We start from the raw sequence: 144,179 nt of genomic DNA, 5'->3' as shown, positions 1-144,179 counted from the left end.
ACTGACATTTTCTCATTATAGTAAATATAAACAAAAGCAATTTTTAAATTTTGTTTTTAAAAAATTGACCTGGATATTTATAGCAGCATTATCAATAATAGCCAAAGTATGGAAAGAACCCAAATGTCCACTGACTGATGAATGGATAAAGAAGATGTGGTGCTCTTTCATATAAATAAACATTAAAAAAAAAAGTCCAAGACAGACAAATATCATATGATTTCACTCATGTGGAATTTAAGAAACAAACAGATGAACATAGGGGAAGGAGGAAAAAAAAGTCAGGCGCAAATCATAAGAGACTTAAATTTTTTTTGTTTATTTTTGAGAGCAAGAGAGACAGAGCACAAGTGGGGGAGGGGCAGAGAGAGACGGAGACACAGAATCTGAAGCAGGCTCCAGTCTGAGCTGTCAGCACAGAGCCCGATGTGGGGCTTGAACTCATGGATCACGAGATCATGACCTGAGTAAAAGTCAGATGCCTAACCAACTGAGCCACCCAGGTGCCACCTTTTTAAAAAAAATTTTTTTATGTTTATTTTTGAGAGCAAGAGAGACAGAGCATGAGTAGGGGAGGGGCAAAAGAGAGAGGGAGAAAAGACTTTTTTTTTTTTAACATTTATTTATTATTGAGAGACAGAGAGACAGTGAGCATAAGCAGGGAAAGGGCAGAGAGGGGGAGACACAGAATCTGAAGCAGGCTCCAGGATCTGAGCTGTCAGCACAAAACCGGATGCAGGGCTTGAACTCACAAAATATGAGATCATGACCTGAGCGGAAGTCGGACGCTTAACTGACTGAGCCACCCAGGTGCCCCAAGAAAAGATTTTTAAAGATAGAGAACAAACAGGATTGTTGGAGGGGAGATGGGGGGATGGGCTAAATGGGTGATACGTGTTAAGGAAGGCACTTGTGATGAGCACTAGGTGTTATGTGTAAGTGATGAATCACTAAATTATACTCCTGAAACCAATATTACACTATATGCTAACTAACTAGAATTTAAATAAAAACTTGAAACTAAAAAAAAAAAATTAAAAAAAAATTGACCTGAAATATATAATCCCATTAAAAACTGAGTGCCAGCTGTGCAAAGCCAGCTCCATGATAAGGGAGCTCCTAGCCCGTCTTCACCCAGCTTGCCGTACTTATCTGTCCTTCCTCTGTAGAGTGTTGGAAGCTGCTGCTCCTGAGTGCTGGCTCCCGGGCTAGCCAGAGAGGAAGGCTTCTCTTTTTGTTGCCTAGTTGATGCTCTCATGAGCTGCCTCTGAATTTGAAAGAATTAGAAACATCAGTAGGGTCCTAGATCTCAGAAGAAATAACCTTGGTTTAAGGGTCCCTTCCTCTAAGTCTGGCTTACAAATGCACTAAGGCAGGTTGACTCAACTGGAGGCACCATCCATAAATCCAAACAGGCCCTCTGCTGCATTTTTGGGATGCAGAACCTAATTTTGCTCTCAAAGAGCTCCCAGCTAGGGAAATGAAAGAATCATGATGGGGAGGCTCAGAATGCTATGAAATCCTTGAAGGCAGGTGCCTTGCCCAATCCTGGAGGGCCCAGGAAGACTCCCTAATGAGAGGATATCAGGGCTGAGCCTGGAAGGATGGACAGCTATGAGATGATACTCTTTAACACTTTCCCCAGGGAGCCTTATAGCACTCCCGCTTTCTCCCAGTGGCCCCTGCATTGGCCTTTAATATGGAGAAATCCTATTTATCACATCAGAAATATTCTTTGTATGATTTTTCTGCCTTTCATGTCAACCTATATTTACTCTCTACGCACTCCCTGCACAAATTCCCATCTTTGCTCTTACTCAGGGATCTGCTGGACTAATTCTCAGCATAATAACAGTTCCAGAATTCACCTTGAATTGCTCTGTGCATTTAAAAATTTCCTAAAGAGGTTAATACAAGGGCATGGGACTTCAGACTCAAAGGCAGGTGAATCGGGGAGGCATTACTGGTGTGGACATTTTCTTGATTCTTCAAATTATGTTTAAGGGGACCAACTCTGGTTAGTGGAAGGTTAGCTTTGGTCTGGGTGGGCTGGATGTTGGGCGCTTCTTGGAAGCCTGGCTGCAGTGTCTGAATGGAGATGGGGAGCACTGTCTGACACATGAAGGTCAATGTGGAAGCCTTGTTTTGCCGAGGTGTTGTTGACTGAGCCAGGAACACTAGATTCAAGGACCATCTCTGCCACTGACCATTTTGGGCAATGTCTTGTGCCCTCAGTTCCTGCCTCTATACATCACAAGGGTAGATCAACCATTCTGGGAAAGTCTGTAATGGATATATATAATCACTGTATTAGTCATGGTTCTCCAGAGAAACAGAAATATTCTGTGGTATGTATATATCACAGAAATTGACTAATAGGGTTTTGGAGGATGAGAAGTCCACATTTTGCTGTCTACAGGATGGAGAACCAGGGAAGCCCATGGTATAATTCACTCTATGTCCAAAAGCCTGAGAACCAGAAAATCTGATGGCTGAGGGCAGGAAAAGATGGACATCCTAGCTCGAGAAGAGAAGACAATTAGCTCTTTTGCCTTTTTGTTCCTCTCAGCAGACTGGATGATGCCCATCCACATTGGTGAGGACTGCCCACATTCTTTACACAGTCTACTGAATCAAATGCTAGTATTTTCCAGAAACACCCTCACAGACACACCCAGAAGTAATGTTTTACCAGGTATCTGGGCATCCCTGAAGCCATTCAAGTTGACACATAAAATTAACCATCGCACTTGTTCTTACTTCTCAGGGCAATTTATGGAAACCCACTAGTATCCTCCTAGAAAGTGCATTTTACTAAGGTTGTACCCACACTTTTTACTTAGTTTGTGAAATAATATTAGTAACTATGGTGTTAACAACAACCTGAAATTGTATGGGGTTTTTCTTACATGTTTTTTACACCCATGATTGCTCTGGGTCTCCAAGTCATCCTTCTAAGGTGGCATATATTGAGCACTTACTGTATATACTTTAGATGTATCATCTTTTTTTAACCTTCCAAACAATTCTGTGAAGCAAATATTATTATCTAAACATTTCAGATGAGGAATCTGAAGCTCAGAGAGGTAAGGGGCTTTGCCTGAGGTCACACAGCTGGTAGAAGTCTTTGGGGAAGATTTCATTCCATAGCAGCGATGTGCCCACTTGCACCTTCTTTGAGCCCCCTGTTAACACAGTGACCTCTGAGCTGGGAATGCACTGTAGCTACATAGTGACACGGGGGTGGAAGGGGTGTTGTGATTTTAGCTCTGAATACCCCATAAAACCAGGTCACTGCAAAATTCCTATGTGGTTTGCCACAGGACAGCACGATCTAGTAAAGTTGGATGAGCGCAGGCAACTTGGGATGCTCTTCAGTGAAGCAGGTAGCTAAGGGTCTAAACTGGAGAGACAGCACAAGAGAGAAAATGAAAACAGCTATGTTATCTGGTGGAGAAGAGTACAAGGAATGGAACTTTTAGAGCATCTGGAGACAGGTCTGAATAGCTGAGAGAATGGCTTCAGGGGTGACTAAAGCTCCAAGGAGCCCTAAGGAAGAGAGAAGGAGAAAACAATGGTTACCTCTTTTTTTTTTTTAAGAACTTTTATTTTATTTATTTTTTATTTTTTTATTTAAATCCAAGATAGTTCATGTGTAGTGTAATAATGATTTCAAGAGTAGAATTTAGTGATTCATCACTTATGTATAACACACAGTGCTCATCCCAACAAGTGTCCTCTTTAATGCCCCTCACCGATTTAGCCCATGCCTTCACCCAACAACCCTCCAGCCACCCTCTGTTTGTTCTCTGTAGTTAAGAGTCTCTTATGGTTTGTCTTCCTTTCTGGTTTTATCTTATTTTTGCTTCCCTTCCCTTAAGTTCATCTTTTTTGTATCTTAAATTCCACATATGAGTGAAATTATATGATATTTGTCTTTCTCTAACTTTTCGCTTAGCATAATACACTCTAGTTCCATCCACATTGTTGCAAATGGCAAGATTTCATTCTTTTTGATCGCCGAATAATATTCCATTGTATGTATACACCACTTCTTTATCCATTCATCAGTCAGTGGACATTTGGGCTCTTTCTATTGGCTATTGCTGATAGTGCTGCTAAAAACATTGGGGTGCTCATGCCCCTTCTAAGCAGCACTCTTATATCCTTTGGATAAATGCCTCGCATTGCAATTGCTGGGTTGTAGGGTAGTTCTATTTTTAATTTTTTGAGGAACCTCCATACTGTTTTCCAGAATGGCTGCACCAGTTTGCTTTTGCACCAGCAGTGCAAAAGGATCCCCATTTCTCCACGTCCTCACCAACATCTTTTGTTGCCTGACTTGTTAATTTTAGCTATTCTGATAGGTGTGAGGTGGTATCTCATTGTAGTCCTAATTTGTAGTTCCCTGATGATGAGTGATGTTGAGCATCTTTTCATGTGTCTGTTAGCTATCTGGATGTAATAATGGTTACTTGTTAACCAGCATAAAATGAAATCAAAAGGGGGTCTCAAGGTCAGTGTTCAAATATTTGGAAGGCAGTGGCAAGCTCTTGTAGAATTCCACTGAAGGCAGCATACAGAGAACTCTGGTTTAAATTAGTGCTTTTTGCAGCAGGTGGGAGTTTGGGTAGCCTCTAGGAAGGCTTTCTTGGATGCAAGGTGTTTCTAACACTGTAACAGATGTAGTCAAGCTACTGGTAGTTAAGAGGATATCTGTCAAGTCACTTGGGCACCCGATACTCTTGGACACTTTTCGTATGTTTGAAGAATTTCTTGCCTTCTGAGTCTGTGCCTTCCCAAGAGAGAAGCCAGAAATGGGCTTTCCCAGTTTCCCTTGAACAGACTGCAGGATTAAGATCCTCCCAACCAGATGCACTTGGGTCAGGCTACAGTTAGGAGGCCACTGAGGCTAGGAAGCACGTATCAGGAGGAATCCATTCTAGCCAAGGACTGGGCAGAGACATTGAGCATCCAGGGGCAGCTATGGCAGGCTTTCTGGTGGAAACACACTGGGTGCAGTGTTGTTGCTGGAACCTGTGGTTTCTGTGCCAGTGGGGGTACTGGCAAGGACCCCATGGGAGCAATCTGGAGGGTGGTATGATTTGTCTCTTGTTCCTGGCTTCAGGGCCTGTCAGAGATGCTGAGTATCCTTTAATAAATTTATTTTCTCCCTAAAACAGCGACAGAGGATTCTTTTGTTTGCAGTTAAGAGCTTTGACTGGTACAACAGGTAACTAAGAGAGCTTGTAGAGTCTCTGAGACTTTTAGAAATAGGAAAAGTGTTCAGCTGTCATTCCAGCATGATCAGAGTTTGTATCAGTCAGGGTTCTTGGTTGCAGACAACAGAAACTAAGTCTGAGTTTTTTAGTCAGAAAAGAAATCTCTCAGAGGTTCAGAGATTCAATGGGTGGCCAGAGAACCAGCTTGGAATATGAGCAGGAACCCAGAGCTTGTGTCAGAACCCTCTTATAACCGGGTGACTGGGCCAGGGTGCAGCGTTTGCTGCACCAGGATACCGCTTGTCCTTCCATGAGACACCAGGAATTAGCCACCTCCATAGCTGCTAGGAATAAACCTGGCTGGCACATACCACTCACTCTAGCTTCTGGGTTGAGAGTCCAGCTGTCTGAAATTCCAGGGAGTTGAGACAGGCAGAATCTCCCTTCTTTGGGCTTCTTAGGTAGGGAGGCTGGTCATTGTACCCAACCAGTATTATACACAAAACAGCATTACCTCGAAGAGAAGGAGCATTAGACAGAATAGCAGATGTCTACACCAGGGCACATATCCTTAGCTCCTGGTGCTGTGAGGTACTAAGCTGCAAGAGATAAATTGAGGACAAACTTTTAACAGATGAAGATATCTTCATGCTGCAAAAATCAACAAAGTGGCAAACCCCATTTTTTCCACCCTGATTTTATTGTTTATGTACATTTTCTTTTCTTTTTTAAACATTCTATTCCTTTTTCTTCATTCCAAAGCAACTGCTGGGACAATGGAATCTGGTGCTCTAAGATTGATTCAGCCAGCCAGCAAGCATTTACTAACCTCTGGGCATGCCCAGGACAGGTGCCGGTGATGCAGACATGAATGAATAAGGCAGTTTCTACTTTAAGGAGCTTAGTCAGTTGGGAAGCTGCTATGAATCAGAAGTTCCCCAAATTTAGTGACTTAAAGTTAGCTCACAGTTTTGTAGGTCAGAGGTCCAGCACAATATATCTGCTCTGTTTGAAATCCAGGTGTTGGCTGGACTAAATTCCTGTCTGGATAATCTGGAAAAATCTACTTCCAAGCTATCTTTGTTGTTGGCAGAATGCAGTTCTTTGAGCCTGTAGAGTCCCCATTCCCATGTTGGCTGTCAGCTAAGTATTCTCAGTTCCTAGAGGCTGCTTCTAGGTCCTTGCCTTAAACACTCCCTCTATCTCAGCAATGTAGAACCTCTTTGGGTTGAATCCTCTTGTGCTTTCAATCTCTGACTTCCTTCGTTTTGAGGAACCTGCTTTTAAAGGGCTCTTGTATTTAGGTCAGAACAACCTGGTTAATCCCTCTTACTTATTTTTTTACTTTTTTAAAAATTTTGGATATATAGAGAGAATGTGTGTGCAAGTAGGGGAGAGAGAGAATCCCAAGCAGGCTCTCTGCTCAGTGTGGAGTTCAATGTGGGGCTTGATCCCATGACCCTGGGATCATAACCTGAGCTGAAATCAAGAGTTGGTTGCTCAACTGAGTCACCTAGGCACCGCTTAATCCCTCTATTTTAAAGTCAACCACATAGCATATGCAATACAGCATTATGGGAGTGAGATCCATCATATTCACTGTCCCAGAGGTTATGCAGGGTGTGTATACTGGCGGGAGGGTGGGGTAGGATAGGATAGGAAACCTTAGGGGACTTCTTAGAATCCTGCCTGCTACACAAGGTGACATGTGCAAAGTGGAGGTATATACAAGGAACGCTGGGAATATAGGGAGAGATGCTGATCCTAGTTTTGGAGGTGGGGGAAGTTGGGAAGTCTTTTTGGAGGGATGTCATCTGCACTGAATTAAAATTTGAGAATGACTTAGCCCCAAGGATCATCCTAGCTAGAAGGAATGACTTCTGTGGGGCTAGGGGTATGACATAGCACAGTGTATTTGGCAATAACAAGTTTGTGCTGCTAGACAGTAAATACTTTCTGAGGAAGGCAGTAATCAGACAAGGACCCGGAAAGGCCCAGAGGGGTCAGGTCAAAGAGGGCTTTACTATTCTGACCTGGGTTTGTGGGGGCAGGGTAGAGGCAAGCCTTTGGATCCCAGCCTGGAGTTTCTGATTTGGGATAGGATCTGAGAATTTGCATTTCTAACAAGTTCCCAGGTGCTGCTGCTGCTGTTGGCCTGGGACTGGACCCTGAGAACTGCTGCTCTGGAGAATGGATGGTAGGGGAGCAAGACGGTGGGTCCAGTAGGGGGTCATGGTGCTAGTCCAGCAGGAGATGCGGAGGCTCTGGTCAGGCTCAGAGCTGGGGAGGTGAGGGTGGAGATAGTGTGGAGGTGATGGGATTTGGGAAGAGCCTTAGGAAGCCGTGTGAGGTGTGGGTGTGAGGGGCGGGGTCACATTAGGGTTGACCCCCACAACAGAGCTAGAAGGGATCTGAGCAGTTATGCGGTACAGTTGTCCCATTCTTCTGATGGCAGTGTGAGGCCTGGAGACAGCCGCTTCTAGGGGCCTCTTCAAGAGCACATGGAGGTGGTGTTGGCACCAGGACATGGGACCCAGATTCCCTGACTTCCATGACACAGCCTTTGTGAATTACTTTGGAAAGAAGGAAACAAAATACAAGGAAGGCAGCTCCCAGGCCTCCCAGAATCGCCTTGTCAGCCTCACTCCCACAGCTCCTGGCTTCCCTTGCCTGCTCCTTCGTCAAGCATGCTTCCTGTAAAGGTCACTGTAGCTCATGTACAAGAGGAACTGAGTCTCTCCCCTGGACACCGACCTGTAAGGGTTCCTGAAAGAGAGGTCAAACTTATCAAAGGTGTTTTAAGTCCCCCAACTGATTTCCTTTCAGCCCCGGGCTCTTGGTTTCGGGAGAATTTTCATGGCTGAGAGAACCTACTAGTGACAAATTTGCTGAAGCGTGGAGACAAGATTGGGAAATTACAGCACGCTCCTTGGATTTCCAAAGGGACAGATACTGAACGCGGACATTCCTTTTCACACACAAAACGTTGGTGTGCACACGCATGCGATGGAGATCAATCCTAACCCCCAGAGGCCCCTTTGTCTCACTGAAGCGCTTATTAAATGAATCTGTGTTTCCACCGGCAGCTCAGAGTCATCTAGAAAGGGAACACAATGCCATGTCAGTCAGTATTTGTTACTGTCAGAGCCTTCCTCGCAGTCGGCGCCACGTTTATTGTCTTTTTGGGGCCCGTTTTATCCATTTTCTGTGGGCAAAGTCATTAATCTTCCTCCTGGCTCGGATGCTGTGCATCCCTGACAGCTGGGGTCCCGGCATCCTGGGCTGCCGGGTAGGGGCACCTCCCAGCTTCAGCGTCGTGGTACTGGAGCTTTGATTAGAGTGAGTAGTGAGCGGAGCCGTAGAGAATACGGAAAGGAGGAGGGGTGCAGACGTTTGTGGCTCCAGAAGGCACTGGGCATCTGCGACAAAGGTCATTCTGTTTTTGAGTCATCTACAGTGCACCCTGACACCAAAATACACTTAGTCCTATGCAGAACCACTTGATAAAGAGGCTAATGAAGTGGAAAGATGTCAGCAGAGCTAAGCGGGCCAGGCTCTCAGGGATGCGCCATGATTCAACCTTCTGTTTCCATGGAAACCAGAGAGGCTTGGCTTCTTTCTTCCTCTCCTTCATTTTGGAAGGTCTCTCCTTGGTAACCTTGACCCTTTCACATTGGCAGGCAGAGATAAGGAATTCCATTTTCCCTTATCTGGTCATGGTTGGCTGGTAGACACTGATGGGTCTGCGATGGGGGAGGGGTGCTGGCCAGGGGCTCTGGAGTGCCTTAATTCAAATGCATGAAGTGAAGGGTGGGAGGCGATAGAAAAAGAACACAGTTAATTAAGGTTGATATTGCAGAGAAGGTTGTTTTCTGAATAATAAATTCTATGGGCTTCAAAAACAAGTACAATTAAAGGAGAGCAAAAAGGAGAGACTGTTGAAGGGCAGAGGAGGACAGGCTTGGTCAGAGGGTGTTTTTGGGGGGTGATGTGGGGGATATTGGCTGCAACTAAGGAGACCTTGATATACTGGGATCTTGCTACTCAGAACAAATACTCTTTGATGATAGCTTGTGACATTGCTACCCATGCAAACACCCTTTGACTGGGGTCATTTGTGGCCTCAGCTGATGGAGAAGGGCTTTGAAGTTGATCCAGATGGGAGAATTTGCGTTAGGTTGTTATCAAGGAGAGGGATTTTCCTTCAATTTAGGCTCATAAATGTTGCTTCTGGGCAGAGAGGCCTTCCCTAGCCATGTTGTACATCATTTTTCTGTTTGAGTGGCCCCTACATTCTTAATCCTCTTCTGTCTTCTGGAATACGTTATTGATTGAGAAAAATTTATTTATTCCTGGCTAGTCAAAGCTTTATGCTCTTTGGGGGTGGTTATCCATTCTTGGATCAGACAGAGGAGGGTGTGGCCAAGGACATGTGGTGCTAATGTAGCAGCCTACTGACCCCACCATTTCCGTCAATGTCGACTATGGGATAAGTTGCTAGAGAAGGAGATAGTATCAGCCTCCCCAAAACATCTTTGCTGTAAGACTCCTAACTTAACCTTCAACTTACGACCTTAGGGAATAAATGCATGTTTTTAAAAATTATTATCGTAAAGGTAAAAATATTTTCATGTCTTCTTCCTGCATAATAAGCACCTTATTTTCAACTGGGAGTCAGGAAACATATCCACAGGTGAGTGCAGGAGCTGAGTGAGGTCAACTTTGGCTTGGTTTCCCAGGAGGAAGTGCTCCACCATTGGAGGTGGGGTCTCAACATTCTTCTAATCCGCCTATTCTTACCCAATTTTAATTGGTGATCTCATTTGGGGCTCAGGCAAACTGACTAGGAGAAGAGCTGAAGGGAGTGACATTCCCTCATTCCACTAGTTGAAAAATGGCTTAGAGGAACATCGAAAGCAGAAGGGCTTTTTCCTAGCTTCACATAGATTGTGGGCAGAGACTTCCTGTGTATGATTCATCAGTAACGAACTGATCAAATAAATCATACTACATCTGTAATGGAATACAGTGCAGCTATACAAAAGCATGAGGAAATTGGAAGGATATGGAAAGCTTTCCAGGGTCTATTAAAGTGAAAAAAAGCCAGAGCAGAGCAGAGCAGTGTATATTTTAGGTTTTGACTCACTGTTAGAAAAAGGAGAAAAACAAAAATATATGTTCATATATGCTTGCATTTACATAAAGAAACTTGGGGAGTACACACAATGAATACAAAATAAAAATAAAATAAATGACCAGTGGAAGAATAGGGTGAGATATGCATGAATGGGTTAAAGGACTGGAAGGTAGACTATAGATATTAGTTTTCAATTTAATTTTTGATCCATGTTCATTAAACATTTTAACAAAATACAAAAAATATAAAGTTAAAATTACAACATGGGAAAATGAAAATTAAAAAAAAAAAAGAGCAGGACAAACCAGTGAAATCTCCTTTTAAATAATTTTGCCTAAATTCTTACTCTGGGAATTCTTTCTCTCTTTCCTTTCTTTCTTCCTCCTGTGTGTGTCCTTCCTTTTTGCCTTGTTGGAGAAGGGCTTTGAAATGACTTGGTGAAGAAAAAGTACATATAACACAAAACCGATTTTTGAAAGTTTTCCTGATTCACTTCTAGAAAACCTGTGTGAAAGAACCAATGAATTTCCCCCCCTGCCCACCAAGTAACTATATAACTGGATAAACTATCAAAAAACAACCATTTGGTTTACTGGAAATAGACCAAAGCATTTATTCATGAAACCTACTGAATTTGGGTTAAGAATAGAAGTCTGTGGTATTCTTACCTGGGGTTCCTCCCATCCCCTCTCCACGTCTACTAGTAGTTCATTAAGAGTAGGTGGGAAGGCCATAAAAACCAGTCGTTTTACTGCCACTTCCAGAAGAGCTTACTTGATTTGGACTGTTGTCAAGTCAAAGTGGTGATCTTGGCAGCAAGAAAACAGGGAAGGCTAGTAGCTTTGATAGTCTAAGACTGTGGGTCTCTTTGGGGCATGCAATGAACTAACAGACTGGTTAGAAATTTAACAGGAAGGTCTGGAAGTGAGACAACCGTAATAGGCTTGATATGTTCTCCACATACTGTGTGCATATAAACAGCAGACGCTGGAGTGAACCTAAGCCACATGCACATCCCTGGCCAATAGCACCTGTGCTTATGTACTGAGGAGTATGTGAGGCAACCCAAGAGGGCCTAGCAGGAAGCAACTGCAGGAGAGACTTGAAAGTGGCCTGAATTTTGAATGAGCTCCCTAGTTCACATACTGATTTCATCAGCAGAGAATGGAAGCCTTCCTGGCTCAAGGCGTTTGAACACAAGCTGTAATTAATCTGTGGTTGAACAGACATTAGGGTGAACTTTAGGAAGCTAGGCTTAGAAATGAAAATAAAAAAAATCAGAACAAAAGTGAGCAGAAACATCAGCAGCCAGACACTATGGAGAAGATAGTCCTTACAAACTTAGTCTAGGCAAGTTACTCAACAGACAAACAGACAAATCAACAATAGCAACAGTAATCTTTGGGGGCAGGGTGGTAGGGAGAATTAGAATTCAGAGTTGCTAAAATATATGATCTAAGATGTCCAAGATTCAATAAAAAATTATGATACATGCCAATAAACAAGAAAGTCTGACTTATAGTATGGAAAAATAAAACAGTCAATAGAAACTGTCTGAGTTTCCCCAGATGTTGGATTTAATAGATGAATGCTTCAAATTAGGTATTATGAATACTTTAAAGTAACTAAAAGAAATCACACTGAAAGAATTAAACAAAAGTAGAATAACAAGGATTCAATGAATAGTGAATCTCAAGAAAAATATGGCAATTAAAAAAATTCTTAGTTAAAAAGTGTAATGATTTAAATGAAAAATTCACTAGAGTGGTTAAATAGCAGAAGAATGAATCAGCAAATTGAAGGTAAATCAACAGAAATTACCCAAACTGATTAACAGGGAGAAAAAAAGGTTGAGGATGAATGAATACAACCTCAGTGACCTGTGAGCCAACATCAAGAGTACCAACATCCATGTAATGGTCATCTCAGAAAGAGGAAATAATGGTCAAAAACAAACAAACAAACAAACAACCCAAGCTCAATAAAACCCAAGCACAATAAATACAAAAAAACATACAAATAGACACATCATTATGATACTGTTGAAAGGTAAACAAAAGAGAAAATCTTGAAAGTAAAAACAGGAAAGCAATTCCTCCTGTACAGAGAAGCAATACGATCACTGACTTCGCATCAGAAACAATGGAGTCTGAAGGTAGTGGAATGACATTTTCAAAATGATGAAAGAAAGAAAACATTTCTAAATCTGACAAAAGTATTCTTCAAAATGAAGGTGAAATAAACACATTCCCAGGTACACAAGTATTGAGAGAATTTGTTGTTAGCAGACCTGCCTTACAAGAAATACTAAAAGAAAACCTTTGGGCTGAAAAGAAGTGACACCAGACAGTAACTGAATTCACAGAAAGAAAGGAAGACCTCTGGAAAATGGCAACCGTTTGAAAATTAAATGACATATTTCTAAATACCCTACAGGTCAAAAAAGTAATCTGAAAAGGACATTAGAAAGTATTTTGAACTGAATGAAAATAGAAAGACAATATATTCATGGTTTATGGGATGAAAATAAAGCAGTACTTACAGGGAAGTATATGGCTCTGAATGCGTATACGAAAAGAAAAGAAAGGTCTTAAGTCAATTACCTTAGTTTCCCTATTAAGAAATTAGAAAAGGTGGAGTAAAACTAAACCCAAAGCAAACAGAAGGGAGTAAATAATAAAGAGCAAAGTGGAAGTCAATGGAATAGAAAATACAAAGTAAATGAAATAAAGACTTGTTTCTTTGAAAAGATTAAAGAAGTTGAGAAAAACCTGTATTTTCTGTTGCTCATGTCTGTGGCTTAAAATCCATAATTGCATTATGTTATAGTTCTGGAGATCAGAAGTCTGACATGGATCTCAAGCTGTTGGCAGGGTGGTTTCCTTTCTGAAGATTCTAGGGAGAATCCATTTCCTTTCTTTTTTCAGCTCACGAGGCTTTCCTTGGCTCATGGCCCCCTTCCTACATCTTTATAGCCAACAACATCAGTCCAGATTCTTCTCACACTGCCATCTCTCTGGCTCTTCTTTTTCTGCCACCTTCTACTACTTTTAAGGAGTCTTGTGATTACATTGGCTTCACTAGGATAATCCAGAATAATCTTCCTATCTTAAAGTCAGCTGATTGACATCTATAATTTCATCTGCAACCTTCATTCCTCTTTGCCACATAACATATATTAATAGGTTCTAGGGATTAAGATGTGGACTTACTTGGAGGACCATTATCCTGCCTACCACAAGCGCTTAGCTTGACTGATCAAGAAAATGAGAGGAAACACAAAATCATGAATAAAAGAGGTGAAATCACTACTGATCATACAGAAATTAAAAGGACTATAAGGGGAACAGTATGAATGACTTAATGCCAGAAAATTCAACAATTTAGATGAAATTAAGAAATCCCTAGAAAGACACAAATTATGAAAACTGATTTAGAAAGAAAATCTGAGTAGGCTGGTAATAAGCAAAGAAATAGAATTAGTAATTTAAATTATTTCTACAAAGAAAACCCTAAGCCCAGATGGTTTCATTGGTGAATTCAGTCCAATATTTAAAGAATTCAACCCTTTCAAAAAATAGAGAAGGTAGGAACAATTCCCAATTTAGTGTATGAGGCATTATATTACCATCATACCAAAACCAGAGAAAGATATAGAAAGAAAAGACCTAATATCCTTCATGAACATAAATAAAAACTTTAAAAGTATTAGCAAACTGAAATCAGAAGTATATAAAAAGTGTTATACACCATGATCGAATGGCATTTATCTAAGATATGCAAAGTTTAACATCTAAAAATCCATTAATGTATACTATCATAGTAATACAAGACAAAAACTAGATGATTATCTCAGTAGATACAGAAGAATAATTTGACAAAAATCAGCACATTTTCATGATCAAAATACTGAACTAAATAAGGGAGCTTTCTCAACCTTATAATGGGCATTTATAAAAAAAAACTTACAGCTAACTCCATATTAAATGCTGAAAGACCGAATGTTTTCCTATAAAATTTGGAATAAGGTGTCCTCTCTTGCTATGTGTGTTCAATGTTGTACTTGAGGTTTTAACTAGTACGATAGGGCAAAAACTAATGAAGAATGAATGAACAAATGAGTGAATGAGTGAAAGAAGGCATTTAGATTGGAAAGGTAGAAGTAAAACTATCTTTAGTCACGGATGATATGATCAAATCCTAAGGAATCCACACAGAATCTACTAAAACTGATAAACAGGTTTAGCAAGGTTATAGAAGATTAATATATAAAAGTTAATTGTATTTTTCTATATCATAGCAACAAACAATCCAAAAAATGAAAATTTTCTTAATACCATTCACAAAAGGGCCAAAAAAGATAAAACACTTAGGAATAGATTTAGTAAAGAAGGATAATATTTGTTCAATGAAAACTAGAAAGCATTTCTTAGGGAAATTAAAGCATATCTAAATAAATGGAGAACAATTCCATGTTTAGGAACTGAAAAACTCAATATTGTTAACATCTTAATTCTCCCCAAATTGACCTATGGATTTAATGCAATCTGAATAACCCCAGAATTTTGGGGAAATTGACAAGCTAATCCTAAAGCTCATATGGAAATACAATTTAAAAAAAAAAAATTGGAGGACTTAGTTGATTTGTAAACTTAATACATAGGTACAGTGATCAATATAGTGTTGTATTGGTATAAGAACAGACATATAGATCAATGGAACAGAATTGAGGCTCTTTACATTTATAATCAATCTATTTTCAAAAAAGGTGCCAAGATAATTTAATGGGATGAGAAATAGTCTTTTTACCAAATGGTGCTGGGACAACTGAATATCTATCTGGAAAAATAAAAATTAACTTAGACGCTTATCTTTTATCAAACACAAAAATTACCTGAAATTATCAAAACCTGAATGTAAGAGATAAGCTGGAAAACTTCTGGAAGAAACATAGAACATTTTAGTGATGTTAGGTTAGGCAAAGAGTCCTTAGATAGGATATCAAAAGCTTAAGGCAAAAAAGAACAAAAATGAAAAATTGATTTCATTAAAATTAAAATCTTTTGCATTTCAAAAGATACCATTAAGAAAATTCAAGGACAAGCTATAGACTTGGAGAAAGTATTTGCATATCATATATTTGATAAAGGATTTCCATCCAGAATATGTAAAGAACTCTTAAAACTCAGTAATGAGAAGACAAGCCAATTAAAAAAGGGACAAAAGGCTTAGAAACTTCACTAAATAGTACATACACATGGCTCTGAAATACAAGAAAAAGTTATCAACATTAGCCATTAGTGAAGTGCAAATGAGCAATACGACGTGAAAACCTGTATACCATCACTAGAACAGCTAAAATCAAGAAAGCAGATGACATGAAGTGTTAGCCAGGATGTGGAGAAACTAGAACCCTCATACATTGCTCGTGGAAATTTAAAGTGGTACAGCTGCTTTGGCCTTTTTAAAAAGTTAAAAAAAAACAAAACAACTTACCCTATGGACCATCATTTCTATTTCTAGGAGTCTACCCAAGAGAAATTAAAACATGTGTCCACACAAAGACTTATATGAGAATGTTCATTATCAATATTACTCATAATAGCCTCAAACTGGAAAGAACCCAAATGTCCATCAACTGATTAGCAAGGAATAGTTAAACAAAATGGGTGTATTCATTTAACAATATACTATTCATCAATGAAAAGGAATGATGTGCAATATGGATGTTATCCTGTATGCTACAACATGTTAAGTGAAAACATTAAGTGAAAGAAGGCAATTGCCAAGGACTTCATGTTCTATGATTTCATTTATATGAAATATTCAGTTAGGCAAATTTATGTAGGCAGAAGGCTGATCAGTGGTTATCTGGAGCTGAGGGTGGTAATGGGGATTGACTACAAATAAGTTTTGAGGAATTTGTTTTGGGTAGTAAAAATGTTCTAAAGCAAGATGGTGGTAATGGTTGCACAACTGTATAAAGTTACTGAATATTATTGAATTGTATGCTTATAATGGGTCAATTATATGGTATGCAAATTATGCCTATAAAGCTATTTTTCTTAAAGAATTCCCATCAAAGAAAAAATAAGGGCAGAGGAAATCGGATAGTGATATACAAAATGTGTTTTGTGAAAGTCTATCTCAGTTGACCAAATGTATTATAGTTTCCTCCAGTCAGAGCATGATCAAAGGTCTATAATAGCAAAGCCATTGAGAAACACAATTATTCTTGTTATTGAATCATGAGATAAATTTCTTTTGCTGAATTAATTTTATTCACTTATTCATAAATATTCATTGTGCATCTGTTATGTGCCAAGCACTATGTTAGCTTCCGGTTATAGAGGAGTGAACAGAACAGTCACGGTCATGGCTCTTACCTTCCTGGGGTTTTGAGTCTAGTGGTTCTTCTTAGGTATGATTCTTACGCATTTTGAAAAACGTAAGTTGGATTTTACTGTATGCATTTTGGTTTTTTTACTTATTATATCAAAAGCATCTAATCTTTAAAAGCTCTTCATAAACATTTTTATCTGCTGCAACCTTTACTTCAATGTGCCTTGACATTGAACATTTAAATTGTTTCCAGTTTACTGATATTATATATAATGCTCCAAATAATTTCTTTGCAAATGAATCTTTGTTTTCCTTTTTTTTTTTTCTCAGTAGAGATATTGGATCAATGTTATAAATAAAGGTCTTGACACTACTGCCGAATTGTTTTCTGGAAAGCTGGTATCAGTTTGCAATTCCACTGCAGGGTGGAGGACTTATTATCTTCTAAGACATTGGGCTAGATTGGAGGATGAACTGCAGTCCACAGAAGTGAGCCATGCCCTCAACTATGAGGAGTGGGCCCTGGTCATAGGCGTTTAGTGCTCTCTGAAGAAACCTCGGAGCACAGATTCTTCATCGAAGGCTGAACTAATTGCTGGCTGAGCTCTGTCCTCATTCAGGCTGCAGAAAATAGCTACCCCAACGAGACCCAGGCCTCAAAATGAAACTCAGAGTTGGGGGGGGGGGCGGCTGGCAGACAAACTGGCCCCATACAAGGAGGGAAGAGTGTTATGGACAAAGTTGCTCACATTAAGCACAAGCAAGATGTAAAGGAAAATCAGACCAACACGGCAAACATATCACAGGAAAATCAGTCAAAAGTCAGGTGAAATCTGGAAGAAACGTAAATCAGGAGATAGAAGTAGCTTCCCTGTGAATGTTTTCCTTTAGAAAATAAATTAGTAGGAATATAAATGTGATAAAACAAGAACTGAAAGATGAGATGATAAAACTACAGAATGAGTTATAAAAAGAGATCGCAGACCTAGGAAATGAATTGAAATAAAGTAACATAAAATAGCAAGGAATAGAATAGACACAGCTAAAAACTGAATTAATGGCATGAAGGGAAAGCTGGAGATGATCACAGTGCAGAGAGAAGTGAAATAAGAGATTAATTAGAAAGAAGAAGTGAGGCAAAGATGATTCAAAATAAGGTAACAGGTATCCCTGCCATAGACAATCCTTCCAAGAAGAATTCAGAGAAAATGCAAACCTGCAGATCTGCAGGTGGCCAGGTATAGCACATGCATAGGAAGACAGATTGAGAATGGCTGCCATCAAGAAGTTTTCTAGGTTAAACTATTGAACTTAACAAAATAAAGAAGGAATTCTTCAGGCATCTAAGCAGAGAGTAGTCCCTGACACTGGGAGAGATTTGGCTGTTCTCCAATACACCATGGTAAATTTCAAAGAAAATGGAGAGATGTTTAGAAAGTTCTGAGGTTTAGAAAGTGAAGCCTGAGAAAAGTCTGTGCAGCCAGAGAGTTACAGTCTTAAACATGAAATCACAGCCAGACTTGAGCACTTACTATACCTGCTTGTGTGAAACCAGAGCTCTTTGGTGATGGGACCAAGTTTGGTCAGGTGATAGGATGGGATAGGATAGGATGGAATGGAATGGAATGCTACTTTAAAAAACTTTGGCAATGGAATGGAATAGAATGCTACTCTAAAAAATTTGGCAAAAAAAATAAATTAATAAATAAAAAACTTTGGCAAAATGAAGCCAACCCAAACGGGCAGCCCAGGCATTGCAGGGTGGGGCAAGGGAGGGAAAGCTGGAGGAAATGTGAGCATATTATTACTCCCATGCTGTTGGGAGCAGCAAGTTAGTCAATAGTACTTAAAATTCTAGTTAAAAAATATCACTGTAACCTCTTAATATTTTTTGTAATGTTTAAAATTTTTCTTTAATTTTTAAAATTTTTTAAAAATTTATTTTTTACATTTATTTATTTTTGAGAGACAGAGACAGAGCATGAGCAGGGGAGGGGCAGAGAGAAAGGGAGATACAGAATCGGAAGCAGGCTCCAGGCTCCAAGCTGTCAGTACAGAGCCTGATGTGGGGCTTGAACCCATGAACCGTGAGATCATGACCTGGGCTGAAGTCAGACGCTTAACCGACTGAGCCTCCCAGGTGCTATTAATCTTAGAGTAATTTTTAAGAAGTTAATCTCAGGGGTAAAGAAGCACTTGATGTACTATAGATCTTTTAAATTTCCTTCAGTTTCTTTCTCTTCTGTTAAGTTCAAGAAAATAATTAAATTTACAAATTAAATTACAGTTTTTAATTTACATACAGTTATCTCATTTTGGTCTCTATCTCTATCTCATGTTTCCTTTTCTCTCTTTTCTAACATCTGTATAAATATAAATAAAAATGTAAAGAAGATCACAAAATATTAACACTACTCATTTCTGATTGGTGAGATTCCCAGTGATTTGTTGACATATTTTTGTACTTTTCTATATGTCTTGCCTTTTAAAGTAATGAGTATGAATCATTATATAATATTAACTATTGTTCCAAAATGTTATACATGTTCTTTGCAGAAAATTTGAAACATACAGATAAGAAAAGGAAAAAGAAAAACCTGCCATCCAGATATATCTGGAGGTTGTGACCTGTTCTGTTGGTGGTTGCCAATGAACATTGCTTCTGGGTATTCATCCCTTTTTGTAGCCCCCTCCCACATTAACTCTGGGCTTGGTCATGTGTGATGGTTAATTTTATTTGTCAACTTGGCTAGGCTTTGTCAATTTTATTTGTCAATTTGTGGTGCCTAGTTGTTTGGTCAGTGTTGCTGTGACTTTGATTTTTTTTTTTTAGATGTGATTAATATTTAAATCAGACTAGACTTTGAGGAAGCAGATTACTCTTTATATTGTGGGTGAGCCGCATCTAATCAGTTGCAGGCCTTAAGAACAAAGACCAAGGTTTTCCAAGAAGGAATTCTCCACAAGATTGCAACATGAAACCCTACCTGAGTTTTCAGCCTGCTGCTTTGTGGAATCCAGACTCAAGACTGCAGCATCAACTCTTATTTTAATTTCCAATCTGTCAGCCTGCCCTACAATTTCAGACTTGTCAGTGTGTGTGTGTGTGTGTGTGTGTGTGTGTGTGTGTATACTCCTCTCAGCCTTGAACTTCCATGTGAAGAGATCTGGCTGCTTTGCTGGAGAGACAGAGAGATGAAGGTTCAGGCAACCCCTAACTGTTCCAGGCCTCCCAACTGGAGGAGCCAAACAGGTGACTGAAGCCCTCCTAGAGGTCAGTCTTAGTCATGCCACCAGGTGATTGCAGCTGCATAAGTGACCTCAGGACAGACCAGCAGAAAAACTATCCAGACTAGAATCATGAGCAAGTAAATCGTTATTGCTTTAAGTCATTGATTTTTGGGGTGGTCTGTTACTTACTAATGGATAACTTAATATAACTACAATTACTATTTTGGCACATGAAATTCTAGTCTTTTTATATAATTTGAACATTTTAAGAAAATTGGAATCATACTCTATAATTTTACATCATGCTTTTTTGGGGACATTAAGAGCAGTTTCTTTAACTCCAGTTTTAGCAGATGCATAGTTTTTTTTTTTTACTGTTTCCTATTATTGTACATTTTGACCATTTTTATTAATATTTAAATTTAATAAAAATACAACATTTTGCTCTTATAAACAACACTATGATAAATGTTCTTGTATATATTATCAGAATCACCCATCTAAGTGGCTCCTATGCTCCAGGCTTGTGGAAATTGTGTGAGATGATAATAAATGTTTATTATTTTAAGCCACTAAGTAATGGTATAATTTCTTATGCAGCAATTAGTACTAGCTAGTACAGGCCCGATTAGGACTTTTGGGTTTTTCACCTTTAAAATAGGAAAACCTACCACATATTTGGTTCCTTGTAACCAATCCAGCTGTTAATACTGACTAATTCTACCTGTATTTATGGAGGGAGAATTTGGACAATTTACACCACGCATTCACTTCTTGGGCCTTTTCCTTCACAATAGTGTCTTCATTGACCTCCCATACCCTGACAACTCATTAATATATATTTGAGCCCCAGCCCTAGTTTTTTCCCTGAACAGATATCAGGCTCATTTCTCCAATTGCCCACTTCCAATCATCTCCTCCTGGATGTTCCTCATGGCATTTAAAATGAAGTTCATCATCTCCTGTTACAATCTCTTCCTCCTTTCTTATCTGCCTTGAATGAGGGGTGGAGATAGGTTGGATGTGGAATGAGCACATGACAGTGTATTAGTTATCTATTGCTGTGTAACAACTTATCCCAAAACTTAGTGCCTTACAACAATAAATACTATCTTGCACAGCTTCTGAGACTCAGGAGTCTGGGAGTGGATTATCTGTGTGTTTCTAGCTCAGAGTCTCTCTTGAGGTTGCAGTCAAGATGTTGTCTGGGACTGTAGTAGTCCAAAGACTTGCTTGGGGCTGAAGGGGCTCTTTTGTCTCTTTCTTTCTCTTTCTTTCATACGATTTATTATCAAATTGGTTTCCATACAACACCCAGTGCTCATCCCAACAGGTACCCTCCTCAATGCCCACCACCCACTTTCCCCTCTCCCGCACCCCCCATCAACCCTCAGTTTGTTCACAGTATTTAAGAGTCTCTTATGGTTTGACTCACTTCCTCTCTGTAACTTTTTCCCCCTTCCCCTCCCCCATGGTCTTCTGTTAAGTTTCTCAGGATCCACATATGAGTGAAAATATATGGTATCGGTCTTTCTCTGCCTGACTTATTTCACATAGCAGGATACCCTCCAGTTCATTCACGTTGTTGCAAATGGCCAGATTTCATTCTTTCTTATTGCCAAGTAGTATTCCATTGTATACATAAACCACATCTTCTTTATCCACTCATCAGTTGATGGACATTTAGGCTCTTTCCGTAATTTGGCTATTGTTGAAAGTGCTGCTATAAACATTGGGGTACATGTCTAACGGGCCTATTTCTAAGATATCTCACTCCCATGGTTGTTGGCTAGGGACTTCAGGTTTTTGGTACTTGTAGGAAGGAGACCTCCATTCCTCACCACCTGGACTTCATCAAAGAGCTGCTTTTTTAAGAGTCTTCCCAGTATGGTAACCAGCTTCCCATGGAGCAAGTGATCCAGGAGCAAGGCAGAAACCACAAGGTAATTGATGACCTAGCCTTGAAAGTCACATGCTATCACTTCTCCCGTATTTTCTTGGCCATAACACACCAATCCTGAAACAAAGTGGTTGGGATCACATAAAGATGTAAATATGGGGGTGGAATAGGGGTCATTCAGAGCCATCGTGAAGATTGGCAATCACAGACACTATTCCTGTGCCAGTAGTTCTGGGATTGAGACAACTGGGGCTCCTGCAGGGCTTGGAGATCATTTGTGCCAGGATAAAGTGTTTAAGGCCAGACCACTTAATCGAGATAGGATAAAATGAGAAGGGGAGCCAAGATGAGACCCAGAGTGGCATATGGGGCAAAGTCAGTAACTTTGTATATTTAACCTACGTGTGTGTATGAGAGTTCCTTGTGGAAGGGCACAAATTGAAAAAGACCTTAAGAGGGGGGTGTGTGATCTTGGCCATCACTACTGCAGGGACTAGCTTCTCTCTCACCTCTTGCTTCAGTCTTACCCAGCTAAATATTTGCAGTTCATAACTATGTCCTGCCTCTGTCTGGACTCTTCCTATGGTTTTCCTGCATGGGAGCACAGTCTTAATTTGTGATGGCCTAGATGCACACCTCAAGGCAAGGATTTTTAGTGCAAGTAGATCATTTAGATGACACTGTGAGATGCTGGTAAGAGATGAGCGAAGTGCATTGGTAAGACATAGGGAAATAAAGGCAGTCAAGCAAGTTATCTCTATGGGAAACTGGCTTAATCCCTCTGGAGAACTCTGGGAAATAGTGTAGAACAGTGAGGAACTGGCCTTTGAGTTCTCCTACCTGAGCGACAAGATTCCACCAACTTCCAGCTGTCATTGGCTGAGGCTGCTCTCAGGAGGAGTTAATTCTCAGGCACTCTGGCCTGCCACTTGAGCAGGCAGAGTTTATACCACACTTGGAGGAAGCCCTTGGCCTCAGAGTTGCAGTTGCTGGCATTGGCAGTAGGAACTTGGAGGCTGGGCCTGCAGGGACATGTTAGGGAGATATGGGAGGGGAACCGATAGCACGTTCTGTGAGTACCTTTAGAATTCAAGTCAGGTATCACCTACTTTGGGAAGCACTCCATGGCCCCTCATTTGTTTCTCCCCTCGTGAGTTGAGTGTCTCTCAGCTTTGCTCCCACCCACCCACATGTCACTGTATTTAACTGTCTGCATCTCTCCTGCTAAACTCTGAGCCCACTGGAGACATGGACCCGGTCTTCCATCACCGTAGCTCTGTGGTATCTAGAAGAAGAAATGACCCAGAGAGAATCTGGCACATGGTAGGTGCTCAAGAAGTCTTGAATGAATGAATGAATAAGGAATTCTCTTCATCATGCGCAATAGCATTGGTTATGTTCTGTGTATTTCTGTGTCTAAAAGCTTTAACATAAATTATCACTATTTCTACTGTAGTGGGCTTATTTAATGAGAATAATTTCCTACGGAGGGGTCTTTCAGGTACAAGAAAAGCACAAAGATGTTTATGGTGTACCAGGTGGCGCACTAGGGCCTGGCTGATTCACTGCTCAGCACCCCCCAGATTCCTGGGGAAAAGCTGGGGAAAGGGCATGAGTGGCTGTCATGCAGCAGTTTTCTGCCTAGAAAACCCTTCCGTGGGGTGAGGTTGAGGGAGGAGGAATGGCAGGGTTTCTGCACAGACCAAGAGTGCCCCAGAGATCCCATCTACTCTCATTTTAGGTAGTCATGATTTACTCATTGTCACAGTCACTTAGCACTCTGGGAAGGATGCATTGTCTCTGAGTAGAGCACAGTGGTGATGATTTGGCTGTTATTATGGATAATAATTGTGTTTGCTGTCTGTGCTGCCTAGGCTTATTCGGGAGCATAGTTACCACTGCTATCATTTTAAATATTTTAATTAATGATACTATGCTGTGCTCCTTGCCTTGAGGCTCCTTAAGCAAAATGAGCAATTAAAAAAACCACAAAAAGCCAATGAATGAAAATAAAAGAAAGGGCATTTAAAAAATCATTCTGTTCCTATGATGTTTCGGGCTTGAAAAATGTATTCCGCTGTCTGCTGCAGGCAAGAGAAAATTCTCACTACTCCCGCCTGTTATCTTTTGCTCCCATAGTCATCCATCTCCTGTAGCTGCTGAGTGACATGGAATATACATAAAGCATCATCAAAAAGAACAGGAGAAGAGGAAAAGGGAAAAACAGCACCCAGCAAACTTGGAGCCTCATGCTTTTAAAAGTACGTCATTATCCTCGATCATCACCGTCAATCATTGTTATCAATTATTTTTATACTTTGCCGGCCTTGTGGATATCACCGGGGAGATGGCGAAGAGCTAGTATCTCTATCTCTGAGCTCTTTCAGTCCAATTTTAGTGTCTGTCCCGCTGGAGTGAGCACTATGGGTGTCTGGAAATGGTCACTATGTAGTGACTGGAAATGGTTCTGGCTGAGCAACTGAAAGCCTTGGGATGTTCTGTGAGTCTGATGGGTGAATGCAGGAGAGAGGCTAGCAGGGTAGGGCAATCTGAAATGTTAATGCGCTGTTTTCATGATGTAGGAGATATGAAGGAGTCTAAGAGGTGAAATTTCCCTCTGCATCTCATCACCACCTGAGCTCTCTGGCCAGGTCAGGATTCCAAACTCAGGACTCTTGCTTGGCCTGCTGAAGTTTGACTTCCAGAGTGTTGTTAAAAGGTTTGAATTAGTAGCCAATACTTAGAAATGGAGGCATAAAACTTGAAAATTTATTTAGCCTCCAGTCTCATCTGCCAACCCCAACCATGTGGCATTACTGGGTGGGTGCCCTTTCTTTGGTGTGCCGGAACTGGCTTCTGCCAGCCTGTGAGAGAGAGCATGTGCACATCTTCAACTCTGTGTTCACTGACTTCACATTGGTTGCTCGATATCATTAAGATCAGCCATAGTGGGAATACTTATACCATGAATACCAGCAAATGTTACAAATTAGGTTTTTTTTTTTCTTTCAGAGAGCCCATTGTTAAACATTTACCAGCATACCTATAGCTCCCCATCGTCAGCTTACAATGAGGCTGTATTGCCTGCCTTGTCCCCTGGGTTTAGATCCCAAATTTAAGATCTTACTTCTTTGTGTACCATGGTCCTGTGAAGAAACTTCCTACCCCAGGCCTTTGTTTGGAAGGATAGGCTCATCAAAACAAGGGTCTGAAGGGGAGAAGATGATGGTCAGCTTCAAGCTGGAGGAGGCAGTGACCTGATCTGTGAGGGTGAAAGACTTCTGTGAGCCTGGAAAGGGAAGAGTTCATTCTGGGAAGGGGTGGACAAATTCCTTGTGTGGCAGACACCCAGCCCCTATTTACACAGTATCCCATTTATATGCAGCCTGGGAGTGGCAGGAAAGTTAGTCAAGGATGCGGGGAAGTCACAGGCTATGAAACAGACCACTTGTGCTCTGGGACTGGGGGCATGGGAGAGGTATCCACTGGCAGGACTGACTTCATGGGCATGTGGCCTGTGCAGTTACACTTGGTTTAATGCTCTGCTGTCACTGTCTTGAAATTCATAATAATTGTTGAACCACGGGATCTGCATTTTTATTTTGCACTGACTGGGCTCTACAAATTAGGTATCTGGTTCTGTGTACTGTGAATGGACAGGTAACCCAATTGCTCTGGGATGCCTAACCTTTCACAGGGCTTCCTGTGCAACTCCAAGAAGCTAGAGAGAGGTCCTTCAGAATTTCCCATCAACCCCTGTGCATGGGGCTTAACAGATTTATGTGGTCAGAAACACTAAGAGACATGTTTTTTTGGGTGGGTGCCGAGCTGTCTTACTGTACTAGGTTTAAATTTGTTTTGCCTTGGATGAACTGGAAGTACAGTGCCAAACTTAGGTAAATGGGACAAGGTCTCTTCCCAAAGGAAGAGCCTAGTGGGAGACATGCAGAGTGACCCACAACTCTGACCCCACGTAGCACATTAGGATTGAAATCTGTAAAATGGGCCATGGGGGTGCAGAAACAGGAGCAGTTGGTTCTGCATAAATAGGATCAGGGGAATTTGTGGCAAAGCCCTGAAGGTGAGTAGGAGCTCTCTGGGAGGAGAGGGTGGGAAGATGTAAGCCAGATGCTTCACTAGAACCCTCTTGCTTAGGGGTATTTTTTTAAATGTTTATTTAGAGAGAGAGAGAGAGAGAGCGAGCATGAGCATGCACACCCGCATGAGTGGGGAAGGGACAGAGAGAGAGGGAGAGAGAGAATCCCAAGCAGGCTCCATGATGTCAGTGCAGAACCTTGAGATCATGACCTGAGCCAAAATCAAGAGTCAGATGCTTTACCAACTGAGCCACCCAGGTGCCACGGGTCTGCTGTGTTTTGATGGTGCTGCAACTGTTAGCAATAGTGAGGTCCACCACCTCTCCTGTCTTGTGCTGTGGCTGTGATGAGGTCACAAAACCAGTCTGGAGGCTGGTTCAAATTACTACTTTGTAAGGAGATCTTTCTTCATTATGTGGTAGGAGAACGTTTAGAAATCATAGCAGATGTGCTCTCCCTAGTCCATTCCTTACCTGGTGACCCTTCCTCTATCTGGGTAGCATCCTTGCGTCAGAGAAGGGAGGTAACAGCAGAAGCCTTGGCCAGATTTTGGCTGTAAAAAACAGACTCTAAGGGGCATTGGGAAATAGTGAAGTCAGAGGGAGTCACAGGTTTTCTGAACCCTCAGAGTGAATAGGGTTTCTTATAGGGGGAAAGGGGAGTCAGAAGGGAGGGAGGAGTGAAGGGATGGTAAGGGTCCCAAGAACATGGTACTCTGTGGCCACCCTTCTTCAACTTATCCTGGGAAGAGGAAGGAAAGGCAGTTAGTTAAAGGCAGGGATCCTCAGTCCTATTAAAACTTAATGACTCCTTTATGTAGCAAATATTTTGTTAAGTCCTATTTACTATCTTGAAGTAAATGAAATTCATGGGTAATTTAACTCCCATCATTATGACAACCAATTAATACATCCACAGATTTCCGAAATGTCCCACGGGGAATGGGATAGTCCTGGCTGAGAACCACTGGTTTAGGGATTCTGTTTCCTGTATAGGAACCAGGGAAAAGCAAGACCCTCAGGCCAGCTGTGGGGTGTGTTGGGAAGGGCCAAGGGCAGCCACAGAAAGTATCCTTTCACTAGGGTCCTCAGAGCTGCAAGAGGCAAAGGTGGGATGGGACGGAGCCACACAGTGTCCTGGGCATCACTGTGGGTTTGGCAGAGCGGTGCTAGGAGATAGAAGAGAGAGGCCAGCTCCAGAGGAGACTTGCGTCAGGAGTGAAGAATGGTCCAGCAATGACCTGCATGGCCTGATCATCTGTACCTGAAGGAGTGCAGATGTCTCCAGAGATCCCAGCATAGGTATACAGCTGCACTCCAGCCCCATCCTGCTTAAAGCTCATTGATGGAAATAGAGTCATAATTTTCCACACATGGAGTTTGTGGATGGACATTCTTATTTGCTACAGTTCTGTTCTGAAGAATCCCTCACTTGACTGGGTTCAGCTTCCTCCCACCTTCCCTACTGTGGAGGGGTAACCATAGCTTATGATCCGTTGCCTTAGCACAAATCTCTGCTGCTTAAAATCCAACTATGCCTGTCTCTTGGAAGATGAAGAATCTGGTGCAGAATAAAGATAGTTCTGTGGGTTTTATGAAACATAAAAAAGCAAAAAGAGATCTCAAGTGTAGATGCTTAGAAGGTAAAAACTGCCCCTTTGGGGGACCATAGTCACATAAGCTTGCTTTCTGTCTTTGCTAGAAAACGAGGCTGGTGGTGGTGAATGTATTTGCTCCAATGACAATAGAATGGGATTTAGAGGGAGAGAACCCTTGATTTGAATCTTGGTTTAGTTTTGCAGGCCATTCACTTAACTTCTTTGGAACTCAGTTCCTTTATCTATAAGAATGGGTGTGAAAATCATGTGGCAACAGAGAGAGAGCTTCTTGTCATCTGTAAGGTCATGGTTGTTAATTATTGCCATGAAAATCGCATCAAGAACAGCTAAGTTTTGCCATCCAGTGACCAGACAGGGGTAAGTAGATTTCTTCTGGTCTCAATGGTTTCTGCTTCAGAGAATTAGTACTTAAGAGTTCTTTGATTGGCACTTGAAGCTGGAAAAATTTCTTTGAAATCAATTTAATCACTGTGAGATAGATTTCATTATACAGTTGAGTGAAATGTAAACTACTATTTGCATATAGACTGTATCTGTAGGCATTTAATTCTGATCATTCATTCCTTCTCATTGGCTCCTGGTTAGTTTTCAGGTTGGCTGTGTATTTGTTACAGGCTTATTTGAAACCCATTCATCCTTCTAGCCAGCCATCCATCCAACCAATAAAAAGACACTTGTTGAAGTATTTAATTTGTCCAAGTACCTAGGAGAGGTCCTGTGGGGATGCAGCCATGAATCTGGTATAACACTATTGTGGAGGCTATCAACTTCCTGGGCTCTTGACTATTTGCTTTATCTATTTTTGAGGGCACTTCTCGCATCTTCACTGAAGATTGTATACTTTATTTAGTTCAATTGTTTTATTTGTAATCTGTTTTTTTGTTTGTTTGTTTGTTTGTTTTTTGAGGGATGGAAAGATCATGTGTTTGGGCTGAAAAGGACCAGATTATAATAGAGTGATATCAAGAAGACCGGGTCTTCAAAAGTAGCTGATCCTGTCAAGGTATATCCTGTTTCTCTATTTTATAGATTTACCAAAGTAAAGTTAAGAATTAAGAAAAACTGAAGTGTTAGAACAATATATACTCTAGGGGTGGAGAAGGCCTTCTAAAATAGGCCAGGAAACCCATAATCCAAAGAAGGAAACATTAACATATTTGATGAGATAAATATTTAAAACTTTCATATGTCAAATGGTACCATAAACAAAACCTAGAGACAAAACACTAGGGGAAAAATACCCACAACTCATATGATAGACACAAGGTTAGTATCTCAGAAGCTGTGCAGAATGCTAAGAAAAGGGCGTATAGCCATTAAAAGGAAGTACAGGGCCACCTGGGTGGCTCAGGTGGTTAAGTCTCCGACTCTTGGTTTCAGCTCAGGTCATGATCTCATGGTACATGGGTTCAAGCCTCACATTGGGCTCCATGCTGATAGTGTTGAGCCTGCTTGGGATTCTCTCTCCCCCTCTCTCTGCCCCTCCTCTGCTCATGCTCACTCTCAAAAATAAACTTAAAAAAAAAAAAAAAAGGAAGTGCAAAGGCAGGTTATACCTGAGGAGGCAAACATGGTGAGTAAACATTTGGAAAGATGGACAGCCTCACTGGAAATCAGGCAAATGCAAATTGAAGGAATGATACACCATCTTTACTCAATTGATCAGCAAAACAAAATAATTGAGAAGAATTGCCAAAGCTTGGGGTGGTGTGGGGAAATGGGTTCTTTCATCGTTTGTAGGAATGTGAATAGTGATAACATTTTTGGAAAGTAATTTCAACCCAGTTTAAAAATTAAAAAGTACATATCCTTTGATCAAATAATCCCACTATTTCAGAGAAATAAAAGTGCTAGTACATAGGGAGAAATACACAAAAGTAGCTATTGCAGCAGTGATTGTATAAAATAGGAACAGGGAGTTGGGTAATGTGGATGTTCATCGGTTCAGAGATGATTGAATAACTTACAATACATCTACGCTATGGACTATTATAACACTGCTAAAAAGCATGGCTTGGACTTATATTTTCTTCTGGAAAGGATCCGCCTTATAGGGAAAAATTAGGTCAAACAGTAAATCTGCATATATTGTTAAGCCCTAACAAGGAATTATGGAAACAAATACCTCAAACTACTGACATTGATTACTTCAAGGGGGTGAATTTGAGGGCAAGAGAAGACTAAGAATTGACATTCTTGTATGTTGCTGTTTTGTTTGGATTGTTATACCATTTTTCCATTGAGGTAGAAGTGAAGTAAAAAAAAAAAAAGGAAGAGAAATGGGAGGGGGGGCAGGGAGAAAGATAAAGAGAGGGTGAGAAAACAGGCTAGAGCATTAACATTTTAGACTTTAGCCTCATGGGGGAGAAAACAATGATTTCCTCAACCACAGGCAAAAGTGGTCATAAGTCAAAGACAGTAAGAGCAAAGAGAAATGCTGTTCTGTAGAGTCTGGCTCTTTAACCTGACGTCGTTATTCTTATAAATTAGAGATGCGGGCTGTTTTGGGGTTAATGCTGAGTATTATAGTAGTGAGGCTCTTTTAGACTCTCTTTTACAATGAAGAATTTGTGTCCTGATTTTTTTTGTTGTTGTTAGCATCTTAGCAGGTTTATTTGTTGAAGGCTTATTTGAGATCCTGGTTGTTTAAATAGAAAATAAAATAAGAAAAGATAAATAAGCCCGAGAATAGGGGGGAAATATTATTTGTGTCCCTCAGTAGTTTGAAGGTTGCTGTAGTTCATCTTCAGATACCGAGCGTCATGAAAGATTTATTTAACCACATTTCTCTTAAGGTCGAAGGAGTTGAGATCACTCTTTCATCCAGGCTTCCTTTCTTCACCCAGGTCCTCTTATTTATTTCTCTCTTTTCCTGAGCCAAAATTTGAGCTGCTGTGAGAGATTCTTAGTCAGTTCCCAATATTTGAAACCACTTTCAACAATGCCATCCATCTCCTCCCCCTGCAAGTGGCATTATCTCCACATCCTTGGAGATGAGCTGCCTCCTCCCTCTTTTATCACTCTGAGCTGTACACGTTTGGTTACAAATGCCCCGATAATGTTCTCGTTGGTCTCTCACAAGTGAAATAACAGATAACCATTCTCCCGGTGATGGCGATGCTGTCATCCTGCACCCAGATAACCAGGAAAGGAGGTATCCACTCCCATTGCGTGCTGTGATTAAGATCTCGCTGGTGAAGATACAAGTGAGATTGCCTTTATAAAATAATATCTGTGCTCAGATCATTTTACTCAGCTCAGATAGCAGCTAACATCATTTCTTGGGGCCCTCCCCCTGTAATAATCTGCATTGGCTTTCAAACATGTGTGCTACCACCTGCCCTACTGGTGAGATAAGAACAAAAGTATTAGACGGCATATTAACTTGTGCTGCATTTTTCATATTACTCATACAAATGAGATACCAGCTGCAGGATAGTAGGTTTCGTTGTTGGCAGAACTCCCAATCATCGTGCTGCGGAAACAAGGGTAGCCTTCCATCTCAGCAGTGTGGGCTGTGGTCCGTGGGTGCTGTCCTCCCCAGGTCCACCTTCCTGGATTGCTTGATGTGAATTAACAGGGGACAAATCCTTTCATCCTAAACCACATTTAGGCTTAATGTACCGTTACCTAAAGGAGGTAATCCATAGGGTGTTTCCCAAATTTCAGTTATCAAGTCCCACTTTTTAATGATATTTGTTGTTCTGGAGTATCACCAATAATGTTATTTAATACTTTCCTTTAAATTATTATAATTTTAACTACTAAGCTTAATAATAAGAGTGATGAAATCACAAGTTTGTTATGCTTTTATTTTATCTACCTGATAGTAAGATAAACATGTAAGCCATTAATGTTTTCTGTGCACCATCTAAACTAGTTCTGAGTGATACCCATGGATGTTCAAGAAACATCCCGTTTGAAAAACACCGCTAAAATAGTTCTCACTAAAGTGTATACTGCTAGCACAGATAATTTGTTGGTAGCTGCTTTTAGTGAATGATCTCAGAGCTGGAAAGGTAGGGAGGAAAAGCTACAGATACAAGAAGGATTCAGAAAGGAAACGTTGGAAGGAAGTGAATAGCAGAACTGTCTAAGGTGCCATCTCATCCTGGTCAGACTTAGGTAAGTAAGATGGAGCCAGGGACACCTTGACCATCACCTCTCTGGGTTCCTGGTTCTCTCTCTGAGCCATAACACGTTTTCAGGAACCAGGACTCTGGGACGAGGCTTTTTCTGCCTCTTGCCTCTTCTTTGCCTCACACCATGGAATCCCTCAGAGAGAACCAACCTTCCTGGGAGATGTCCCAGGTGACAGCATGCACAGGATTGTGCTCAACCCACTAGTGTCTGGACTGTGGTCAGAAGCACTGCTCAACCAGCATCATGAAGAGGAGGCAAGGATGATACAGACGGCAGGTGCCAAGTGTTCGGGAGTGTTGCCAAGTGTTCTGTTAAGATTATTGTATTTATCCAAGACAAATGGCTCCATTATAAAGCCACTTTGTATATATGTATATATGTTTTTTATATGTTGTTTTAAAAGCAAAAACAAAAAATATGAGAGATTACGGCTGGAAAGCATTAATTTAGAGGTAGCAAAGGCCCCAGACAGCTGTCAGAGGAATTTCTGCTCCAAGCTTTGCTAAGTACCTGTAATCCTTGGCTCTGAGAGCGCTGCTGTAGTAACCCCTTCCGTGACGGTCTTCAGCTCTACACTTCCCAGTTATTACCCTGAAAAAAGGACTGCCAGACCTCATGGTAATGATCTAACCTGCTCTGGCCATTTTGTTAGAGTTCTACCATCTTACGACCAGGTGACGACCTCTGGCTGACTGTCCCAAACACGGCCCTAAATGTCATGGTAAGGCTACTTTAGACATGCGGTCTTTTCTCTTTGCAGAAAGGCTGCGTGGAATGGAGCTGTATAGAACATACAGGTGGTTGATAGGCAGATGAGCAGGAAAGAGTTAATCTCCAAACCAACCAGGGTTTAGTTGTGGGCCTGCCAAGCATCCAGGCTGAGTTCGTGGGAGCACCATGAGGGAGCGGTTAATCAGACATCAGTTTCCAGGTGTGTGCATGACCTGACTGATGACCAAAGATTGAACTAAATGTCTGGGAACAGTTCATGTGTACAAGCATGAGGCTCAGACAAGACAACAATCAATCCCTGCTTCATCCTTTAATCTATATTCATTGCTAACAACAATCTAGCAAAATTCAGAGGGGGCTTTTTTTTTTGGTACTCTGGTTAAATAAAGCAGGACGGCATCTGTAGTGTTTTGTAAATAGCGTTTTGCCCAGTCGTTCAACGCTGATTAGCCCATGTTTGCCCTTCACTTTCCCAAATTAACTTTTGCCATCATCTTGCATACCCATGGAAGTTGGTTCCCCCAGGCTGCTGATTGCTGCTTTTCCCTAAAACTCATTTGATTGTACCTGTGCCCACTGGCCATCTCCCTGAACAGTTTTGCCTTTGGTTCTTTCAGTGCCTATTTATCCCTAGCTTCCCTCTCCACCTTTGTTAATAGGAAAAGGAAAAAGAATTATATCAAGAATTTACACTTTTAGTAAAATAGAATATTCTTCTAATTTCTTAAACTCAAATTGTTCCTTATTGCCTCATTAAAGAAAGAGAAAAGGAAGGAAAGAAGGAAGTATATAAAGGAGTGAGTGAGGATAGAGGAACACTTAACTAGGATTGAACCATTTCCCAATTAAAAAAATTGAACATTTACATATGATGTAGATTATTACAAAGGTAATAGAACCACATTACAAAAATGTTGGCGTGAAGGAAAATAAGAAAACTCCATAATACTAGTAACAGAATTCCTATTTGCACGTTGGTTTATTTCCTGCTAGTCTCTCTGCTAAGCACCTACTTTCAAAATGTAGTTGTAATCCTACTGAATATCCAAGAATTTTTTTTTTCACTTAACGTTCAACCATGAGCATTTTTCATGGTGCTATGTGTCCTTTATAACCACAGTTTTTAATGACTACATGGTTTCCTTCAGTGAAAAGAAAATTACATAACCACTCCTTGATTGTTTTGATACTTAGATTGTTTGCAATTGAAAAACTTTCATGATATCATTGAAATGATACTGTTTAAGGTTATTTTTCCACCCACCTCTACTTTTGCATTATTTTATTAGGTTTTCTTTCCAGAAATCAGATAATCAGACAAAACCCATGGACATTTTAGGGGACCTGATTCATCATTTGAAGTTGGGTTCTAAAAGCACTTGTACCCACTAAGTCTTCATCTTCATCAGTCATCTTTTAAAAAAAATTTTTTTTAAACGTTTATTTATTATTGAAAGACAGAGAGAGTCAGAGCGTGAGCAGGGGAGGGGCAGAGGGAGAGGGAGACACAGAATCTGAAGCAGGCTCCAGGCTCTGAACTGTCGGCACAGAGCCCGACGTGGGGCTTGAACTCACAAACTGCGAGATCATGACCTGAGCCGAAGTTGGAGGCTTAACTGACTGAGCCACCCAGGCACCCCAAGTTTTCACCACTCATCTTAGAGGACCCTTCATACACCCTCACTGGATTCTCCCACTTGTTTTTGCTTCTCCCAAAAAGGTGGGCTTCTTGTCTCTCTTATATTGGGGAAGAGCCTCCCATCATAGATTTCTTACCATTTGCCCCCAGTTTGAAGCCAAAGAAGCTTCATTAATCTTGTGAATGGTGCCTATGCTGTAGCAGATGCCTTTGAAAGAGCCCTTTACCCTTGCTGAAGTTTGGCAGCTGTTGAAGACAGCTGGGTAATGAGAAGGGTAGTGGGGCACCCAGGGTCTTAGGGGGATTGAGAAAGTGGATCCCCACAACTGATGGTATCTGGATGACTATAATACACCCAAGAATAATTTGAGTGCACAGTGTTCCCAACTTATGATGACTGTTGATTTAGGATTATTTAACTTTACTATGGTGTGAAAGTGATCCGTTCATTTAGTAGAAACTGTACTTTGCGTTTTGAATTGTGGTCTTTTCCTGGACTAGTGATACGTGGTAGGATACTCTTTTGTAATGTTGGGCAACAGCAGTAAGCTGCTGCTCCCATGCAATCATGAGGGTGAACAACCAATACACTTACAACCATCTGCACCCATACAACCATTCTGTTTCTCACTTCCAGTACAGTAGTCGATAAACTATGTGAGCTATTCAACACTTTATTATAAAATAGGCTTTGTGTTAAATGATTTTGCCCAACTGTCGACTAATGAAAGTGTCTTGAGTACACATAAGGTAGGCCAGACTAAGCTATGGTGTTCTGTAGGTGAGGTGTACTAAATGCACTTTTGACTTTCAATATTTTCAGTGACATGTTTATTGAGACTTAACCTCATGGCAAGTCAAGGAAGATCTGTGCGTTTATGGGTATTAGCTACTGTGGTAGGTGTTGGATATACAGATATAAATGCTACCGTGAAAGGGCTAACAGCTTGTTGGGGAAGTGACAGGCCTGTGAATAACTGTTACAAAGACAGAATGAAGGACAAGAAGGATTCAGGATAAGTTAGCAGTCAAAACACTCACTGAACAGGGGCACCTGGGTGGCTCAATCAGTTAAGCATCCAACTCTTGATTTCAGCTCAGGTCATGATCCTCAGGGTCATGATCTCACAGTACTGAGATGGAGCCAATGTCTATCTCTGTGCTGGGCATGGAGCCTACTTAAGATTCTCTCTCCTCTCTCTCTCCCTCTGTCCCTCCCCTACACGCAGTCTCTCTTCGTCTCTCTCAAATCAAATGAACAAAAATACTCACTGAAGAATCTTTGCACGTTAGGCCCCATGTTTCTAAGCTTTGTTTTGATCTGATCAGGGCGGCAGGGGAGGACAAGAGCAGGGAGTCAGTTGTGGCAGCTTCACTGAACTAAGATGAATTCTGGTTGCAGGAGAAGAGAAGACCTTGCGTGGAGTCATTTGAATAAAGCATTTCCCTACTCACTGACCATTCCTGGCAGGGTGTGCATATGTGTTCAGGTGGAGCAGATACAAGCTATTAGCTTTCACTCTGGAGTTCCAAAGACTAAACAGTCATGTCCCACCCTGGGAACACTTCTGACCTCAGAGTGGGCTTATAATGAATGGCTGACTCTCAGAGTCAGATTAAGTGACAGATGACAGGAGTGGAATATTAAGGAAAACTCGGCACTATCTACACCCAGGTGTATATGGTTCTTTAGCTCTTCCTACATGAGTCTCTTCTTTTTCTTGTCTCTTATAGAGTACTTAATTAAAATTGTAGAGTTTTAAAATAGGAAGGGACTTTAATTACCTCAGAGGACTGTCAGTAACAAGACAGACTAAGGTAATGATGTGACCATTCCCCCTTTAACTTCAAATACATAGAAATTCCAGATAAAAGGAAAACACAATGGCATTTTGGTGAAATTGCATTGCTTAACTTGAAAGAAAAAAAAGATAATCTCTAGATGTAGGGGAAGGAAAAGGAAGTGAATGCTGTTATAGTGGGCGGGTAAGGGAGAGCTGATACAGGGGACTCTTGGGGCTTTGGGTTCCACATGACAGTTGAGCTGGGCCTATCGTGTCCCTATGAGGAGCAGTTATGTGACCTCCAGATCATAGGAAATGGAGGCAGGAGGAATCTTGTATACAGCCTGTAAAGTCAAAGAGCTGCCCACTCTTAAAATGTGGACTAGAAAATTGCACCCATTGGCATGGGAAGCAAATGGAAGCTTGTCATTTGCCTAGAGATTTAGGCAGAAAGAAAAAAAATCATTTAAGGAATCTAATCCCCAGGCCTGAACTATGTAGAGGTATGCGATCCAAATTTACACTTCCTGTCTGGTGTAGGACACCCAAGCTGAGAATTTATCGTAACCTGGTCAGGGACCATTGAAACCCTATAGGCTCAGTAAAAGCAAAAATAAAACTTCTCAGCAGGAATCCTTTCACAATCCAGGGCACACAGAATTCTGTAGACCTAATACCCTTGATGAAGAGAAGCTCACAATAAAAAACAGATAAACCTCATGAATCAAACCATCACACATCAGGGTCAGGAGACACCACAAACAGGAATCTGTATCCACTACTGGCAGGAGTGTCAAATGGTAGAACTACGCCAGGGAGCAATTTAGCAAGAGCTAGTACATCTGAAGATGAGCAAACACTACACCCAGCAAGCTCATGTACAGGTTATATGCTCTAGAAAATTCTCACATGCATAAAAGATGTGCCCAGAGATCTTCACTGCCCCATTGTTTATAAAAACAAATTATAATGATGACTAAAAAAAAAAAAAACCCCAAATAGTGGATCAGAATGGAAATGGATAAGTGAAGGATGATTTATTCATATATTAGAATACTATCAACTCATTAAAATGAATGAACATATTCAAATGTACAAATCTTAAAAACATGATGTTGAGTGAGAGAGCCAAGTTTCCCAAGGATAAGTATAGCATACCATTTATGTAAATTTTAAAAATATAAATAAATATTATATATTATTTATGAACATGAACCAAGGTAGTAAAAGTATAAAAACAGAAAAAACATGTCAATCTAAGAAAAGTGGTTTCCTTTTGTGTGGGAGGGAAAGCAAAGGACTTGATTTAAATTAGGTCTGACTCTTAAACCAGCAAAATACTAAAAGTATTCCATATGGACTCCCTGTAAACCAACACATTTAATTTTTTACTATGAAAAAAGAAATCCTCCTCCCCCCAATTTTTTTTCCTACAGACTCTTTTAAAAAAAGAAATAATGCATTACAGATCTGTTGTAGCCCCATTTATATATCAGTCCTATCTCATCTCCTCCCGTTGTTGTGTCTGTAAGATATACTGCCTCTTCAAATGCAATCCAAGGCCAAATCACACATTTAATCACTCCCAACATGCCAGGAAGGAAATGGTGGAGGCAAAAGAATATAGCCACAAGAATATAGCCACAATAGCTCTTTTTGGAAAAACAAACAAACAAACATGAAAAATAATGCTGTTGGCACTAGTGGAGGTCATGTTTCATACCATACTCTCCTGGGTGAGCATTCAGAGGACCCCATGATGTGGTAGTGGTGGGAGTTCCCCGTTGGGCAAACATGGTTATCCTTGTTCTGCTCTGAAAGCATTCCTCTTATCTACTGTTCTCCACTACCACAGAGGAGATGGGCAGTGGGTGTTTTTTTTTCTTCAGGAGCTCTACTTATTGTCATAGCTTACTTCCTGTTCTAGGGAGTCCCGGGCACTGAAGATGACCTTAGGGATTGAACAGTCACAGGCCTTTTTATTTTTTCTTCCAGGACTTGAAGTTGGTCCAATTAGCCAGTCAGTTAGCTTTCCAGAAACTTCAAGGGATATTAACCAAAGCCAAAGATCTTATGGAGTCATGGTCCATGAATTTTGACCCTATTTTTATAGTATCTGTCTCTTAGCAACAGGCTCAAGAGCTCTGTGCAAGCTCCTAGCCCTGGGTTAACTGCTTCTATCTTGTCCTCTCAAACAGTGGGTTGAGGCAAGGCTAATGTGCCTTCACTGTGGAGCTCTTTACGAGGGGGTAATTGTATTTTTTGAGCAGCAAGCGAACTGTAGGAGGTGTTGGAAGGGGCCTGGGCCATTAGGCTCACTCTACTTTCCTGGTTTCTTCTGGGTCTCAGTCTTAACTGTCTCTGTGTTTTCCATATAACCACCTTTTCTTATACTACCTTTAGCTTTGGGAAGATAACATGTGACTCTTAGCCCTCTTCAATTGCTGGCCACTGTCCCTTAGCAAGGCTCTATTGCGTTCCCTTTCTGCTCTACTGAAATAGCAACTCACTCTAACATCGTGATATTTTTTCTTCCCAGCTGAATCCAAAAATATAACATGTGACAGTTTAACTGGCTCTTTTGCAATCCCATAAAAAGGATTACCAACTTGAATGTGGGGCAGGGGAATCCTTATTGTACCGCAGCCTGTCTAAATCCAGCCACTTCCATGTAGGTCTGTCACTCATTACATCCCACTCCTAGTACTGACTTACACGTTGGTTAGGACCCTTTTGGTTGTAAATGAAAGAAAAACAGTTCAAAATGGCTTTTTAAAAAAGCCCAGGGAAGGTATTGGCCCATGTTTAGTAAGTACAAGGGGTATACGTGGCCTTTGGTGAGTCTGGATCCAGAAATTCAAATAGCATCATCAGGACTCTGTTTATTTTTCTCTACCTCTTGGCTCATTTTGTCCTCAGTGTTGGTCTCATTCTTAAGCAGACTCTCCATGTGGTGGAAATATGATCACCTTTTGTTCTTGGTTTATGTTGTTCTCATAGCTGGTATCACAGCGAATAGAGAACGTCTCTTTCTAACAGTTCTATCCAAAGTCCTGCGAAAGGCTCTGACTGGCTTGGCACAGGTTTGTCCTGTGCCCACGACCATGACCAGAGTCTGGGATTCCCTTATTGACCCCGTGGGGGCTATAGGCTGGTAGTATCAACACCACTTGAAACACAAGGAGTAAAATGAGTACAGGGATGGATCCTCAAAGAGATCCCAGGCAGACAAAAATAAGGGTCTTCTAATAGGAGTGTTCTGAATCATTTGCGTGGTCTCTTTGTTAGAGACCTTTAGAAGATATTTGTGATGGGTAATTTTTTTAGTGCATTTTTAAGTGGAAAGACATTGGTACTCATGCTTAAAATGCGCCAAGTAATCCCCTTATGTGAAAGTTTTTAACTTTTAGAGTGGCTCTCAAAGTAGATTTTTGGAGTATCCATTGACTTTGGGAATACATATACTCTTTTTAAAACATTTTACTGGGGATTAAATCATATATTATTTGCATTTGCAGTCACTCTGCCACTATATATTATTCACATTTGGAAAATACTTCATACTCTCTTAATGTTGTATGGTATAATGCCATATGGAAATATATGGTTCCCAATGTTTCTAAATAAGAGCTCTTTCTGACAACACCACATTTTGTGGATCTCCCACAACCTGGAATTGTACTTACAATACCTTAAGAAAAATACATGTGAGGGGTGCCTGGGTGGCTCAGTCAGTTGAGCGTCTGACTTTGGCTCAGATCATGATCTCACAGTTTGTGAGTTCAAGCCCTGCATTGGGCTCTGTGCTGACAGCTCAGAGCCTGGAGCCTGCTTCAGATTCTGGGTCTCCCTCTCTCTCTGCCTTTCCCCCGCTCGTGCTCGGTCTCTCTCTCTCTGTCTCTCAAAAATTAGAAAAAAGAAAAACACATGTGATAATTACTATGTAGTATTTTATTAAGCCCAATAGCATGAGTAACACTTGAAAAATAACTGTATGCACAGGAGTTGGCCCTATAATCAGGCTACAGAAAATGCTTGGGCATGTGTGAAGTTTTTTGGACTCCACAAGGGATGGCACTTAATAGAACTGGGCCTGTAGGTTAGGGACTGCTAGAGTAGTGAGTGCTTAAGAATATGGTTCAGTCCCAGCTTTACCACTTGTGAGCTGTTTGACTTTGGGTGAGTTACTTAACCTCCTTAAGATTTCAGTTTCCTCGGGGCACCTGGGTGACTCAGTCGACTGAATGTCTGAATTGGGCTCAGGTTGTGGTCTCGAAGGTCGTGAGTTTGAGCTGTGCATTGGGCTCACTGCCGTCAGTGCGGAGCCTGCTTTGGATCCTCTGTTCCCTTTTCTCTCTGCCCCTCCCCCACTTGCTTGTTCTCCCTCAAAAATAAATAAACCTTAAAAAAAAAAAAAGATTTCAGTTTCCTCAAATGGGAACTAGCAGTGACACCACCTGTTCCCCTAAGGTTGCTGTTGAGGATTAGAGATAATATGGGTGGAGCACCTGGCAGAGTCCTTGATGCATGGTTAGCACTCAATATATGGTAGCAGTTATTGTGGCCACTTTATATATATAATTATCTATTTACTGTAAGTCTTCTTGAAGGTAGGCACTGTGTTTTATGCATCTTTATATTCTTAGCACCTAGCAGGGTCTTGACTGAGGCAGGATATATTTATTGACTGAATAGAAAATTAAATACAATCATGTATCTAAAGAGTCTAGTCCAGCGGCCACAGCATGGTTGGTACTCCTTAAATGTGCCTTCTCTCCATGGTCTAGGCTTGGACATGTAATTCTCAAACTTTAGTGTGCTCGAGAATCTCCTGCAGGGCTTGGCTTGTTAAAACAGACTGATAGCTCCATACCAGGTTTCTGATTCAGTAGGTCTGAGTGGGACCTGGGCAATAGTATTGAGTGTTACTTTAAAGCCCTCCTCTAGGAAGGTTCTCAACATGAGGTGTAAATCATGGGCCTTACCACTGGGCTTACACGTCCTAACTCAGGGTACCATTGTCATCTGCCTGTTGTCCACTGGTAGCACTGTATGAACCATTTCCAATAGTAAAAAACCAACATCAGTAAGTCTGGTCTTATATTTCTAAATTGATTATGTAGATCTCACACACCTTTCAAATAAGTCAGTCGAAGTTTTTCACAGGTACAGTGTTATTTCCTTTAGGCCAGTGAGTGCTTGCAAGTCTCTTGGACAGCCCTTTTGTTTTATTGTGTGTATGTATGTGTATGTGTGCACGTGAGTGTCCCAGATGTAGTCAACTTATCTTGAGTTGTTTCTTATAATCCATCTGTAATCAAGGGATTAACTCACTGGAGTCATAAGGGTATGGAGGGGAGAGTTTCTGCTTTTCATTTTTAGAAATGATTTTTAGAAATCAACCACCTCTTCTCAGTTATAAAATCCTTCCAAGACCCTAAATCTGTAGTCATGGGCTCATTAGAAGCAAGTTGCAACTACAAGCATGTTTGTCTGTTTCCCTCCCTCTTGGTGCCTGTGTCTGATGTTCGTTTCTTGTGAACTTTAATACGTGTTTAATATGAATCTTAATGATTTGATTACAATGGCATAATTACATAATTGGAATGTATTGTGCACGCTGGTGGGAAGGAGTCTGGAAGGTGCTCAGTGACTGATGTTACATAAACAGAATAATAATGACGGTGAGAGTGAGACTAAGGAGAAAATGATTGGAAAACTTGGAAGGGATGGACATTTGCCGAATTGAGAGGGTAGCATTTCTTTTGCTTGAATGGCTGGTGTTTATTTTACCTCTGTTTATTTTACCTCTGAGACTGAGGCTTCTGTGAATCAGTGCAATTAGAAAGAAGTGGGTTCTGATGGTGGGCTTTTTGGAGGCCACTTTGGAGATGGGTTATGGGCCCAAGGCCTACCTGTCTGGGCATAAAGCAAGCCAGACTCATCAGCAAGCTCTAACACACTGCTTCTTAAGATGACTCAGGCAGAAGCAAGCTCAGGTCTCTTTCTTACACTGTCCTAGCTTTGGAATGCTTTATGTGACACATTTGTTTATCATCAGAACATTGAAAGCGCCATTAATGTGGAATGGAACCATCTTCCCTCCCTAGTGCAATTCTACCCTCTCTCGCTGGTAACATATTGCTGCTGAAGAGGAATGGCACTTAGCCAATCGTTTTGTGCTCCCAGTTAATGACCACCATTACTGTGTCATTTGGGCTAGAGAAACATGTCCACTGCCTAGAGCTCTTCCCATAATAATCGGTCCGTGCACTGGCATCCTTATTTGATGTTTACTGTGTGTTGCCATAATCACGATGATTATTTCCCCAACTTATTTTTACTATTAACACAAAACATATCTGCTCATTGATTCGATAAATACCTGTATTTATTAAATACCTATGTAAGTGCTAGCTGTGTGTGATGCAGAAAAATAGAAGACACAGCATTTATGGTTTAACAGTTGAAGCCTAGACAAGGCATTCATGGAAAGTTAAATATTGCAAACCCTTACGTGGTGGGTAGGAGAAACGATTCGGAATATTTTCACTGAAGAATACTGAAATGAACTTGACCTGCCTTCAAGGGAATTTTGGAAGACAACCTGGCAATATCTAGTAAAGAAAAAAAAAATGGACACCTTCTGATCCAGCTTTTTCATTTCTTGGTTTGTACCCCAGATGGACATTCATGTGCACAGAAAGGGCATGTACAATTATGGTAACTGTAGATATTGCAATTTGTAACCTCATAATACTGTAAACAACCCAAACGTACAATAGGGGAGTATATACATAAGCTGAGGTTAAAGCTGTACAATGAAAATCATACAGAGGTTAAGAAGAATGAGGTAGATTATCAACAGATCTTTAAGGATACACCTTTAAGGGTCTCTTTTCATTTATTCATGAATTAGTGTTGATTTTTTTCAAATGCTTTTCTATATCTGTGCAGATGATCATATTGGTTTCTTTTATTCTGTTAGTGTGCTGATAGTAAATATTTTACTCTTTTCTGTATTTTCCATTTATATTTTCTCTGTGCTTCTGTCTGAATATTTTCAATGGATCCATCTTTGAGATTACGGATTCTTTTTTTTTTTTTTTTTTTTTTTTTGCCAAGGTGGAAGACTTAAACCAAGTCCCCACACAGCTTAATCCCTGACTGGACTGAACCCTTGGACTCAGCCCTTTATGCATCTCAACTGAAAGGAGCTTCCTCTGTGCAGAGATCCTGATATATGATCTCCCTTCCGCTCTAAGCTTGATGAACTTTCCCAATGCTCTGCTTATCTTCTTAGCCTCTTCAGTGCTCCTTTCTGCCTAATTTCCCTTCTTCAGGAATCAGCAAAGTCAGTAGTGGAAAAGTTGAGCCTGATATGTTGGCTTCACTCTGCATTTCTTTTTTCTCTGGGTTTCTGGAATCAGATGTCCTGGCCGTCTTGGTATTCCTGAACTCCAATTTTTATCACCCATATTCATGACACCACATAAAGAAAGGTCCATTCAGGTTCTCTGGTACTTGTCACCTTCTTTCTGCTTGACTTGCAGCATCACTTAAGAAATGGCAAGTACCTTGAGGGGAAAAGTGCGATAGAATATTAGGACTCAACTCGACTTCCCCTTCATGTTGGGATCTTGGGGCCTTAACTTTAGGTCCTAGGGCATGATGGGTCTCTGGTGCCTTAAAACAGATTTTTATTTCCTATTTTCTTTTTCATTTGTTCTTGGCAAGAGGGTTTCTCTGCTACAATAGGAGCAGAGGTCTCTTTAAGTATCAGTCTAATGTGGGTTTAAGATAAGGCCTGAAATTCTGGGTGAGGCTCAGCTCAGCTACACACTCCTAATATAGGACCCAGCTATAGTCTGTGGTAGCCACACCTGTGTTGTTAGCCAGTCATGTTCCCTTCAAAGTAAGTGTTTCTAGGCCCTTTTTTGGGAGCAGGCCTTGGCTTAAGCCTCCGAAGGAACTGCTTCTCTGAGAAGAGAATGTGGCTCACGTGAACTTGTACCTGAGGTTTGTGCTAGAGTCCTAGGGTCTATTCTGAGTCCTCTCTCTGTTCAGCCTTCAGGGCATAAAAGGTACATCTTAGCAAAATGTCTACACATTGTACTGGGGGAATTCTCCCGTGTTTCAAGGTGTATCTCTCTAGGAGTAACAATCTAGAGTTTATTTATCAAGATTTTAAATTCATCAAGATTTCATTCTCTTCTGTTCTTAAATGTCAGATTTTAGCTGACATAATTTCCTGATTTATAGTCCTATAATTTAGTCCTTGAACTGCAAGATCTTTTCTCTTAATTCAGAATCACCGTGTGGGACCCTCAGAGAATCACAACTAAGTAGAGGAGTGGGTGAATGTGAGCATGGCCAGAGGAGGGCCAGTACAGGTCATGGGCCTACAAACCAGTTGGCTGAGAAGGTGATGCTTGGTCTACCCAGTAACAGAAGAGTGAAATCCCTCCTAGTATGTGGTGGTAGGACTAAGGGTGGGGGATGAACGGGGTAGATCTGCACATTCTGTACAAGATGGGGAAATTCAGAGATAAGGTTAGGTCACTTCACAGCGTAGGACCTCAGTTTTGAGTATGGTTTCTTTTAGAGTTGGGAGAGCAACGCTGGGCCTGGATTGTCTGGGGTCGGAGCTGCTGCAGGGCTAAACCAACTTCCGTCCTTAGCTCCTGCACTCTATCATCATCTTAAAAACCATCTTTGGATAAACTGTAGCCTGTTTTCTGAGAAGAGTTATTTTTCTCCTAGCTGACATGCAGAATAGATGGGAGTCTGGATGTGAGGGATGATTGGAGAGCTCTAGTGTGGAGCATCACAATGTATTGAAGGCTCACAGACATGGAGGGTCTCCTCCAGAAAAACACTTTTCCCTGGAGTGGATGTGGTGATGATGAACCTGGAGTATCCCTAGTTGTGCTTGAAGGGGTCTACATTGAGAGAGGACTGACAAACATTGTCTCTAGGGAAGAGTTTCTATTTCCTATGTAAGCCTTACTTGTAATACTTATTTTGGAGCTCAACTACATACAACCAGTGCCCTGTCTTCTCTGTCAGCCAGATGAACACTGTAATATGAATAAAATCTATGATTCTAGAAGCCAGACATGCTTTTCCTTTTGAAAATTTATTCCAGGACCCCAAAGACTATGACTGCTGAAAAGGGAGTGTTGGGATTAATAACAACTTAGGAAGGCAAGGCACGGACTTTCATTTAATGCTGCCTATGTGCCAGGTATGTATTAGGTACTTTGTGTGAGTTGCCTTGTTAAACAAGCCCAGGTCTTTGACTTGGATGCTTTGTGTCTGTACCATCTTGCTTCATGCTTGTCTTAAATATTGCCTTAAAAGAGCTCTGTGTTCTGCTCTTTTCAAAATTCTGTGTTTCAGATACATGTGTCTGCAAAATTGTAAGCTGGCTTCAGCTGTCTCCCTGTCCCCCACTGAGCCTGGCATGGACTGGGTACTCTGTAAGCCTTAATGAGTGCTTGATGAATGAATAGATCTCCATGAAAATGGAGCTGACAGTGACAGAAAACTCCATCCCTCTGCCTCTCAGTTCCCTGGCCCTTCTGATCCCAATTAGGTTGTGTCTGCAAAGATAAGCATACCGGGGAGGATCTCAGCCAAGTTTTTCCCAGGCACATTCTACCTGTGTTAGTGTTTGGAGCCACCATGGAAAAGTTATCCTATTCATGTGAAAATTATACATGCTTAAACGAGAAAGAAAGTTAAATGACAAGATTTGGACCTTGTCATTTAACACTAATGTGGCTTCCATTGCCTAAAGAAGGATTCTCAAACTTGCTCATCAGATTCAAGGACAGAATGAGGCTTTTTAATAAAACAAACTTCTGGCTTAACCTGATTGATTGGGTCTGGGAGGGGACAAAAGAATCTGTGTTTCCAAAAATGGTGGCTAAGAGATTCTAGATGATTCTGATGATCAATCTGACTTGGGCCATGGTGTAAGGTAAAGCTCCTCAGCACTGCAGGCAAAGACTCTGTAAGCTGGTTCTACTTGCCACCCCCTGTAGACTCATCTTCTGTATCCCTCTGCTCTTCTAGTACACACACACACACACACACACACACACACACACACACACACACACTAACACAGACACACGCACTCCCCCCCCTCCCCTTACAGTTCTGCTGCTTCTCTTGTGTCTTTATACACACTATTCCTTTGCTTAGGATAAACTTCCTTTCCTCCAACCCAGCATCCCTTTCTCAAACCTAATGGTTCCTTTTGAGTGTCAGTTTGGCTAGGCTGTAGTACACCTAGTTATTTGATTAAATTAATCTAGGTTTTTTTGTGAAGGGGTTTTGAGGATATGGTTAACATCTACAATCAGTTGACTTGAAGTAAAGGAGATTATCTTTAATGATCTGAGTGGGCCTCTTCCAATCAGTTGAAAGTCTAATCAGTTGAAAGAGCAAAACAAGTTTCCTTGATGAAGAAGAAATGCTGCTTGTGGACTTGAGTTTGTAGATCAGGTTGCCATCAAATTTTAAAAATTAAGTTGCCAGGGCACCTGGGTGGCCCAGTCAGTTAAGCATCTGACTCTTGATTTTGGCTCAGGTCTGATCTCACGGTCGTGAGACTGAGCCCCACATTGGCTCCACACTGAGTGTGAAGCCTGCTTGGGATTCTCTCTCTCCCTCCCTCTGCCCCTCTCCCTGGCTTGAGCACACTGTCTCTAAAAAAAAAAAAAAAAAAAAAAAAAAAAAAAAAAAAAGAAAAGAAAAGAAAAGAAAATATTAAGTTGCCAATTTTATGAAATATTTTGGAGTTAAAAAATTAAATATATATAAATATATTTATGAAAATTGTTTATGAAATTTGCTCTAAAATTTTGACTAATCCTGTACTTAGAAGTTTACTCTTATTTTGCCCTGTTTCTATCTTCATAATTTATTGGAAAAAGCTTGCTATATTTATTTATTTTGCTCTATATGTTTTATAGTAGTATTTGGCTGAAAGCAGTACAATTCTGGTCTGACCATATTAATTCATATTCTGTGCCCCCAAGTGGGAGGGTCTCCAGTGGAACTCTACCAGCCTACAGACCAACATGGCACCCAGCCCAGTCATTAGTTAATCCCCAAAGACCACGTGTGAGGTCCATATCCCAAAGTGACTTGGAACCTAAACACTCACAGGAAACAATGGACACTCCAGATGTCTGTATACCCAACTTTGCCTGTAGGCTTGGAAGCCAGTCGCACACATGAGCTCAGTGCCCAGGAAGTGGGACTTGCATGCAGGCAGTCCGTTCTCTCTCCCCACTCGGGGTTCAACAGTGCCCTGAGGTGCTCCCTGCATCAGTCCCTCAGCATGGCTTTGTTCTAGCCACTACGACCTGTGCACTGGGCATTTGTAAGTTTGCCATGCCAACTTCAGGTTTGGGGCATCATCCCAATTGTGCCCCACATTTAGGAGGTAGGTGTTACAAAAGGTGGCTGGCACACACACCAGGTTTGACTCCCAGCAGTGTTGGGTAGTTTCCTCAGTCTTGCTGAGTCTTAGTTTCCACATCTGTGAAAACAGAGCTAACGTTCAGTTGTCTGAATATTAGGTTTAAATTAGATTTGTGCTGTGGTAGATCACGGGCAGCAGCCACTGAGCAGCAGAGAGAAGCACAAAGGGCGGGTGTCTCACTCAGCCTGCAGAAGGGTATCAGGTCTTCCTGGAGGAAATGACACCTAAACAGAGTCTTAATATAACCGGTCTAAGCCCAAATGGGTGTGTGGAAAGGGAGGGTAGGTGTGTGGTCAGAAAGGGGATGGTGCACCCTGAAACAGGGAAGGACTTGGAGGTAAGAAACACAAGGATGCTTACACAAGAAAGCTATGCCTCGGTTTGTGGGGTGGTTGGCAGAAGCGTGAGGCAAAGAATAACGAGGGTGGGATTGGAGAAGTACTCAGAGCCCTGAAAGACAAGGGGAGAGGGCCTGGCAACACTCATAAATTAAGTTTTTAGTTATGATGGAGGTGAATTATTAGACTCTTCGAATATCAGTGTTAGAGGGACCTGAGCAATGACTTTACCTTACAACTAGAACAAGTGAAGCCCCCAGAGGTCCCCTTGTGAAGGTGATGCCGTTATTAGTGGCGGATCACAAACCACAGCTTCTTGACTCCTCACAGACTGGTCTTGCCTCGTCCATATTCTCCCTCCCTTCCCTACTCGCACATGGCCTCTACCACTCGGGATGTTCCCAGTGTCTGGTGTGTCTGTGTAGTCTGTTGACAGCTTTGACAGCTCATATTTCATATTCTTTTCTTGTTGTTTCTCTTTTGTTTCATCAAAGTAATACTTGGTTTTAAGAGTCAAATAGTGTCATGATGTTTGTAATGAAACACCAATGGAAGTCCCCTAAGGGCGGTCTTTCTGAGACATAAATTGGCTCTTAGTCTAGTGATATGCCTTCCTTCCAGAAAGAGGGTGCTAGGAGGGAGCTGGAGAGTGACACCTCAGATCTGAGTGGAAGATGGCCTAAGGGGCCGGCCTCTGTGTTCAGACTTTCTGGGTTCAAATCTTGACCTGCCACTTTGTAGTTATGGGACCTTGGGCAAGTTGCTATCGACCTGCACTCCTGGTGCTGTCTGCACAGTGCAGGTGCTGCAGGGAACACAAAGAGGGCCCGCAAGGAGCTTTCAGGCTCCCGGGACAGGGAACTAGGAGGCATATACAGAAAAGGTCCTTGACAGGTGGAAAGAATACTGGTACCACCCCCAGGAGTTTGATGAATCAGGGTCCCAGTGCTGGCACAACCACGTTCTAGCTGTGATGCCTTGGAAAAGTCAGCCTGTCTGAACTCAAGTTTTACTTCTGAAAAATAAGGGAATAATAAATCCCTCTGTCATTGAATCGTCATGAGGGTTAATAAGATACATGGATGAAAGGAGCAGGAGGAGGAGGAGGAGGTAAAGGAATCCACCACAGCACTGTGAAATAAGAAAGGGATCTATCCCTGGACAGATTTTGTAAAATTCCTGGGCGATAGAAAGCAGATGGGATCAGCCTGCAGAAACATAAGGGCAGGAAAAAACCACAGCCCACAGCATAGACAACAGAACTACTGTGAAAGTAATAGAAATTCCAGAAATATTTAAAGTTCAGAGTCAACAAATGGATCAGAAGGGGCTTTGGGGAAACCATCAGGGTAATTAATAAAACTTCGCATTTGGAACCGCTGAGCCAACCAGGCTCCTTTCCTTCCCCACACATTATGAGCAGAGAGCATGGGTGATGCTTAGATGTAGGGGGAAAGTTGCAGAAAGGGAGAGACAACCAGAGAGGCAGAACGGAGCTGGAAGTGACCCCCCAGGAAACTGAGATGGGCAGGTGAGCCAGTTAAGGGCAGAAATGATTCCAGAGGACTTACATTCCTGGGATGGGAGGGCCCCACCTTCTCAGAAGGTGAGCGAGCTACTAGCTTGCAATTCCTGCCCCCTCCCTCCTCCACTCCCCCAAGTCACCCAAGGCAGCTGAAATTAGTATTTAACAAGCTCAGGCAAACAGGAGTTTCAAATTTGAGTGCAAACAGTAGTTAAGAATGCCCAAACATTTAAGGAAAACAAGCATCATTAAAAAGAAGAACTGAAGTCAACAAATAAAATAACTAATGTCTATGGGGAGGGAAAAATAACTTTAAAATAAATGTAATTACAGATACAAGGGGCTGGTACACCATCAATTAAGAACTGGTGGTATGAAAAAGAATTCATCAGGATTCCATGATCACCACCTATTTTTGAAAATTTGATAGATGTGAAGAGCAGAATGGACACTGATAAAGAATGAATTCATGAATTAGAGAGTGAAAAAAAAAAAAAGAAAAAAGAAACGAGGAGAGACCAAGGAGCATGGAATAAAAAGACAGTATGACCACTGAAAAAACCCACAAGTTTTGAGATTGAAAGGACACACAGAGAAGCAAAATGAACCAAAAATTCACAACTTGATAAATACTGGTGAAATTGTAGGATCTCAAGAATAAAAGAAAATATTAGAGGGGGAGCCTGAGTAGCTCAGTAGGTTAAGCATCCAACTTTGGCTCAGGTCATGATCTCACGATTCACAAGCTCGAACCCTACATCTAGCTCTGTGCTGACAGCTCAGAGCCTGAGCCTGCTTCAGATTCTGTGTCTCCCTCTCTCTCTGCCCCTCCCCCACTTGTTCTTTCACACAAAAAAATAAACACTAAAAATTTTTTAAGAAAAAATACTAAAAGTTTCTGGAGAGAAAAAGAATAGTTTCCCTATAAAGGAACAGGATTCAGGTGGGTGTTACATTTCTTTGCTATGTTGGAAGCTCAAAGTCAATGGTATCATCTAGCTTTTAAGGGGAAATATTTTGAAATTACAGCTCTATGCTGTGCAGACAGCTGTGGCCACGTTGTCTCCTGGCCCACCTCTAATTTTCCCCTATCCCTGGGAGGCCACAGTGAACATTTCTCTGTGAGCTCACTGACCTGCTAACAGCCTCCCCCTTAAGCTCAAGTCGTGAGTTTTTCTTCTTTTTGCCCCAGGATCTTCTCTGATAGCCACCCTGATGCGCTCCCTCAACAGTGAGGTGAGTTAATGCTCTCGGAGGCAACCCCCCACCTCCCCATCAATCGGTGACAGGAGCTGGTAGAAAACCACCCAGCCCAGTGTTCTTCAGGGGGAACCATTCTAGAAGGTAATTCTACACAGCTATCAAAAGGTCCTGGCAGAAGAGAGCTTCTGACTTCAGGACCTGCCTGAATAACACACCCTTATATAGACTTTCCTCCCTTCCCTGAGATGGCTCCACCCTCATTTCTGCTGGTGAGGATCACCTGGCAAATAAACTTACACTCAAATCCTTATCCCAGGGCTGGCTTCGGGAGGAACACAGGTGCAACTTAGCTACATTCAAGTGTAAGGGCAACGTGAAAACATGTTCACATGTGCAAGTCCTGTGAGTTTTTTCACGCATATTCAGGTAGATCATCTCCTCTCCCCTACACCTACAGGTTGAGTCAGCCCTGCCTTCCTCATACTGGCACCATTTTGGAGATGAAAAGGGGAAGGGAAGAAAGTGATAACGTGGAACATGTACTCCCCAAATGCGGTCAGCAACCAGCAGAATAGATTGTGGAAAAACCTGTCAATTGGCTAATTTTGAGTTTCTCATCCCCCCACAACAATCCTGCTGCCCTGCCATGAGGAGAACTTTGTGGGAGGTCAGAGGGTACTTCTCCAAGAGAGTGTCGTCAGCTTTTCAGGCAAAGTAGCTCTTCCTTGTGCAGGACTGTCCCAGGCATTGTAGGACATTTAGTAACCCAGTCCTACACGAAATGCTGGGAGTGCCTCCCAGTCATTGTGACAACCAGAATGTTCCCCATCCCCATTTTCAAACTGCCTCTTGGGATTTAGGACCTATCTCCTGGGAAAAATAAATAATTGAAATAATCACTCAAATTATTAAGATAATACTAATTTGAATAACAATTCAAAAACAACAGCTGGAGTACCTGAGAACTGCACCCTCTCCTGAAAGAGGACTGGGAGTCAGAAGCTCCCACTGTGTTGTGTCTGGGTTGTGCACACAGTCACAGAAGAGGCTCGGGCCCTGACAGGGCAGGGGTGTGTCAGGATGATGCCAGATATGACCGTCTTTCCTTCACTCAAGGGACCAGGAGAAGGGGACTAAGGGTTTCTTGTCATGAAAGGGGTAGGCATCAGTGTCTCCAGCTAGTTCATTTCTTGTCTTCCAGATTGTAATAAACATTTATCCATGCTTTCATTGAACAGATTATTTTTTTATCTTACTGTGTGCAATTATAGGTATTGTAAATTATTGTGATATACTGTTTTCCTGGCAGTGTTGGCAATTGGGGTGTTCTGAGTAAGAAATTATTGTAGTTAACTGACATTTTAGCCTGGTAACGGGTCACAAATTTTTTGACCCTCTTCTCCTTGAAAGGTGGGTTCCATGTTCCCTCCCTCTTTAGTCTAGCTGCTTTGACCTATAGAGTACAGTCGTAGACATGCTCTGTGACTTCTGAGTCTAGCTCAGAAAAGGCCATGTAGCTTCTGCCGTGTTCACTGGAGTCCTGAGCCACCACCTAAAAGTCTTACTATTCTGGAGCACCCTGCAGGACTGGCCATGTGTAGCCCCTCAGGGCAGTAGTCCTAGTGAAACCCAGCTTTCCATCCATCTACACCAAGGCATGTGAGGTAAACTGTCTTGGACCCTCCAGAACCTTCCCCAGCTGACACCACCCAGCGACCTATCACTGCCCTTGTGCAACAGAAGGATCACCCAGCAAACGTTGCCCAGATCTCTAACCTTCAAAATCATTAGATATAATATTGCTTGTTTCAAGCCACTAAGTTTTGGGATAATTTGTCATGCAAATGCCAGAGATAATTGGAAAAACTGTGGAAATAGATTTTAGGTGTTTTCCTAGAAACTACTCTAAATCCCTATTTGGCCCTTCCTTGTCAGCAGTGGTCATGGAGGTGTGACACTTGGATCTTCTTCAAGAGAACCTGCTGCAGGGAGCGTAGATGAGTGATGAGCTCTGCCCCTATAAATGCAGTTAGCAGACTGGATCATGGGGATGCCCTCCTTCAGGATGCAGCATACATATTAAATCAGAGACCTCTATATGGTGCTGTGTCCTCAATAGGAAAGATACAGGAGTCCAGGAACCAAGGCATGAAAGCAGGAGTGGCTCCACTCACTCACTCTCAATGACCCCTTGGGGATTTTGTACTTCTGGTGCCTGGAACTATGGGCACTGCAGAAGTGGAGTCTTTATTGCCAGTGGAGATATGCTTTTGTCAAGGGACAGAGTAAGGGTCTAATTAAACTACAGGTTAGGGGCGCCTGGGTGGCTCAGTCGGTTAAGCGGCCGACTTCGGCTCAGGTCATGATCTCGCGGTTCGTGAGTTCGAGCCCCGCGTCGGGCTCTGTGCTGACAGCTCGGAGCCTGGAGCCTGTTTCGAATTCTGTGTCTCCTTCTCTCTGACCCTCCCCCGTTCATGCTCTGTCTCTCTCTGTCTCAAAAATAAATAGACGTTAAAAAAATTTAAAAAAACCAAAAAACTACAGGTTATACTGTGGCCAAATCACCCTGGACTCTTTGCACTGCAGGACCGGCAGGCAAGAAGAGGACTCTGTTGGCTGGGGTAATTGGTTCTGATCATCAGGGGGGCTGCTTTTATATGATGGGGTAGAAGGCACTGCTTATGGAATCCAGGTGATCTGATTAGGTGCTTTCTGGTACTTCTCAGTGAATGAAACAACTCCAGCTTAAAAAGGGTATGACCACTACTGGCTTGTCCAGCCCTCTTCAGAATGGAGGTTTGGGTCATGTATGAGCCACTATGGTTTGCCAAGACAATAGTGAGGATGAGGAGATTTTGGAAAGCATAGCGTAGAAGGGAGAAGATGAGTACCAGTTGTGGCCCTGAGATCAACTGCAATGTTGGGGGCTATGGTTCATCCAATTAACCTCTCTCTTCTAAGTTTTTTCTTACAGAGAACAGGGGGACCATGGAGTGGTGCCAGTCATGAACTATGGGCCATGGGACATGCCATTCAGTTTTCCTTCTTGTGAACCTCCTACAGGGAATACAATTGATTGACAGCTTCCAGCTGCTGCCCCATAATACTGCTGGGTCCATGCCTTGATCCTATCCGGTGAATGAGCATGGCAGACTCATTCCTGTCCAATATGGAATCGTGGAACAGGAGTTATGGAATAGTGCCAGTCCTTTCTTGTCCAACATGGGATTCCTCTGATGGGCAGCTTGGCATCATTTAAGCTTTTCTTGATGACTTAATGATATTGCTGTGAACATCTGACAAAGTCGCAGTCTGTGGAGAAATAGGTTCTACTTACATAAATGGGTTAGAAAAAAGCTTAGGGCGGAAAGCCGCCACCATGGGGCGAAAGCACCCGAGGTTAGCTAGCGAGATACTGTAATGGGATCACGAGTAACTTGTTAGATCACCTGCAGGAAATTGTTTTCCATCTGGCGCCAATGTGCCCTGATCACAAACTCCACCTCACCCCACCCCCGACCCTTTGCTTCTTCCACACACAAGTTAATGATTACTATCTGATTGTTTTCTTCACGTTCACCACGTGGTAAGATCTTGTTTCCTTCACGTTCACCACATGGATAAGATCTTGTGAGCTCAATAAATATGGAGACAAAACTCCCGTTCTGGGCTCTTGTCTCCTCCTGGACATTAGCCTTTCTCATATTCAATTTTGCATCTGCTCATTTGTTGGACAAGGGAGAACTCCAGACTCATTGTCTGTGACAGCAGTCTTCTTCAGTTCATCAGAGGCTTCTCATATTTCTAATGGTTTAAACCTTCCTCCATTGCAACCAATAATTTTTTTTTTTTTTTTTAAAGATTGGGTATTTGTTGGTGGTTGTTTCTGGAATTGAAAGCTCATAGTCTAAAAGAGGCAAGGGAGGCCATTTGAGGGCATGCTGTGATGGGTAAAAAGAACTGCTTTGAATTAAACAATAAAACGGGGTGGTAGGTAGTGGGGGGTGGTGAGGAGGCAGTAGGGGGAATCTCTGAGATTTATGGTTATACAGAGAAATCAGCTTCCTTTTGTTAGTATGATATTTGTTCCATTCTATCGTTTTAAAAAATTTCAAACTTCTTGTCCTTATGTTTTGTGTGCCACTTGAAAAAGCACAGAGCTCATTAAAAAAATCTACTTGGGTATTATTTGCCCTTTAACCAGTAAATTTAATCTGATTACATCTATAGCCATCACTGATATTTTTGGATTTATTTTTACATACCATGTATCCCATTTTTTCTTGGCATCATTGTTTCCACCTTTATTTCTCTAGTATTTCTTTTCATTCCTTCTCCCACCAAATTCAAACAGTCTATTTCTGTGTTTTTAATGGTTAATCTTAAATTTTAACATGCATTCTTGTCTTAACAAAGCCTCAGTTCATCAGAATTGCCACCTTCTTCCTTAATACAAGGATCATAGAATGCCTGGCCTGATATTCCCCCTTACTTTACATATGGTTCAGTATTGTGGTTAAACCTTATTTATAACCTCTCCCATCACTTGTTATTATTGCTTCATACTGCTAATGTGAGTTTTGATTTATAGCCATGCTTACCAATTCCTTTGCTTGCTATTCTCTTGTATCCCATTCCTTCTGGGTTCAATTTCCTACTTGCTGAAGTTATACCCTTTAGAATTACCTTCAGTGAGGGACTGTGAATGTCCAACTCTCTAATTCATCCTTATTTATTTCACCCTCATTTGTAAATGGAAGTTGAGGAAGAAAAAAAAAAAAAAAAGCAGCTCCTGACATCTGGGACTGATCTAACTTCACAGTCGGGCCTCCATATTATTACAGACAGATCTGATGCTTCTAGCCAAGCCATGTTGTTCTCTTGTTGGACATAAACAGTCCCTACAGAACCTCCATTCAGACAAGGTTACTATGTAACTCACAGAACACCAAACATCCCACTCTCTTGCTGAGATAATTATTGAGATCCACAATTATAGATTTGCTTTCACTTTCTGAAAACCCCTCATCCAGAATGAGTCCTCTGGTTCCTTAGGCCCTCCCCAAGATTACCCAACCAAAGCCTAAATCCTGTAAGAGATTATTTCCAGCACCCTCTTATTGAAACACTATGGTTGCCTCTCACTGCAATAAGTAATAAACCCAGTGTGTTCAACTGCAAATATGTTCCTAGAGGTCTATGGCTAAAGGACATTGACAGAGTTTAACATAGTCCAAAATGTTAGACTGATAGTTATTTTTCCTCTAGCACCTTGAACATACTAGTGTATTGTTTCCGGCTTTGCTTATTGCTGTTGGGAAATGTCAGCATACTTTTGCTTGCTTCTGTAAAATAACCTGTCTTTTCTCTCTGGTTGTCTTAAGATCTTTATTTCTTTTGTTCTACAATTTCCCTTTGATGTATCTGCCTGTAGGTTCATTTTTTAAAATTTTCTTGAGATAAATTATGTTTCCTAAATCTGAGGTTTAATGTGTTTATCAGTTCTAGAACTTTCAAAGTCTTGATCTCTTTGAGTATTGCCTTTCTCTATTCTCTCTTTTCAGGTATGCTATTCTACTTAGAGCTTTATTAGGAATTCTCATTTTATCTCCATTTCTCTTAACGTCTGATATTTCCACTTTTCAGCTCCTGTGTACTGTTCTGGGTGATTTCTTTAGATTTATCCTCCAGTTAACTAATTCTCTCTATGTCTCATTTGTTGTTTAACCCATTTTAAAACTGTTAAATGGTATTTTTCATTTCCAAACTTTCCTTTTAATTCTTTTTTTATTTTTTTATTAAAAAAATTTTTTTTAACGTTTATTTATTTTTGAGACAGAGAGAGACAAAGCATGAACGGGGGAGGGTCAGAGAGAGGGAGACACAGAATCTGAAACAGGCTCCAGGCTCTGAGCTGTCAGCACAGAGCCCGACGCAGGGCTCAAACTCACGGACCGCGAGATCATGACCTGGGCCGAAGTCGGCTGCTTAACCGACTGAGCCACCCAGGCGCCCTTAATTCTTATAAAAATTTAGTATTTTTAGTGTCTTGTTTTTTTCTTAAAAGTTCCATTTTTTATTGTTTTATTTTTGACATACTTATTCTATAAGTCTATAGCCACAGCTCTCTTATGTATGTTATTAGCTTATCTAATTCTACTGGGTTTTTTTTTTTTTTAAGTCTATTTACTTGAGAGAGTGGGAGGGGGATGAGTGTGGTGGAGGGGAAGAGAGAGAGGGAGAGAGAGAGAATCCCAAGCAGGTGCCACACCATCAGCACAGAACCCGATGTGGGGCTCAAACCCATGAACTGTGAGATCATGACCTGAGCTGAGATCAAGAGATGACGCTTAACTGCCTAAGCCTGGAAATAGCCATAATATTTTAAGGAAACATACACTTGGTACTTTAATATGAGTGGCAAAATACTTTCTACTTTCCTGGTAACTGACAGTACCTAATGATACATGATGACACAGGTTGAGAACTACTGCCTCAAAGAAGAGACAAAAAAAGTTTTGTGGGGGAGTGGAGTATGGGGAGAGTGATTATATCCTGTGGAACTGGTGGGGAAGGCTGTATATACATTGTCCAAGCAGAGCACCAAGTCTTGCCACATGCCAGCTTGGCTTTGTGTTCAGGCCCATGCTTTTGCCCTGCCCTGCTGGTTACAGCTCTACAAGGGGCCCCGTTTCCAGGAGGTGTAAGAGTCCCACTTGTTTGCCCAGCACACAGAACACCTTTCCCTCTGCATGTAGCTTCCATTCCTTAGATGGTTTCTAAATTGCTCTTTCACCTCTGATCCTACCTTATGCAGGAAAGAAGACATGACTGAGAGAAAGATTATGCTGTATCTCTTCCACACAGTGCAAACTTGTCTCCGATCTGATGATGATATCCTCTAATAAGGACAGTTTTCTTATAGGGGCATGCATACGGGAGCACGAGATACCTTTGAGTCCGCCAGTAACTAAGAATTGCTTGCATGAACCACTCAGGATGGCTAATGAAGTTAGCCATGGAAACAGCTGTAGGCTTCCTCAAAGCCAGCGTCTTTTGCAGTGTTTTTGTTCTGATCTTGGTAAAAACATTTTCAGTGCCTATAGTCAGCCTTTAAACCTGACAGTATGGCCGTTGGTGTCCAGCTTTCAGCGTGGCCCTGGGCCACTTGGCTTGGCTTCCCTTATTAAAACCCCCAACCTACTGTGCTCTTCCGGTTGTGGTTTCTTTCTCCATCTTTCGTAGCATGTTTCTCCAATTGCCGTTTCCACTGTTGCTGTGATCCATGTTGTATCTACCTATTTCTCCTCCATTTTGTCCATTTTATTTTTTATTTTTCATTTCTGAAACTTTTTCTGGGTCCCCATGTCTTCAGTTTAGAAACTAACCTCCGTGGCCTTGGAAAGATTTCATTGGCCAAGGGGTAAAGGCCTATGGAAAAGGTGCAGAGAAGTGAATCTCCTCTTACCTGGAGGTTTCTCCAGACTTTCAGACTCACCCAGGCTCTGAACTGTGAAAACAAATCACGTCTTGGCACAGGCTCCCAGTTCCACACAGATGTGAGTGATGAGGGTGGCATTGGGAACACAGCAACTTGCTATGCCCAGATTCTAAGAGCTAAAGGCTCCAATATATGGGCACCGAGTGGGACTGAGCTCATACACGTGGGAACTCAAGGGGTGGGGCTGGAGATTTGGTTAGTTCTCTTTATTTGTTTAAAAATTGTTTTTATTTGAGAGTGAGGGTGGGGGAGGGGGGTAGAGGCAGAAGGGGAGAGAGAGAAGAGAGGGAAAGAGAGAGACAGAGAATCCGAAGCATGCTCCACACTAGTGTGAAGTCCGATGTGGGGCTTGATTGGATGCCACTGGAATCCTGACCCAAGCCAAACTCAAGTGTCGGAAGCCCAACCCACTGAGCCACCCAGGTGCCCTGGATTAGTTCTCTTTGAAGACCTCTGAAAAGAGACCTCAGGACAGGCAGGAAAAGGCAGCAGGGCTGTGGCAGTGAGGAGCACTCAGAAGGGAGGAGGCTTGTTGGAGGCTGTCAGCCATAGGAGTGGACTAAGGATGAGGAGGCAGAAGGAAGGGATCAGTCCATGGTGGGGAGAGAGGAGTCTGGGTCTAGAGCAGGAATTGGCTGAGGGCTGCTCAGTGGCTTTTCACCGGGAGTCAAGAAGATAGCTGTCTGGAATTTCTCCTGCTCATAGAATTGCCCCTTCTTTCTCAGTGAGGGCCCACACTGTACACAGGACATTCTCCCCACTCCTAGCATAAGGCAAGGAGATAATCAGGGTGAAGGAGATAGCCGAGCTCAAGCTGATACGTCAAGGCATCTGGGATCATCACAAGCCTCTAGAAAGGAGGGAGGATGCCGAGAGTTCTCTAGCTCACAGGAGAGGAAGCAGAGGGCCACGCAAGAGAGCAGGTGTGCCCTGTTTAAATTGTGGAAATAAGTTAGTGAATGTCCCCTAAATCTTTGATTCGGCTTTGATTAAAATTAAGTTTCTGCTAGTGGACAGAATTTTTTAATAGGAACTTTGAGAAGGTGAGAAGCTGTTGGTAGAAGTGTTTTTGAAAATGCAAATCAATGGATAAACTACAGCTCTTCATTCAGAAAGAAAGATAAGATGATTAGTGGCTATTTATGTGCCAGTTACCAAAAATTTTAAGCTATCTGTACTTTGAATCTTGTCATAAAGTTGAGTTTCTCATAAGTATTTACTGAAAGAGGCAAAGACGAGCTTTCCTATCATATTAAAAGGTTTGTTCAATACGCTTAAGGCCTGCTGACTTGTAACTGGTAACCTTGAAAAAAAATATTCATTTAGAATGTCAGAGCATTTACTGTAAAACACTGAATTTATTTCTTTAAAGTTGTAATTTATGATTGCTATAGGAAGTGGATTTTATTCACCACCCTTGTGATAATTAACTTGTGACCATGACCTTATTGATTGAATTATAATGAACTCAACCAGTATAAAAGGTTTTCTTAGAATCAGGAATGTGCCTAAGGGCTTTTCTCTTTGAAAACATCTTACAAGTTAAAAAATAAGAATGTCTGTTAGGTTAATTTTCAAACACATGTAGAATGTTGATTTTCCTTAGGCCCCACCTCTGGGTCTTGGTGTTTGGTTTGCTACCCTTCCTCTGGTTCATTGTTACAGGCGTTCAGGCTCATCCAGGGTTCCATTCCTCCAGGAAGTCCTCCCTGACCTCCACTCAGGGGGCCCAGCCTCTGCATTCCCCCAGTACTCTGAGCTCACCTCTATCATTTAGCTTTTGAGATAAGATTGAGATGGGAGATTTACTTGAATATGTTTCCCACCTCACTGTGGGATCCCAGCAGACGGTGACAGTGTCCTGATCTGTCATCTTTGTATCCTGTGCATGATATCCTATGGCCAAAATACTTATTGAACTGCAGTGGGACCAACACTGGGACTCCCCAGGACAGCTCTTCCCATCCCTGCCTCAGGCTATCTGCTGAGTTTACTGTCCCTGGGGCAGAAATGTGTTTGGCAGGGGAGCGTGTGGGGGGATCAGAGATGTGTGTGTGTGACTCAGCTCTGAATACTCTCATAAGGCAGCTGAACTGAACTGAGCCTCAAGTGACCCTCGGTACTGGGGGCAATGGACTCTTCCAATATTGGTACTTCCTTAACTGCAGACAGGTTTCAACACCACTGCTGCTCACCATTTATTGAATACCCACTGTGTTCTGGGCCACACACTAGGCAGTTTACACATAGGTACATTACCTCCAAGGCTCTAGCCCCTGCTAATTAGAGAACTGGGATGATAGGTGGAGTCTTAATAAATGAAATCTACCAGCGGACTCAAACTTCATTCAACTCATTCATTTCCACCTCCTCTCCAATCCAGCCTACTCCAAGTGACTAATATGCCCTTTTTCTCCCTGCCATAATTTGTCTCTTTGTGGAGCTACTAATGAGCGGGGAGAGGCCATAGGAGGCTCTTAAGGAGGCCTGGAAGAGGAAGAGGAGGAAATGGAGGAGGGGGAGGGGCAGGCAGCCAGGGGCATGGGTACTCTACAAACCAGGTCATTTATCTTGCATGTCCCTGAGTGGGTGTCCCAATTACTTAAGGTATTTTAGGTTCAAAGATCTGTCAAGACACCTTTTTCTAAAGGACCCGCCATATGCCCTATATCTGTCTTGTTTCTCAGCAGGAGATAATGATATATGGTGCATAAATCTTTGCAGAGTGCCAATTAATGCCTGGTCTGCTTCTTTGAAGCGGTGTGAGGATTGATTCCACAGGCTGGGTTCTGCTTGGAAGCTGGGGAGGGCCTGCTCCTTTGACTAGGCGAGCTCTAGTCAGTTGAGAAGAGATGGAGCTGGAAAAAAGCTGCTTTTTCAGGGTGACTGGTCTGCAGAATGAACATGCGCTGTCAATAGCAGGGAAAGCCAGCCTGGGTTTTAGTTATAGTCATGGGGAAGGACTCTTTTAATCAAGAGCCTAATCAGCTGGTTCTGTGATATGATGGTGAGGGTGACCATATAATTTATTGTCCGATCTAGGACACTTTTGAGACCAAAAAGAGAGTGCTATTAATAATTATGTTGAGAGAACAGGTGTAAATCGAGTCTGTCCCAGGCAAACCAGGAAATATGGTTACCCTAAGGTAATATATTAACTTTATCAATTAATTCTTAGAAGTTTGTGGAATAGGCTCATTCCTCCCATCATGTTCTTCAGAGGAAAGCAGGTCTCATGTTAGTGTCACTCTCTTACATGTTTCTACTCTGTGTGTGGAACACATATACGGTGTTTTGCAGGCTGAGGCTTTGAAAGAACGAAGGTTTGGCTGCTGAATAGGCATGTGTTTGCATGCCAGCTCTGCCATTTGCTGTCTGACCTCACAGGGTAACCAACCATCCTGATTTGCCCGGGACTGTCCCCGTTTGAGCACTGGAAAGCTCATGACCCAGGAAGCTGTTTAGGCTCAGGCAAACCAGGGCTGTTGGTCACCTTCTTTGGCAACCTCACTGAACATAGAGTGTAGGCATGGGGAGCTCGGAGCAGTCGCAGCTGAGTTCCAGCCAGTATGGGCCACCTGAATAGAATAGTGGCATTAGACTGGTACTGGAGGTGTTAGGGTGGTGGAGATCGAGGGGTGGATGGAGAGGACCTCTGGGAGGCTGCAAAGAGAGATGGCCTGGGGCTTTATTGGTCAAGTGGAGCATTGACAGTGCAGTGGGCAAATGTAGGCAGAATCAAAACAAAAAGGAGAGTGACCCCAATGATAGCCAAGAAGGAGTGACAACAGATGGAGCAGAAGGCAGGGAGATGCAGACAGCAGTGTAAATAACATATGAGAATTCTCCATCCCCACTTTGAGGTCACCCATGAGATGCACAAGAGAACTGAGTTTCTGTCATTTGGCAGAATAAGCAAGTAGTCCAATAAGCAAGTGGATCAGGGACCAACCACTCTAATGACCACCAAACCATGAGGTTTGGGACCTACTTCAGGATTCAGGAGCTTCCTTACAGAAGGTATAGCTTCTGCTCAGACCCTGATTTGGATATACTCTCTTGTTGCGTCCCTTTTTGACACCAAAGGTAAGAATAAAAAGGGAAGGGCAAGATAGCTGGAGAATTCTGGTGGATCACAAGTTTTGCAACTTGTTTTGGGGTCTTAGCTTTTGCATCTGCAAAATGAGGAGGGAGGTCTTACTAAATTGCTCACTCTTAGCACTTTTATTTTCCTTTTTGGTATTAACTTCTCTGAAAACCTATTGAAAACTATGGACCATTGCTCCAAAACAGTACACAATTGTGTGTATGTGTATGTTTAGGTAGTTTTTTCCATATGATTTTAGGAGACTCATGAACTCTTGGAAATCCATCCATGGATTTTATGTTTACAACCTCAGAATTAGGTAGTTTGGAAATTCCTTCCAAATTTCAGTTTCTCTGACTCATCTATAGAGAAGGGGTGGGAAAGATGGAGGAAGGGAGGGCTGGTAGCTGGTAACTGGTTGGGGTAGATCCACTTGATGATGGAAGCCAGGGTCTGCAGCCAGAACCCCAAGTGCTTGGCCCTGGCAGCAACATCACCTTGAAACGAGCTACTGGAATGCAAGAATGCAGATTGATGAGAGCTGTAAACCATTTTCAGATTCTCTGGGCATGGGGACGGCAGGTGTGAGAGCAGGCAGTGTTTTCTGCCAGTTTTGAAGGAAGAACACCTTGGAGACTGGGCATGCACCAGTGTTGGCTGCAGCTAAGCCAGCGGTGGGTGGGAGATATCAAAAATATCTGCTGCCAGCATCTGGGGGCCCATGAGTTTCCTGCATGGTATGCTCCTAGCAGCTGACACCCTGGGACTCCATGTGACCTTGCTTGGGTAGAACTGCTAGGATGGGAGTAGGGAAGACACCAAGGACACATACAGGGCCATCATTTTCAGGGTCATGTTCATATAGGGCACAGAGGGATTGGTGGCTGAGCATGGGTGGCAGCAGTGAGGTTAACCCCTGGGAAGCAGAATATTTCCCAGAGGTGCTTTCTCAGTGGTAGAATTTGTCATGTCTCTGGGATGTCCATCTTCTCCAAAAAGTCAAAGAAGAATGGATCAAGTTATAATGGAGCATACTGTTGTCAGCTGGGCTGGGAAAACCTCACAAGGCTGTGCCCCCAGATGGCTAATCCAGGGTGATACTCCAGCTCCTCCTTTTCCTTCTCCCAGAAATGTACACAAAAGGCATGTTCCCATACCTTCCCATGCAATGACAGTCTCTGTCAGGGCAGTGGTGTGGTGCCATACTGAGCAGCTCTGTTTGGCTGACCCAGAGGTACCCATCTCTCTAAGGATCCAGAGCAGGAGTGACAAGATTGTGGAGTAGGAGATATGTGTAGGGTAAAGCTGATGCTGGGCCACAGACAGGGGTGTGTGTGATGGGGGAAGCAAGGGTCAATGTCAGGCCATCGAAGGCAGACATGACATGGGGACCCAGAGACAGGGACTTGAGCCAGACTCCCATCAGAAAGCCCTGCCATGGTTGCCATGGAAGGATAAGGCCTTGGGCAAGCTACGAAACTTCTCTGAACTTCAGTTTCCTCATTTGCAATGGGACTAGTAACTTCTACCTGGCCAAAGCAGTTGTCAGAATGGAAAGTGAATATAAATCACTCAACACATCCATGGCACAGAGAAGCAACTCTAATTGACAGTAGCTCATTATCGCCACGTGCTGGCTACCAGGCAAGGCCCCAGATATACTCTCTGTTCTCAATTTGCTCACAACTTCATGATTATCATACAAGTCAGACTGTGAAGAGTGCTATAATAAATGGAACCACTGTTGCTAAATTTCTCCCGTGACCCTATAATTGCTCACTTGTGAAAAACCTCTCAAGTGACTGAAACCCTCCCAGACAAAGATATTACAGAATCATGCCTCCAATTAATGTCTCCTAACTTGGATTACAAATGTGGGCTAGAATATCTCAGGGTCACTGCGGACTGTTTCTCAGGTAACTGGGACTAGGGACTATGCACAATGACATTCTTTAAGGATGGTTTTAAAGCTATAGGGATATGTGTGTAGAAGGAACCTTTCTACCGTGGGATATTGAACCACAAAGGGAAAACACTGAGGACCACAGAGCTAAGGAGCAATTAGATTTTCTTTCTTTCTTTTCTTTTTTTCTTTTCCTAGAGAAACACAAAGCTCCTACTCATTCACTTTCATAATTAGAGCAGGTCCCTCAGTAAGTTCAACAAATGAGAAAATAACACCCCTTTGTTTATACATAATCAGTTATTAATGGAAACAGCTAAGGCAGGAGGGGTTGAGAAAAACCAACCCAGGGAGGGCCAGAGATAGAAAAGTAAGGACTGATAGGGACACACAGGGGTTGGGAGATACACAGAGAGACCCAGACTAAAACCAAAGTTAAGTCATGGTACAAAGATGGGAGGACAGGTAAGTGTGTGTGTGTGTGTGTGTGTGTGTGTGTGTGTGTTGGGGGAGTGGGGGGGGAACAAGAGCAAGGGAAATATTCTAAGCCATGTCCTTTAAGCCCAAGGTCAATAAACTTTTTCTGTAAGCAGCCAGATGGTAAATATTTTGGGCTTTATGGACCATATGGTTCCTGTAGCAACTATTCAACACTGCTATTATAGGGCAAAAGCAGCCATAGACAATATGTAAAAGCTGGGGCATACTGTGTTCCAATAAAACTTTATTTACAAGAACAAATGGCAGGCCAGATTTGGCCCAGTGGCCATAGTTTGTGACTCCTGCTCTAAGCAGTCAATAAACAGTGATGTCTCTTCTGAGTCTTCACCATGTGTTTCTCTTAGGTACCTCTAAATATAGCTCTGTAAGTCCTACAAGGATCAGGGTAGGTCATCATGGGTAGATGGCTGCTGGGAAGTCTCTACCCTTAGGTCCTTTTGTCCAGACAACAAAAGCCAGCACCACTTCTACCAGAAGGAGGAGCCGGGAAGGACTGTTTTATCTTGGATAGGTGGTGGGTAAGGGGGTGGTGAATGCACACAGGCCACCCAGACCCAGGTAGCCAGCAAAGTGCAGGGCTGAAGCCCATGTCCAGAACTCACCGGGACTTCTAGTACAAGTCTACTTTAGCCTCTGGCCCTGTCTTTTGTTGCAACATGTAACGATTCTGACCTCTGGCATTTCAAGAGTTGCTGTCTAAAAATGTGGTGCTCCAATCCATCCATTGTTGAAATGCTAGAAAGAGAAATAAATAATTTGAGGCACATGGTGTATTCATCAAGTAAAGCCCTGAGAGAGAAGAGGCAGAAAGACAACAGAAGTGGAGAAGGGAAGAATGCTCTCAAGGAGTTATTTATCTCTTTGCCCTTCTTCCTGAGAGGGCCGGGGTGGGGGTGGGATCCATGGGTAGCCTGCTCCTGGAGGCTCTGAGACAGACCAGATGTGGGCTGACCTCATGGTTGTTTCTAGCTCCAGCTGTCTAAGATGTTTAACATTCCCGACATTTAGATTTATATAATGCTCTTCCCCTGCTGAGTTTAAGGCATTCAGTGTGATACACTGGAAAACACTGCGTTAATTGTTGGGGGATCTGGGACGTTATTGTGGTTCTGCTGGGCATTAGAGTCTGGGCTAGATCAGTGTTTCTGAATGTGCTCTGAGAATCTTGTAAGGAGAATACTGTGTCCAGTGAGCTTGGACAAAGGGGTGCTAAACCAATCAAACAAGTTTCTTTACTGCAGAACCTACCAGTCTTTAGGATGCCAATGTACTTGTGAATGACTGGTCATAACCACAGCAGTGTGCCTGTGATGCTGTCTCCCATCTCATCCTTTCCTGTACCTGTCATCTTTCCAGTGCCAGTGGCATCCCATTTCCTCTCCTCTTAGGCCATATTTTGCATCTTCTTTTTCTCTACTCGCCCTCTATTTATGGGAGTGACTAAGGTCCTGTGCTCTTCTCTGTATGCACTCTGTGCGTTTATCATTCTTGAGGTTTAAACAATGACTTCCACACAGTTTAGTTTACGTTGCTAGCCTTGACTTCTTACCAGGTCCTAGAATTCCAGGGGACATGTCCCTGTGTACATCCTTTTATCTTTCAATGATGAAATACCCAAACCCATCAACAATGAGATGCCAAAACCTGACTCAGCCTGTGCTCCTCTTCCTCTCCCTCCTCTCTGAAGACTCAGTCCCAAGCTCTGACTGCGTCATACCACACGTCCGCCCTTCCCCAGATGAGCCCCTTAGTTTAAGGCTTCCTAGTACATGGCTCCTACACTTACCCTTATTGAAATTTCCTTCCTAACGTTTCTTTAAAATATACCATGTCTTCCTTTTGCCTATGGAACCAAGGGTAAATTTCATGCTTGGCTTCTCCTAGTCTAGGACTCACATCATCTGAATCTCCATGTGGCCTCCAGACTGAGATAAGATCCCTCATTTTAGGACTTCAAAGCCCATTGTAAATCCCTCTTCCTTGAAGGATTTACATATGGGGTTACCCCTTCCCTGACCTTCCTGAGCGGGTTAGCACCACTACACAGTTGGACATGTCCATTGTCATCCGTGATGCTCCCAGCCCCTAACTACCTAATCAGTGAATAAGTATTTTGGTGGGGGATAAGGGCATCATAACTTCCACAGAGCCTTCATGTCCTTTATGGGGTCTAGCAAAGACAGAAACATCTTGGGCATCCAGTACATATTTTGAGGTTGACTGATATGTTATTATGTCTAAGCAGCAGCAAGAGCTGCAGAATTAACAGACATCACCAATAGCATTCTGAGCATAAAAAATAGCCTGGCAAAGTTACTGCTGTGTCCCCTTAGGAAGGGCACTGTGTTAGGATAGATAGATAGATAAATAGATAGATATAGATATATTTTAAGGAATTGGCTTATGCGATTGTGGGGGCTGGCAAGTCTGAAATCCATGGGATAGACCTGCAGACTAGAAATTCAGGGAAGAGCTGATGTACACTTGAGTTCAAGTTCCATAGAGTAGTAGGCTGGAAATTCAAGTAGAGTTCCTATGTTGCAGGTTTTTTTTTTTTTTTTCCAGGAAACCTCAGTCTTTGCTCTTATGGCCTTCAATGATTACATGAGACCCATGCACATTATGGAAGGTAATCTGCTTTATTCACAGTCTACTGATTTAAATGTTAATAACATTAAAAAAAAATACCTTCACAGCAACACTTAGGCTGGTATTTGACCAAACAATTAGAACAAGAGCCTAGCCAAGATGAAGCATACAATTAACCATTGCAGGTACTTTGGGGAGTCCATTTGCTAATTGAAGCCATGTTATATGGCTTCCTTTTGGCTCAGACTGAACTGAGGAACACTTGATCAGAGGGAGCAGACTGGGGATCTAGGCCTGCTGCTTGTCACCCTGAGGAGTAAAGCACTGGCCTGGACTGTACCCCTGATGAATGGTGTGCCCCAATTTCTTTGTCCATAAAGGATGATAACTAAGATTCCTTTAGCTCTAACATTCCACACTGAGAATCAAGTAGTCCCTATGTCTGTAAAACGGGAGTCATAATACTAACACATAGCAAAATTTGACTGTGTACCAGGCACTGTTGAACCTGAATTTTTTTGTTTAGAGAGAGAGAGAGAGAGAGAGAGAGAGAGAGAATGAGAGAGGTGTGGAGGGGGGGAGGGGCAGAGGGAGAGGCAGAGAGAGAATCTCAAGCAGGCTCCATGACCAACGTGGAGCCCAATGTGGGGCTTGATCCCATGACCATGAGATCATGACTTGAGCCTAAATCAAGAGTTGGACGCTTAACCTACTGAGCCACCCAGGTGCCCTGAACGTGTTTTATTATCCCAATAATCCTATTAGATAGCAATTGTTTCTCTTCCCATTTTACAGATGAGGAAACTGAGGCTTAGAGAGATTAACTTTGCCTAAGGTCACACTGCTAGTCAGTGGCAGAGCCAGGCTTTGACTCTGTACAGTGTGGATCCACCACATGATGCTATCTCTTCAGACCACTTCACAGGGCTTTGGTGCCAAATGAATGAGGTACTGGATTTGCAAACACTCTGTGTACACTAAGGACCTAAGGGATCAAAACTATTAATGGTTTGTCCCTTGGGTACTTCCATGAACAACCCCTTTAGGATGGAGTCTCATAACTGAATTCCATCTGGCAGCCCTTAGCCTATTGTCAAGTACACAGCAAACCCAGTTTATGTGCAACTAACACTGGGACAGGGTTGAATGAATCTAGGCTGTGCAAACAAACCACTCTGTGCTGAGATCTCAGTTTTGAGTCCATTTCCTGGTGAGTGTGGATGGAAGAAGTCAACCCTGTGCCCCTCTTACCTCTGTGAAAAGAATCAGAAGAACATCTCCCTGAAGTTCATATTTACCTGTTACGCTTCTCTGTCAATTTCTTGAAAAATAAAGCACTACTCGTGTTTTCTTTTCCCAGTGCACAAATACTTAAGGTGGTTCAGGAAGCAAGTCTCCCTAGTGACAGGAAGCCCAAATGCTGTTTGAGCCACTGGGCATGAGAATAGTAGGCTGTACAGTTGCTCCCACAACAAGAGAGAAGATGAGAGATGTAGGCTCCTCGAGAAGACCTCCCACTGCGGCCCTTCCAGCCCCAAGATTGCCATGAGGAGCCCATTCCTGGACTTGCAGGCCTTTGCTTCAGACCTTATCCCAGCCACATAAGCGCTTTTGGTGCAAGGGTCTGAGGAGGCTAAGGGGAGGTTGGGGGGAATTTGAAGATCTGTTTAATGATCCTTTCACTTTGGTTTCTCTGTCTTTTTACTGTCATTCATGTCTTCCAAGGTGATGCACTTCCAGACCTGAAGCCCAACCCCGAGGACTTTCTCTAGGGAAAGAGGAAGTCTTATTGCCATGATATGCCAGCTCAGTCAGAATCTTCACCAGCTCTGCTTTCTTTCACTGGGACAAAAAAGGCCTCTATATGCTACTACAGCTGGGTTGGGGATACAACGTCCAGGATACAGTCTATGTTGCTTGCAGCCAGGGAAGATCTGTATGCTAAGATGTATAGATCTAAGCTTCTGGAATGCAGGGTTTATATCACGGCCTTGGTTGCTTCATTGCTCATTCCTTGCTGCTCATAGGCAACTGCACTAGATGCCTACCTATGCCTTGGCTGACATATTCTATTGGTTTTCTTATTTCTCATTTCTCTTGGCACTCTTGACTACCACTCAGTGGCTAGACACTGCTAGTTATCTGCTCAACGTCCATCCTCTTCTTTTTCCTTACTGACAGGATCCCCATTTAGTGCAAGGCAGCAATGTGTCTAATTAGATATATCCCTTGTAGTTAGAGGTGGCCACGGACCCAGTTCTGGTAGATGAGATGTAAGCAGAGCCTATAGGTTGGGACTTTCAGGAAAGCTATTTTATTCCCAATCAGTGGAGAAAACAATTCACCTTTCCCCTGTGCCCTTTCCCTTCTTTCTGTCTGGAACACAGAGTTTGGGCTATTTCTTGTGACTATGAGGATGAAAATCACAAGCTGAAAGTAGAAGAGTAGAGAGCTGGAAGGAGCCTGAGTCCTTGAAAGCATCCTCAAGCTGTCACAGTAGCATTGGATCGCCTACTTTTGGACTCCTTGTTGCGTGAGAGGAGGGTTTCCATTGCATGCAGCCAAATGTAATCCAGACTGATACAATTTCTTAAGAAAGACAGTCTAAGAAAATCTCTCATCTTTCTTGTTCATAATGATGAATTCCTACCTGTCTGTCCTTGGCTAGCTCCTTTTCCTCCCGCGGCACTGTCTTCCCACTAGCATTGAGTGGGCCAAGTTAAGGCATCCCTGTTGCCCCAGCAGGCAGGCTGTCCCTTATTACCACAGTCACTTTTCCAGGCTTATATGTCTTGCCCTAATCTAGGAGGTGGTTTGTGGTGGCTCAAATATGTAGGAGACGACTGCATTCTATGAAGAGAAATAGCATCTCAGTCATGTGGATACCAGGAACCTCTGCACAGTTTGGCTACCTTGCTTTACCCAGAAAAGCAATCTTTTTTGAATTAGCTAAACTTCAAATTTTGAAGACACCTGTTCCGTGTCACTCTTCAGTGGTTTTGCATACTAGATTTGGTCACAATCTCTGGCTGTCCTAGGGCAAAAATGGCAAATACATGATTCTTTTGACACCATTCTTCCTTCTACTCCCTTGGTGGAAATTGTGACTCGATCACATTATTCTTTTATTTGCACATGTGTTTTGAGCCCAAAGCATTTCAGAATCTTGCTAGAAACCTTGCTTAAGAAAGCCATTCCTCTATCTCTGAGTCAACATGGAAAAAAAGACACTTGAATGCAGATTTCTGTTCCTCTTCAAAAGGATCTTAGGATTTCCTTAGGTCTGGAATGCCACGATGCTAAGCCTTTGGGATGCTTCTTTTGGGATAAGACCCAAAAGTTGCTAGGCAGACCAAAGGAAATGAAGGGATAATGATATTCTCTTTTCCAACCATCCCTTTTAATCTTTATATCTAATCCTCCTAACCCCCCAGATTAAAGCATCTGTGTCCACTGTCTTGAGCAGAGGTAGGGAGACGAGCAGGACTGGAGCAGAGGGGGAGCTCGTCAGAGACAGCACATTCTGAAGATTGGCAAAAAAGAAGTGTGACAGCCAACTTCTTGGAAGGGGACTGAAGAACTGTAATTAAATTTTCTGATCTTGTTAGCCAATTTCTTCACTCACTGCCCCTGAACCAGAGAACGGGGAGGGAGGAAGGACACTGTTGCATCAGTGGCGGCGGGGAGGGAAATGAGCTTTTCACGGATTATTGGGTTAGTTCCACTTCTCCCACTTTTTAATTTATTTGTCTGCATGTTCTCTAGAGCTGAAAAGGCTCCAAGTCCTTTTCCATTTTCTTTTAATTAGATCTGATTTTGGAGTCTGAAAACTTGGGAGGGGTTCAGGTCACAATAGCAGGATGACAACAGTTGGAAGGCCCTCTTCTTCCCGTTAGATCTTTCTGAACTCTTTCTTCAGAATTTACGATTCCTAGTGATGAGTTCCTTTTTTCTTTGCATTTCGTTCTTTCTTTTCTTCTTTAACAGGTATGGTACTGTTTGCATTGTTTATCACCGTATCCCATTTTGCCATCTTATGGTTAAAAGTCATGAACATTTCTTACAAATTTGAAAAAAAAAGTATGCATGTATTTTTACAGGTCATTCCTTCACACCCCTTTTCTGTGCAATGGAACACAGGTGAGGGAGGCTTGTTCTGGTCCCTGTGGGTTTCCAAGAGGAGTAATACCAGCCCTACATTCTCTCTTCTTTGAAGCACAAAGAAAGAAAGGAAAAAGAAAAAAAAAAAAAAACCTGACCAGAAAAAAGAGCCAAATGAGGCCATGGTGGGTAACTTGGTTTGCCACTTAAAATCACTAGTGACAACGTCCTGGGATTATGAGCACCTCAGGCCCCGAGAGGGAAACTGAAATGGAATACTTGGTGGCCTGTGAAGTAACAAGAACCCATTTATTGGCTGCAGCCTGAATATGCTGTATGGCAGCAGGTTTTCTTTCAGGTGGTTTGATGCCAAGATAGTACGTATGCCTGCGATCCACGGAGGCCTTCTGTGGGCCCTCAGCACCGGGAGCTCATTCACAATTCACCCAGGGCAAGAGGCATGCTCTCAAGTTCTGCATGGTGGCTTGGAATTTATGTTGCTACAGGGCATGTTTGGGATGGTTTAACCTAACATGTAGGCTACAGAATATATGCAGAGAGCACTTTGTGAAGCCAGATTTGGGCTCTTCGAATCGATGGGTAGCCGTCCTCCAGAGAAGCTGACATTGAGGTTCCAAAGAGGCCCCCACCACTGTCGACCAGGAGAGACAAGACCTATGTATTCAGCAATCGTGCACCAAGAGAAAGGATCCAAATAGGGGGCCAAATTGAAAGCCACAAAGGCCAAAACTGAATTATAGGTTTTATTTTGAAGTCAAGCTGCTTTGTAAATGGACGACACAAAGGGCCCTGCTATAAGACTAGTGGAGCAGGGGTTTAAAAAATTTTTATTTTACAGATATTTCACAGGCTCCTGAGAACCCAGCTGGTATTCTTTGTAGCCTGTCATGCAAATGCCTACATGTCACATGTGAGGACAGCATGCAATTTAGCTCTGAGTCCACCAACCCAGCATCGGGCCTGACATGTATTGAAAGCAGAGCTTTCCCCAGGGAGTCTGGCAGAATCACAGGTGGTCTATGGAAGACAAAGCATTGACTTGGACCTTGAGGGATGAACAAAGTTGGGACTTGAGGATATGGGGCAGGAAGAAGGGCATTTTCAGCAGAAGGCACTCTGTAAGTAATGGCATGGAAGAACAAAAATATGATAGGTACCTGAAAAATCATAGGGAGAAAGAAAGTTAGCCAGAGAAACAGAAGGGTGCATGATGGGATGTAGTCGGGGGGATGTATTCGGGGGAGGGGCTGGAAAGGTAGGTCAGAGCTGAGTCACAGGGAACCCCAAATGTGTGACTTGCATTTGTCCTTTACTGCATTTGTAGGAAATGTGGATGTGGAAGGCTGGTTAGCAGGGAAGGATGGGAACAGTGCTTAAGGAAGAATAAACTCTCTGAACCTCAGTGTCTTTGTGAAATGAGGGTGCTGCTCCTATTTTTCTCTCTGATTCTTTTCTCTAAGCTTTACCTTAGCTGCTACAGAGAGAATGAATTCTGGCTACCCCTGTTCTAGACAACTCTCTGTCTTTCTCATTTTCCTTGGAATGGTGAGGTGTTGGGGAGAGGGGAGGCAGAGAGAGAGAACAAAGCAAAGGGGTTCTAGAATTCATAGTTTCATAGGTAAAGGACAAAAAGGTCAAACCTTAAAAAATTCTGTGGAAAACAAACCCTTAATTATTGTTGTTATTACTTTTGTTCATAAAACTCTTGCTGCTTCAGTGCTCTTGCTGAAAGAAAGCTAAATGAATCCTGGTATTTTGAAGGGAACTTTTGGAGAGCTGTATCTCCTGAAGCCCTGATCCAGAGGAACATCTGATGTGGTTGGGTTAAGATGCACAGGGAGGAACACAGTAAAGTGCCCACTGACGTAGAGCTCCTCCCTTCTCTTCTCACTAGAGCCACCCCTGCAGGCTCTCCAGGGGGGCTGCCTCCGCCCCAGCCTGCCCTCTCTTTCCTGAGAGGGAGAAGCGACAGAGAAACCTCTTCATCTCCCCTCGAATCACCAAGGCACAACATTTTAAGGCTAAGAGGAAACTTAGAGAAAGCCTTCAGCTATTTTACAGATAACAAAATAGTCCCATGAATTCAAACTACGCTAGGAAAACTGGAACAGTGAGACCCATATAAGTGGGTCATATAACCATTGTGTGAGGCAGGAGGAATGCCTGGATGCTAATAAAAATGGATAAACCTTCCCCAAAGTGTTTTTCCATGGGATGCTGACCCTAACCCCCCTGCTCCCCCCACCACCAACCTCATGGTACAACTGGGCTTTGGGACTTGGAAACTGAGTGGATCTGAGACTCCGGCATGAAATACTGAAGGGAGATGTCAGGTGGTCTCTCAAATCTGTCCAGTCCCTCCCTTAGACATGGACTACTGTGAGGGCAGTGAACTTGAAGGAGGGCATCCCTCCTCCTTTCTCAGAGCCTTCTCTCAGAGTGCCATGCTCCTCCAGGCAGGTGGCCTCATTGGCCTTGACCCACTTTGCTCTACCTGCCCCTAGACCTTGGCTGCCACTAATAGACAAAAGATCAAGGAGGCAAGGGCTAGAATCTCCTGACAGATCAGACCTGGCAATGGAGAGATGGCTCAACAAAGTTCCATGGCCTCCTGCCTGTGGCTACAACCCTTCACAACACCAGCCGAAGAACAGTAGAGAAAAACTTACTGAAACAAATGTGTGATATTGCCTATTGTCGGTATCAATCATTTATTATGCACATTAAACTGAATGAAAGCACAAGTGAAGGCAACAATGATTTTTGAACAAATATTAAATATGTAGTTTCTGATTTCAGATTGATATATTACAAAAGCAGTGCTCAGACCCTTCAGAGTTAATAAAGACATATCAGGCTTTCATTAGATCAGATATTAGAATAGAAGGAGAGCTCCACCACATTTTTATACAGTGAAATATAGTATGAGCAGTTCTTTCATTAGGGATGGGGAAATCAAATTTTAAAACCAATGTCTACTTAGAAGTTTTTCTACTGATCATCAATTCAGCACTCATTTCCAGTATTAATAACTCAGCTAAGCACCTGGCAGGAGGCTTTTCTCTGTGGAGTTAATAAATTTTTCTGTGAGTCTTCATTTGATTGATTACATCATAGTAAGTGTGACCACCTAAGAAATTGCCCTGGAAATATGATTCTCTGAAGCAACAGTTAAAGAACAAAGAATTACTGAAGATGAACAAATTTTATTTTAGAATTGTGTATGACAGTTCTAAGAAGAAATAAAAATAGATTCAGGAAAAGTGGGGTTGGTGGTCATGTTTAACAAAAAATGGAAATTTTGAGGGTGAATATTACATATGTATTTTGGGGAGAATATTTTGACCTTAAAAATTCCAATAGGATATTATTATTTAGAAGGGAAAATAATTATAATAAGTTTAAGCAGCAAAGTTGAAGGTTAGGTAGATCAACTTCTTAGTTCTCCTTTCAGACCTATGGGTTTAGGAGTCAGATGCTGAAAATGACTCTGGGGTTCAAGCCTGAGGGAGGCAGGTGGTACCTAGCTGAAGATGTCCCCTGGAGGACACCTGTATTTGTTCTTAGGAAATCAGTGAGGGCAACAGAGTTTTGGAATGTCCTTGTTGGGAGGAACCTTAGCATTTATTACTCCTCATTTTTCACTTCCCTGTATTATAATATAAACAGACTAGAGCCATATAGTTTATAAGACTTCCAGAATGAAAATGCAGGGCAGGACTCCATATTCAAAAATTATTATGAGTTCAAGAAGGCAACATCGAGCATGAAACCAAGTGTGGGAGCCTTCTGACCATGGGGCCCTGCCAACTGCTCTGGTCACAAGCCCAAGAAACCAGCCCTGACTATAAATGGGGAAGCAGTGACCACAGTGGCTCGAAGCCGTCCTCCCATAGACTTCTTTACTCTTCCTACTGGTTATTATTAGCTCTTGGCAACAGGGGAAAGGAGGAGGAAGCGCATACAGAAATCACATCATGCCCGGTGGTCAGTCATGTCCTTCTTCCCTCTGGTTCTCCCTTAACTACTCATGCAGGAATCTCCTGTGACCCTGGGATCCTTTATTCATTTACATAATCTCCAACATCAAATGTATACAGTGCCAGGCATTGTGCCAAGGACTGAAGACCCGGAAATGAATAAGATGAGGTTATTTGTCCTTGGGAAGCTCCATTCGGTGATGAGATAACTGACTTTTATCTGAGAAATGGCAGAGCTGCCTCTCATGAGAGGAAGTTGGGGAATGTGAGCTGTCATTTCCAGATCGAAGAAAATATCAGCTTGGTTGGCATCAGCTTATCAACTTTTCAGAGAGCAAGATCACATGGAAAGGCAAAATTCTTTAACAAATGAGCTGTGTTTTTTGCCAGTGGTTTGGGCTGGAAAGGGAAAAGTGAATTGATTTTAACAGGTCAAGACTATAGGTGGAATCTGCTGAGGAATGGGCTCGGTGACTTCCAGAACTTACTAGGTTAACTACCTTGACTGCTAACATTTTTACATGATGCTACTTGTGATATGATGCAAAGTGGACTGTTTAGTGTGGCCTGTCCCTCAGGGCAGTTGTCCTGGCACGGTGGGAAGGGATGTGAGGAAGGTGTTTGTATGTACACAGGTCTGCACGGAGAAATGGCCCAGTAAACTTGATCTCACTGTGTATGTCTGATAAGACATCTCAGAAGAGAACATCAGTCCATTTAATACCTTTAATCATGGGGCGCGTGGGCGATTCAGTTGGTTAAGTGTCTGACTTCGGTTCAGGTCATGATCTCACAGCTCGTGAGTTCAAGTCCCTCATCGGGCTTCCTGCTGTCAGCACAGAATCTGCTGTGGATCCTCTGTCTCCCTCTCTCTGCCCCTCCCCTTCTCTCTCTCTCTCTCTCTCTCTCTCTCTCTCTCAAAAATAAACATTAAGAAAATACCTTTAATCATGCCTTCAGTTCCTTTTATCCTAGGAAAGCTTTCCCGAGGAGGGGATGTTTCCTCAAGTCCATGAGGAATGAACTCAGGCTTGCTGGCTTCCGAACAGTATGTTTTTTGCTTTGTATTTAATTGTGACAGACTTTCTTTCCCCTTCTGTGAATCTTAACTAGAGCACAACAGATTTCTTTTGGGTACAGTTGAAACATTCTGATTTTCATCTTTTCTGTAAATATTTTGAAGGTGGGTAAAGACAATCTTTAAATGCTTCTCTTGGAAATACTAGTTTTCAAACTGTATTTACAACATATTAAGCAAAATAAACATTCTAAAGGCAAAGGTGTTAGTTTTTTCTATCTGAATAATGTCAAATAAATGGGCAAGTTGTAGGTTGGCAAAAAGCATATAGAGTTGGTTTGCTGCATGAGCTGGACTCAGTGGGGGTTCTAGAAGTAGACTCATCCTTCTACCTACAGGGCATCTCAATGCAGCATGCAGATGTGTTCTTCCTGGTCTTAGATGGAATTTGGGGTAAATTCATACATTTTTTTTAAGTTTATTTATTTTTGTGTGTGAGAGAGAAAGCATAAGCCAGGGAGGGGCAGGGAGGGAAAGAGAGATAATCCCAAGTAGGCTCCACACCACCAGCACGGTGCCCAATGTGGGGCTCAAACTCACAAAGTGAGACTGTGACCTGAGCCAAAATCAAGAGTTGGATGCTTAACCGACTGAGCCACCCAGGTGCCCCAATTCATAACCTTTTTTAGGTCACTCTTAGGCAACAAAATGTCTCCTGACCAGTTCTAGTTTCAAGAAAGTTCTCATTTTGACAAAATGTCCCATCCAGTGCTATAACTGTATCACTCCACGCTCTTACCAAGTTTAAAGCATTTCCTCTCTGTGAGTATTCCCAGGCTGTTTTGGGCTGGGAAGCCTGGCGTGGCAGAGGGGATATCAACTGCTTCTTTTCTCTTTGAATTATTGGATTGTTATTGTGATTTTTTGGATTGGTTATTGACCATAATTCTTTACTACCTCCCTGTGTCATGTGCTACTTCAATGCATTAGAATCGGTGAGGTGCACTTTGCTACCCCATTGATTTTGGACTTGGCCAATAAAAGATAGTACTTATTACATAAACAGAGCTTGATGAGTGCCTGCGTGGTTTGGCCTGGTCTCTTGTACTCATGTGATTGCAGGGAGAAGGTCATGCCTCAGGTAGCCACTGTCCCTTCAGCCAGAATGCAGGTAGGCCCCACTTAATGATACCTTACTACATCCTGTAAAAGCACTGGATGCCATCCTTTGGAGTGTGGGAATAACTGGCATTAAATGCTTTTATTTTTCATCTTTGGGACCTCAGAAGGAATTGAGACAAAAATAGTTCCATTTTTATATCCTGATACATGATATATATTTTCTATTGTGAAACTGAAAAAAAACCCACAGAGACACACTGCATTGCAATTTATGTGAACCACTTTACATGCAAGCATTTTGCTTGGCATATGGTAGGCACTCAATGAATAGAAACTTATTGGTTATCAGTATTATTATTCAACATTTTTTTTCTGCAGGAACTGATTCAACTTTTTTTTTTTCCTTTTCCTGTTGGAATCTAAGTACCCAAGGACTTCAAAATTACTGTTTGTGAGTAAAGAGGATGCCTAGGAGTTTCCTAGCTTTAGAAATTATTCTGGGCAACTCAAATGCTGCTGATTGCATTGTTCACTGGATATTAATCCAAGGCTTAGGACTGGAGAGATGGAAGGTATACAACCTACCTGTGGTCGATGCTACTACTCTAAGGGTTTATGTGTTATATCTGTGGGCTCTTCATTTATTCCCAAAACATTCATTAAGTGCTTGAGCTGGATATCTTCCATTTGCTTCTTCAAATTCACTCTCAATCCTTTTTAGCCTTTCTCTGGGCCCAGGGAGCCTGACTGGCATGGGCTGCATCAACTAGGCTCCCTCATCATTTGGCTATCAGTTGGGCTCAGCCAATGTGGATCACTAACGGGGGATCAAAGGCAGGAGGAGGGAGACATCTGAATGTTGAGTTTACTTCATCCTTCTACAAGAGACCACTGTGCTTGCCAGGCAGTTCTCTTTTCAGAGCTACTCTCACTATCTTCCTATAATCACCTGCTGTTGGTAGTCACAGGCTACTGCATTATGTCTTATGATTTCTCTGAACCAGTGATTCTCAATTTTGGTTGCACATTAGAACCATCTGGGGAGTTGTTAAAAAAAATCCAATATGATGCCAGGCTGTGCTCTGGACCAGTGCTGTCTGTCAGAATTAATTTAGCCATATATGTAATCTCAAATTTTCTAGTAGTCACATTATATTAAAAGTAAAAAAAAAAAACAGATGAAGTTAATTTCTATATTTTGTCTATCCCAGTATTAAAATATTACCATTTCAATAAGAAATCACTCTGAAATATGATGAGTAAGATATTTCACATTCTTGTTTTTGGTACTAAGCCTTCAAAATCTGCTTGTCTTACATTTAAAACATCTCAATTTGGACCATCCACATTGCAAATGCTCAGTAACCACATGTGGTTACCTTATGGGACAATACAACTCTAGACTAATTGCATCATATTCTCTGGGGAGGAGACCCAGGAAGCAGTGATTTCTAAGACTCTCTAGGACACTTAATGTGTAACAAGGTAGAGAGTCATCATCCTAAACCTTGCCCGTATCTTTGTGAATAGCCCTTTATCAGACACTCTTCAAATTGCCTACTTTGAGAATGCCATCTATTTGGTGCTTGTGCTCAACCCTGGCTGGGAGTATGGAGATGCTTTGGGCAAAATGTCTGCCCTCTGGGAGCTTCCAGATCAGCAGGGAATAGCCATGTGAGGAGCCGGATGACCCCATAGCTAGATCAGGTGCACCGTTAGAATAGCAACAGAGGAGGTTATCAACAAAGTGAGAAAGCAGGATGCGAATTATATTGGAATTCCCTACATTTTATTTTTTGGAATTATATATTGTGTATATGTGTGCATTGTGGGGCAGAGGGGTGGATATCGTAATCATTTTAGTGCCTAAATCGTCTGACAGCTGTCAGAGCTCTGAAGGAGAGAAACTTATGGGAACTTAAAGGAGCAAAGGAAGACACTTTATCTCCATTTTCTCATTCACACCAGTCATCAGCTAGTTTTGGTTTATGGATTTCTTTCAGCCCCACCTGACCTCTGTGCTTCAAATGTATTCAATACAGAAAGAACCTCTCTGTCCCTCCCTGCAATCTTGCTATGTACTTTCTGGGCCTATCAGTTTCTTTTTTCTTTTTCTTTTTTTTAATGTCTATTTATTTTTGAGAGAGAGCACAAGCAGGGGAGGGGCAGAGAGAGAAAGGGAGACACAGAATCTGAAGCAGGCTCCAGGCTCTAAGCTGTCAGTACAGAGCCCGACACGGGGCTCAAATCCATGAACGGTGAGATCATGACCTGAGCTAAAGTTGGATGCTCAACCAACTGAGCCACCCAGGTGGCCCTGGGCTTATCAGTTTCTTAAATTTTTTTTTAATGTTTATTTATTTTTGAGAGACCGAGAGAGACAGAGCGTGAGCGGGGGAGGGGCAGAGAGAGAGGGAGACACAGAATCCGAAGCAGCTCCAGGCTCTGAGCTGTCAGCATAGAGCCCAAGGCGGGGCTCGAGCCCACAAGTCGTGAAATCATGACCTGAGCTGGAGTCGAACGCTTCACCGACTAAGTCAACCAGGTGCCCCTCAGTTTTTTAAAGATCAGTCTTGTTAGGATGTCCCTGGAAGGGGACGGCCCTCTCACCAGCACACCGGAACAAACTGAAGGTCAGCCAATCACCGAGCAACAGCACAACATGGCACGAGAGAAAGACCCACCTGAGCCTAAACCCGGAACTGCTACAGCTTAAGAACCCTACCCCACCATACCCGGGGGCGACTTCCCTGACTCCCCCCTTGAGTCATGGAACCTCGCCCGGAACCTTAGTTCCCAATAAAGCCTTAAACTGAAAAAATTCTTTTTGACTCTAACTCCTATCTTTACCCCGCACAATGCCTGACACTAACAAGTCTGAGTCCTCCCAATCTCTTAGGTCTGTTATTTTCAACCTGACTTTTTGGATCACTTCTGGGTATAGTCCTTGGTTATTGAGTACCAGGTATGTCTAAGCTATAGTGGCTTGTTAGGGTAGTCAATTTATCCTTGTTTGTCTGGGACTTTCCTATTTTAGCTCGGAAAGTCCTGTGTCCAGGGCATCTCATCAGTCCTAGGTGAGCTAGGACAGTTGGTTACCCTACGTGGAACCCACCTTCCGGCTGCACTTTCCTGCTTCATCTGCTGCAGTCAGAGGGGCCTGAGGTCTTGAGGTACGGTGAGAAGTGAGCAGAGAACAGAGGGCCTCTTGTGCAGTAGGTCAGACTTGAATGAGGAAGCATCCCAGGCTAAGAGCCATCGGGCCAGAGCTGCTGTAGACTCTGCTCGGTGTTGATTCTGCCCTCCCTGGATGGTTCTGATACTACCCCCACCTCCACTCCCACTCCCTTCTCCATGCTCCCTCACCTCATGCATGGCCACAGTGGGCAATGCTGCCATAGCTTGTTTCCCTCTGAGGCCCACACTGAGCAGCGAGTCCTGTGGAAAGACTGTGTGGTATCTCTTTCTCCTAGTTTTAAAAGACCAAGGATGAGGGAAGCTCCAGAGAATGTTCTCAGCCCTGGCTGCACATCTGACTTAGCTGGAAATTGTTAAAAAAAATAAATAAATAAAAACAACTGTCAAAACTAGGGGGTGAAATTTTGATAGGATATTAACATAATCTTTAAGTATCTCCACAAGATACTTAGGATGATAAATGGAAAAATAGAAATGTTACATTGGAGATGCCTGGCAAACATCGTCTTAATGAGGTGATCAAAGTTAACATCTTGGAATGGGACACATTGACATCATGGGCCTCTTGATATGACACACTGAGCAGGACACAGAATCACTTCTGTAGTGTCTCTGCCCAAAATGTGTGATTTGGACTTAACGTTGGAGAACATTGAACCGGCCTTATTTTGAGGTATGTTCTGCAAGATAACTGGCCCATGGGTCTTAAAAATGTCAATGTCATGACAGACAGAAACAAGAAAATTGGGACTAAAGCATCTCTGGCTTAATCTATATGAGAAAGAGTGAAACTGGATGACTGATCCACAGTCCCCTGTGCAGGAGGGTGTCTCTGAATGTACAGGAGCAAAGAGTCCGTGAGACTACCCTACTCCTGCCTCAGGGACTTTGCACTGGCTCTTCCTTCTGGTTGAAATGCACTTCTCTAGGCATCTGCACAGTCCTGTGTTTGATCCGTACTTCTCAGTGATGTCTTCTTTGGCCACCTCAGTGATATTTGAGCCCCTACTCTGACATTTCCTGTTCTCCTTTTGTGCTGTATTTTTTCCCCATGATACTAATCACCATCTGACATACTTCAGTTCTTGTTTATTTTATTTATTGTCAGTCTATCCTCATGAGGCTAGGGAATATCACTTTCTCCACCCACAGTGATCGGTTTAGAGATGGCCAAGTGACCCACACAGAGTCAGTAAGAAGAAACAAGATTTTGCTGGAATATTGGGGGAATCCACATTCTCTTTTTCAATTGGTCTTGAGCCTGTGAGGATGTCAGCCTGGGTTTGCTGAGTATTCTAATGCAGCTGTGTAGCAGAAGGCAGAGCCAAAAGGTGGAGAGGACCAGTCTGAAGGTATTATTTAAGCTCCTGGATCAAGATGGGCCTATAGCCAGACTTACACAAATGTGTGAACTTGCTCTCTTTGCTTTAGTCAGTTGAGTTGATTTTTGTCAGTGACAACTGAAAACATCCTACCTGATACATAGAGCAAACTTCTGGTTCTGATTTATCTTCTCATGTCCCTGCTTATAGAAAAAGAATGCTGACCCAAATGTCTGGGCCGTTGGTTCTATGCCAATGAATCAGTTGACTTTTGGTTAGTAAGAACTGAGGCTTTTGTAAGTTGGGTGGGGTCAGCCAGGCCCAAGATTACCTTTGCAGTGCTGACAAGATTGAGGTTGTGGTCCCACTAACAAAGCACAGACTCTGGGATGTGAGAATTATTTAAGCCCCATGGATGAATGTCACAATGGGAGGCCTTGAGTGGCCTTCTCTGTAAGCATCTTGAGATAACACCATTTATCCCTGGAATACACAGATGGTCTGTAGATGGATGCCAGGCTGCCTGTATTAGGCTCACCAGGGGACATATGTGGCAGATTGATTGCAAAAATGTTCTCAATTTTCATTTCTCCCAGTACCCATGCTTCTTGCTGTGGGACTTTGCAGCTTCTCCCATGAAGAGGTAGAGTCTGTTCCCTTTCCCCCCATGAATCTGGACTGGCCTTATGACTTGGTTTGGTCAGTGGAATGAGGTGAAAGTAACAATGTACCTATTCCAAGCTTAGGCAAGAAGTCTTGCTTGCTTTAGCTCTCTCTCAGAACTCCTATGAACAAGCCAGGCTAGCCTCCTGGAGGAGGAAAGACCATGTGGTTGGGGGCCCAGCAATCCCAGCCAAGCTCATCACAAACTAGCCTTCAGCCAGCTGACCCCCACACCCACTGGCAAAAGGGAGGGAGCCCAGCCTGGGTCAGTAGAATGGCCTACCCAAACTACAGGTGACCACAGATGCATGAATGAACCCAGCTGAGACCAGGAAAACTGCTCAGATGACCCATGGATTCATGGGAAATAATAAATGCTTACTGCTTTAAGCCACGGGTTTTGGGGTGGTTTGTTATGTAGTAATAGCTGACTAATATTACTTGGTTAAAAACCTCACATTTCCAGACCCTATTATCTGAGATTCTAATTCCATTAGCCCAGGGTGGGACTTTCGAATCTGTGTTTTTAAAAAGTTTTAGTTTTGTGGCCCACGCAGGCCCTAGAAGCAATTATTAATACTGCTCCTGCCCAGAAGTTCTGTAGCTGTGTTATCTACGCAGGCCCCCAGATTTTCAGCCAGCCCTTCAGTAACTCATCTTGGGCACTGCTTTAGAACAACTGGGAAGCTGCAGTAGCAGCAGACTTCACGGGTGAGGAGGTCCTGAGATGTGGGCGGGATGGGGGCCCAGGGAATCCCTTCAGCTGCTGCAGAAGGCATTGAAGAAATAAAAAAGCATCAAGGTTTCTGGACAGTCAATTTGAACTCTATTAAATGAAACACAGGCCCTTTGAGAGAAGTGTTTGTTCTGGATTCAGCTGTGCTCTGCTCAGAGAATGGCCTGTGGGGACAGATCTGTCACAGGCACACAGGTGTCTGGTTTGAGACGGAGGACTCCCTCCAGCCTGTTTGTGAGCCAGCCAATTCTGTAATTGAAGCTAAGCCCGACCTGAGCACTCCGGGAAGCTGCTCTGCCTGGCCTCTGTGTGAGCTCACCAGTGACAGTCTATCCCCTCTCCTGCATTCAGGCAGTGCTCCTTCCACTTTGGCCTCTTCCACTTGGCCCCATGGAGGGCCATGGGGTGATGTCAGTGTCCCCACATTCTGTGCAGTGACAAACAACCAACGGAGCGAAACACTAGTTTACAGAGGTTCACTGCTTGTCTCTCTGTGTGGCCTGGCATCCTGAAACAGTTCTGATCATGCAAAAGCTCTTTGTCCATTTGGTGGTAAAACACTGCAGAAGGTGATCCACGAAAGGTGTGAGGAAAAAAGATTCTCTCTGTTATTTTAGCATTGATCTAGAAGCAACAGCCAATGCAATTATAAGAAAAAAGAAATAAGTTCAATATTGAAGAGAATAAAACAAAATTAGCAGTATATGCAGTTGATACTTTCACATACAAACCAAGAGAATTGATGGAAAAAATATTAGAAACAATGAAAGAATAAGGTGGCTAGTTCTAAAATCAATATATAAAAATCAATAGCTTTTTTATCTTTAACTTCTTATTGTGAAATGCATCATACATGCAAAAGTATATTTGTGTGTGTACATGTAATTAAAATGTATATATACAATTTAAAATTAAGGGCGTAACCAATGCTCTCTGATCACATCCCCTTATTCCCTCCAGAAATAATAATTAATAGTTAATATCCTTGCTTTATTTACTTCACAGTGTTGCCACAATTGCATGTATCCCTGATTAATATATTGCTAGTTTTGCTATTTTTGATTTGTTCCTTTCACTTATCATTATGTTCCTGAATCATCCATGCTGATGATGTTACTGTAGTTTATTCATTTTCTTTGCCCTGTAGTGTTTCATCAGGTGAATGTGTGTCGTCCTTTCTCTGAAATTCTGAAAGTAAAAAAATTTTGACTTGAACTGATGTTTACAGTATTTATTGATCCAGTTTAGTGTAACAACTTGTGCTTTTACTTCTGAAAATGTTACATGTTTGAATTTGGGGTGTTACATCATAGATATGTGTATGTATATACATGTAAACATACGTATATATGTGTGTGTTTATTCTTTGTATTTCTAAAATTAAAAAAAGAAAACCTGTCCTGAGTGTTTTGGATAAAAGGTGAATGGGTGATGGGCATTGAGGAGGGTGCTTTTTGGGATGAGCACTGGGTGTCATGTGTGAGCAATGAATCACTGGGTTGTACTCCTGAAGTCAAGACTACACTGTATGTTGACTAACTTGAATTCAAATTAAAAAAAATATTATTGATCTGTACTGTAGTTTATTCAGCCATTCCCAAACTAGTGCACATTTGCATGGTATACCAGCTGCGATGAATGTTCTTGCACATGGCTTCTGGTGCACATGTGCAAGAGTTTCTCTGGGGTACAGGTGTAGGAGGGGCACTGCTGGGTCATGAGATATGTACATGTTCAGTTTTACAAAAAAAAATCCAGTTGTCAAAGATGGCTAAACAAATTTTATGTCTACTGAAAATATATGAGTGTTCCCTTTGTGTCATATCCTCACCAGCATTTAGTGCTGTTAGACTTTGAAATTTTGTCAGTATGTCGAATGGATATTTGGGTACCCTTTTGGCTTAAAATTTTATTTCTCTTGTCATTAATGAGGTTGGGAATTTTCCACATGTTCATGGACTGTTCAGATTTCATTCTTTGTGAAGTGAAAGATGCATCTATTGCTCATTTTTCCATTAGGGTTTTTATTTTTTCTTAGTGATTTATAAGAGTATTTTATACATTGAATATACAAATCCTTTATTGGTGTATATATATTGCAAATATCTTTTTTCGTTTGTGGCTTATCATTTTCTCAATGCTGTATTTTGATTAACAGAATTTTGTATTTTAATTTAGTTGCATTTATTTCACTTTTTGTCTTTTCTTTCTTTTAATAAATCCATGCCTACCCTGAGGTCATAAAGACATTTTTCTAATAAAGTTTTATAGTTGAAACTTTTACATTTGGGATTTTAATTTACCTAGAAAATAAGTTTTGTATATGGTGTGAACTAGGTGTTACATTTCTTTCCTTTTTTTCTGTAAGGATAACCCATTGATCCAGCTCTATCGAAAAATCTTTACTTTCTCTGTCGATTTACAGTACCACCTCTGTCACAAAGTAAACATATATGAATGGGTCTATTTCCAGGTTTCTGTATTGTTTCATTAATCTGTCTTTTCCTGCATCAGTACCATATTGTTAAAATCATAGTTCCATAATAAATCTTGACGTTTGATTCTTCTTTATGTCTGTCGTGGATGTTCTTGGTTATTTGTACTTTTGTATACACTTTAGAGTCATTTGTTGATTTGCATACACACACAATGTGGAGAACTGACTTCTCTGCAGTGAGTCTTCCAACCTATGACAAAGTATCTGTCTTTGTTTATTTAAATCTTACTTACTGTCTTTCAGTAAAGTTTTGTAATTTTTAACACAGGTCCTACAATATTTTGTGATGTACCTGACTTTTTTATTGTTATTATAAGTGGTTGGTATTATTTAAAAATTTTGGTTTCTGTTTTCTGTTATTGCTGATGTACAGAAATGCAGTTGAGTTTGTAAATTATTTTTAAAACAAGTTTTATACTTGTTATACGTATTATAGATGTAGTTAGAATATACTTTTATACTTAGTATAGATGTAGTTAGAAACCTTTACCAATGAATGACAGACTGCATACTTTTCTCAAGCACACAGCATTTACAAATATTAACCATATTTTAGGTTGCAAAAAAAACTCTGAAATACCAAATAATCTATGTCATACACTCTACATTATGTGTCCACAGTTTAAGGACAATTACAACCCCTCCACACATACCTACACACAAAACTTGGGATACAAACTCAAGTCTTTGGAAAACCTAAGGTATTTCTAAATTGATCAGAGGAAATACCATAAAGGGCAAGAAAATCAATACTCAGAATTAAATAGTAATGAAAACTGTATACCAAAATTGTGAGATAGCTCAGATGGTACTTAAAGAGGAATTACATAAGTATTCTTCTTTTTTTTTTTTTTCAACGTTTATTTATTTTTGGGACAGAGAGAGACAGAGCATGAACGGGGGAGGGGCAGAGAGAGAGGGAGACACAGAATCGGAAACAGGCTCCAGGCTCTGAGCCATCAGCCCAGAGCCCGACGCGGGGCTCGAACTCACGGACCGCGAGATCATGACCTGGCTGAAGTCGGACGCTTAACCGACTGCGCCACCCAGGCGCCCCGTAAGTATTCTTAAAAACTTAGAGGGGTTACTGGGTGGCTCAGTTGGTTAAGCATCTTGATTTTGGCTCAGGTCATGATCTCACTGTTCATGAGATTGAGTCCTGTGTTAGGTTCTGCACTGCCAGCATGGAGCCTGCTTTGGATTCTCTCTCCCTCTCTCTCTGCCCCTCCCCCACTCACATGCACATGCTCTGGCTCTCTCTCTCTCTCTCTCTCTCTCAAAATAAATAAACATTAAAAAGAAACCAATATTAGAAAAAAGGGCTGACATTTAATGGTCTAAGTGTTAAAGTTAAGGACTTAGAAAAAGAACAAAAGAAGAAATACAAAAAAAGAAGTAATGAGTTAATAAAAATAAGAGCAGAAACTAAAGAAACAAAAAAGAAATATGTGATAAAGAAGATAAACATAACCAAGAATTGGTTCTTTGAAATGGACCCAAAAAATGATAAAGCTCAAGACACACACAAAGCATAGTTTTATAATATCATAATATTTTATGAAAATTATATTAATATTAATTAATAATATAATAATTATATTAATATTACATGTCATAATATCAAAAGCTTTCTAAAAACATCTAGAAATATAAAAAAAACTAGATCAATGAAAACGGAAATAATCTTTCCACAAAATGTACAAACACATGTAGTTTTATAACCTTTAAAGTAACAGATGAGATTAATTTTATACAAAGCCTTCTAGATAATTGAAAACAATAGAATACTCCCCCATTCAATTTATAATATTGAAATAACCATAGTTCCAAAGTTAGAGTGAGTAAAAGAATAGTAAATTACAGGCAATTGCCTCATGAACCCAAAGTGCAAAAAATAAAACAAACTCCTCAACCAAAATATTGGCCACCTGAATCTAGACAATGTAAAATATCATAAAATAGTTGATAACCAAATGTTATCTTCCAGGCATTCAAGGTTGGTTTAATGTTATAAATTCTATTGATGAATTCCCTACATTAATGATTCAGGGGGTAAAAACAAGAAGTGCCCCCTTCTTCACGGTTTCTCTTTCCACACTTGCAGTTACCTGTGGTCATCTGCAGTCTACAAGCAGATGATCCTCCTTTTGAGGTATGGTTAGGTCAGTAGTAATGCTCCAACACAAGGCCTATGTCACTCATGTCACTCCATCTCATCACGTGGGCATTTTATCATCTCACATCATCACAAGAAGAAGGATAAGTCCGTACAATAAAATATTTTGAGAGAGGGAAAGAGACCACATTCACTTAACTTTTATTAGATTATATTGTCATAGACATTCTATTTTATTATTAGTTATTGTTGGTGATCTCTTACTGTGCCCAATTTATAAACTAAACTTTATCTTAGGGATGTATGTATAGGAAAAAACAGCATGTATAGGGTTTGGAACTATCCATGGATTCAGGCCTCCACTGGGGGTCTTGGAATGTATCCCCTGCAGACAAGGGGGGACTATTGTAGTCTCAAAAGATGCAGAAAAATCATTTGATAGAATTCAAAATCCATTTATCATAAAAACTAAGTTAGGAATAGAGGGATAGTTCTAGATACTGCAACTTCCATCTTTAAGACTTTTTAAATGTTTGTTTTTGAAAGGGTGGGGGAGAGGCAGAGAGAGGGGAGACTGACAACAGAAAGCCCAACATGGGGCTCGAACTCACGAACCCGTGAGACCATGACTTGAGCTAAAGTCAGACACTCAGCCAACTGAGCCATCCAGGCGGCCTGCAACTTGCATCTTTAATTTACAAAAACCTAATATTAATTGGCACCCTTCTTTGTAAAATAGTGAAAGGAACTTAGGATACTTTAATTTTCATTTACCCTCTCTGACTTATAAATATGTTTTAATTTAAATGTACTTAAAGCCTCTTTGGACTTTAGTATCTGGTTTTATACTCAACATTCATATAGATTTATCCCCATTTTTGTTGATACTCATTCTCTGCTACATTTTTAACCTTCCACTAGAGATCATTCTTCTTCTGCCTCTAGGGCACTCATAATATTTTCATTTTTGAGAGTCTGCTGGTGATGAATTCTCCCAGATTTTTTTTTCTGTAAATATTTTATTATTTATTTTTATTTTTATTTTTGAAGGGTATTTTCACTGAAATTCTAGGTTGACAGTTTTTTCCTTACAGCACTTTTAAGAAAACATTCAGCTGAAGTTTGGCTTACACTGTTTCTGTTGAGAAATTAACTTGAGTTTTATTATTGCTCTTTAGAAGCTTATCTAACATTTTTCTCCAGCTGCTTTTAAGACTTCTTATTGTTTTTGCTTTGAGGTAGTTTTATGATGATGTGTCTAGTGTTTTCTTTTTGCTTCCTTTAGTTTGTGGTTCATAGGGCTTCTGGAACTTACTGATTGATGCCTTTCATATGTTTCACAAAGTTCTCAGCCACTTTTGCTTCAAATATTATGGTCTTTTGGAATCTGGCCTCCTTCTGAGAATCCATTTTAACATAAATTAGGCTTTACACAATCTTCAATATCTTTCATCTTCTCTTCTGTTTTTCCCCCCCATCCTTGGAGAGAATGGAGAGACATCTCCATTCTTTATTCTGAATATTTTCTTCTAACTTATTACTTCCAAGTCACAAATTCACTCTTTAGCTGTTTACAGTCTTCACTTAAATCCATTGGGTAATTCATTATTTTTTATTGTATTATATTTTTTGGTGTTAGGATTTCCATCTGGTTACTTCTTATGGTTTCTAGTCCTCTTCTGAAATTCTCAATTTTGCCTTTTATTTCCTTGAGCATAAGTACAATTATCTCAAAGTCACTGTCCAATAACCCCCATGTTTGGAATCCTTATTATTCTGTCAGGAAAAAATCAGTGCCCAGGACTGGGCTAGCCTCCCTGGGCTTCTGTTCTCCAACCCCCATCCTAACTTGGTAATTATTCACTATTTTGTTAGTTTTCTAGTTGTAAGCAGGAGTTTTTTCATTAAAAAAGTTGGTTCAATTCTTTATTTTTTAAAAATTTTTATTTATTTATTTTATTGATTTGTTTTGAGAAAGAGTGTGCATGTGTGCACATGAGCAGGGGAGGGGTAGAAGGAAAGGGATAGAGAGAGAATCTTAAGCAGGCTCCACTATGTGGAGCCTGAGGTGGCATTTGGTCTCATGGCCATGTGATCATGACCTGAGCAGAAATCAAAATTTGGATGCTTAACCTACTGAGCCATCCAGGCAACCAGGTCCCAATTCTTATAGTATCTTAAGGGATGATTGATCTGAGTTACCTAATCTACCATTTTAGAAAGTGAAAGTAAGCTGATTTTGACTTTTTTTTTAACCATGTGCACATATTACTTTTATAATTTCAAAATGTTACATTTTGAAAATGAGGTAGTTCTATATGCTCTGACATGGAAAGCTTTCTAAGACAAGAAGTGCAAAATAGGCCACAGAACAGTATGCATACAATATTAATAACAATAACTAACATTTATTGAGTGCTTATTATGTACCAGGAACTGTTCTAAGGACTTAACATGTGTTGGTTAATTCTCAGTAGATCCCTAAAGGGTATTAGCGCTGTTTTACGGATGAGGAAACTGAGAGGTTAATGAGCTTGCTTAAGATCACACATCTAGTATGCTTCAGACTCAGGGTTTTAATTCAGGCTATCTGATTCTACAGCCCATGCTGTAAGCCACTGATGCATTTATACATGATATATAGTGTACCTCCCCGAAATTATGCAAAGAATATTCCAAACTATTAACAATAGTTTCTTATAGGCTTTGAAGATGAATGTGATATTACTTTTTTATTCTGTATCTGTGCTATCCAATATGTTGCCACTAGCCACATGTGAGTGTTTAGACTCAAGTTAATTGAAATTAAATAAAAATGAAAATCAGTTCCTCAGTTTCAGTAGCTGCCTTTCTGGTGCGCTCAATAGCCACAGGTGGCTAATGGCTACTTTATTGAACAGTGTAGATATAGAACATTTCCATCATCACAGAAAGTTCTATTGGACAGTGTGCTCTGTAGAGTTCAATAGTGTTTGAATTTTTTATAATACGTATGTATTCATGATTTACTTTTTTAATTAAATAAGTAGGATCAATGATAGAAAAAGAAAACTGTTTATTCAAAGTGGAAGTCTCTCCCCCACCCCTGCCCTTTATTTGACCATACTGTTTTTTCTTCTACCCTCTGGAGTTCCTCATAATTTACTTCTCCTAATCATTGTCTCTTTGGGTATTTAAAAGCAACACAGTGCATAAATCAGTGAAAAGCTCATTAGAATAGAACCATGATGGGTTTCCTGGAAATGCAGTGGCATCTACAAAGGACTTCATTCCTCTTGACTGTTTGGAAGCATTTAAAATATTCATTGTTTTCAAGATATGTTAACCAAATCATGTGCATTTTAAGAAGTCTTTCTTGGAAGCATGTTGGCAAAATATTGCTAATTTATTTTACTAAGGGTCAAGCTCATTGATTGTGTGTTTCTGTGAATTTTAAAGCTGTAAAATGGGAAAACTTGTTTAAGAAGTGCCATTTCCATTTGCAGAATATATGAAGAGTCATGGTATTTTTGGACTATAAAGAGTACCTTCATTTGTTGTAAAGAGTCAGAATAGCTTCAGTGTCAACTTCTAAGAATTCCCACAATGTAAGAACTGGTAGTGTTTAGTGTGGACATGACTAAACTTCTAATAACTCAAGTTTAGTCCTGTGGAATCCAGAGTGCATTGATCTGGGTGGCTACAGGTGGCAGGAGTAGAACCAGTGGGGGAGAACCAAATGAAAAATATTTTAACAATTTGAATTCCAGCAATGAAGGGCACCTGGGTGGCTCAGTTGATTGAGCGTCCAACTTTGGCTCAGGTCATGATCTTGTTGTTTGTGAGTTTGAGCCCTGTGTTGGGCTCTGCGCTGACAGCTCAGATCCTGGAGCCTGCTTTGGATTCTGTGTCTCCCTCTCTCTCTGCCCCTTCCCTACTTTCTCTCTCTCTCTCTCAGAAATAAATAAACATTAAAAAATTGTTGAATTCCAGCAATGAAATAAACTCACACACAATCTGATGAGCTTCCTACCCTGGCACTAAGGAAGTTCAGACAAAATTTCAAAGGCCCAGGGTGCTGCTCAGAGGATTTCTCTGTGGAGAGGAGGCTAATAGGATGATGTTCTAACTGATGTATGCTCAAATCCTATGGCTTTTCTCGCATTGTATACCCATGGGACCATCCCCAGTCATATCTGTATGTCATTCAGCTTAGGCTAAATTACTGCCCAATAATAAGCAACCCTTGACTGGTGGTTTACAATAACAAGGTTTATTTCTCCATACATGGAGGTCAGTTCAATTGCAAGCTAACTCTAGCTCTGCTCCATGTTGCCTTCTTTTTCAGGAAGAAGAATCACCTTCTATCCAGGACATCACTGATCCTGTGGCAAAAAAAAAAAAAAAAAAAATGTGGAAATATGGCTGAACCACACAACAGCTTTGAGGCTTCAGCTCTAAAGTGTCATATGTCTCTTCCACTCACATTTAAGTGGACAAGGGAAGTCACACGGCCAAATCTGATGTCAGTGGCATGGGAACTATAAACCTCCTATAATGACGGGCAGCATATACTTGAGAGCTGTTATAAAATCTACCACACAAGTTAAAGGAAAGAAGTCAAATGGTAGCAGAAATGAACTGTGATGTAGGCTCAGAACAAATGAAACTGAATGCCAGGATCGTTCCCTCCCATTCTTCCTACCTTCCTCCTTCTCTTTCTCTTTCTTTCTTCCTTTCTTTCATGCTTCCTCTCTCATTCTTTACTCCCCCAAAGAGTATCTAGACACTGAGGTTGGTCTTCAGGATACAGAGATAAATAATATGAATACTTATCCTAGATGAATTCATAGTCTAGTGCAGAAAAAATAAGTAAACATATATTTATAACAAACTGTGTCAAGTGCTATAAAAGGCTAAATTCATAGTTCTCTAAGTATGCAGAAGAAAGGAATCTAATCCAGAATTTTGGAGAGGGATGAGTGGTTTATAGAAGGCTTCCCAGAAAAGACCTTAAGCTCAAACTGAGAGCAAAGAAGATCACATTCCATATGGAAGGAAGAGCAATGTAAAAGTACAGATGTGGGAGAGGGCGGGACTTTATCTGGAGATGTATCACCGGACACATGTAGCTAGTGACTATCGTAGTGGGTAGCATGGTACAAACTCAGTGTGGATAGAGCCTGGACAGAAGGAAGGAAGATTGAAGAAAGATGAGAACAGATGACGCTTTAAATTATGACAGTGTGAGGAGACATCAGCCATTGCACAAATGTTCCTAAATGTTCATTTGGGGTCAACCTGCTATTTACTAAGTAGCTGCTACGAGCACTGTGTGCAGTAAGGTCTGTTGGAAACACCAGTGATATAGACAATGAGGTGGTATTCATAAATGTTATATTGAGAAACTTCTTTGAAAGATGGCAGATTAAACATAAACACTGAGTTTTTATCTATACTGAAGTATCAGTTAAAAGACACTAAAGGGATCCTCAAAAGAAGAAAATATCCTTATAAGAACAAAGAGAACAGGAAAACTGCCTACAACAATAAGGCAGTTGGGAATCCGACTATGTTAGTGATAACTGATTTAGCAGCCAGGTCACAATATAGCTAAATCCTAAATCACAGTAGGGAAAGTCAAGAAATAACTCAATTTTTGTCCCAAAACTCTCCAAGTCTTTATAGTTGGTGGTACCATGTACCCTTGGAAGTGTGGCTGCCGGTAGAGTTAAAATAGAACTGGTTGAAAGTCTACTGTAATATGAGATTAGAAGCTGTATCCCTTGCCCTCCTCAATCCTCTCCACTATGGTGCACAGCCAGACAGCAGATTAGAGGGTTATGGATTTTCTCTTTGGACAGATGAAAAGCACAAAGTCTCTGACCTGGGATAACACCAGGCACAGTTGAATGTGGAGGTACCACTGTGAATGCAGGGTGATTAAGTGAATATTTGCATGTTGAATTTAGATATATCCCGGTCTTCCCTCCCCCTGGAAGCCAGATTTATCCCTGCCCTCTCTGTTGATTCTCCTCATTCCAAGAGGAATGACCACAGACAGAAACATAAGAGGTACCCCAAAGAGTGGTCCGGCCAAGCTGTCATGGCTGGCTGGGCCCTCCCAGAACTTCCATTTGATTTCTGAGTGTTCCACTTCTGCTGAAATTTTAGTTTTGCTATCATTATGCTGTTACTGTGTTTTCCGAATGTCACTTTTTCACAGCTTCCTATTCTTCTTCTTGTCTCTGTGAGCATATTAGTAATAATTTTCCCCAAGTTTTCATTTTCCCAAATATTCTGTTCCCTCCTAGTAGTTTTAGGTTTATGTACTTTGGTCCTAGTCTGTCATGTTAGCTGCTTCCTCAGTTAACTGATATTTCTTAGCTGTCTGTTCATATTCATATCCCAGAACATAGAGCAAAAACACAACAGGATAGAAAGTAAGAAAGAAAAAATAATAAGGTTAGAGGATAGTTCATAAGATACACCACCCAGACAACTAGAATTTCAGAAAGGAAGAATAGAGAATTGGCTGGAAAGAAATCATCAGAGGAATAATTTGAAAGTTTCCCAGAATGGATAGAGGTGAGTTTCCAGACTGAAAGGGCCTGCCTAGTGCCCTACCTATAGGATAGAAATTGATCCAAGTCAAGACACATGGTGAAATTTGAAAACACTAAGGAAAATGAAGATCATTTATCCTCCTGGGAGAAAAACATACAAACCCCCAAAATGATCAGGAATTAAAGTGGTGTCAGACTTTTCAACAGTAAGACTGACTGAAGAATGATAAAAGAAAATGACCTCAGACTTCCGAAGTAAAATAGTTACCATCTATTAGTTCTACTCCTAGCCTAACAATAAATTATTGTCAGGAGAGAATAAAGATATTTTCTGACATCCAGAGTCTCAAAAAATGTACCACTTCTGTATTTTTTTTTCCTTGGGATGATAGTGGACTACATGACCCTTTAAAATTAAGAGTAAATAAGGAAACTGAATGACCTGGATCCTGGAAGTGGGGTATTGAGCATAGGATAGAGGCAAAGGACCGCTCTTACAGCAGCATGATGGCTGTGCAGCAGGCCTCGAGAGTGACCAGTTCAGATTGGAGCAGGTCAGCAGGTTCTTAAAGCAGTATCTCCAAGTGGATAAACTTGATACTTTAACATGTTCAAGCAGATTTACACATCTGGTGAAGAATTTGTTAAGTTACACTAAGTACAAAGACATCGAAACAAACAAAAAAGGCAGTTGTACATGCAAGTGAAGGCAAAGGTACGGGAAAGAAAAAGTACTCATAGTATACTATGTGGCTCAGTTGAGCATTGTGTTTAGATAGTGATAATAACGGACACCCTGGGGTTTGATCTGTCACCAAAATTCAGTGGAACTGTGCGGATAGGACGTGAAGACTGACACAGGTTGGCAAGATTTTTTGAAAAGAGCCAGATAGCGAATATTTTAGGCTTTGTGGGCCATATGGTCTCTGTCCCAAGTATTCACCTCTGCTGTTATAGCACTAAAGCAGCCATGGTCAACACATAAACAAGTGGCTGTGACTGTATTCCAATAACACTTTGTTTACAAACGCAGGTGGCAGCCAAGGGCCATTGTTGCTCCATTTGGACTGTAAGCATGTGTGGGTAGAGGAGGAGGTGAGGTGAAACAGAATGAAGCCTTCATATTTTATACAGGGAAGCCAAGAGTTAATGCCTGAAATTGAAAATAAAAAACCCCAAAGTCATAATCTAAACATATTTTTTCAAGACAGGGAGATACATACCAAAGGAAAATGGGAATGGTGAGGGGGGACTGTTTATTCTATGAATACAAGCTTTGTGGAACTGTTTGTCTCTTTCACCCATGTGTTTGTGTAATGGGTAAAAATAGCTAAATTAAAAAATAAAAATAATTAAAATTCATGCGGGCAGCAAACTGAAATCCATGTTTGCTTAGATAATAAAGATGAGGTCACTGAGTATATTGGGAGGAGGGGACTTGGGGAGAGTTTTTATTGTCTGCAGCTGCCCCCAGCACCCCAGCCGAGCACCCTAATGCATGTGGACAGAGTACACGTCTGCTCAGCTAGAAAACATCTATGCCTGTTAGCTTCCTAGAATTGGACTGTGTCAGCAGCTTCCAGGTCTGTGACCTGTCTTGGTGCTGTGGCACCTTGCATAAACCTCAGGATGGCCATCACTTGTGGGTGGGGTGGGCATCTGTGGTCCCTCGGAGCCCTCACAGTGCCCGGCCTTGGGATACCCTTCTGTTGTTGTATACAGGTAGGCCAGTTGCACAGCGGGTTGGGGAGGTTCCTACAGAGCAGAGCTGGGTGACCCAGAGGCAGGAAGTGGGGTGACCACAAGGCGTGGCTAGGTGGGAAGGCAGGGATGCAAGCTGGTCCTGCTGGAGCTTCACGTTGGCTAGGCTCAGGCAGGAGCAACAGTGATGCTGAGATTTGTGGGTCTGGGTACTCCTGAGGCTCTAAATCAAGCAGAGGGCTCACAGCAAATTAATGAAGCTAATTTCTGACTGAAACCAGCTTTGTGAATCATCATGTCTGTGCTCATTAAATAAATTATCAGTGTCTTCCCAGGCATTATGGATGCATTGTAAATGAGGGCTCTTCATAAATAATTTGTTTCTGCTTATGTTTAAAGGGATCTGGGATAGAGATGAAAGGGTGACCAATGACGAGAGGGGCCTGGAGGCCAGAGCTGAGGTGGGAGGGAGCAGGAGTGAGGGGTCAGGACTGAGGAGAAGGTGGTCTGCCTCTGGCCTGGCCTCCAGGTGAGCAGCTTCCCCTCCCCATACCCCAGAGCCCCTGCCACTGAATTCAGTATGTGGGGTACATTAGGTCTTCTAGATCTGCCACCTGCCACCAAGCAGGCAAAGACCCCCCTCAAGACTGGGCATAAGACCCCACACCCACCTCTTCCTGATCCCTCTATCCCAGGCCTTTGCTTCAAGCCCACTGGCAGCTAGGACCTATGAAGTAAGGATACCCTGGCTGACCTGCCGACCCCAGGGGTCTTAGAGGGGCTGCAAAAAACACCAGAGGAGGGCCGAGGGAGAATGAATAGGAGGCATAAAAAGTAAGTCAAAGCAAGGAGGGGCAGAGGATGAGGAAGCAAAGTCTCCTAGATTGGTTCTGGTCACGTGAAGAAAACCCCTTCGAATGGGGTCATTACTACTGGATATGTAGTGACAGGTGGCCCTCAAGACAGGCAAGATCCCTAGCAATGGAGAGACGGGCACTGGAGGCCACAGGTGCAGGATGACGTTCCTCACTTTGTTTTGCAGTCTCCTCTCATGTGGCCTCCTCCTCCTCCTCTTGTTACTCCAGGGGCCATTAAATAGAAGATAATCATGAAAAGAGGGGGAAGAGTCAGGGGCTATGCAGACACTCCCCAAACTATTATGCTTCATAAGACAGAGCCTGAAAGGCAGAAAGGTCTGTAGGAAGGAAAAGCGGATTGTCCACACTCTTTATGACAAAGGTAAAATATGAAAATAGAGGACGTGAAGGATACTCAATGGGAAAGAAGGAAGGAGCCCCACAGCACTTCCTCCTCTGAGATGCATTATTAACAGGTATGGTGAGAAGACAGCAGCCCCTCAGTTGTCCTGTCAACGGATTTTTGTGAGCCCAGAGTACTTGTTCCCATAAAAACAAAGTGGAGGATGGGTTCTAATGGCATCCTGCAAAAGACCAGTGGTCCCACTGTGGCCCAGGTAGCTGGTCTTTGGGAGCCACAGAAGATGTCTCTAGGCACCTAGAAAAGGGGCCACTGAGGCTATCTTGGAGAGATGTCTGAGGTCCACAGGGAGACCTGTGTAGGAAACAGAGTTGGCAAAGAAACTTCCTGGTCTTGACTGAACGTGTGGAACCCATGTCTAGAAAATGACCCAGCACTTAGGCTGGTTCCTGGTTAACAGTGCAGATGAAGAGGAGTGACAGACACCCACCCACCAGGGCCTATCCTGCTGCTGCCCTGCCTCCCCGACAGTCATCCTATCTGCCTCGTGTGTAGGGGTGCATGTATTGGGGCCAGACACTGCATCCATAAAGCCTTCTTACTTAGACTTCCCACTTATCAAGCCAGCTTTTAGTAATGTGGCTTTCCACAGAAGGCTCTGCCCTGACCAGGGGTTCATGAGTATCTAGAGTTTAACAAGTTGACATCTGGCAACTTTATGAGTTTCTGGAGGTGTGGTTGGCATTCCCCAGGTCAGACCCAGGACCTGCCACTGGTGGGGTTTCCAAGCCCTCAGACAAGCTTGACTTCATGGGCCCTCTGTAAACTTCTTCACACTTGAACACCCACAGTACCAATGGCAAGGCTGTGTCCTGGAAGGGAGAGGGGGACAGGCCACAGAGTATAGGGAGCAGAATAAGGGAGATGGACCAGTTTCTTCTCCTTCTCAGGGTACAGGGCTGGTCTTGGTTGTGGCGGTGGATGGTGGAGCACCTTGCCCTGCAGTCACCTTCATTCACACCTGCATCTGCCCCACAATGTTTATTGAGCACTTACTGTGTGCTGGTAGCATTCTAGGTGGGGACATCATCCTTGTTCTCATGGAGTTTGCATCTAGTGCAGGTCTGTGAATGAGTGTGTGTGTGTACGTGTGTGTGTGTGTGTGTGTGTGTGTGTGTGTGTGTTGGGTATACAGAAAATAAATAAGCAAATGAGAAAGTCTGACGAGTTTACATAGTGAAGAAAAGAAAGCAGGCAATGTGAAAGGCAGACAGCTGGGGTTTGGTTAGCAATGGCCCCTCAGAAAGGAGGCATTTAAGCAGAGACTGAGTGAGCCTGTCAAGGAAGATCGAGAGGCAGCGGTTTCCAGGCAGAAGGAACAGCAAATAAGGCAGGCAGAGAAAGCGCTCGGAGACAGGAGGCAGGTCAGCAGAGCTGGGGCTTGTGAGAACAGGAGTGGGATTTGGCGAGGCTGGGGGAGATTTTCCTGGGTCTTTTGGTCCAGATCAGGAATCCAGATTTTATTCTAAATGCACTGGGAAGGGAATTCTGTGACTTGATCTGCATTTGTGAGGGCTCCTCTAGCAGCTAAGTGGAGACTAGACCACAGGGGGTGAGGGAGGAAGTGAGAAGCAAAAGTTAGAAGGTTATTGCAGTGATCCTGGGGAGTCACTGAAGTATTCCCCCTTTTGCTCTCCTCTAACTTTTCCAAATAAAACCTCCGTTCTGTAAGCACTGTGCATCTCAGGTAAAGGTTCCAAGAGAAGAAAGCAATCTCCTTGAACACATTCTCCTCAGGGCTGGGCCATTAACCCACTCAGAGGTATTTGCCTTTTTAAAGCCTTGTTAACCACGATGGATTTCTGATTGGGAGAATCTCAGGCGGGGAAGGAAGGGAAAGCATTCTGCCTAAGTGGGGAGTATTTTGGCCAGGGCTGACATTCATAGCAATGCTTCTCAAACTTTACTGTGTTAAAATGCACATTCCTAGTCAGTAGGCCTGTGAAGGGGCCTGAGATTTTGCTTTCCTAACACATTCCCAGGTGACACCAATGCTGCTGGATCAGGGACCACTCTTTGAGTCCTAAGGTTTAAGATTTTGTTTCATATGCTAAAGGAAGCTCTGAGTGTTAAGTACAGCTTTCTGGATATTCATTCGTTTGTTCTAAAGGATATCAGAATGTCACCCCAAAATATGTCCCTTTGGCATAAAGATTTTTTTTAACCGGAGGGAACTGAAAAAAAGATATGGGAAGATTTCTCTGCCCTCCCCCGTCTGCCTAAAAGCAGGGCATACATTTCTCTTTGTGAAGGTGGTGAGTTCTGCCCCCCACTTCCTTCACCCAGATGAGGACAGTGACCCTTTACACTGGAGACAGAGGGTAGCACTGGGAAGAGTCTACATAAACAAACCCTCATCTACCTCTGCCTCCCCCCACCCACCCCGTGTATTTACTCCCATAGCTTATGTCCTTTACAAGCCCAAGCCCCCTTTCCTTTGTCTTGTCACTCCTCCACAGTTTATCACGCTTTGTTCAAATGGTACAAAAGCCCCTGAGTCTGTTCTTTTGGGGTTTTCTTTTCTTTTTTTCCTATGAAGCCCTTGTGCTTGTAAAAATATTAACATCACATAAAATGTATGTTCTTCTGTTAATTTGTCTTTTGTCAATTTAATTTGCATTCACCAGTTATAGAAATGAAAAGAGTTCGAGAAAAAGTGTTTTGTCATTCACAGTTTGTTCATTCACGTGCTTGTTGATAACTAGGGACCTTCCTATTCACAGAGGTGAAAGAGTTTTCTGAGGAGGGTGCCAAAACATGTTTTTATTGAGCCTTTGGAAAGCCAGATTTCTGGATTCTGGTATTCCTGATCTCCAGCCAGCGGTATGCTAGTGAAAGTTGTTTAAATACCATCTTTCTGAGAACAAAGAGGTCTTGATTTATAGCATTTATTGATTTCTGTGATGTAAATCTTTCACAAAGGCTGACTTTTGGCTACCAGCTTGACAACACTACACGTAAATAAAGATAATAACAGACACAATAGATAACCTCAAGAACATAGATTATAGTCAAATATAGTCAAATAACTAGGAAGTATTGAGCTTTCAGTATTTTGTACTTTTGTTTTTAATATGATTTACTGCACTATAAGTTTTATAATTTCATTTTTAATAATTAAAAATTAATTATTATGTATTTGATAACTGGCTCCGAAATTCCTGACAATTTAACAATTTCTCCCTCAGCCCATTCTTGTCCTCAAACTCCAAATAAAACCCTGTGCTGTAAACACTGCATCTCAGGTGGCGGTTTCCACAGGAAAGAAGCTGTCTTGAACACATTCTCTGCCTCTGCCTCAGGCCCCACCCACACCAGCCCTTCCTCGCATTCTTGCCATCAGGTGAGTCTTTGCTCTCAGAATTCTGACCCCTTTCAAATTCTTTTGGTGGGTGCCGCTAAGTGATAGCAGACCGGCCAGGGATGACAGAGGGTAGGGAAAATGAGGATGATCATGAAGGTAAATAGGGTGGGGAAAGGAACTATCTGAACTGCTTCAAGCCTTGTGCTTCTTGCTATCTTAAGTCTGTTGTCCTCTGGAAAGATGAGCAATCCAGAGAGGAGATGGCATTTGGTTAAGGTCACACAGCTAGAAAGTTCTAGGACTCAGATACAAATGTAGGTATCTCTGATGCCAAACTGGCCTGCTAAACAAAAATTTTATAGATAAAGGTATATATCTATATACATATATAAATAAATATGTAGACATAGATGTGTGTGGGGGTGGGTGGGTGTAAGAAAATGAACACTAAAGACATATAATGAAAAGGAGCAGTGTAGCACTCCATCCCCTCACACCCCGAGTATGGGAAGGGGGACTTGGGCTCTGATTGAGCATGCCAACTGTCACTTAATTCCTCTGTTTTTACTGTAGCGCCCCCGCCCTCAGCCCTTCTAGTCCCCCAGTCCAGAAGCTGTCAGGTTACCCTCCACAGAGAATACACATTTCGTTTTCCACTATGGCAGAGGTAGGGAGGAGTGCCAGAATGCTTCTTATAAAGTTATTTAGCCCATCTTACTTTTTTCAACAGAAAAAGCTCTACCCACACCGCCATTTTCAGAGGGAGCTGAAATTCTTGAGCCTTTCTGTGTGTGAGTCTGCAGTGAAATCAGCTTCTCCTCCACTTTCTTTGCCACTGGATATATTCCAGCCTTCTCGATCACCACTCCCCTACCTCTTCTCCACATTTCCAGCTCTGAAAGAGCAGGTCCTCAAGAAGTACCTCTCTCCAGTTTGGGATCATTCTCAATCTCTGGGCTCCTGACGCTTCATTATTCTGGAAGTTCCCCAGAATCATCCATAAATTCACCTTTTTTTTTTTTTTTTTTTTGACTTAAGCTGGTTTAGAGTTAGGTTTCAATCACTACTTGAAGAGCCCTAACACAGGGCTAGTGGGACTGACCACTTGATTAAACAGACAATCTAATACCACATTGATCTTTTCCTTTAGAGTGAGTATCACAAGGATACATTAGAAGCTGTCTCTAAAACTGTGAATGGAGGGCTCTGAGTCGACCTCTGGCTTGGAGGACATCAGAACTTCCCTGACTGGTCCAGATGAAACCCCTGTGGGCTCAGTTCTCAGTCAGTCCTTCCTCTTCCCACTTCCTTGGCATTGAAGTGGCTCTACAGAGCCATGCTGTTGCCACAGCATGTAACTCTTGATATGAGAGCATCTCATCTCCTCGGTTAATTCCTCCTTAGTCCGGCATATTCCTGTAAATTTATATAGCTTGTTCAGGATAAAAGAATGAATGAAGCCATTTATTTTGTTTGTGGTTTTCTATCCTGGATATGGAAGAGTTTCTCTGAATTCTTGCTCTTACTATATGTTTCTAGCATCTAAACCTTTTTGATAGTAAATAAGAATGATACTACTTAATGAGTTACTATGGCAGATCCCTTGATGTTTTACCTAATCTCTCCCAAGAAACCTCTGAGGTAGGCAATATTATTCCCATTTTATAGATGAGGTTAGGGAAGCTCAGAGAGGTTATCATGTATCCAGGTCATACTCTCAGTGAGTGGCAGAGTCAGGATTTGAACTCAGGCTGGTCAGACTCTAAAGCCTGAACTTTGCACCCCTACTTTATACTGTTTCTCAGATTTCCAGTTTACCTTCTGCCTGCTGCGGCTTTAACCCTTTGATTGCCGATTGCTTTCACCCCAAAGCAAAGCTTTCTGAGACTGTCTATATTTCATTTCAATCAAGCATTTAGCAAATTTCAAACCTATCAATTAGCCCCTCCAAAATAAGAAAGGATTACCAACTACATGCAGACAAGGCTGCTACAGCCAAGTGCCTCACTGAGAGAACACAGCAAGAGCTATTGGAGTCATTTTGGATGGTACAAGGAGCAGCTTATGAAATGGAGAAATTAGGATGGATCTTGGGTACACTTCCAAAGAATGAGATCCATTAGGATGGTTTCTCCCGGGGAGTTCTGTGATGGAAAGCTCATTGCTGGAGTTATTTAAAAATGAACCATCAAAACTCTTCAGGGACCAATCCTGTGCTGATAGGGGGTGGACAAGACACCTTAATAGGTCGTTTTAGTCTCTGATTTTTGTAAAAACTACTGTTCTTATGGTACATTGAGATTTTTGATGAATTTCAATTTCTGTCTAAGTACCCAAGAAGTTTCCCGGGCTGAGCTGCAAGTGAATGATGTGCCAGGCTCTGGAATAACTGGGGGAGGCTTTTCCTTGTGATTATGTTCCCGTGTGCTCTTCACCAGGGTTCTGTCAGTCGTTGGCCCCAAGGAGCCTGGGTCCTGACCATGGTAGCTTCTGGGTGTGCAACGCCATGAAAGCAGCCCCAGTCCCACCTGACTTTGCATGCTATCACTTGAGTACAGAAGCCTGTGGTCCCCAGCCAAGGCCCCAAGGCGGCTGGGAACAGTGACATATGCTAAATTGTCGGATTCCCAAAGAGCTGGAGTAGGCCTGCTGAGAGGCCCATAAAATCCCTGCCTGCAATTCCCTGTCTCCATATGCTCCAAGAGGTGTTTGTTCGGCTTAGGGCTTGTGGGTGCAGAGGGAGCTCTGCTAATGGTATTGTTTGCTGAGTTAATTGTTCTGTTTGATCTGAGGCTCTTCTAGGATGCAGAGGGAAAGGAAGTGTTTGGTCAGGGTTTTCCTCAAGCAAAGTTTACGTCACAAGTTGGACAGGGAAAGAAGGGGAAAGGAGCTGGTAGAAGGGAAGTGGCAACTTTGCTAGGCTATGTGCAGAGCTTATGGCTCACTTGTTATGAACAAATTAGCCGAGGCAGTAGGAAGGGTATGGAAACAAGTTAAAGCAGAGGTCTTCTCTGGCCGGAGAATATAGGAAAAGTAAAGTACCACATACCTCTATTCATTTATAATGTTTACGTCGTTTATTTCCAAAGAAGATTTTTATAGGTTATAACGAAGAGTGTATTTAAAATAAGACTACTGAAACAATAGATCAGACACTGCACTGAGGATGGGGAAAAAGAATCATGCCAAAACCCTAACCTCATTTGGCTATGAAAGACTAAGTGCTAAATTAGTCCTGGAGGTTTGGAAACTAAGCTAAGGCATAAATGGAAATACCTAGGAGATCTGATTTTCACTGTCTAATAAAGGATGCATATCAGATCAGGAGGAGAGAGAAATGATTTCCCAGTCCTTAATTCTGAGAGGACATATTGAGGGGATAATTTTCCTATTATCCCCACCTCATGGTGTTGCTGAAAAATATATAAAATTTCTTGTAAAAAATATTTTCTAGAATATAGCAAGCACAATGGTTACATGTATGGTGATCTTGTTATTGTTGGTAGTAGTTCCTTGAACAGCGATTTGGTTTCAGACTGGCTTCCCTAGGTAAATGAGGCAGGGTGAGGAATGCTTGGAATATCCATACCACCCTCTGAATTCCATCAGGAATCTAGGTTTTTTGTTGGGGAGCTGAAGCTTTTTGTGTAGATTTTAAGATCAAAAAACATGTTTCTGGAAGAATGTAACAGAGGGGATTCCATGAGGGGAAGAGGAAATGAGGATTCAGACAGGTAGCCCCGAACTCTAACTGGGAATGACTGTTCCAACCAAATGCTGTGCCTTCGTTCATAACTATCAAACTCTCATCACTTTTCTTTGCCTCTCATCCTTTGTCCAGAATAAATGGAAGCCAATGAGTCATTTACCAACTTTGCAAATAACATTTGTGCCCTGTGCTCCTATCAGTTTTGCCTCTGTGTGTAAGCCCACCAGTGGTTCTGATGCACAGACAGTTTGAGGACTGCTACCCTGTGTGCAATTTTAGAGCTGAGGGACAGGGATGCTAAACAGGATGTTAGAGACTGGAGATAAATGTAGGTATAGTTATAGTCTGAGTCTCATATGCCACTATATCCGTATTCTTTTGGGGGACCATAGAAGAACCAAAGCCAGTGTAACTTGCTCCTTGACTACTGTAAATCGTGACCTGCAACCTATTGCCACAGCCACGTGTTTGTATGAATTGTGTTCGTAAAGTCAAGCATGTTGAAGAAGATAGCAGGGGAAGATTCTTCTCCTGGATCTTATTGTTTTTGCCACGTAGTATCTGACTTCCTCCTGAGGATCCACTGTCAACTCCACTGTCCATCCATATGCAGTAGGGGGAGGTGAGTCATCTCTCTGTTCCAGGAGTGAACTTTTGACTCATCTTGGGCACTCAAAGTATCATATTCATTGGTTCAGGGATGAGTATGTGATTCCATCAGAGCCAATAATGTACAATAATTGGGACTGCTGGGGTACAGTTATGTTTCTTGCTAGTTACTCCAGGCAGAAAGGATAACATGAACCTGTATCCTATGGGCAATTCCATGAACCCCCAGGATGAAGGTTCTGAAGCCACAATGGAAGGAAGAAGTGAGTCATGGAAAGAAACCAGGGCTTCATGATGTTGATTCCGGGGATCAAGCCATTCCTGAAGTTACACCTTCATCTGGATTTTTCTGTTTTGCAAATGTGAACCTTTCTGATCCCTGATTTCTTTGTGTGTAAACCAGTAAGGCACATAGTCACTTCATCAGGTTACTGAGAGGGTTGAATGAGAAAATAAATCTAGTACATGGTACATAGTGGATGCTCAATAACTGATAGTCTCCCCTCAATCTCCTCCTACCTTGCCAATTGATGAGAGCTTTAACACTTCATGATTTCATAGGTGTAGACAGACCAGTGACATTCAACTCAATTTAATCAAGTAGGTGTGCTCTGCGCTGAGCCATGAGGTGCTTCTTCCCCTCCTACCTGCTCCCCTGGCAACCTGATCACATCTCTATTAGTGCTCCTATCATATGTCCCATTTCTTTGCAGCTGATTGTCTCTCCCCCTGTGGGTATGTGCCCCAGGGCAGGGGTGGTATCTTCTTTAGCTCTACTCACTCACAGGCTCAGGACAGCGTCAAGCACCTACCAGTCACCAGAGACCGTGCTGGGCTCACACATAGGTCATTGTATTCTACTCTCACAGTGATGCAGAGTGCCTTAGTTTGAGTTGAGAAATGCTTGAGCTTTAAGCCTGAGACTGTGCTCTTCCTTGGTGTATAGATCAGAATGCTTTTTGTGCAAGTGTCAGAAATGCTATCAACTTGCCTTAACCAACGGGGAAATTTACTGGCTCATGTAACTAAAAGGTTAGTGGTAGAGTTGGTGCTAAGCATGGTTCAATGCTAGTTCTCCCCCAGATTAGAAATTTGCATCTTTAACTCTTTTCACTCTGCTTTCCTCTTGGTTGGGTTCCTGGCATGAGGAGGCATGAGCCACCAGCCGCCCCAGGCTCTTACCCTGTCCCATAATGCCAGCAGAAAGAGAGCTTCCCCCCTAATTCCTCCTTCGATGCTCAAAGTCAGGCTTTGATGCTCATTGGTCTAGGATGGACCATATGCTCATCTCTGTGCCAGTCACTGTAGCCAGGGGTGTGAAACCCTTGACCTGGTTAGTCTTGGGTCAGGAGCCAGCTTCTGACTGAAGGGCAGCACCACCCAAACCCCAAGGATAGAGGTGAGAGAGTGCTGGAACAGGAGAGAGGGAAGGACACTCAAGTGCACACAAGACAGACTCTCTCTTCTCTGGCCTGGCCTCCTCACCCCTCCCCTCTGCCAGCTTGAAGTCTTCCCTTGGATTCCGCTGCAGGCTGGTGGGCTCTACAGACGTTCACCTGCTACTTCAGAAGCTACAGCAGCTCCTGGGACTGCCATTTAGCTTTTCATGGAAGTGCTTTACCTTCTCAACCTTGCAGGGGCTCTTGGGGAAGGGATTTGCACAATGACATCTTAGAAGACACACAGTGCAGCATAAAACTTCTGAGTGTCCATAGAAATACTAAGGCTGGGTTAGCCACTTACCTTTCTGGACTCACTTCCCTCATTCGTGCATGAAGCAGTCAGGGTAGCAAACAGAGCTTCTGGCCTACTCCTCTTTCCTATACTCCTTCTCAGGTGGAATAGCTCAGAATCCTTCTTCCCCAAAGGATCCAGGTAGCTGCATTACCAGCATAAGACTTGGTACTTAAAGACTCTTGCCACCATTCCTGAACCATTTCATGAGAATGTTCTATGTCTCAACATGATTTCTTTTTAAAAAATATTTTTTAATGTTTATTTGTCTTTGAGAGAGAGAGAGAGAGAGAGAGAGAGAAGACAGACAGAGCATGAATCGGGGAGGGCCTTAGGGAGGGAGACAGAATCCAAAGCAGGCTCCAGGCTCTGAGCTGTCAGCACAGAGCCCAACATGGGGCTCGAACTCAGGAACCACGAGATCATGACCTGAGCCGAAGTCGGAGGCTTAACCAACTGAGCCACCCAGGTGCCCCAACAATGTGATTTCTTTAGTAAAGAATCTGCTGTCCAGACACCATGTATAAGATGTTCCAGAAATCTCCAGTTTGCATGAAAACCAGTTATGCCTTCATTCACAGTGCCCCAGTATCAAGAATCCAGTTGGGAAACTCCAATGAGACAATTTACAGAGCTTTTAATGCCCAGCAAATGAATCTGAATGCAACACTTGTTAGAACCCACCCCTGTGTCAGCCCCAGGGAAGGAGCCAGGGATCCCTACTTGCTCAGCAGTTCAAAGTAATGTTATCTGATGGGTCAATCCCAGTCCTTCCCCCAGGATTGCAAGCTGAAAGGCTTGGAAATAGAAACTGCAGCCTGCATGGGAAGCTTAGTCAAGTTTAGCCTGTGCCCGTGGTTATCTGAAAGCTTTGACACAGGCCAATTCTGCAAAGGGGAGATGATTGTCTTTGCTTTCTGCAAATCTTATCTTTGTTTATTTATTTCCTAATAAGCAAAACTGGAACATATGGGTTATTATGGAGGACTGTGAGGCCAACCTGAGGAGAACAAAGCTTCTGATGGAGCAGTATCTCACCCACTGAGTGGAAGCAGAGCTTGACATTATCCAGACAAAGTCTCTGCTTGTGTTTCGGGGTTAAAGGGATGGAGAATTCTGCGGCTCTCTCTCAGCTGTCCTTGCAGTTTCAATTAATCTTGATGGTCCGTGGTTGTTCAGAAAGCCTCTGGTGTTATTTGTGCAATGCGCTGGCCCTCATCAAAGCCTACCTCCCATGCCACCGTGCCCACCACTGCTGGCTGGCCTGCAGCTCCTGCCCCAGCCAGTTCCAGGGCCTGAGTGAGCTGAGGATGTGGGAGAGAATGTGGTCCCTCAAGCATTCTTTTGATATGTGCCCTCATCTATCTCCAATCACAGAGGCACACTGGAGACCTGTGATCACAGGCAAGTGTCCCACCACATGCCATCTGCTTCCCACTGTTCTGTCCCCTAGCTGGGCCTTTATAAAAAATGTGCTCCTTGGGGCACAGGCATTTGGTGAGATGAGCAGATGCCAGTGTCTGAGCTTAGTGATGACAGGAAACATTAATGCCAGGCCCAGGGGTCTCGCTCTCAGCACAGTTGGTGTCCCTTGCGGGTGAAGGGCAGGCTGCTGGGGAGTGAGAACAAGGCTCCTGCTGGCCCTGCTGTTTGTTTGGAAGCTAACTGGGAAGTCAGGGGCCCCACCATCACTCTCTGCAGGGCTGTGTGCTGTCCCCTCTGTCGGGACAAGCAGGCTCTGACACTGGAGCCGGTTCTTTCTCCCTGACAGTGTCCTTTCACTAGGTTGCTTTTGTTTTTGTTTTGAATATTTTTTCAGTTCTTACTGCAACACCCTGTAGCATTTTATACTGTTGACCACCTTGTTCCCCTTAACCTTATTTTCCTGTGGTTTTTGGCTTTTATTCTGCTCCCTTCCTCCTAGGTGTCTGGGCTGAGTGACCCCAGGATCTGTCCTTGGACTCAATCTCTGCATTCTCACCACTGCTTTTGCGATCCTTTCCTTGAGGCAAGTGTCTTTAATTCTCAGACTAAACTCTTGAAACCAATAGCCCGTGGACCGTTTCTGTCCCCGGGTGCAGAGGTCCAAAGTCAGACTGTCACCTCTTACCCTGGACCTGCCCCTGACTCCCAGTGCTCATGTCTCAGGCTTGAGACCTGGGAGTCATGGCAGCTCTTCTCTGGTCCCTCCCTTCCCAGCTCATGTCTTCTGAAGTTGACGTCAGCTATGTTGCTAGCAGTCACCTGCTGGACCTGCGTCAGGCTGCACTTCCCCGTCGAGGCTACCTGCTGTTAAAACCTTCAAACTGGTTTCTCGGTCTTCAGTTTCCTCCCTCCTAATCCCTCCTTCATCTTGCTACCAGATTTATTTTACTAATACATAGCTTTGCCCATTTTTCACCCCAACATCCCAATCCCAACAGAACAAGGTTGAAAATTCTGTGGAGTGGCCTTGCAGATTCCCATGAACCTACTGAATGACTTTGTCTCAAGCCGGTCTTCATGCATCCTATGCACTTGCCTATAGGTCTCCAAGTGTGGCCCCTAACCAGCAGCATCAGCATCATCTGGGAACTTGTTGGAAATGTAAATTCTTAGGCCCCACTCAGACCTACTGAATCAGGAATCCCTGGGATGGGGCCCAGTGATATGTGGTTTAACAAGCTTTCCAGGTGATTCTCAAGCATTTAAATTTGAGGCCCCCTGTGGTAGCCTGGAGGTCGTTAAACCTAGCTTCACATTAGTTTCACCTGGGAACTGTTACCATTATTAATGCCCAGGTTTCACCCAAGACCAGTGATTCAGAATCTCTCAAAGCTGGACCTGGGTAGCAGCATTTTGATATCCTGTTACACAACAGAGGTGGAGAAACTCTACTGCCCCAGCCTGATGGGGGAGGCTCCCAGCACCCACCTGTGGGTAGGACCCCTCTCTGCCTTCCACCCATCAGTCAAAATCTTACTCCTTCTTCAAGGGGCAGGGTAAGTGCCACCTTCTCCATTAACTTCCCTGGATGGGAAGTGTTCACTTGCTTTGAGGTCCCTTGGCACTTTCCAAAAATAAGCATGTAAATGCTCTCACTGTAAACTCTCAAATATTAGTTACTATAATCATATGTAGCATGATATAAGGAATACTGAAGAATGTAATTATTATGGACTGAATGTTTGTGTTCCCTCCAAATTTGTATGCTGAAATCCTAACCCCCAAGATGATAGTATTTGGAGACGGGGCCACTGGGAGGTGATTAGGTCACGAGGGTGGAGCCTGCATGAGTGGGACTAGTAGTCTTATAAAAGGGATCCCAGAGAGCTCTCTGTTCTCTGCCACATGAGGATACAATGAGAAAATGGCTATCTGCCATGAGTGAGACAGTTCTCACCATAACCCAACCATGCTGGCACCCTGACCTTAGACTTCCAGCATTCAGAACTGAGAGAGAGAACTTTCTATTTATAAGCCACATAATCTATGAAACTCAGTTATAGCAGCCCAAACTAAGACAATGATACACTCCCCTTTTTACAAGAAAAAAAAATTGTTTGTTATTTTGAGAGAGAGTGCAAGCGGGGGAGGGGCAGAGAGAGAGGGAGACACAGAATCCAAAGCAGGCTCCAGATTCTGAGCTGTCAGCACACAGTCTGACCCGGGGCTTGAACCCACAGACTGTGGATTGTGAGATCATGACCTGACCTGAAGTCGGAGGCTTAACCAACTGAGCCACCCAGATGCCCTGATACACTCCTCTTTTGAATCCCATAGTAGTCATAGCTGGAATTTATGGAATGCTGACTGTGCCTGGCACTAAATGTTTTAAGTAGAGTAACTTATTTACTTTCCCCAAAACACTATGGGTGAAGAAACTAAGACACAGAAAAGTTCTTTAATTTGGCCAACGTTGCACAGCTAGAAAGTGGCAAACCTAGGATTTGAACCCTGGCCCACTAGGCTCTAGAATGCATGTCTTAACCTTTGAGCTCTAACATCTCAATATATAATATTACAGGTAATAATAATAGCTGTGGAATATCTCAAGTGCATACACAATGGCTCTTTCTAGTTTACAAAGTGCTTTTTCCTTGTGGGCAGTATCTCAGTTTTCCTCAACGACTTTATGAAGTGGGAGCTATTATTGCTGCCCCCGTGTTCTGGATGATGAGGCCCAGGCTTAGAGAGTTCTGTAACTCATCCTGAGCGTACACACCAGTAGGGGTTGGAACTGGGGTTTGAGCTCAAGGAGCTGGTTCCAAGTCCAAGTATGCTTGGCAGGACACCTCTCTAGGACTCTGTGCACCCTCACTCTGGACCTTTCTTTCTTGGGCTATCCTTTTTCCCAGCTGCACTGAGCAGCAAAGGAGGATGGTGGGGAGAACAGGGTCTCAGTCTGTAACTGAATGAGGCTGCAGACAGCTTGGACTGGGCAGGGTGCACAGCGGGTTGATCTCTGTTCAGAGCTATCTGGGCCATCTGGGCAGTTAGCGAGATGCCAGGAAGGGTTGCCGAGTGGTTCAGGTGGCAGAGGGGCCCCCAGGAGTGGGTGAGTACACAGGTGGGGAGGAACAAATGGACAGTGGCCACAGCCTGCCGAGGGGTGTTTAGGGCTATGTCCATGGCAGGCTGAGTGAACCCATGGGTGGCCCTTTGGGCCCTCATAGTCCCAAGGGTCTGTCAAGTCCAGAACACAGTTCTCCATGCTCAGAGTGCCTCGGTGATAGTGTTGTCTAGTTGGAGAATATTGTATACAGTTCTGTTTCTTGGACCCATGTGTCATAGCATGGTGGAGTGCCCTTATACCTTGCTTAGCATAGGCACTGCTTGAAAAGTATTCTCTGTTCTTATGAAAATGGGGGAAGAAAGATGGAGAGAGGAAGGAATAGAAGAGAGGAAAGGAGGAAGGAAGGAAAAAAGGAGTCTGCCTGGGGATGAAGTAGACAAAGAAGTTGACATTTGAGTGGGGTTTTGCAGCATGGAAAGGAGTTTGCTGCTGGATAAGGAGGGGGAGGAATAGACTGGTATTCTAGGTACGTTACACATAAATGCTCTGTAAACTCTCAAATATTCCGTACTGTGATCATTAGGTAAGAGCATGGATGCCACCCCTTTCTACTTAATCATGATGATTTGCCTACATGCCACGTTCCCTGCATTAGACCGTAAGCCCCTCAAATGACATCCTGTCTTTTTCATCCCCGCAAGTTTGTCTAGTACCTTGCACGTAGTAAATACTCAATAAATATTTGTTGAAGTAATAAATTACTTTCTTTGAAAGGTAACATCCTTGACTGTGGGACGTGCTGCACATGAAATAGGTTGAATAAATGACTTCTCATCATAAATACTGAGTGGGGGCTCATCTTTCTCCTGGAAAGATACAAGACTGCCCCATTCATGTGACGCTGCTGCTTTACTGTTTTCTTTAACCCACTAAATGCCTCTGTGCTATTCCGAGTCACAAATGGGACTATGAGAAGTGTTACCAAGGAAGAGGCGGGCTGTCTGCTCCAGGACATGGACCTTGGGTAATTTTTTTCTTGGTAATGAGGATGGGTTGTAGCATTAAGGTCAGAGGAGATTGGGTTTGCATGCAGGCTTTACGTATCACCGGCTGCATTGCTCAGTCTCTCTAGTCCCCCATGTCTCCATCTACAAATTGAGGGAGTTGTCTTTTCCTACTTCCTGAGAGCTATGACTCCATGGTCCTGTCTTCTGCTTGCTGGTATCTGTGTGTGTGGTCAGTTCCTTTTACCTCAGTTATTGTCCCCTTTTTAAGTTTAGCTCTTGATAGTGAGGCAGCTAACTAACTGTAGAGATTTGGCATTCTGACACTGGGATCAGACAAACTACCTGGATTTGAATCTTGGTCCTGAGGCTGTATAACCTCAGACAAGTTACTTGACCTCTCTGTGCTTTAGTCTCTGCATCTGTAAAATGGGGATAATGGTAGTATTTGTCTCATGGGTTTGCTATGGGGCTTAAATGAGTCATAACAGTGCTTAGAACAGTGCCTGTGGTAAGCCCTGTATCATCCTTAGCTATTTCTCTTTTATTGATCACCTGAAGATGGGGCCAGTGCTGGGAGGATAGAAGCTCCTGGAAGAACACCACACCACCACATGGAGTGGGAGAGAGCTTCATCTGTATGTCAGTTTGCCTCATCATCTGGGGAGATCCTGGGAGCCATATTACTCTACAGGCGGGACATGGTTTGCCTGAGGCAGTTGCCGAAAGGGAGAGAGAGTTCCTTCCTTCTTGGAGGGGAGGGAAGTGATAAGTAAATGTCTGTAGTGGGTGTTCAGAGATGCATTAAGAGGAGACATGTGCCGGGATGACATTTCAAAACTTAACCGGGGGTGTTCCCTGGCCTTCCCATGTGTCCCTTGTCCCCATGGCCTCTCCCCAGTCAAGCTAGGCTATGCCAGGTTTATTTTCTAAGGAGAAAGCTTTCGTAATGTCAAAAGAGAAAACAAGATCCACTTCTGGTTTTTAGGTTTTAAAAGTGAGTCCTCAGTAGGGCCCAGAAAGAACTCTAGGAGGCTGGAGGTGTTCTGGAAGCTTCTGCCTGACTCAGGGCAGACAGAAATCCCCCCTCCTGGGCAAGGTAGGAGCTGAGGGAGACTGTGCCGGTGTGGGGGGCACCCCTGTGGAGGCGCGAAGCCATGGAGGTGTGCCTTTGGGCTTTCCCTTCTGCAAAGAGCCTGCCCTCCAGCTGGGAGGAGCATTGTCAGCTGGGAGCCCAGCAGCAGCACCTTCAGGATTCACCACGGCATTTGTGCTGAGCCCACACTCTTCCTGGGCAGCTTTAGCAAATCATGACTGAGTTGGGGAACCAGGGCCTGGTCTTTCATGCCCATTGTGAGATCCCTCTGCTGGGCAGTCTTTGCTCTGGAGTCCCATGGGTGGGTGGGGACTATAGATCTTCATGGCAGTGGAAGTTCTCCTGTCCTATCCTGGTTGCTCCCCCTTCATCTTTCACAGGTGTTCATACCCCACCTGCAACAACCCTCTCAAACTCCTAACTTCACCTCAGGGTCTGCTTCCAGGGCACCAACTGACACAGCCCCTGAGAAAGGTGTGGCCCAAGGAGGGAATGATAACCCCCCAGAGAGGTTTGGGGAATCCAAAGCAGAGGGAACTTGTCCCCCATGCCTTGTCAGAACCCCCCTGAGTCCTCCAGGTCCCAGAGGCACCCGGGGACTCAGCTTCATGGAGCTTCTCTCAGTCCTGTGTGGTCTGGGATAGAAGGGGCATGGCGGTAGTGGAGACAGAGCTGGATCTGAGGAGGCCTCAGGGTCAGGAATGAGGGGTGACCTGAAGCAACCTGCATGAACAAATGACCAAAGGCCAGATGGCATGACAATAGCTTAGCAGATGCCAGCAAGGAGACAGGAGGATTTCTTCCACCATTACCTCGGCACTACATAAGGAAACCCCACAACCCTGCTCAGGAGGGGCCCCATTATAACTAAGATGGTTTCTATCCCCCAGGGAGTTGGGAGCTTGAAATAGTAATGAAATTCTGTTTTAGAAAAATAAAGGAGATTAAGAGATTACATTCAGATCTTGCCCACTCGAACATTTGGCCTGAGGCTCTCAGTCTAAATAAGATCATCCGAGGGACAGAAGACAGCACCTGAAGAACCAGGAGGATTTTCAAGACCAAGGGCACTCCTCTTCCCTCCGTTTCCCATTTAGGACACATGGCACCTCACCGGTCCTTCCCAAGGGGCTCCACCCACCTCTTAGCTGGCCCTGGAGAGGTCCTCCCCTCTGCTGCGCCTTGGGGCCCACAGTGGGAATGGCTGCTGCCTGGAGGCTGGTTTATGCTGTGGCAGATTGTGAGCGGGCAAGCCAAAACCCAGGTTGGTGGGAAGCTCAAGGACGCAGTGGCAGGACCTGGAGCAATTGACTTTATTTAGGAATCAGAGGGAGCGGCAGGCGGCCAGGAGCAGAGATAGGAGGGCAGAATGTGGGCTGGGTGGGAAGCGGCTTCAGCAGGTCTTGTCTGTTGGCCAGACCACGGCCACACCAGCCCCACCAGCCACCAATGAGAAGGATGCACAGCCCTGGCCAGCTCCAGGCTCTTGTTGTCCTACAGTAGGCAGAAAACATCTGGATACAGAAGGGATGTCCCTCTCCTAACCCTGGATGACAACAGCTTTGGAGTCCTCAACTTCTCTGTTGAAGGAGGTGGGGTAAAAATATGACAGGTGCATATATGAACAGTTTCCCTTTCAGTTTATCCTTCTGGTTATTTCGTGGGTAGTTTCCCTAAATCTCTCCTTCCATTGTGTCACACCCCTGTTTGAACAATTCCAATGGTGCTTTTTACTTCAAAGTTACAAGTCCAGGCTTCATCAGCCTGGCACCCAAGGACCCTCAGGGTCTGGCCCCTGCCTCCTTCCCCACCATTACTGTTCAATTCCTGTCAAAATGATCTATGAGTCAGTCCTCAGACAGGTATGGCCCATTCCCAATCCCGTGTTCTTGGTCAAGGTGTTCAACGGCTGACCTCCTCCATCTCGGCCAGACAAGTTGTGATAAGCCAGGGTTTTATCTCCACCCTGAAGCTCCATGCCTCCAGCTGAACTTCCCATCCTTCCTCACTCCCCCTCCTTCCCTACCTCCAGACATAAGTGAACAAGTGGTTTCTCCTCCCTGACCCTGAAGGGACATGAATGTAATCATCCTCCATACCTCAATGCACCTCCTTGGTTTTTGCCCCCAATTAATAACAGTGTAATAACCACTAAATAGTAAACTTTGATCACCACTGAAAACATTTCAAATTTTGAATTTTAAGATTTTTTGAAATAGAAGTTCTAACCACAGGGATAGAGAAAAGTCACCTTCATCAGGAATTAGTGTGCATTTGGTCATTTTTCCTCGTCTCATTTGCAAACACTCCCATGGGGATAGAGGAGATGTTCTTTGCATTTATACTGTACTGGATGGCCATTTGTAACATCTGCAAAGACATCTGGATAATTTCATTTTCATAAGCATTGAGATGTTTGTGGCTCTTTGGACACATTCAAGATGAGGGAGGAAAGTGCATCACCATGAGTTCACATAAAAACAGTTTGTATAAGTAGCAGGGTTATTGGTTTTGATGATGTTCTTTTGGAGCCCCAGGCCAGGGCTGGGCAGGGATGACAAGGCTGAGTGGTGGGCAGGGTGCAGAGACTAGGGACTGGGGGTGTTCCAATTCGAGGGAGGAGGCATTTGTTCTGGACCCATTGTGCTGGATGTAAGAAGCCTTAGCCCTTATGTTATAGGTGTGATACCAAGTTAGAATGGCAGGGATCTGCAGGAGACCTCTGCTCTTCACAGGGAGGTGACAGCATGGTGGGGTTTGCTCACATAGAGACCCTATAGCTTCTGGAAAGGATGATGCTTGGTGGAGTGGAAAATGTGTGGGATTTGGAGCTGGACAGATCTGAGTTCAAAATAGATTCGGCTCTGCCAGCCATATGGTTCGGGGCATATCACTTCACCTTTTGGAGTACCAGCACGGTTTACTGGACTCTAAAATGAGAATCACGATGTTCCCCACTATGCCTCACACAGTTCCTGACCCTTACTGGAAACTCAATGAAAGACCCACCTTTGGCAGCAGGACTGGACAACACAGGCTGTGGGATCCAGCTCAGCACATGGCGCATAGACTGTTGGTGAAGGAGAGGCCGACTTGATGAGAGGAGCTGGGAGGCCATGAGAGTCCATCTAGGCAGGGGGATGTTGGGCCTCTGGCTCTGACAAAACTTTGTTATTTGGAAACCAGAACCTTCCTGCCATTTTGCCAAGAGCCATGCTGGGTTCCTAGATAGAGTTGTCTAGTTCCTTGCCTATTAGTGTGTTGTTTGTCAGCATGGGGCCGAGGTAGCTGAATCCAGCGACAGCTTTCACCTCCTGCCTGCCAGGAAAGGCAGCCACTTCACCTGCGTGTGCTCTGCAGCCGGATCTGAGGCAACCTGCTTACCTTCGCCACAAGAGACATTGGAATCTTTACCAAGAATCCACAGGCCAAGACATTTCCCAGTGTTGGTCAGTAAAAGCTAGTTATATTTCATCCAGGTGAGAAGAAAAAAATTGCCACGTAACACATTTATAGACCTAAGGCTCTGAGTGGTCAAATTTTTATGGTATAACTTTGATCCAGAAAAGTGAAATCTGAAAAATCTGTATTTTAAATTCAAAATGTTGATTCCTTTTTTAATTATAAAACTGGAATGGTTCCGCTCGGGGAAATGACCCCAAGGCATAATAAAAATACATTAAAAATGTAGTAAACCTGGAGAAATTAATCTAATTAAAATCAAAGGTTTTAGTCTCCAATAAAATTATTGGAGTGTTGCTGGAATAAGCATTGCTAAATATGGATTCTAGTGTATCAGATTGTTCAGCGTGTGGTGTGAATACGTGCCTTCTCTGTCCCTGAGCACAGCACGACCCACTCACCTCACTCTCACGCAGGCCTGGAAACAACCTATGGACTCACTCTGGTATTATAGTCACCCCTTCCCTCTCCTCTCACCCCCCAAGACCCTCCTCCCTGGGACCACATACATTCTAAATTTAGGTAAAATCTCTTCTCAGTTGTGAACTTTCAGCTCCGTGACTGATCTCTGCCCCAATTTTCTAGGGCCTTTGTTCCTTCAGATTTGGAGTTTGGCCTTCATGTTTCCAGCGAGGCTTGGCTCATTGCTGGGTTTCTTGCTTACTTGGGCAGTCGCCAGAGAAGCTCCGTCTACTGCCCTCTGAAACTCAGTGCTCATCCTGATGAAGCTCCTAAATATTACTGCATTGAGACAAAACCACACTGAATAAATCAGGGCTTCTTGGCCACTCTGTCTGGTATCAGTGCCTGGTATCAGTGGATGGCAGGGGTCAAGGGTTAGGAAAAGGCCAGCAGATGCTAAGGGCCCAGGGAGGGACAGTGACTGGCAGGGATGGATGGCTTCAATATGAGAAGCGAGTACCATAACTGGGCAGACAAGCAGACCTGAATGCCAGCAGGCCTGTGAGTCTGGCAGAGCTGGGCCCAGTCTAAGGGGAGTGGCCAGAGCTGGGCAGCCAGTATACCTGGAAGTGATAGGGCACAGCAGGGACCAAGGAGATGACAGCAGACCCCTGAGGTAGCCTTGAGCTCCTGCTTTTGGGCCTTCTCGGACTTCTCTGGGCAGAGAATAGTTCTGGAAGCCTAGTTTGGAAATAGCCTGTGTGATCTGGGAAGGGGAGCCTGGGCTATGGGTCAATAGTTGCTTTTGGCGACCCCTAAGACACCCTAGGAATGTAACAAAAGCAAATAGACAAGCTTTGAATGCTAATTAAATATGCATTACCATTGTGGGCAAAAGATGGGAAAATATGGTTTTTCTAACACTTTCGGGTCTAAAATACAATCCAAAAAGCCCATACTATGCCAAGCCCCTCAGAATCCTGTATGAAAATATAATTTTATTTTAAAAACAAACTTTATGAATTTATGCTGATATAATACACAGGGAATTTCTTATAGTCTGAGATAAATTACTAAAGAAGAGGGAAAAGAACATGGGTCTGGGTGTTAAGAAATTATCTCATTGTCTTAGGGCCTCATCTCATTCATTTCTGACTTGTAAAATTCCAATATTTATTATTCCTTGAAATTCTCTGAAGGCAAATGCAAGTCAGATAAGCAAACTCATGTGGCAGGGTTTAGAGCAATATTTTTGTAGGTAAGCATGGGCTTGACTTTCAGACACTGGTAGAGTTTCTTGAAAATCATTTTATTTTTATGAAAAGAAATAAAATTATTCTCAAATACTCCCCGGGTAACCTATAAAAATCACCCTTGCTGTTCTGGTTTGGGGTCAAAACCACAAGGGGGAAACATTTTAAATCTATCCCTGCTCTGGAACCTACATCATGATGTCATAAAAGTGCCTTGCAGAGTTCCCTAATTCTTTCTGTTCTCACATGGGGCCAGCCCTGGGGGGGGGGGGCGGGGGGGCGGGGCAGTTGTGGGGGGATGGCTGTGCAGCATGAACCTTCCCCACAAATGGGATGTTATCAGGGGAATGGGGAGGTCGCTCTGCTGCTGGTGCCTCAACATTGTTAGGAAGGAAGTGAGAAGCCATTAGCTTCAAATGTGTCCAGTTCCATTTTACTGCACATCGAGTGTTTGGCAGAGAAAAAGGCCCAGTCCGTTTAGGAATTAGCTGCAACTAATAAATCCTAGTATATAAAGTAACTGAAAGTAGAGAACATAGCAAAATAGAACTGATGCGCTTTAGCTATTTTGCCAATGTGGTTTCCAAAGGGACAAGATTAAGTCTGAGAAATGGCTCTGATGGGCACAAATACACCGACTGGGAAGAAACCACTGTGGGGGATTCCTATGCTGGAGGCACACTAAGTGTGCTTTTATTTCCTCCTGCCAGCAGAAATGGAGTAAATGGATCATGTAAGAAAGTAAATATAAAACCCTTCCCACAAAGAAGGCAGCTCTAATGGGAGGCGTGGGCTTCAACTGACCTTGTCTTTGGCTCAGTCGAGCCAGTTTGCTGAGGTGGTTGCCTGCTTCTGAACAGACAGCAGAATGTGGTCTGGAGGCAAAATACAGAGGTCTGGGTAGACTTAAATCCCCAAAGGGAAGCAAGGGAGCTACCTGTGCAACAGAAGCCGTCAGTCCTGCAAACCACCCCTGCTGGCCACTGTATGTGGCATGTGACTTCTACAGGTGGGTGGGTTATTTGGATTTGGAATAGTTTTCTCTCTCTTCCCTTCATACCTCCTGCTTTTATCTCCAACTTAAACCAGGAATGATGCTGCACTTAGTGTAGTGGTAAGGCCTCACCCCCAGCTACCGGTGCAAACCCAGAGGAAGAATTTGACAATTATGTTTCCACTTCTTTCTTTGAGTTCATATTTAAGACCACTGAGATATTTTTGAATCTCAATTCTATAATCTAATTATCATAAAGCCCTCTTAGCTTTGTGTCATCCACAAATGTAATAACTATGCCTACTCTTGCTTCATTGGAGTTATCTGGTAACCATACCAAACACGCTGGAGACCTTTATGGCGGCATCTGTGGAGGCCTTCCTCCACGTGAAAAGGGGTGATCTTTGGGGTGATTTCACCCAGCTGCTATTGTTCAAGCTTCATTTTTCCATATTTACAAGAGTCTTTTTCAGAGCTCTTGAAGGAAACCATGTACCTTGAGTATGTTGTTTGTTGAACTTTGCCCAATTTTGGTATTCCTGGTGAGCCACTAGTGACCTCTGCCTTGATCATTCTCACTAGGGATAAATAGGCTCCGTTTCTTTGTCCTTAGAGAAGGAGACACGGGCATTTCCATAGGTTCTGGATATTGCTTTCTGTCTGTTGTTTATTGAGCACCAGCTGCATTCTAGGCGATTTGCGTTATTTTATCTCTAATCCCCTCATCAATTCCGGAGAAAAAATACGAAGTCCCTCTCTTCCCCTATTCCACCCTTACATCTAACCTTTAATTCTAGGAAATGAGACTCAAATTGCTCAAATGACTTTCCTCAAACCACACAGTTGAACAGTGGCTGTACCATGATCTGAACCTAGAACCATCAGGTTCCAAACCTAATCGTAGTGCCTTCATTTTCCAAGTCCATAGAAAACTGGAGGACAGCTTCATGATCACTGGTTTGCACATTTTTTCAGGGCCTTTGGGTGTGGTTCATCTGCTCCTGATTATCTGAACTCACATGATACAGTGGGCTGCTACCTGAGAAGTTCTTTTTCTCTCTGTGATTTTAAGCCCCTGTTGCCCAGTAAGCACATGTTCTGGTGCTCAGGGCAGACCAGGACTGCCAAATGCATGCTGCTCTGGGGGGAGGGGGAGCGGGGGTGGGGGGGCCTAGGAGGCCAGTGTCTGCAGAGCCTGGGGCTAGGACTGCAGCAGAGGCAGCAGGAGAGCTATGGCCCCCCCAGGAGCCTGCCCTGCCTTACCCTACCTGGCTAGTGCGGTGGGCTGCAGGGGGTTCCCATACTTCCTTCTCCCTGGCACACTCCTCTTTCTCCTTCCATGGGTAAGACTCATGTCAAGAGCCACTGCATCTTGGTCGTAGCCTCATGAAGACTTTTCTTCTGAGTCAGTGGCTGAAATTATCGTACCTCTCCTCCAAGTGGGTGAAACCCAGTTTCAAATTTCTTAGCTGTTTCCAGAATCCTAGCATATTTTACTGCTGGGAGGACAGATGCCTGCTCAAGTGTCTGATGAAAACACTTAAGTTTTATTGTTATTTGACATTCATTAGGGAACCATCTTCCGTAGGCAAAATACAAGACATTTCTTTAGACAGGAGGCATAAAAGGACTAATGGTGGGTCATAGGCCAGATGGTATGGAAGCAAGATGAACTGAGCCCTCGAGCCATGCCAGCTCGGTCCTGCACTGCCTTTGAGAACTGAGAGTGGTGTAGAGAAGAAAGAAACTGACGATTCCAGGGCAGCAGTGAAGGTGCCATTGCACAAAGAACCCCATGCATTGTAGGGACAGTGACAGTATCATCCAGTGTCCTTTCCTGGCTGAGATTCTAAAGAAGCACTTATTGAATTAATGTTTACCAGAGACCAATTACATGTTGGATTCTCCCAGTAAACCTGAAGATGAAGGCTGCTGGTTCTGGCTTGCAGGGGAGGAAGGGGAGGCTGAGAGAAATGAACCTTACCCAGGACATGTGCTTGTCCATGGTGTTGTCACGATCTGAATCCAGGTCTATCAGACTATCAAGTCCACACTTCCCTTCACTTACAGAATCCTGAGTCCAGATACTCGTTTTCCCTCCAAACAAGGAGCAGAATGTGGACAGAACATGGAGGGAAAAGGAATCAAGCACCCATGACTACAGGGTAGGGAAAAAGGACCTGAAGTCACACTCCCTTTGCTATAGGAATCCCAAGATTCTCTTCTTCCTGTCTCCTAACTGACTTTTGAGGTGTTGGTGGGGAACAATCAAGAAGGTGAGAAGACAGAGAGGGACAAGATATCTTCAAGCACTGGTTCAGAATCCAGGGGAACAGTCTCTCCTCCACAGCTTCCGCTGAGATGAAGGCAAGAGGAGATGAGATTGACTTGCCATGGGGTGTTTTTACATTAGATATATGGATGGAAGACTTACAGTGAGGGTTCCTTCCCAATTAAATGTCCTGATTAAATGTTGCTGGTTCCTTTAATCACATCTCCTTGGAAAGTTTCTCTTGCTTCTCCAAATGAGATCGTAGAATTCTGCAACAGGAAAATGCCTATTAATCAGTCTAATATAACTTTGGGGCAGTTTGGCTTAAAGGTGGGGCTTTCTTGGCAAGATTTCTCCAAATGTTCCCCTGCCAGCATTTTTTTGCATTGACCCAAGTATTTTCTAACCTTTTCTGCCTACTTGCTACTGCCTACTTACTCTTTTTTTTTTTTGAATGTTTATTTTTTTGAGAGAAAGAGACAGAGCATGAACATGGGAGGGCAGAGAGAGAGAGAATCCAAAGTAGGCTCCAGGCTCTGAGCTGTCAGCACAGAGCCCGACATGGGGCTCAAACTCACAAACCCTGAGATCATAACCTGAGCTGAAGTCACACGCATAATTGACTGAGTCACCCAGGTGCTCCAGCCTACTTATTCCTTATACCTGAAACTTCTTTTCTTCTCCCCAATCCCAGGACCCCCTGTCCCTTCACCCCTCTTATGGTATGCCTGCTCTTATGTGAAAGGAAGCTCCCTCATGTTCAGAAATTTATTTCAAGTTTCTGGGGCCATTCTACTTCCTTCACTGGGAAGAAGTGAAGGAAAACGCCCTCTCTGGTACCCTTCCAGAGAGGAGGCTGCTGTATTCTAAGACTCATTAAACTCCATCTGGTGGGTATGTCTTGATGAGTTTTTCCTACAGGAGAGTTTTACCTTGGTGCCTGTTGAGGGTTTGCCGTGTTTTTGGGGCATAAGCCTCACATTATAAAATGTGGGGATCACCTGCTGCTCTCTGTCCATAAAGCCATGCTGTCAAATTAAGGAAATAAGCCAAGCAGATGTGAGTGAACCCACAACCTCAGCATGGTTTCATTTTAATGCTAACTGTCCTATTTGGAGCAAGAGTAATTAGAAAATCAGCAGCAAGTTAGGGGAAAAAAATTGCTGAGCTTTATAATTACTTGGGGTGGAAAGAAAATCTGGGATCCATTTACTGAAGGTCTCATTAACTTCCCCATTATGAGAGTCAAGCTGCAGCAGCCAGAGCTGCACAAGAAGGGAAGGAGGCAGCTGTGGAGGAAGGAAGCTAGGGATGGGGCCCATGGTCACCTTCACTTTGCCACAGAAGTCTGAGGCTCTTTGTGCTTTTCTTGTGTTCTGCTAACACGGTCACTTCTGTGCTGTGCTTGGCCAGAGACTGAAGAGGAGTTTCCAGGTAGGTGTTCCCATCTACCCTGTTCACTTCTGCCCCCCACCCTTCCTTTCCTCATTGGTTCTCTTTCCACAGTCCCCACTAATGCACTCTGCCTCATTCCACCCCTCCCTTCTCCCGGCTATACGTTTCCTGGATTTGGACATCTGTATCATGGAGTCCTCAGGGACACAATGCCCTTCCCACATGCAGGTTGACTTGTGTCCCCTGGAAAGGTATGCTGAAGTCCTACCCTTCAGTACCTCTGAATGGGACCTTTTGGGAAATAGACTCATTTAAGATATAGTGTGAAGGAGAGATCATCCCCCATTTAGGTGACTCGTATGGTTATAAGCAGAGATAGGCACCAACATGTGAGAGGAGAAGGCCATGTGATGACAGAAACAGAGAGTGAGGTGCTGCAGCTGAAGCAGCAAGCCAAGAAACACTGAGACTGGTGGCCACCACCAGAAGGCCAAGGCCACAGGTCTCAGAGGGAGCACACACAGCTCCACTGACACCTTGACTTTCAACTTCTAGCCTCCAGAACTGTGGGATGATAGTTTTCTTTGTTTTGGACCACCTGTTTGTGGTACTTTGTTACAGCAGCCCTAGGACACTGATACACAAATATACACGCCTTTAACAAACATCTAATAGAGGACTTCTATGGGAAAGGCTCTGGATTAGACCAGCCACAGAGAGGGTGCAGGGATGAGCCAGGTAAGGCTCCTGACCTTTTAGCAACTCCTAGTTTCATGGGGGAGACTGACGATCATAATTCACACTCATCCATGGAAGATATAAACATACATTGTAACAGAGGGACAGATAGACCAAGAGGGGAGGTTCTGGGGAGGAGTGAGGATTTGAGTTGGGTTTTGAGGATACATGGGCTTTATTAGGAAAATCAGGATAGAAGGATAATGTTAGGAAGTAGAATAGCTTGTGCGAAGACTGGAGTCTGGAAGGAACAGAGCACATACCAAAAATGGCAAGTGGGCTGCTGTGGTGGATGGGTGTGTAACCTGGTGAGGACCCTGGACATACATTTCAGCAGGAGAATGCAAAAGGCAAGGGTAGTAAAGGCCTGGAATGCCCATCCCCTTTCATGGTAAGGGATCTGGGGCAGATCTTAGGATCTCCATGGTCATCTTCCCAGAGAGAAAGAAGCACAGAACATCTGGGAGCTGTCCAGATCCCTGGCGGCAAGTTGAGCAGAATGTACCAGAAGGTGAGTTCAGGATCTGGGCCACTGTATCTCCACTGTACCATCACTTGACCCACTCCCAGGAAGGAAGACCTTTATCATAATCTCTCCACCCAGTTTCTCTCCCAAGGCTTGATATCACGCTGGGCATCAGTGTAGGGCAGTAGTCTCACTGTTCTGCCATTGTTCTCCACCCAGACACCACCCAATCCCTGCAGAGAGAGGCCTGGGTTCTTGCCTTTCTAATGAGTCTCTCCTACCCTTCTAGCCCTCTCATGTACCCACTTTCTGGCTGACAACCAAGCTGTGCTCCTGACTGCCCCACATCTTCCCATCACTTTGGAATTCCTTGTTGAGTAATCTTGTCTCTCGTTGCTCTGTAGCTGTCTTGTCTAGCTCATTTGTTCAGAGGGCCACCCCATTCATCCTTAGCCCTAGATCCTGTGTTTACCTTCAAGGACCAGTATAACAACTGTTTATCGATTTTTTCATTCAATTTGAACACCTACTATGATATACTTACTATGACAAATATACCATGCATATTTAGCATTATACAATTGTAAACACAGCAGTAGTCCTGGTCCAGTGTGGATACAGAAGAGTCAACTGTCACTTGTATAATTAAGAATTGTCATAAATGCTGAGAAGGGAAAGAACAGGCAACTGTGAGAGGGGATAATGAGGAAGGTGACTTAGACTGGAGCCTTGGAGCAGAAAGGAAAGCATGGGAAGATGCTCTTGGTAAGATGTGGAGGAAGGATATTCCAAAAAGAGTGAGTGAGAGCATGTGCAAAAGCTTTAAGAAGGGAAAGACTTGTTGATATCAAGGAACTGAAGCCTAGTGAGTAGGGGGGGAGTTATGTGAAGAAGTAGATGGATGTAGGTAATGCAGACCGATGGGCCTATTAAAAAAAGAAGAAAAATGTGCTCTCATAACAATAGGAAGTCATTTAAAAGTTTTACATAACTGTATGTACCATTGCCTGATGAGGTCAGAGGCGAATGTTTGTGATAGGGATGATGTTGTTGGGAGGTAGGTCAGTAGTCCAGGCCACAGGCAGGAGGTGGCTGTAGAGATGGAGATAAGTGAGTGGGATGGAGGTATGTTTTGGAATCAGAGTCACAGGACTTGTGTATGAGTTGGTGGGGCAAGGTGCTGATGGTGAAGGAGAAACACAGGATTATAGCTTGAACAACAACTTAGAGACTGCTGTGGGAGGAATGTGTTTGGGGATGGAAGTTTAGAGTGCAGTGATGAGCATGGGGATTTTGAAATTCTTGAGAGATTTCTGAATATAGAAGTCAAGCATGCGGTTGAATTTATGAGCCTAGACCTCTAAGGAGAGATCCGGATCGGTTACAGATGGTGTGGAAAGTCAGGGGACTGGACAAGGTTCTCAGAGACAAGAGGGCAGGGCAAGGAGAAGGCAAGGAGTAGAGCCAGGCTCTGGGTAGAAGAGGAGGAGTTGGCAGAGGATATTGAGAAGCAGCAGCCAGAGAGGTAGAAGGTTACCCAGAAGTGTGTGGTACTGTGAAGTTACAGGGAAGAGTCTGCTTCAAGAGGGAGGGAGCATCAAGAATATCAAATATTGCTGAAAAGTCAAGTAAGGTGAGGACTCCAAATGTCCATGGGGTCTGGCAATATGACAAGCTGGGTAGACTTTCACAAGAGAAGTTTCTTTGGCTTTTGCTTCATCATTCTATTTTCCATCTTTAGTAATGTTTGTTGAGGCTTACTGTGTACCCAACATGTATTCATCATTAGTCCATTGAGTCCTCACAACAGTCTGCCAGGTTGATATTGGTGGTATTGTTATCACTTCTCTGTTTGTATACAGAAGGAAATAGGCACACAGAGGTTAAACATCTTGCTGTAGGTCTTATGTCCCCATTTCACAAGTCTTTCCCATAATCCTCTGTTATGCAATCAAGGAGGTTTATATCTGGAACTTGTAAATGTTCTAGTCTCCTCTCATTTTTTAATGAAGCAACAGACCCCAGAGATGGGAAGAGTTCATGTTTATTGACTACCTCTTATCCCTATGCTAGGGATCATGTGCCTATTTCTCACGTAGTCTTGCCAGAACCTTATGGGAATTTTCCAATGAGAAAAGCAGTGCTCTGAAAAATGAGATCCGTGTTCAAGTTATAGTGCTAATAAGCAGTGGAGGCAGGATTTGAACCCATGACTTGCTGATTCCAAAACTTCTCTCAGCCTTCTATGCCACATGACCTCCCAAGGTCACAGAAGAACAGGAGCAAGAACCAGGCTCCTTGTTCCTGACCTCTCCAAGTCAATAGATTGTCAAAGCCCCCATTCCATCTGCATTTTAACACAGGCATCTTAGGGCCTCATCTACGTCATTCTTCAACATGTGCAACCCCTTTGCATGTGGGAACATCTCACAGATGGACAGACCTTTAATTTTGTCTGGTTTGGACCTGAATTTCCTGTTCCACCTTAGCTGACTGAAGCCTCAGATGCCCCATCCCACTGTTTTGGGTCTCATCTGTAAGTTGTAATCACTCATCCCAGCTGGCCTGCCTCCCACCTCCCTCATTTTCTGGCTTAGACTGTTCCTCATTATAGCTCATGTTTGCTTAAGATCATCCTTAAATTCTTTTTATCTCTGCTATGAACTCCTTAAAAAAATCTTCCTAGAACTTTGATTGGTTGTTGTTTGATGCTTTTTTTCAAAGGCAGCTTTACTAAGTCTTTTCTAAGCTTTTTTGGTCCTGTTCAATTAGAGAGAAGGATTCAGCCAGCCATCTCGTTTCTGATTTGAGGTCACTCAATGTGTACATTTATACCCCTAACTCATATATTTCTTTACTCTTGGCTTATTGAGTCTACTTGCCTCAGAAATATAGCATTCACTTTTTTCAGCAAAAAATATATCTTTAATATCATTATGGGTGAGCATTGGAGACTCACAATGATAAACCCTAGGCAGCCCAGGTGCCTATGATATCTTGACTGGCTAGGAGGTCACTTGGGCCTCCTGGGGAGGTGGGGGTGGGGTCAGGGTCCTGTGTGTGGATAGCCTTTGTGACCTCACCCTATTCCCCTCTTTTCCTTGATTTCTTCTCTTTCACTTACTCTTCTCCATTTGGGTTTTCACTCCCTTCCTGTTTGCCCCAAAGTTCAACGACACTCCTCAACTGCCTTCTGCCCCTACACAACTAATCTTTTCTGTAGTCACCCATATGAGGTGATGCAGTGGGGGTAGAGTGGGCTCAGTGTTAGTGTGGCTGTTTCTCTGGTAGGGAAAACAGGGAGCATGGGGTGGAGTAAGGAATGGAACTTGGGCCTGGAACTAGGGCTCTTCTTGTACTTTCCACTTCTGTAACTAAGACAAAATGGATGCTTCCAGTGTGAGGATTCATTTCTTTCTGAAACCTCTCCCTGACCTTCTTGGGTCTATAAAAGAAATTCATATTCTACATATTAGCCCAAATTTGATTCTACTTCTTGCCAACTAATACCGTGGCCTTCTTATGCTAATAATGTCCACCCCTTCCTTATATGGATTATCACAAAGAATTCTGCATTAACTTGACAAGAAACAGCTTAGGGTTCAAACTTGCTTCTCTCTAATTCTTGGATGGGTGTGTGGGGAGTGAATAATAAAGTTTTATTTTATCATGCCACATAATAAAATGAAGTTGGCATAAATATGATGAAATCAATTCAAATAACATATTGTGTGGGTGCCAGGCCTATGCTAGATAGTGAGGATTTAGAGAGAAAAGAGATTCAGTCCTCATGTCAAGAAGCTCAGAGTTTACTGAAAACAAAACAAAACAAAACAAAACAAAAGAATTGGAGTCCCAGCAGGATCAGTACTGAGGTTCAGGTATGCCAGCCCATGGGGTTAGGGGAACCTTCTATAATCAAGCCATCTCTTCTGATTTACAGGTGACCCAGAAGCACAGAACTTGAATATTGTTCACATTATGGTTCAGACACCTGCACACAAGTTTGTTTGGGCCCCAGTGTATGCCAAGTATGGACAACAAGCTCTCTGAGCAAAGGAGTGGCCAGCACAGGTGTTGGGCCCGGCAGCAGAGACTGAGTATGGCAGGGGGCAAACTGTTTAGGTATATGTGAGGCTGTGTCTGAACCCATTCCAATCTACCTCCTGGGTGGGAGGGGAGGAATGGGCATCAAAACTGAAAATCGTGTTGTGCTCACATCACAGAATTAAATATTAAACTAAAAATTGGACATATACATAATATATATAAGGGGCTTGGTGATTAGTAATTTTAGGAAGGCAAGGGAGGTGAAATAGATCAGTATAAATAAAAAAAAGGTGATCTAGTGCCTAATGTGTGTGTCAGCTATATCTTGTTTCCAAGACACCTATGGATGTTTAGTTAGCACGTGAAGCTAATATAAAAAGGGCCACCAAAAAAGGAAATAGTTTGATTTGCATGGACATTTAACTGGAGTATGTATATTTGTACCTCCTAAATCCAGCACTACATTTGACCAACTTGGGTTCATAAGAAAAAAAAATTGGCATCAGAGAACTGCAGTCAGCTTTTATTCAGCATGAGCGAAAAAGAGAGAGAGAAAAAGAAATATTTGTCCGACACCACGGAACTATTGAAGAGATATGTATATTTAAAAATGGGCAAATGGACTGCATACTTTGTAGGTTTCGTGTTCTCTATTGTGCAAACATATTAAATTAATAAGAAAAGTCTCTTTTGAGAGGGAAACAAATAAAATAAAACCAAACTTGGGGGCCCAGAGCAAGTATCCCTCTTGCCATGGTGCCCTCTGCCTTCAAAAGTAGTGCTTGGAATTCAAGAAGAATACAGATTTTCTCTAGTGGAAAAGTGCGAGGCCAGTAAATCATGGGATCAGTAATGGACTTTAATAGGTAGAACTATTTATGCCTCAGAGATCAAGGAGGGGTATTCAACCGGATGTGACAGAGAACTTGGCCAGAGCATCAGGAAGCTAAGAAAGGGTGACCCAGAGGAGGAGGCAGCAGCCTGAACCATGCATGTGACCCCTCCTTCCCCACCCACCAGGGCCTTCCCCAGAGATATAGGAGAGAGGGAGGACTGAGAAAACCTAACATTTGATGAGTGGGGGCCATTGATTTGACAGATCAGGGCCACAGTGTTAAAGTGACCTTACCTTGGCCAGGATCTATAAGTGGTCAGCCCAGGGGACATTCAGCTTATATGTGAGAAAAATAATAGTATCATCATATTAGCTTAATAATAATTAATCGCTTAAGACATGGAAAAAGGTCTATGTCAGCTCATGAGTAAACGTCCAATGAATATATCTTAAAATAAGGGTTGAGAGGAGGGAGAAGTCCTGTGGGCTGGCCTGATATGTTTGAAAGAGAGGAAAGATGGAGTAGGGCTTGCAGGTTGGGAGACGGGTGAGGTGAGCAGGCGAGGAAAGGCACTCTCGATGACAAGAGAGAGAATTTCCAGTTTCAGTCCTGACATTTAAAGGGCTCGAGGGACGCCTGGGTGGCTCAGTCGGTTGAGCGTCCGACTTCAGCTCAGGTCAGGATCTCGCGGTCCGTGGGTTCGAGCCCCGCATCGGGCTCTGGGCTGATGGCTCAGAGCCTGGTGCCTGCTTCCGATTCTGTGTCTCCCTCTGTCTCTGCCCCTTCCCCGTTCATGCTCTGTCTCTCTCTGTCTCAAAAATAAATAAAACGTCAAAAAAAATTAAAAAAAAAATAAATAAAGGGCTCGAAAGTCATCAGTCCCGTCCTCATGGAACAAGAAACAGCTAGACAAACTGAAAATCAACTTTTCTTGGACTCATTAAGAACTGTCTGTGGTTACAAGGCAAACTAGCACTCTAAAATCTAGAGAGACAGGAGCATCCAGAGATGCTCATCAGAGAAGAAGCCACTGGAGCCACACACTTGTAGGAACATTTTTTTTTCTTAAATGTTTATTTATTTTTGAGGGGGGGGGGGAGCACAAGCGGGGAGGGGCAGAGAGAGTGAGAGAGAGAGAGAGGGAGAGAGGGAGGGAGACAGAGTCCAAAGCAGGCTCCAGGCTCTGAGCTGTCAGCACAGAGCCCGATGTAGGGCTTGAATTCACAAGCTGTGAGATCATGACCTGAGCTGAAGTCGGACATTCAACCGACTGAGCCACCCCAGGTGCCCCTTGTAGGAACATTTTAATGGTAATTTTGGTCATTTGCTGGAGGCTGAGTGTCTACTAGTGTAACAGTGACAGACCCTTATGGGCCACTGTCTTAGGTGATCCCCCACAGTTTTATAGACTTTCACACCAGTAATCCCAACATATTTTCACAGTGAGGATGGTAGAGAGATCTCTCATGGCTCTGGCAGGGGAAAGGAGCAATCGTGAAACCTGCCCAGAACCTTCCTGTAGCAAAAGCTACTCTGTATGAGAAAGGGCTTTGCTGGAGCACAATACGAGAAACTTACCCAGCTGAGGGAAAGGAATTTCTCTCCAGCCTTCCCATCTTACCTGAGGGAGAGAAAGCCACAAAGTCAATGGAAGACAGAGCGTTAAGGAAATAGATTTGCAGTGCTACCAGGGAAGGGTGTAGGGGAAAAGATGCTAACCTCAGTAACTTTGGAAATGACTTTAGTCACTGTTTAAGACTAAAGTCAAAGGATTCAAGACTAAAAACAAAAGGAACTATGCACACAGTACTGTAGCTGGCGAAGGTGTTTCCCGTGTGAGTATAGGTTAGCAATTCTGAAACCACCATACACTCTCTGATGGAGTGGTAGGTCATAGACAAGGGGAGGCTAGAATGACCCATGTGGTACCAGGTTAGAATAGGAGACATTGATCTATGATCTTGTTGAGTTTACTATAGGTACAAATGAATATATAGAGAAATATTTTTAGATACATATATGTAAATGGGTTATGTATGCACATATATTTTCTTGTTCTGTCAGGTGAAGAGGGCCAAGACACAAGGACACTGAAGGAGCAATGAGTGTCCCCAGAGTCTAATCTTGCTTTCTAATGCCATTCTCAGATAAAAGAAACCAGGCTTTGGAGAAATAGTTTATTATAAGGCTGGAGCAGGGAATACACAGGATGAGCCTGGAGAATCATGTAGTGCCAGAAAATAAGAAAGTGTTCAAAAACACAATAATGGAGTATGTCACAGGGACACAGGAGCTGGCTAAAAGAGCTCCCAGTGGCCAAAGCACAGCTTGCATTGCTTGACAATGCAGGATGGAGGGAGCAGGTTTAACAGAGAAGGGATATATCAAGAGAGGCCAAAACTTAAGGCCCATGAGAATGATGTCCAAGATCTTCTGTGTCCACATACATTAGTAGGCTTCAGAAGACAGGTAGGGGTTGCACTCCACATAGAGGGCCCAGGGAAGATGTCTCTGGAAACACCATCATCTTCACCGTGGCTAGAGCATCAGGGAGCAGTTAACTCTGCCAATGGGCAGCCAGAAGGCTTTCCACTGACTTTGTTCAAAGAGTCAATAGGCTACCTTCAGGATTGTGATTAGCAAAGAGTCATCCTGTGTCATGACCCTGCAGTGTGGTGATGACGATGTGATTTTAGGTTTCAACAGATGCAGATACCCTGGAGACATTATTGCTCTTCCTTGAGAAATAATACTGCATAAGAGTTTTGGGGATTAAATTATGAGCTGTGGCAGTAACCACATTTAATATGGATATTTGCTCGTGTTTTTACCATTTTGTGGGACAGAACTGGTGAAGTAGTATTCTTTCTTATATATCCCTGGTAATTTCCTAGATTTTTTTCAAGTTTTTATTTAAATTCCAATTAGATAACAGAGTGCAATATTAATTTCAGGTGTAGACTTTAGTGATTCAACACTTACATACAACACCTGGTGCTCATCACAACAAGTGCCCTCCTTAATTCTCATCACCTATTCAACCTATCCCCCCACCAGACATACGAAAAGATGTTCAACATCAATCTCCTAGATTTTTGAGGAAATGGAACACATGGGAGACTGAGTGGGAAGGTGGAGAAGGAAGTGTATCCTCATTCCCAGGGGAAGGTGCAACAGATCACAGCTGCTGAAGAAAGAACCCAGAGATAGTTCTGCCTTGAGTGTTACCACTCTGGCTTGGATGAGCCAAAAGGAAAGCAAGTGGTCAAAGAAAGGTTTCTGCATATATTTAAAAATTTTAACAATGGCAACAGGGGATAGGAAATTGATTTCTTTACATTTTGGATTTTTCTGCACCAACAAGGGATGGACTTGGAAAAAAGAGAAGGAAAACAATGTTAAATTTTATGGGCCAGTTTGGGGCATTTTATTTTGCAAGCATTGTGTTCTTTGGACTATGTAGTTATCATCTGCTGCATATTGTTTAACACTGTCTGGCAGGCTTGGTTGGATGACATGGCTGGACATTATTTAAGATGGGAAACAGGATAGCAGTGACTCCTTGGACTACTGCCTGATGATGTAGTTGAGGTTCCTTGGCATGATTGGCAAATTGGAGGGGTTTTCCTGCCAGATAGCTATGTGTAATGGAGACTGATGAGCCTCCTGTGTGAACTCACCCTGATGGGAGAAGGAGCCAGGCATAGTTCATGTATCCAGAACAAAAGCCTTAGTTGTTGGCAGAGTACTCATATTTTCTCCTAGCCCAGTTACCATTGGACTCATACATTCGTCCAAAACACTTTTATTGAGGCATTAATATGTACTTGTCACTGTGTTATGTGTGGAATTGCAGCAGTGAACAGTACAGAGACAATGAGTGTGCATATCCTAAGGACATTAGGGTGGCTGAGAGTAAATTTTGAAGGAGTTGGTGCTCTAAACCGTCTGGCAGACATTGGAGCATACGCAGTTCACTTTATAACCAGGTGTCAAATGGAGAATGGCCTCCCCATAATTTGGACCTTACTACTATGACACTTTGGCACCATGAGGGCTTGGGGGGTACTGGTGGCACTTTCCAGGTGGGGGCATGAGGGGGAGGTTATATCCAACCAAGCAGAAATCTCTGGGCCCAGAAGAGCAGAAATGAGACCACAGTGCCTGTTGGGGTGGTGACAGAGATCGTGATGTTCAACAGAGATGCAGATGAAAATATGGGCCCAGCAGAGCATGATGGGGAAGATGCAGGGTTTGCAATGCTCTGAGGGGTAGTGAGAAGAACCAAGATGAATAGTCAGGAAGAACGGTGTTAATGGAAGAATGCTTCTTTGTGAGTACATTCCTGAATTTCTCTGGAGCCACCCAGAGATACTGGTTTTGCAGGAGAGGTTTTGCGGGACAGAAATCTGTTTTTTGCTACTAATATCACCTCATACATACTTATACGCTGTTGAGTTCTGGGGAAACTTTATTACAATAATCATAATGAGGACATCAACAATAATACCATCCTCCACCACCACCATCACAACCATCATTACTGCCATTATTGAATGCTTACAAGAGGCCGGAAACTGGGCTATGAACCTCAAATATATTGCTACTAGTTTTTAGAAGGATTACAAAGGACTTTTACTTTGGGCCAAGATGGAATAAAAGGGACCCGATTTACTAGCTACCTGAAATAACAACAACAAAAAATTGACAAAATGTAAAAAAGAATGGTTTTTAAGATACGGATATCAGGCAACAGAGGGCAATGATCCTTGAAAGGTAAGTGAACAAGGTGAGTCTATAATTGCCTCAGCTTACCAACCATGGTATAGGGAAGCGGTACCCAGGCAGAGCCCAGCAGACACCCCAAGTTAAGGAGACTGAGATTCTGGAGAGACCAAGACAACTAGAATTTATAGGACGTAGTACCAACAAGGAGAGACATGCACAAGGAAAGAAGTCTCAAGATCTGCAGAGTCTCTCTCAACTACTGATCAGTGCATGAATGTAAGGAAAATAACCAGGCCTAGGAAAAGAATCACTCAAAAGGATTAGCCCAGTGCTCATACAGAATGGGGAATATGCCTGTTCCCAATGGTCAGAATGGAAAATATCATGGTGTGCAGGGTATTAGATATAGATTTCAGAAGGATCTTTCCTCAGTAGTAAGAATAATCAGTCCTAGATACCTATGTCCCACTTAACACATCTTTAAAATAAGATGTGAAGGGATCAAACAATTTCTAAGCAACTTAATTGATCCTAAGGCAAATCTCAAGAATATTTATAAGAATACAAAAATATTCAGTACCCAGCAAGGTAATTGCAATGTCCAGCATCAAATAAAAAAATTGCCTGACATACAAAGAAGCTGGAAACTACGAACCATAATGAGAAGAAAAATTTATCAACTGAAACCAATTCAGAACTAACACTGACAAGGACAAAAAGTGTAGTAGAGACATAGAAAATATTAGAAAGATTGAAATTGAACTAAAAACTATAATGTGTGAGATGAAAAATTCACTGATGGGATTAAAGACAGATTGGACATTGCAGAAGAAAAGATCAGTGAACGTGAACACTAGAAATGATCTAAAATGAAACATAGAGACTACTGAAGCAAGGCATTATTGATACACACTACAACATGATGAATCTCAAAATAATTACACCGAGCAAAAGAAATCATACACAAACACGAATACATACTGCATGACTCCATTTATATAAAATCCTGAAAATGCATAATAATCTTTGGAAAGCAGATCACCAGTTGCTTGGGGATGGGGAGGGCAGGAAAGCGTAGGAGGAAGAGGGGAAGAATAAACCTTTGGGAGTGAGGTATATGTTTATTACCTTGATTTTGGTGGTAGCTTTATGAGTATACACACGTCAAAACTCATCAAACTGTATACTTTAAATATTGGAAGTCTGTTGTATGATAATTATACCTCAATAAAGCTGTCAAAAAAATTAGAGGGTATTGCCACACCTATTTTAAAGCTGAGAGAACTGATAACCAGGGAAGTTAAGTGACTTGCCTAAGACTGAGCATTTCATAAGAGAGTGACCCCAAAAAGAGTCTGTGCCTTTTAGTGGCAACAGATGGTAACATCAAAGCTAATATTCCTTGAACATGCTTTTTGAAGGGATTGTATTTTTACAAAATATCTATAGTAAATAGTGAGCATTTGTTAATGGACCCTCTCTAATATATACAGTACTGACCACCATCTTACACATTATAAATATATTAATTAAGTTGTGACATTTCACACCTTCTTGCCAGTATAAAGTAAGCTCTTGAGAGCAGGCATTTTGTCTTATACACTATTTGTATCGAGTATTTCTTACATGGCTTCTTTGTCTCTTGTGCTAGTTGTCACTTTGGTGACTAAACATGCATGGGCTCCACTGGATTTTACAGAGAAGTAACCTGTCAGTGTCCTGTCTCATGCCTGCATCTGGTCCCTCATGTCCTAGGGTTTTTACTTTTAGTGCTGCTGCAAGATCCCCATCAACCAGCATATGCTAAGTGGAAGTGCAGGTTTTCCTTATGAGATGAACCTTTTCTAATGGGAGGTGGGATCCAGTGGGTCAATTCTGCCTCTTTTTGCTTCCTGGTATGTGGCTCTTGTGCTGCTTCGCAGGGATGGGGGTGCAGGATCAAGCAGCTAGACTCACTAGTGCTGGCAAGTCTGATACTCCGAAATATGTGTCTCCTCCTGCCCAGTTTTATTTCCTTTGACCCTCACTCCCACCTTCTCAGATCAAATTCCCTAATCAAGTAAGATGCAAAAGCCCCTTGCCTCAGGCTCTCTTTTCTGCTTTAATATTTGGTACCAGCAGTAGTCCTAGAAAGCAGACCCCTGACTGGCATTTTGGAGCTATGCTGTTCACCAGTTGGATGGGAATAAGAACCTCTATGCCAGCAATAAGTGGGATAGAAGTAACGTGGGGAGACAGCGGCTTTATAATGATGAACGTTTTCTCCTAGGTTTACTTGGGGTAAAGCATAGGTAGAAAGTGAGGTGTTGTACTATGTGGTAACCACGGCTATTGCATAGTATAGGGACAATAATAATTATAGGCATTGTAAGAGAGGGCTGGCTTTTTAAAATTTCATGAAAGCCTTAAAAAATATCTGTGCTTGGGGCACCAAGGTGGCTCAGTCGGTTAAACTTCTGAGTCTTGGTTTCGGCTCAGATCATAATCTCAAGTTTGGCTCTGTGATGACAGCGGGGAACCTGCTTGGGATTCTCTCTCTCTCTCTCTCTCTCTCTCTCTCCCCGCTCTCTCTCTCTGTCTCTCTCTGCCCCTCCCTCCCCTGCTCTCTGTCTCTCTCTCTCTCAAAATAAATAAATAAATAAATAAATAAATGTTAAAAAATATATATTGTGCTTGAAGTTGTTCCTAATGGTTTTCTGGGAAGGCTATTTGAAGGTTATGCATGACAGTGGATTACAGTTCATTGTTTTTCAAAGGTGATTCCCCAGAATAACAGAATTAGCATACATGGAGAAATGCAAATTCTCTACTGAATCAGAAACTCTGGGGCAGACTCTAGTAGTGTGTGTGTGTGTGTGTGTGTGTGTGTGTGTGTTTTAAAGTATGTTTTAACGTTTATTTATTTTTGAGACAGAGAGAGACAGAGCATGAACGGGGGAGGGCCAGAGAGAGGGAGACACAGAATCTGAAACAGGCTCCAGGCTCTGAGCTGTCAGCACAGAGCCCGATGCGGGGCTCGAACCCACAGACCGCAAGATGATGACCTGAGCCGAAGTCGGCCGCTTAACCGACTGAGCCACCCAGGCGCCCCAATTTGTGTTTTAATAGGTCTGCCCAGTGATTCTGATGTCCACTAAAGTTTGAGAACCACTGGCCTATAGTAATGGGGTGTAATGAGACCAATACACCATCATAGTCTTTGAACCTCAAAAATGTTTGCCACACCAGCACCTGTTCTAATAAGTTTTGACTTCCTTACGGTTAGATCTTCCCCCATTTCCTGGCTCATATTCTCAAGACCATTACAAAAAAAGGAATGCGTGATTTCTATTGGCTTGTTTCTTCCTTCTACCTAGTCAGAAGAGGGCCTAAAATGATAATTGAGTAACCTGCCTTCTCTTACTTGGAGAGACAGAATTCAGTAAGGTTACAAATCAAAGTCTCCCTTTGACAAGTTTGGGCTGACCACCAGCACAAAGTTATCTTACTCTCAGTGTTTAACTTAAGTGTGACCTCAGATTCTCTTTTTTCCAAATGTAGGAAATCATACTTGCCTGCTCTCTGTTTTCCTTTCTTTCTGGGCAGGTTGCAGAGATTAGGACAAGGAGACTTATCCAAGCAACAGGCTGCCTGGGTGGTCTGGTACCATTCCCACAGTCCTGGGCATTAAAAGAGGGAACTCTCACTTTTGCCAGCCCCTGGTTTCTTGCATGCAGCAATGAGGCCTGGTTGGCAGAAAGCCAAGGTGGTATGGTTATGCCCATGATTACTATCTACACTGAGCTCACCAGAATTAGCAGATGAAGTGGCAGGTCTGGTAAACCCCAGGGGTATGCAACTGTGCAACACAAAACCGAAATCCTCCCTTTCAGGTCTCCCTCCTGGCCCTGCTCAGCTTTTCTGTCATCACTTGGGGGTGGGTGCTTGCTTCCCTCAGCCTCCTGACATGTATATCCCTTTTGTGGTGATGAGCTGGGGTGGCTTTCTTGGAGTTGTACGCAGACCATGATGGGCTTCTGTGATTAGAAAGTCCTTTCTCATTCAGTTGATGTTAATCCAACCTGAGTTGTTTTCCACTATCTTTATACTTTTCATTTTGTGACAGAAGTCTGTTTCTTGGTTTATGTCTGCTTACAGCCACAGTTCTTTTAGACATACTTTTATATTTCCTTTTATTCTCCTTCGATAAAGGGATTATGAAGGAAAAGCACTAGACACAGACAGACGCCGCTGTACATTTCTTCATCTTCCAAGTTTGGATGACCACAAGTAGAATGCTAAGAGAGCTCCTATTTGCAGATGAAATGGAGGGTTCACGAGCCACACAAAGGAACAGTCCAGACAACTGACTGCCAGACTTCTTTGACCAGTTTTCCTGGTTGAGTGCAGAAGTACAAGCGTTGACGGAACATATCCTGGGTATTGTGGGCAGCAGGGCAAAGGGTGTGAATCTAGCCCTCAAGTATCCCATAGTCTAGTTACAGGATTGAGGGATATACAAAAATAGAAAAACAATAGAACTTTGTAGAAGGCACCTGATGGGAGACAAATGAAGACCTTACTGAAGACCTCACTGAGGCGGTGATGCTGAAGCAAAGTTCTGAAGACAGATAAAGTGGAAAGTAAATTGCTAGCGAGATGAATGGGATATGACAGCCACAGGAAACAGCATTATGTCTGCTGGAAAAAACAAGTAGATGTTTCTGCTGGAGTTTAAACTATCAGTGGAAGGAGTGAAAGGGTCTGAAACTGGAGAAATGGGCAGGACTGGGCAGACTGTCCTGTATTCCTAGAAGTACAGACTCGATTCCCGAGGCCAGTGCTTGCCTAAGTGTGCTCCTTGGACCAGCAACATCTGCATAGCCTGAGAACTGGCTAGAAATGTAGATTCTCAAGTCCCACCCTGGCCCCCAAATGAGGAACTCAGGGTGTATGGCTGGCAACCTTAATTTTAACAAGCTCTGATTCTGATGTGCACAGAAATTAGAATCTCTGCTTTCAGGGCTGAGGAGCCAAAGCGGGTTTCTGGGCATTGAAAAGTTGGGACTTTAAATTTTTTTTTTCAACGTTTTTATTTATTTTTGGGACAGAGAGAGACAGAGCATGAACGGGGGAGGGTCAGAGAGAGAGGGAGACACAGAATCTGAAACAGGCTCCAGGCTCCGAGCCATCAGCCCAGAGCCCGATGCGGGGCTCGAACTCACGGACCGCGAGATCGTGACCTGGCTGAAGTCGGACGCTTAACCGACTGCGCCACCCAGGCGCCCCAAAAAAGTTGGGACTTTAAAAAGACCCTCTTACGGCAGTGTGGAAGGAGTCTTGGAAAGGATGAACCTCGTGGCAGTCACCAGATGGGAGACCATTCAAACTATCCAGATGGGAAATGAGGGTGAGAGCAAGGACCTAAATGGTACAGAAATGGAGGAACTGCAGAAAAGAGGACCCAGGAGAGAGGTGAAAAAGGTGGTCTTGGAGACCAGCTGGATGTGAGAGGTGAAGGAAGGTGTCTGAACCTGGGGACTTCTGCTGCTGTGACTAAGGTTGACGGGGATGGCCTAGGATTGTCATGCCAGCTAAACAAGGGGGACATGTTCTCCAGTGCACCCCAGCATCCATAGAGATGCTTATTAGGACCTTCATGCTTCTTTCTGGACCTTCATGGGGAAGAATCAAGAACTCTTTCTGAGCCATCAGAGCTATTGGCACAAGGATAGCTAATTATTGTATATAGACAAAAATTATTCTATATAGAAAAACCAGGCTTGCTAATGAAAAAAGAATGCGTGCACACACACACACGCCCCACACATTTTAGGGAATTCTATGGTGCAATATTTCTCTTTTAACTTCTGGTGATTTTGTATCTCCTGGGTGCCTGTATTTGTATGCAGAAGACAGTATGAGGTGAATTTCATAGCTATTAACACTTCACTACATCCATGTTGATATTGTCTCAGCTTCTGTACATTTGGGCTCCAGCAAACAATTCATATAGGAATGTCTGAGGATTTTTTTTGGAGGGGTGGAGGGGTGTCACTTCCAGACTTAAGTAGCTCTTGTAAGAATGTTCTAAAATTCAGGCTGTAAGCCACAGAGTGTGATTGTGCTGCTTTATTGTCCCAGAACAGGGCACCCAAGAGTCACATTATCAGATTGTTTTATTTCCACCAAATGCCCTATTATGGGTTGAATTGTATCTCCCTAAAAGATATGTTCAAGTCCTTGCCCCAGTACCTGTGAATGTGACCTTACTTGGAAACAGAGTCTTTGCAGATGTAATCAAGTTAAAATGAGGTTGTACTAAATATAGGGTCAGCCCTAATCCAATGACTGTTGTCTTTAACAGGAGGGAGATTTGAACACAGACAGAATGTCATGTGACTATGGAGGCAGAAGTTGGAGTGGTGCATCTATATAAGTCAAGCAACACCAAGGATTACAACCACCGGGAGCTAGGAAAAGGTAAGGAAGGAACCCCACCTTAGAGACTTCAGAGAGAGCACCTTTATTTCCAGCTTCTGGACTCCAGAACTAGAGACAATAAATTTCTGTTCTTTTAAGCCATCTGAGCCAATGGTAATTTATTATGGCAATTCAAGAAACTAATCCATGCTCCAGACCTTTAACAAGTGTAAGGTCCACAATTGCAATGCAAAATGGAAAATTAAAATTAAAAAAAAAAAGCAACAAGGAAACAGCCAAAACCAACAAAGAACAAATAACCAGAGAAAATTTGAAACTTAGGCAAGATAAGACTTTGTAATCAGGGGAGTTTGGGAGATGGAAGAGGAACCTCCTGTGTCAAGAAAATAGATAGTGCACTTTTTATCAAACTGTCTGAAAGGGCAATAGACTGCCTTCTAAGATGGAAGGAAAAATTCTCCATAACTTTCAGGGAAAATAAGGACAGCCAGATAACCTCCCCACTCTGTGACAGCCTATCACCAAATGAGAAATGGAGAATAATAGGAAACACAGAGATGACATAAAATGGGCCCCGACATGGAGCATTGCTGGATTAACTCCAGCAGCATTTGTATACGTTGTCATGTCAATAAAATTACTGAAATTGAAACTTGAAATTGAACAGAGTGTGAAAGAAAGAAGATATTACTCAAGGGACACAGGCAGTAAATAAATATTCACATTAAGGGGAGGTTATATCACGGAAAGTTTCTATGGTTTGTGATGCCACCAAAATCCAAACAAAGGGGGTATAATTTCATTGTTTCCCTCTATGGCATTTCTGCAGAATTGAGCACGTGGTTATAATGAAATTTGGCTCCTGAGAAGTGAAATCAAAGTTCAGAGATGCGTCAGTATGTTGGAGTACACATTCATTTATTGGCATGCCTTGTGGGGCTGCTTTCTCTCAATTAGGAGCTGTGAGCTTGCTTTATTCACCAGCAGGAATTTGATACGAGGAATAAGCTGGAGGTTTCCTATTCCTAGACAAGGGAGAGAGCTGAGACTCAATATGACTGAGGTCAGCGTGGCAGTGTAGCTGGAAATTCACCTCTTCCCTTCCCTCCTTACTTAATTGTGGAATAATTCCTTTTTATCCCCTTCACAATCCCTGAAACCCTCACTACATGCTTCCTACACAATTTTTCTGTCATCTCATGAAAAGGTCAGGGTGCACTATTCTCTTGGCTGTGTCTGAGAACTGCTATAGGTCAGTTCGTTTCCCTTCTGTAGCCAAGAAAGCCCTTCTGCCAGCTGTTTTCATCTCTAGCAGTCTGAGTACCGAATGTGAGGTCTGATGTCCCCACACCCCATGTGGCAGGGTGTTGGGAATTCTGCTGATGATCTATACAGAGAGTAAGCTCTTGACTCCAAATAGGCAGACAGGTTTTTTCCTGACACCCAAACAATTGCCACTATTTCCCCTGGAAGATTACTTTCTACTGGATGTGTTTGTAGCCTGCTTTAAGTTCTCATGCTTTTATAAAAAAAAGTCAAAATGCAATAAGACACAGCATCTAACTCATCCTTGGATACAAGTAAAAAAGGTCCAAAGTTGTCAGACTGGTGAGGAAGACCTGTTTTTATCTTTTCTGGAGATGTTATTAATATACTGAGCTCAATATAGTTAACTGAATTTTTATAAAGCAGTAGAATGTAGGTACTATTATGAGCCTTATTCTATAAATGAAAACTGAGGCTTAGAGATGTTAAAAACCTTGGCCAAGTTTGCAGAGTTAGGATTGGGACCCAGGTGTACATCTCTCCCTAACCATGCTCTTGATTACTGTGCCACACTGCCTCTCATGAGCTACATTTTTTGGGGAAGCACAGAAGGTCACAGCTGGGTGACCTTATCAGTCATACAACAACTCTCCAGACTATACATAAATCCCTTCAATAGCACTGCTGAAAACGGGTGTTTAGATGCTACCTGCACACCTTAAGTATTGGTGAACTTACCAACTCTCCAGATAGCCTATACTATATGGGTCAGATTTAAGCATTAGAAAACATTTTAAAATTCCTATTGTGATTTGAGGTTTTTCCATGTGTTACCTTTACCCAAGTATCCTAGCTGTTTCATCTGGGACCACTCAAAATAGTCTGAATACTTTGCCAACCTGAGGAACATTTAAGGACAGACTTTGCTTGTCTCTAAATCTTTGCTTTTCATTCAGTCATCTAAGAGGACCTCATCCATGATGGATTTCAGAAATTTTGCTTTCCTTAGAACATGGTACTGTTTGTTAAATTCCCTTTGTAATTGTGGGAAATAAAATTTGGACACAATATTCTAGGGGTGGTTTGGCCAGAAAATAGCAAGGTGAGACTTTTTCATTTATTCTTTTGCCATTTTTGGGTCCAGGAAGCAGCCTGGTACTGACTAAGTTTCACACAAGATTAACTTGGACTCTGCTATGAGTTACAATTTGAGATGACACAGGCCTTTACACTATCAATGAATAGGGCAATTTTAGGAACACAGGCCATAGTGAAAATGGTCAGTCCTTTGTATATTACATTGACCAACTTCTGTAAAGATATAAACATAGTTCTTGGTCCAAACTGAACTCATTAAATCCAACATCTCAATTGATGTTATAAATGTTGCCACCTAGATACCTCTTCCATGGCTATTCACCAAAGACCTTTATATAAATCTATAGATGAGACATAATTATCAGTTCCAATATACTGGTTAGGGCAAACATTCTAGGTATAGTATATACATTTTGGACATAGCCTGTAGTTTTCTATAAATCATCCAATTTAGGGAGGCGCCAAGATGGCAGAACAGCATGGAAGTTTTTGTGTGTCTTGCATCCATGAAATACAGCCAGACCAACACTAAACCATCCTGCACACCTAGAAAACTGATCTGAGGATTAACACAACAATCTGCACAACCTGAACCACAGAATTCACAGGGTCCTCAGCACAGAGAGGTGAACTGGAGGAGGGAGAAACCACGGAGGGGAGGGAGCCACTTTTGCATGTGGGGAGAGGATGGAGATGGAGGGGAGAATACAGGAAAAGCACTCCCCTCCCCAAAAGCAGCTGGAGAGAAAGTGGAAAAGTGGAAACAGCCACAGGGACTGAACTAAAAAGGGGGAAAGGAGAAAGGAGAGGATTTAAACTCCATTAAGACTATAAGCAGGGGGAGTGCAGAATCTGAAATTCCTCAGCTCGATACCTGGTGGTGCTCTGGTGGGAAGGGCAAATCCCCAGGAGCAGAGTGGAGTCCAGGGTTCTTCAGGCCACATGGGGAGAGGCAGTTCCCCTGCTGGGAGAACACCTGGTAGAGGCTGTGTTGGTCCCCCAAAGTCAAGGCCCCAGTGGATCCAGGAGAACAACCACATTCACTGGTGCTAGAACAAGGTCATTAAGGATGAAGCCGGTGCCAGATGTGTGTTGTGATTTTCCATAATCCCTGAAATGTTGCTGCTACACTATCTCGCGAACTTTTCTGGAGCAGCCTGGCACCTGGCCACAGTCTCTGGGCATCAGCAACAGCATGGTCCTGCAAACGTTCCTAGGTGAGGCCAGCACCCGGCCATTTCTCGGTGAGACCCTCCCACAGAGGGGCAGAATGGGTCAAAGCCGCAGTCCTTCAGAAGTAAGGGGTTGGGGAAAAAGAGCCACATCTAAGACAAAACCCAGAAGGGAGGTGCTGCCTGGGGCTTGGCAATGGACTGTGTAAAAGCGGGGAGTGAACAGAAGCCAAAGATGAAGGACAGGTGTGCGATTGCTGATCAGGGAGAACAGAGTTCTGATACTATAGACTGGGTAGCTGGGTGACAACATTTGTACCGCTCCCGCGCATGCACATACGCATACACACCTACAAGCTCCACAACAATCTACCCCAGTAGGC

This window comes from Lynx rufus, unplaced genomic scaffold (genome assembly GCF_022079265.1).
Source record: "Lynx rufus isolate CCGP_SWC_20201006 ecotype Redwood Valley unplaced genomic scaffold, mLynRuf1.p SCAF_5, whole genome shotgun sequence".
NCBI classification, from domain to species: domain Eukaryota; kingdom Metazoa; phylum Chordata; class Mammalia; order Carnivora; family Felidae; genus Lynx; species Lynx rufus.
Note: the sequence above shows the minus strand (reverse complement) of the source record.